The sequence below is a fragment of the Lissotriton vulgaris genome, chromosome 9 (genome assembly GCF_964263255.1).
Source record: "Lissotriton vulgaris chromosome 9, aLisVul1.2, whole genome shotgun sequence".
Lineage (NCBI taxonomy): Eukaryota > Metazoa > Chordata > Amphibia > Caudata > Salamandridae > Lissotriton > Lissotriton vulgaris.
In genome coordinates, this window is record NC_141697.1 from 745,534,938 (window position 1) to 745,679,116 (window position 144,179).

Consider the following 144,179-nt stretch of genomic DNA (forward strand, 5'->3'; position numbering starts at 1 on the left):
CCATTCTTACAATAGCCTGAAAGGGATGGATACTTTGAATCAAAATAGATTCATAAGTATTTAAATCCTTCAATTCAGAAGGAATCTCAACCAATTCCAGATTATTATGAACTGCCCTAGCAGGCATCTGGTTTTGGTTTAATTTATTACAACAATAAGTACACACACGTTGATCCGATCCCAAATCAAAATAATTTTCTACCATCAAGTATGTGGCAAAATCCTTCCATTCACTATTATTTTCCCTTTCACTTTTTGCATATAAATGCACTACCTTAGTCTGATTCTTATAATAAGTGCGTCGACAACATACACAAGTGAAATTAGGCCTCTCACTTGATTTCATCTGAAACGTGGCAATTTCCTTCTGAAAATTATCTGTACTGGAAACCTGTACATTATCTTCCACATTACCCTCTACTTCAGGGTCATTTTGAACATTCTCATCTTTACTATCAAAGTAACAAAACTCAATTTCTTCACAAATATTCTTCACATCTATTTCAGAACCATGCAAAAGAGCAGCACATAATTGTTTAAGCATAATTGCTGGACTCTTAGCATAATACAACATTCTCACTAATTTTCTCACTTTATTATGATGCACTGCTAGCATCCTGAAATGATGAAAAACACTCTGGCATACTCTCCTGGAAAGACAAGCCAGTGAATGACCACGCAAACCTGTCATTTGTCTCACTCTGCAAGGATCTAAATCTTGCAACAACTTCATTTTCTGCTTCAAAATTTTCTTATTAAATGTCCGTATAAAATCACAAAGCAAATTGATGGAAACCTGTCGCACACTGCAAATAGAACTACACTTCCAAATGTACACAGGACCCTTAGGACGTCTTCCTAAAACCTCATCACTTAGCGCCTCTTCTGTCTCTGTTGTCACAAGTTGTTCTTTTTCAACTGGACAACCATCCTTCACTTCATAAGCTCGACCACTGATGTCAACTGCATGCACCAAATCATTATCCTGAAAATAAGTCTCCTCATTAAAAAATGCCTCAGAACTTGAACTATGCATCCATTCTCCGGAAAAAACTTCACAAAAGTTAATACGATTTACTACTCTCTTCCATCTACTTTTTGTTTTGAAATCAGAAATTACCTTGCTTAGTTTCCTAATTCTATTGATTACCAAAATAAACAACTTTCGCTTAATTTCAAAAGCATGATCAATAATTTTCTCTACATTTTTCTTCTTCTTATAAAATGCCGCTTTCTGTTGGCCTTTCTTTTTAATACTTTTCAATAAATTAACTAATATCCTATTACGGAACATTCGATTTCGAATGTCCCTAAACTGTTGTTTCCTTCTACTATCATGCACAGAGTTATCTCTTCCTCTACCAGTAACATTTGTGATGGGTCTCTCCTTTCCATTTAAATTACTTTTCTTTTTGTGAACCGAAACATTTTTTTGAGCAAAACTTTTTTTACTACAAATATTTCTTAAGAATGATTTCGTGCTCTTACCCGGACCTTTCTTGGTGTTTTGACAAGTATTTGGGGAAGAGGACTGCTGCAATAAAACATCATCCTGCTGTCTTTGACGTTTTCTAGCCTTTCGTATTCGACTTTTGGAAGGCATTTTCCAAACTATGAAAGAATCTGCAGTTGAATCTGTGGAAAAATATAATATAAAATGTTATTAACCACTATTACCAAACAGTAAATAAATAACAGTCATCTAAAACTTAATGCCGTACTAATTATTTAACATAGCAAATGTTTTCCACCAGCACTGCATCACAAAAATGACACTCAATGGTACAAAAAAGGCATACAACACTCATAAATCACTCCCTAATATTTTAAATCATTAATTCAGGATGACGATAAGATGTAGCCTATCTAAAGATTTGTTTAGACCCTGATCTTTAGACTGGGGTAAATGTGTGTCATTGATCCACATTCAGTCCATCACCTGTTTTGTTTATTTGAGGTGAGGCCAACACATGGTTGCAGATAAGATTTTCACTGAAAAATATCAAAATAAAAAAACATGTGAAGGCCTACCAATGAAGTAAATCATTAAATGAAAACCAATACATTTCTGGAAATATGCACTACTAGTGCTTCATAAGATGTTTTGGGTCATATTTATAAGGCATTTGAGTATCTAGTATGCTATTTTACGTTCTTCCTGGTGCAAATTTATTGTAAATATGCTCCCACCTGCGGTTGGCAAATTTAGATTTTGATTATGGGAGTTAGATAGGCATGTTACTAATTTCCCAAAAATGGTGTATAACCCCAAACAACCTTTGAAGCAAATGCTCTTAGCCATGTTATCCACCTCCCATTGGATAACATGGCTAAGAAGTGCTTGCAAATGTGAAAAAAAACGGCCGCAATGCATGAATATCGCAGAAAAGTCAGCGATATTCATGCATTTTCCAGCACATGCTCTTAGCCATGTTATCCACTTCCTATTAAATAACATGGCTAAGAACTGCTCAGGGCCCCATGAGGAACGCTTTCCATTTAAAAAGGGAAAAATAACATCAAAGACACTAAAATGCCTTCTAAATATGACCCCAAACAACCTAAGAAGCTCTAACAGTACATATCCTGAAATGTAATTGATTTCAAAATTCGTTTTTAAACACAGCATATAAATCAATTGTATACCTGCATTCATGGAGAAATGACTAAAAATGTCCTTGAGACACATGAAAGTGTTTTCTGGAATGCCCTAGCACCATTTTTGGGACACTATTAACATGGCTACGTAACTCCCATAATCAAAATCTAAATTTGCCAAGCGCAAGTGGGAGCGTATTTACAAGACACTTGCCCCAAGAGGAACACTTTCCATTTAAAAAGGGAAAAATAACATCGCAGAAAAGTCAGCAATATTCATGCACTTTCCAGCAAATGCTCTTAGCCATGTTATCCACTTCCTATTAAATAACATGGCTAAGAACTGCTCAGGGCCCCATGAGGAACGCTTTCCATTTAAAAAGGGAAAAATAACATCAAAGACACTAAAATGCCTTCTAAATATGACCCCAAACAACCTATGAAGCTCTAACAGAACATATCCTGAAATGTAATTGATTTCAAAATTCGTTTTTAAACACAGCATATAAATCAATTGTATACCTGCATTCATGAAGAAATGACTAAAAATGTCCTTGAGACACATGAAAGTGTTTTCTGCAATTCACTAGCACCATTTTTGGGACACTATTAACATGGCTAGGTAACTCCCATAATCAAAATCTAAATTTGCCAAGCACAAGTGGGAGCGTATTTACAAGACACTTGCCCCATGAGGAACACTTTACATTTTAAAAGGAAAACATAACATCTTAGACACTCAAATACCTTATAAATATGGCTCAAAACAACCTATGAAGCTCTAGCAGTACATATCCAGAAATGAAATTGATTTCTTAAATCGTTTTTAAAAGCAACATCTCTGTTTCAGCTTACATAACAGACCATAAAATGGGCTCCATGTACCACAATAACTTGTGTTACTGCATGCCAGAATGTTACACCAAATATGCAATTACAATTTCTCTATGAAACTAATTCTATTAGTATATCACTAGAGACAAAACCACATTTTAAAAACACAGCTTTCTTCATCATTTTCTCCTTAAATCATACTATTCTCTATCTAAATTAAATAAATCTTTTCTCACCTTAGCAAATATTTTTTGAGTTTTGAAAACAGTCTGAGAAATACACCAAATTGTCTTCAGCAGAAGAAAAAGGATGCACTCCAAAGGCTGCAGCTATTGAAAGCACAGAAATACAGATATTCTTTTCACATATCTCTCATATTAGCCAATCATACCTCTTCCCTCACTTTTTTCAAATCAAAACCCTTCCCCCCTCTGCCCTGTCTGCCTTGTTTCCATAGCAACCACCTCCTGGAAGACCTCTCATGTTTGCAAATTCACACAACAATGTTTCAATTGAACTCTGAACTCTCAGTGCACCTGCGTATCCAGTGCAATCTTTCATTAAATGTTTCTTCCTTGACCATTCAAATTACATCTTTCAAAGAACACATCCATGCACCCTAACTTTCTGTTTTCAGAAATGGAAATGCACCAATCACTGCTAATGAATCATTAGCATTGTAAATCCACAGTTTTTTTTCTTTAGAAACTCCTACTGTTTCAACTGCCCTTTCATTACCACACTTCATCTGACTGCAGAACAACCTTCTCCCACCATGTTTAAGGTCTGGATTCTTGGACATAGTTACATCCACTGGGCTCAAAGGTATGCTGAGAGCAGAAATTTACCTAACCTCAATTTACAAGATGTGGAAATTAAGTGGTTGGGCCAAAGAGGAATAAAATGTCACCAATTGATACCATTGGTGAAAACCTTTATGCATTTGCCAAAACCTGACCTGTTAATAGTGCACTGTGGAGGTAATGATTTGGGCACTTTGACAGGGGTAGGTCTGGAAATGCTTTTAAAGGACACCTTTGAGCAATTAATGGCACTTTTTCCTCAAACTGCCTTGGTATATTCCAATATATGCCAAAGACAGAAATGGAGGTGGTCCAACCAATTTTGTCCACAAATTGAGAAAGCGAGGAAGCATGTAAACAAATCTGTTTCAGCTTACATGAGAGACCATGGAATGGGCTCTCTGTACAACAATAACTTGCGTTACTACATGCAAGATATCTACAGAGGAGATGGAGTTCACTTCTCAGATGAGGGCAACAGAATTTTCATTCTGAATTTAAGACTGTGCATTGGTACCTACTTATAAGTACCTAAATGTACCATAAACCCAAAAGCTCTTCTCAGAGCTACCCTACATCTGATCACTCACAATTATTATTTTTCTCTAACTTTTTTCACTAATTTTCCACAAAATTCGCTCCCCGGAGCGCTACCCGGTTCGCTAACCGAAAGCTAACCTCGCGGAATTTTTTAAAAAAAAGGTTTTTTTTCCGCACATATAAGCCTCCTCAGCCACGCTCAGAAAACCTAGGGGGTCAAGATAAGTCTACCATGACCCCTTCTACCCATTCTAAACATTATTTGCCCTCCATCTTGTATCTTAATGCGACCGAAACACAAAATGGTGGACTCCCGTGACGCTTAAGGTTCGCTAACCGGGCCGCTTCCCGGAAAGCGGTCCTAAAAAAAGGCGGGAAAGTAATTTGCAGAAAAACGACTAGAGACACTCTCACCAAATATAGATTAGCTCATACTACATAACAATCCCTTCCATTCTCACAAATTTCATTGAAATTCCATTTAGCCATTTAGCCTGTAGACCTCTCCAAATACCGTGAGGTAAATTACTTCACAAAACACATCTGAATTGTTGGAATTGACAACCAATGAAAATGTTACTTTCCTTTTCTACTTTTATTACCTGACATTTGATTGGTTATATACCTGTATATATATAAAGGGAGAGAAGGAAACACAGCCATTTTGACTACTACTTGTTGTTGTATATATCATTTAGAATATCACTAATAACATCAACTTGTTTCTAAAGGTAAGTTGTTATTTTTAAAACTGAAGTATATTGTGCACTATAAGTAAATATGGTAAACTTTTTCAGATAGTTATATACTATCCCTCTGTAAGAGTTAGACATTGAGAAAGGCTTCTTTATTATAATTATGGACTGATTTAGGTTTCTGTGGTATAATTATGAATTTACTTAGGCTTCTTCACAGGCACTTTTTAATAGTACTACTTCACGTCTGAAACCATACAGTGCCCATAGATTACTTCTCTGTTATAAACTCACAAGTGCCTGTCTGAACTTAAACCCAACAGTGCCCTATCTCTACTGATATATTTATTTTTTATGCAAATTACAGCAATAAAATGGAAGGTGAGCAGAATGTTTCCTTCGAAATTGTTCTGGAGACCAACACAGAAAAAGTTATTGCGGACAATGATGACTCAGATTTCATGGATGAATCACGGGACCATGAATTAGTTCAATGTGTAGAATCAGTGGATCATTTACTTCATTATGATGACGGTCAAATGTTTGAACTTATGTTCACTGAACAAGAACACATATCAGACAGTGAAATGCTAGACGTTGTATTAAATTTCGAAAAACAATCCGAAAAATAAAATTGTATGTAATATTAAAAAATTGTTTGAGTCTTTAATCATTTTTATATGTAATTCATAAACTAGTTAAATGTTAGAAATGTTATTAAATTTTAATGTTATTTAATTTTGAAACACAATCACAACAATAAAAAATTGCTTAAAAAATAAAAAAATTAAAAAATAATCAACAAAACCAACAAATAATTAACATACAGTATTAGAAAAGTCTTTCATTCTTTTATCCATAAAGTTCGCTGCCCAGAACGCTTTCCGGTTCGCGAACTTGGCGCTTACCACGCAAAAAAAAAAATTTTTATATTTTTTTTTTGGACCCTCCTAGGCCCTTTTAAAACCTCCACATAAAACCTAGGGGGTCAACGAGGATCTACTATGCCCCCTTATGGTAATTTCCCCCTTTGTTTTGGCCTCCTCTTGTCTCTCGATCCTACCGAGAGACAAGATGGCGGCCGCTCCGGACTGTTTAGAATGTTGACAGACACCGGAGGGCCAATCAGCTTCGCATCGCAAAGTTCCGATACGCGAAAGGTTCGCTAACCGGATCGCTGCCCGGAGCGCTGTTACAGATATATATCTTGATTTAAACATTAATTTCTCAAAATCCACTGAAGCACATATATTGAGACCTAGCAAAGGCACATCGGGCTAACAGTCCCTACAATTTTGCCAAGTTTCGTGAAAATCCATTCAGCCGTTCGGGCTAAAAGTGAGTCCAACCGCCCTATGGAAAACTCAATGCAAAAAACGCGTTTTGGGACCCCCCTTTTTTCTCAGCCCCCCCTTGACGAAACCCCACCAAATTTTCAGGGGCTGCTCAGAAACAAAATGTGCCATTTTCCTGAAAATTTCAGCCAATTCCGTCCACAAACGCAAACGTTATTAGGCATAGAATTTTCAGAAATCCCATAGGGAAAAAATCCTAACTATATATACCTACTGGCGACCGCCAGTAGGTAATATATATATATATATATATATATATATATATATATATATATATATATATATATATATATATATATATATATATATATATATATATATATTACCTACTGGCGGTCGCCAGTAGGTATATATAGTTAGGATTTTTTCTCTATGGGACTTTTGAAAATTCTATGTCTAATAACTTTGGCGTTTGTGGACGGAATTGGCTGAAATTTTCAGGAAAATTGCACATATTGTTTCTGAGCAGCCCCTGAAAATTTGGGGGGTTTCGTCAAGGGGGGGCCAAGAAATAAGGGGGATCCCAAAACGCGTTTTTCCTATTCATTTTTCCATAGGGCGGTTGGCCTCACTTTTAGCTCGAACGGCTGAATGGATTTGCACAAAACTTGGCAAAATTGTAGGGACTGTTAGCCCGATGTGCCTTTGCTAGGTCTCAATATATGTGCTCCAGTGGATTTCGAGAAATTAACGTTTTAAAAAACAGATATATCTGTGACAGTGTCCCAGGTAGCGCTCCGGTTCGCGTACTTTTCACATAACGGAACTTTGCGAAGCAAAGCTGATTGGCTCTCCGGTGTCTGTCAACATTCTAAACAGTCCGGAACGGGCGCCATCTTATCCCTCGGTAGGATCGAGAGACAAGAGGAGGAGAAAAACGAAGGGGGAATTTAATGAAAGGGGGCAAGGTAGACCCCTCTTGACCCCCTAGGAATGATGTTGGGGTTATTAAAGGGTCCCGTGGGGGAAAATAAAAAAAATTGATTTTTCGCGGTAGAAGCGCTTTCCGGTTCGCGAACCGGGTCGCGAACCGGTAGTGAAACGGGAATTCGCCATTTTGTGTTTCGTTTTAATTAAATTACAAGATGGAGGAAAAACAATGTGGGAAATGGGTATAAGGGGGTACGGGAGACGTATCCTGACCCCCTATGTTTTCTGAGGGTGGCTGAGGATGCTCATATTTGTTGATACATGTCTTCCAGCGGCTGCGCGTGAGCGGATTTTTTTTTTGCTGCGTGGCGTCTGTTAACGTTCGATTCGAAGGAAATCAGGAAGTGTTGACTGCCATCTTGTCACTGCGAGTAAATATATTGTTAAAAATAATTGTTATAAATTAATCCGTATTGATAAACATTGTCTGCGCCATCTTGCCTTTTTTCCAATGCCACACTTTTGTCGGGCACGGCAGCCATTTTAGATGCCTTGACCAGACCCACTCTCTGCACGCTGCCGATCCTCAGCATGGCTCCCCACCCTCGCAAGCATCTCCCCCACGCACTGGTCACCCCCGCTCTCTCTCTCATGCATGGGCCATAAACCTCCCCCATCTGCGCTGCTCTTCCCTGAGAATCACACCCTGTGCCCGCCCGACACCTCCCTTTCACCCTATTCACTACCGCACCCTCTGACACTCCTCTTCCTCTGTGTCCGATTGTCCAGGCCGGTCCCAGGCTATCACCTAGCCCTGCGGATGTAGTTTATGGCCGCAACTGTAAAGAATCACCCCTCTTCAAAGGAGTTACAGTAGATCAAGGCCCCCACCCCATGAGATCCGTCACACCACACGCGTTCCTACTATCTGATAACGATCCTGTATTGTGATTGGGGAGGGGATTCTCACTGTAAGGGTGTGTGGGACCGAGCCTGAAGCGGAAGATTCCAGGGATGCCTTTTTGTACATCAAAGTCTTCACAATTAGGTGTCACATTATAAATATATACAACGCTCCAACAAAGTAAACACGTTGAAAAAAAACATTTTAAACAACTAATCACATGGCAGCCTGCTGCAACATCCATTTCAAAGCAACAATGGGCTGCTTTGGTCTGTCTTTTAGTCTGCAAAATCCGTCGGCCTGTGAGGTGGTGTCAGTAGCGGACCGTTGTGCGAATAGGCCGAAGGCAGCACAACGCGCCGCGATCCGGACGGCACCCAGGTGGTGTCCAGCAAGTTGCCGCACTGGTCTGGCCATCCTACAATGCTGCGCCAAAAAACGGCGTGGAGCGCCCCGGGGGGGGGGGGGGGAGGCGGCGCGAACGGGCCTCCCCAGCCTCCCCAGGTGGAGGGTCCTCTGCTGCAGTGGGGCGCCCCTTAGCGTTTCAGTCGCCATTCAGCTGAATTGCGCCCGCTCTTGCGGCACTGTGCCTCAACCGCCATTCAGCTGAGTTGCGCCCGCTCTTGCGGCTACAGCGTCTCGCCCACCATCCAGTTGAATTGCGCCCACTATTGCGGTGTAGCGATAGGCGGCTGCCACAGGACTCTTAAAATGGCGGCCGGCTCTTCGGATTTGGGCCTGGTCCACTAAAATGGCCCTGGGACACATCTGAACTCGGACATTTGCCTGCTAGGGCTTGGGCCCCATTCCCGAAAGCGTCCCTCAGCCTTGAAGATTCTACAAAAGTCATCGGGCCCCCGACTCCCGCAGGCTTCCGGTGGGGAGCGGCTGCCATGATTGCTTGCGGAATGGCCACGACGGAGCCACGAGATGGTGGTGCTCTCATGCTGACGCCAGCTTCAGTCTGAAACATCCAGAAACACTGTAGACTACCAATTCGATGACTTCCGGTGGAGCCCCAACGTGACCCGGTAGGGAAGAACTTGCGCTCCCCTCTTTTGACTGATGGTTCTTGTTGCCTGTCCCCTCTGTTGTCATCCAACGGAACCTTTTTGGACTGCCGAGTGAGAAAAAAAAAGGTGGGGCTTTCATCATTTGGGGAAAAAAAAAATTCAATCCAATGAAAAGTGTTATTTTTAGGTCATATGATCAAGCCTTCCATCATTAGGAAACCAAAAGTAAAATGAACCAATGAAAAGTTTTATAAACAAGTCACATGACCTGTTATGTGGCTTTGGGCTATAAAAAGCCTACAAAATCCGTTGGCCTGTGAGGCGGCGTCAGTAGCGGACCGATGTGCGAATAGGCCGAAGGCAGCACAACGCGCCGAGATCCGGATGGCACCGAGGTGGTGTCCAGCAAGTTGCCGCACTGGTGTGGCCATCCTACAATGCTGCGCAGAAAGACGGCGTGGGGTGCCCGGGGGAGGCGGCGCGAACGGGCCTCTCCCACCTCCCCAGGTGGAGGCACCTTATCTGCAGTGCGGCGCCCCTTAGCGTTTCACTCGCTGTCCAGCTGAGTTGCGCCCGCACTTGCTGCTACAGTAGGCCGAAGGCAGCACAACGCGCCGAGATCCGGATGGCACCGAGGTGGTGTCCAGCAAGTTGGCGCACTGGTGTGGCCATCCTACAATGCTGCGCCGAAAGACGGCGTGGGGTGCCCGGGGGGAGTGGGGGAGGTGGCGCGAACGGGCCTCTCCCGCCTCCCCAGGTGGAGGCACCTCATCTGCAGTGGGGCGCCCCTTAGCATTTCACTCGCTGTCCAGCTGAGTTGCGCCCGCACTTGCTGCTAAAGTAGGCCGAAGGCAGCACAATGCGCCGTGATCCGGATGGCACCGAGGTGGTGTCCAGCAAGTTGCCACACTGGTGTGGCCATCCTACAATGCTGCGCCGAAAGATGGCGTGGGGTGCCCCGGGGGGGGGGAGGCGGCGCGAACGGGCCTTCCCCGCCTCCCCAGGTGGAGGCTCCTCAGCTGCAGTGGGGCGCCCCTTGGCGTTTCACTCCCTATCCAGCTGAGTTCCGCCCGCTCTTGCGGCACGGTGCCTCACCCGCCATCCAGCTGAGTTCCGCCCGCTCTTGCGGCACAGTGCCTCACCCGCCATCCTGCTGAGTTGCGCCCGCTCTTGCGGCTACAGCGTCTCGCCCACCATCCAGCTGAATTGCACCCACTCTTGCGGTGCAGCGATAGGCGACTGCAACAGGACTCTCAAAATGGCGGCCGGCTCTTTGGATTTGGGCCTGGTCCACTAAAATGGCCCTGGGACACCTTGGAACTCGGACACTTGCCTGCTAGGGCATGGGCCCCATTCCCGAAAGCATCCCCTCCTTTGACTGATGGTTATTGTTGCCTATCTCTTCTGTTGTCATTTAACTGAACCTTTTTGGACTGCCGAAAGGGGTTCTGGTCCGACCGCTGGTTGGTGGAGACATTTTGACTATATCCTGGACCTGCCCGGCCTCGCCCAAAATGGCGCCTGTATAAATGGGATTCGTAACTCCTTGTTGTGTACTGGTTGCCCAACCTTGATATCACGAGATACGTATGCAGTTTTGAAGCACATGGCGGGCAGGGACGAGTACTGATTGAACATTTGGACATCCCTATTGATATTAAGTTCTGATGTGTTATTGATTACTGTACTATTGAAAGTTCGAATTAACGTCACGCATGGTACTTGCCCGCAAATGTATATCTAGATAATTTTATTGTAACTGGCCCTGTCGTACTTTAATTATAAAATGTACGTCCACCGATTCCGCAACTGTTAGACACCTTAGTTCTTGCAACCTAATGGCCCGCCCGTTATTTTCTTCTACAGTGTAAATGTCCTCTCATCATATACGATTACAGTTTGCTCCATGGCCGGCCCACTTGGTTATAGGCCCGTATTTGTATACTGACATTTTCACAATAAAGGTTTTTAAAACAAAACATGGTAGTAGTACCTAGATTGGTAAAGTTTTGAATAATAGCCACTGTTTTCGAATCAGTAAAAGGCAAGTGAAATAAAGCAGCCCGATTACATGACGGTTAAAAGGTATAATACGCAGGAAAGCAGTAAAGATAAATGGTCAAGGGCTGTTGTGTTTTCCACTCCTGCAACATAAAGTGATCGATAAGAATCTGATATTCATGCCTATCAGCGACTAAGACAGCGGGTCGAGCCTCTTTTGTTCAACGGCTCCCTCATGGGACGAAGAAACGCCCTTTTTCTCGAAATAGGAATATTTTACTTGCAGGACAGTTGTAAATTTCCCGGGAAAATACATTAGCCTGGAACATTGTTAGTGATAAACTGTAAATGCATCTGGGTCCTTTGCTTTACAAGTCAGAGTGAGAAAAAAAAAGGTGGGGCTTTCATCATTTGGAAAAAAAAAATGTTCGAAACCAATGAAAAGTGTTATTTTTAGGTCATATGACCAAGCCTTCCATCATTAGAAAAACAAAAGTAAAATGAACCAATGAAAAGTTTTATTAACAAGTCACATGACCTGTTATGCTTACGTTACGCGCTGCGCGCCGCGCCCTGGATCGCTTCCGGGAAGCTGCGCCTCGCGCACCGGAGCACTTCCGGGTGCGCTAACGCGGCACGTCATATGACGCATTACGCGACAACGCAGGTCCAGAATATAGTCAAAATGTCTCCACCAACCAGCGGTCGGAACTCAACTCCTATCAGCAGTCCAAAAAGTTCTGTTAAATGACAACAGAAGGGACAGGCAACAAGAACCATCAGTCAAAGAGGGGAGGGCAAGTTCTTCTCTACTGGGTCACGTTGGGGCTCCACCGGAACTGATCGAATTGGTAGTCTACAGTGTTTCTGGATGTCTCAGACTGAAGCTGGCGTCAGCATGAGAGCACCACCATCTCGTGGCTACGTCGTGGCCATTCCGCGAGCAATCATGGCAGTCGCTCCCCACCGGAAGTCTGCGGTAGTCGGGGGTCCTGGTGACTGTTGTAGAATCTTCAAGGCTGAGGGGACTCTTTTGGGAATGGGGCCCATGCCCTAGCAGTCAAGCGTTCGAGTTCCACGGTTGCCCAGAGCCATCCTTGAAGGCCAGGCCCAAGTCTGTGGAGCCGACCGCCATTTTGTGAGCTCCGTAGCAGCCGCCTGTCGCTGTACCGCAAGATTAGGTGCAATTCCTTTGGATGGCGGATGAGACGTTGTAATAGCAAGAGCAGGCGCAATACAGCTGGCCGAGCGAGGCACTGTGTCGTAAGAGTGGGCGTAAGTCAGCTGGTCGTGTGAAGCGCTGGGGTGTAGCTGAGAAACCTCCACCTGGGGAGGTGGGGGAGGCTCGTTCGCGCCGCCTCTCCCTTCTAGTGCACCCCACGCCGTCTCCTGGCGCAGGTATATGTGATGGTCGGACCAGGGCACCGCAGGACGTGTCTTCAGGTAAAACGGACTGTGGGACAAGGTGTGGAGCAGGCGCAATTATCTCGGGGGCCTCCGTCAAGCGGTTCAGGGAGGCACCGCATCACATTGTTTTCCAATGCAGTCAGGTCCACAAACAGCCCCCACTTACTTTGAGAATAGTGAAGCTGCAGCAGGTGCAAATAAGCTTCAGACAGTGTTACAAGCGCTGCTCGGAACCCTCAAGTATGGCACCCAACATCCAGGACTTATGCCATTTGTGCAAGGCAGTGACATCGAAGCATCTCAGGGACCAAGCAACATACCATATCCAGAGTCCTTCCCACAACCTCTGCCTTCCTTCTTACCTAGTTATTGTTCTTTCACTCCCACTCCAGGCTTTTCGTCTGTGGATGGAAAACCATGAACCTACACTCACCTATGAAAATCTTACTATTGATGGTTGATTTTGAGCCACAAACACAAAGGCTTGTTTGGATCGATGTTGCAGCAGGCTGCCATGTAAATAGTTATTTAATAAAACGTTTTACCCTGTTACTTGTTGATTTTGAGCCCCAAATACAAAGGCTTGTTTGGATCGATGTTGCAGCAGGCTGCCATGTAAATAGTTATTTAATAAAACGTTTTACCCTGTTACTTTGCTGGTGTGTTGTATATATTTGTAATATTTGCATACGGTTTGTCGTTATTTTGGGTGGGGTGGGCGGCGGAGCCGAGCTGTCTTGCAGCCATCATGGTGTCGAGCTCAGTTCCTCTCACTAGTTTTGTATTTCTCATGAGGTGTTGTTCATAATGTTTCTATTTTAGCGAGGTCAAAAAGAGATCCCATTAGTGGCCTACTGATTTTTCTTGATTCCTTTTGTTTTTTTAACGATTTTTCACTATCTGCAAAGACTAAACAGAGTATTGCGACTCTGTGCTTGTTTGTAAATAGAGAATGAACCAAAGAGAACGAATTCCAAAACAGTAAATGCTAGGATAACAATCAATCAAATGGAGAGGGAAGCAGGCACAACGGATTACAACGGGGCAAAGGCCTGCGTTACCTACCCTTCACTATCTGCAAAGAGAGAATACTTCTAAAAGAAAAGAGATGGGGGGGGGCAGCGTTCAAAGCACATCAGAGTGCATAAACATGAAAATGTTTTTACCTACCACGTACTTGACATTTTAAAGCTTTTGATATTTGCTATTAAAAAACCATTGAAATTCACTGAAAAAACCATAGGTTATAGACCATATATAGTTAGGAATTAGCATTTACAAAACCTTGAAAATTCACTGAAAAAAACATGGGTTATAGACCATATATAGTTAGGAATTAGCATTTACAAAACCTTATTTTACTCACACAAAACCATTGAAATTTCATACATAGTTAGTTGCACTAACTATATATCGCGCACCTGCAATCCACTGCTGATCATGTCACATATTACATCATTCATGACATGATCAGTGACATCACTGATGACATCACTGATGACATCAGTGATGACATCTCAAATGACATCACTGATGACATCTCAATTGACATTACTGATCACATCACTGATGACATCATTCATGTGATAATACGGTGAACCTCTTCAGACTCTAATATAATCTTAGATACACTCAGAGTAAATAGACACTCACAGACTGTTACTCATCCATGGAGTCATGGATTCAATGCTATGAGTTCCAGTGCCAATGACAAGATTGTAAGCTAAACAGTAAATTAACTCCAATAATACAAAAACACAAGTCTATAGTATCTTATTTTTATCATGGAGACCATTTGTTGTCAGACATGAAGATTTTCACTGTGCAATATGCCTTCACGATAGGTTTATTGAATTCAAGAAAAAAAGTTTTGGATGTATCATTTGAAAGCAATATTCCCAGATGGACTGAACATGAATGAGAATACCACCAGATCATGACATATCACAGCAAATTGCAGGACTGCATACATTCCATATTGCCAAATAAAATTTTCATTGATGATGCTTTTTGAAAATCTGCTATGATTTGCCAAGCTGTCACACAGAGAGCACTCTTGTACTATTTGAGGAAGGAAAACGTCCAAATGTTTCTGTGAAAATATATTTTCGTCTGTTTTAGTTAGTTCATACTTGAAGTTGTCTTAATTAAAGCTTCAAAGAGCAACATTTCAAAGCCTATAAGGTGACTGTCTGCTAAGAAATTACTGATACTAGCTATCATACTTATGGTTAAAGACTCAAAGTTGAACCCCCGCGAAGATAAACAAGTTAGTCCTCCTAATTTATCACATTCTAACTAATATTTGAAATTATTACTTGCATGTGCATTAAATGTCAATATATCATTCAAGTTGTTGCAATGACCTCTAATTCATGCTTCCAAGCATTCTACAGAGTCATGTATACACGTTTTAATAGTTAATTATTATGCTTTAATAGTTGATTAGTGTGGAAATAAATATATGTTTAATTATATATTGCTTACACTTATTAATAACAATCTTCAGAAATTACTGATTTTTAGGCTTTAATACAATATATTTAAGTCTAATGGAGACCTTAGAGATATATAAATATAATTAACTGCCTTCATGTCACAAGCTGAGTAGAGGAAACAGGCAGCACAGAAAGCATAATTTTAGTTAAGGCGGATCATTGTCAGGCATACAGGTCACAAGTCACAATCTTGTCTAAGAGTGCTTCATGTTCAAGGATGAAGGTTTATCTTTTATTGACACTTTATAAACCATCCTAGGTTATGGAAGATTTAAATACTTGTAAGTCGCACATGGGGGTGTCAGTAGATTAACTGAAAAGACGTGTTTTCATTAAATAATATGCACTGACATTGTCCTCTTAATAGGAAACAGGAAGACATGTAATGTGCACTGAAAAATGGACAGGAGGGGGCATCGACACATGATGGTGCATTTGCTGATGCGGGTTTCATATTTGTTCATAAGGAAACACTACATGTAGGGTATTTCCGTAGGGGAAGAAGTTTATTGGAACGCCAATGTAAAATTGTGTAAATGTTTCTACGGCTTGAACTGACAGAAGAGGCATAAAGTACCTCAGCCATCTTGGTAAAGTAATTATATGAATAGTTAGCACCTGTGTGGGTTGTGGTATTAGAGAAAGAGTCATGAATGATTTCAGGTTCGCAGACCTGAACCGCAGAAATGACGAGAACCGAATGTATTTGTTAGAAACAAACAGTCACTCTATCCTATTCTCAGTGTAGATTTGTAACCCAATGTAGGAATTGTGTTTACCTGATGTTTTAGCATTTGCATCCAACTGACTGCTTTAGAATTCTGTGTTATGTTATGTTATGTTATGTTATATGAATCTTTTATAGCGCACGGCTACTCCAAGGAGTGTCCCGGCGCTTTATTGTACAACCTGTAGCAGAAAACACAACAAATAAAATAAGAGGACCAGACATCAAAAAAAGAGCGTATCTAAAAAGCAAAAAGCCAAGTTTTAAGGCCCTTCCTGAAAGCCAACAGATTGGAGGTACTACGCAGTGCCACGGGCAGAGTGTTCCAGAGCTGTGGCGCCAACAGCCTTAAAGACCGGCCCCCAATGCGTGCCCTTTTTACTCACGGGACCACGGCAAGGAACAGAGACTCAGATCTCAGGGATCGAGCAGGACGGTAGAAGGCTAGCCTCTTTTGGAGATATTTCACTCCAGAAGCGTGAAGAGCCTTGTGGGCCAAGGTCAAGGCCTTAAAAACGATCCGCTTCCGGATAGGCAGCCAATGAAGTGACTGCAGGAGGCCGGAGGTTCTAGCTCGCCTGTAAAGGCCAAAAATGGCCCGTGCCGCTGAGTTCTGGACCACCTGCAGCCGTTGCAAGAGATACTCCTGCAGGCCGAGATAAAAGACATTGGAGTAGTCCAGTCTCGAGCCAATTAAGGCCTGAACCGTGATCTTTCTATGATCTTCCGGGAGCAAAGGAAGAAACTTGCGGAGCATCCTGAGGAGACCAAAGCATGTACCAGTTAGACCCAGGATCTGTGATCTCAACGTCAGGCCATTATCGATCTTGATCCCCAGATTCTTGGCTAGCTGGGAAGAGCCTGCTGCTGTGTATACGATGAGTGTCGTCTTAGTGGGCATAGAAAGACATAAGGATCTGTATGGTTTCAACATTCTTCTCAATGCAGTCTATGGTTGACTGTGGGGAATATGTTCAAATACTGCTCTGAAGCTTACTTTCCACAGAGACTCACCATGCACCGCACTGATGAGGCCTAAGTAGGTCAAGTTGCATGCAGAGTTCCTATTGTTCCTATGCAGAGCATGTGGCCTCGCACTTCTGTTTTGAGTTATCATTTTTGAGGAAACCAATGGTGACTTGGAAATGTTTGGTCCACTTCCTAATGGAACGACAGTCATACAGAAACTGTGCAACAGAATTTAACTAGCTGAATTTGCAGCTGTAAAGAATTGCTGACTGGACAATTTCCTCCCACCAATGTCCACATCTGATTTGCAAACGATTTGCCCCCATCTGCCAGACCACTAACATTGATTAGAAACCCTCATTCTACCTCAGTTACATCTATGCCAGGGTTGCTCAACTGCATTTTTTACATGGAGCAGGCAATTGCAGTTTTTAGGGAGATAACACAAGCTTGACTTTAGGTTCTAGGGATGCTCTCTGTTAGAAATGGGGGTCTCTAGTTGGCAGTGGCTTGCAAACTGTAAAGTAGGGACCCTTCCTACTAGTCAGGTTAAGGGAGTTACACATCTAGATAACCCCTGCTCACCCCCTTGATAGCTTGGTAAAGTTTTTTTTTACATAAAACACACAGTAACACAGGCACCACAAGGCAGGTCAGAGCTCACAGCAGGGGAGTTCATGGATGCTGCAAGTGAAGTCTGTGTGTCCCTGGGACTTCTTAACAGGAGGCAAGCTCTACTTCAAGCCCTTGGAGAATCTTCTTAAGCAGGACACCATGAAGTAAATGTCCAGTCATTGTCACCACCAACAGACAGAAGCCGCAACTGCAGGCCAACCCAGAAAAGCAACACACAACAAAGGGGCAGGACTCCTCCTGGCAGTTCTTCAGCTCTTCTTAGCAGGATAATGTTAGTCAAAGTCTGGGGTTTTAGACCCAATACTTATAACCCTTTTTGCCTTTGTAATCTTAGTAGCTTACAAATTCCTGCATTGCCTGGCATTTGCTCCAGTCACCTCTCCAGCTCAGGATGTCACATCAGCCTTGTGATGAGCCATCAGCATGTGCAGGGCAGACCTCAATTCCCTTTGAGTGACTGTCTAGAGTGAATGCTCAAACATGCCCCTGTCAATCTAAACCAGACATTGATTACACCTGCATGAAGAGGCACAAGGATGGTTAAACAAGAAAAGGTCTACTTTCTAAAAGTCTCTCTAACAAAAGAGAGGGACCCAAACAAACCCAAAGGAGTAGGGTACCAAAAGACAAACTGTCAAAAAAAGTTTTCCCCTTTGAGTGAACTTATAAGTGAACCACAGTTTAACACTAAGCATATACAAAATACATACACTCATATAAATTAGGAGCAGCTAATGAGCAACATGAAACAGTCATAAAAAATGTACATTTTATTTTGGTAAATTTAAAAACAGAAATTAAAAACAAAACATTGTAATACATCAAAAGTTCATTGTACAAAACATGGGACAGCACACTAGGAAAATAATTCCAGTTAAAAAGGGGAAGAAATCACTAGTATAAATTGATTGATGATCCCTACTCCAAATTATACATTCTATTTCACAGTTTTCGGAGTATCTTTTCTCAATAACTTAGTGTTTCTCCACCCAAACAAATGCATTGACGCGTTTCGGTTAAGGCATGTAAATGTTCAGAGCCAAAAACCTTCTTCAGGATTAAAATGATAGTATCCCACTAATACATAATATCAGAAATAAAAATACACAATATAAGACATACATAGCATGACTAAAAGGAATACAACCATAAAACCATGTTATACAACACTGCTCCTACAAGTACACAACATTTACTCCATTTTATCTGTGGATTTTAACAAATTTAGATTTCATTGTTTACTCAAGTCAGTAACAATCACATAAATAGAACCTTGTTGCAAATTAGTCAACTCCTTATTTGTAATGCTAGAGTCAAATTGATAGTTGGTCATATTTTAATGTACCAACTATGACTAACCCATGACATAACTTGTGTCAGTTAAAAGTTAGGGAGGACTAATGGTTCAAATTTCAAGATTTAGCCTTAGACACCTTAGCACAAAGGTATACATACAATACAGTATTTACCTCATAGATCAGCAATCGGATATTCTCAGCGGTACTGCTAGGTTCATCTGCCTTCAGCAAGTACCCTCAAAGGTCGAATGTCATTAGTAATACCCTCGTTGGTCATATTCATTGAAAGGATTATAATATACACAGACCCTTGAAAATCTAGGGCATTGAATCTGGGTGATCAGAAATATGTCCACTAAGATGCTGCTAGTCAATAAAGGGTCTTCACAACGGGAATTGTGACATGTATAAAGAACTTTGAATATTGACTGCACTAAGGGTTGTTAACAGGTATTATCCTGTTAGAAAACGATAGCATTGTTTTAATCACGATTTTGCTTATTACATATGTAGTAATTGCCCCATTGTGGCCCATTACCCAATACATATATTAGTAAGCCCATACAGTTAAATAATAAGCCTACGGGGTAAGATAGTAACCCTGCGCAGTCTAACAGTAAGCCTTTCTCACACTAATGAAATAAAAGTTTTTTATTGGCCAGATAGTTCGGATCAGCTACTCGTGTTACTAAAAGCCATTAGTTGAAGTGAATAAATGTACCTCAAGAATTTGTATCCAGAGTGCGTATAAAAATATACTGCACTGAATCTTTAAATGACGGCTAAGTCGCGTCCCTCAATAAAAAGGCCGAAGAGATTCTTCTGATCGCCTCTGAGTCAGACCGCCCGCAGCCTTAAGGGATACATGAGAGCAAGGGATCAGGAAAGGCTAATCAGCCCAAAACCTCCCGTACGCCCCAACCCCTCAGCAAAAGGACATACCTGCTCGTCTGGACTTTTAGTTGCGACGTGGGTTCCTGTGTCCTGTTCACTCCGCTGTCAATGAAGCGAGTGAGGACCTCTGCTTATGTTCCCTATTTGCGCGCGAAACTAATGCGCGTTCTTAATAATGCGGCCCGTTCAGCATCCGGAAAACAAAGTATTTCCGGGTCGTAAGGGATAGTAAACAAACGACCCTAGACGACGGACTCGCTACATCTAGCGATATCCGAAGACGGGGGCCTGAAATTGGCGGTGGAGAAAATTCCATACAGGAACAAACACCAGAGGCTATTAGAATGTTAGAGAAAAGTTGGCCGGTGATTTCATAATATGCTCCACACGAGATAACAGTCCTGTAGACTTCCCACACACTCACACATGGAAAAGACAGCACATAAAGCAGGGGTACAAGCTTAACAGTCTGTTAAGCCTCCACAAGCTGCCGGGTCTCTGTGGATGCTGCAGCCCGTTCTGGCACTCCGGAGATTTCTAATTTAAAACCTCTTTTAAATGCAGGCCATGTTTTCAAATCTGTCTGACTCTTGCACAAGCTTGCCTGAACACCTTCACACTTTCACTGAGGTGAAACCCTATACACGATAAAACGAAGACGATAAAATAAAAACAAACTGCAAACATGAAAGAGGGGCAAACGTGATTTCGAGTCAGGGTGCTCAAGTGTTGGTGCAAGTGTTGCATAGGGACGCTGCTTCTAATTGGACAATTAAGATAGATTTGCCACACCTGTTCAATCTCGCGCTTCAGCAGCAACAGTAACTAGGCGCCAACCATCACAACGGCCCCGTTAATAACAGACTCAGAATAATAAAATAAATATAAAAAACTTACCTTGGCTTCCCGCGCTGACTCCCGACTCCAGTCCCGAGACTGCAGACTACCGCCATCCTGGATTTTGAATGCCGCTGCTGCGTCTGACGTGGAGTGGGCTCTCGTCACTGAAGGCTGCAGGCAGCCTCCCTCCCCTCCATGGCAGCCGGCGCTGATTGGTTCGGCCGGCTGCCCTAACCGCGTCATTTCTCCTAGTCTGCATCCTGCAGAACGGAGAGTGGGAGGTGGCTTGGGGGAGCGGCTTGCCCACTGTTGCTAATACTGTCTGTTTGGACAGCCTCTCAGGCTGTCCAAACAGTCAGTATTAACAACAGTGGGCAAGCCAATCCCCCAAGCCACTCCCCCCTGCCCTGAGGCTCGGGTAACCAGGAAGTTCTGCTGACTGCTTTCTCACCGTGCGAGAAGGGCAGGCAGAAACAAATGGTAGTTATAAATAAATAACTACCATTTGTTTCTGCCTTCTTCTCGCATGGCGGGAAAGCAGGGGGGGCGGCGTCCAAACGCCCCATGGAAGAACCGCCACTGCCTGTTTGTTATTTGTAGTTTACTCATCTGATGATTTTACATTGTTTCTTTTGCAGTTTCATTTGTTTAGTTTGCAGCAAAAAAACAAAAAAAGTATTTATCCTTGTATGAGTGTGGTACAAGTGCACTTCTCTGATCTCAAATATGTCTTTTATAACTGGTTATGGAGATTTGAGCTTCCAAACATCAGGACCCTGACGCAGCAAATATGTATCACGCTAGTCTAGCAAGGATGTCTATGTATACGAAAAACGTATAAACTAAGGGGCTTATTTATAAGCCCTAGCGTCACTTTTGCGCCACTGGTGCCTCACTTTTTGTGACGCACCAGCAGGGTAAAAAATGTGCCATATTTACAAAGTGACGCATCTAGGTAGATGCCTCACTTTGTAAACCCCTGAGCCACATTATACCTGCGTCAGGCATAATGTATGCAGGGTGGGCATTCTGACCGAAGTAAGCCTCGTAGAAGTGATGCAGTGAAATCTATGAGATTTTACTGCATCACTTCTAGGACGCACATGCGTCAATATCTTACACCTGCCTCACAGCAGGCGTAAGACTGATGCAGGCACATTTGAAATGGGACTTGCCCATTTGAAATGACCCATTGATGGTGTTGTGTGTTTCGTGACACACTCCAGGAATGCATCATTTTTGCCCCTAGGGATACATCAGAAATATTGACATATCTGTAACTCTTTGCACATCATGCGTCATACTGTAAATATGACGCATCCAGCATGACTCAAGGAGGGCGCAATGAAAAGTGACGCATCGCTGTTTTCACGCAGCGATGCGTCACTTTTCATAATGAGGCTGTAAGCATTTGCGAAGGACACCACCATTTACAAGTTTTGAGAGAAAAGTGTGTGACTCCACCAAGGGCAATATGCTCCTTCCTGGTGTCATTGAGGGGCAGATTTACAAGCACCTTGCGCCACTTTTGCTTAATTTTTCCCATATTAAAATTGATTCAAAGGTGGCAGAAGGGGCTTGTAAATCTGCCCCTCAGTGTTTTAATGCAGTGTCTCTCTGTGATACACGAACTAAGTCACTTTACCAGTACGGCCTAAATTGGGAAGATTTCTTCATCCTCTTCCCTTCTTCAAGATATGGACATTTGCGATATTTGGGGGGGGGGCGTCACATGAGGCCGGCGCACACTGAGAAGCAGGACTGCATGTAGCCAGGCAAGGTCTTCTTCAGTGCCATCCTACAGAAATTTAACATCACCAATATACAGAGGCAATAAAGCTATTTTTACTAATAAATATATTCACTGTTTTACGAAGTGTGTTTCTCAAACTTGTCACAGACTCAGTGCCATCCTGGAACTCATTGTTTATCCCAAAATCTGCCAACACGGCTTGTTTTCAAACTGGGAGGTTTTCTGTGTTAGTGTCGGTACTACGCACGGACTGTAGAAACAAACATTTAGGCAATGCCACAGAATCATTGAGTGGAACTTAAGGCTTCTTACACAGCCATCAACGTGGCTGGCTGTAGGATTGAACTGTACTGGGCACCAAATCACCAAGTCACTTCATTATTCATTAATGAGATCAAATGGTAGGTCCTTGAAAGCATTGAGAATGTCCATTTAGTATCTCATGTATAAGGCTTGTGAGACCACACATTCTCTCAAGGGAAAATAGCATATTTATATAAAGGTTCTGAAACAGACTGAATGGCAAAGGCATTTGGGATGCCTGGAGATGGCATTGTATTTGTGTGAATCTTTGGAGGAATGTAGAACAGAGGAGCTCTCTGATGTTATTGATTTTTCAATGAGAACATCTGTCTCCATTTTATTGAATAGATCCATCTAAGTTTTAGTAGCCAATGATACAATGATGGTCTGTATTTCTTTAGTGGGATGCTTAGTAAAATGAGCATAGGGCATACTCTTACTAAGAAAACAGATTGCCACCTGTCTGTATTGATCAACATCCATAACAACAATAGTGCCCTATTTGACAGTGGGTCGTTTGGTAATTAAGGAGTCTACCTGACATATGTAGACCTATAAATTCCTCAAAGCTCAGATTTGGAAAGAATTGACGTAGTTTGGACGCTAAAGATGTGAGATCACACTCAAAAGCCTGTTTCAACACTACCATCTCATAGACCCCTCCATAGACCCTTGGAATTAAAACCTGATTGATTATGCAATCGGGAGGAAATGGTTGACATAGGTTCTAATTCCTGATGTCAATTTCTTTTTTCATTTTAGTTTAATGTTTCTAATGACTCCAACAGATTTCACAAGGAACTGGAAGGAGTGGTGCATGGACCTTGGAACAAAGCTTATGTCTTTATTTAGGACCTTTCTATGCACCTCACTTAAAGATGTCTTGACGGATAAACAATTAAACATTGAGGGTCTCATTTTTGAGGGAGTCACACAGTGCGGAGAAGCATGTCACCTTGCTGCTCTGCACTGCGTGACAGGGAAAGTGCTGAAAAGCCGCCATATTTACTTCAATATGGCAAATTCCGGCCTTTCTCTTGAGCTTTTAGTAGCCTAGTGCCAATGCAGGCCCCCTTGCACCATGGTGCAAGTGTGCTTGCATTGCATGCAGGATTGTTTTTGTGCAGTAAGGGGCGCCTTCCAGCACTAACCAATCCTGGGAGTCATATTCCACTCTCTATATGTGCTACAGAAAGCAACCTTCATAATAAGAATAAGAAACAGGAAGAAATTTAGATAATTCTCCCCATTACGCCTCTCCTTGAAAAGTGTAAGATTTTTTAGCCTTACCAAGTTTAAAAGTTCGTGTAAATCTGGGGATGTCTCAAAATCCTTGAAAGTTAGTTTAGAACATCCATGCATGCCTTCCCCAGGCAGAGTAATGCAGTGAAGCAATTTGTGCAGCTTTGTGTTACTCAAGATCTTTCAAGCCACTAAGAGCCACTCAAAGTGGCTTTGCATGGCTTAAAAAATCTTACTTAAAGTTTGTGTCACTCTTGCACCACGTTGCGTGGTGCAAGAGTGACACAAGCTGGGTCATAAAATGGCTGTAAGGGTGAACTGGCCCTGCCTTTGTTGTGAGTTGCTGTTGATCAGCCTTCTATACAATTGTTATATTGTCCTTAATCTCGTCCCTTTACCCGTCCCTTGTCTCTACCTGAAAAATGCTGTTGTGCTCATCTATAAGTCCCTCCAGAGGTAAGTGTATTCCAAGGGCTCACATAGGGTTATCTGGTGTGATTACTATTCACAATTTGTAGTGACAAAAAACAAGGTTTGGTAAATTTTTCTTTAATGCAACTTCTTGTTGTATTCTTGGTTTGTTGAATAGACTCTTCTGATGTTTTAGAAGTATAGCATTCCTTAATCAAATAAGGAAACACCCACTCATGACAACATTTAAGTGATCTATTTTATTCTGGAGACTATTGCTCTTTAAGGGTGCTAACTTATTTTTTTTTGTTTGTCATATTGGATGTGAGTTTATCCATCTTTATACTCAGAGGTGTAGCTTATTTTTCAGATGTCCTCTTGTTCCAAATCAATTTGAGTAAAGCCTCCCTCAATCATTTGGTATTATTAATGATCAAAATGAGCTTATTACAGGTTCATTTATTGGCCACATAACATTAGGTTTTTTTCTGAAAGAGATACCATCCAGAATTTTCTTTACTTCTATTCTATTTATCAAACCTCCTGGTTTTATGTTGGTGCCTAAATATTTGGGTATGAAAGCCCTATTGATGGCTGCTCTGATCTCTTTCTTTTTAGGATCCGAAAGTTGTTCTCAATCTGCATTAAGTTCAGAAATTGTGGTGAGATTTACATATGCTAATAAATGAGGTGAAGATACAGTTGGAGAAAACTGTGCATCAGTAAACACAAGGCACTTTTTCCTCACCCCAGGAAAAAAATGTCACCAGAGACTGTATTGTACACACCGATTCACAATACTACTATCCAGTGGTCAGAGGATCCCAGACAAAAGGAAGAGTGAACAACCCAGGTTCACTCTTGTTAGATCTGACAACCTTGGTGTGATAGTCACCCAAACCATTGGCCTTTACTCACTTATTTTAAATAAGTTTGTTTTATTTGTTTTAGGACTCTGTGCATTTTACCCCTGCTAACCAGAGGTAAAGTATGTGTGCTCTCACCCCCTAAACATGGTATCTTTGACCTACACCTAATAGGTACATTTGATTTACTTAAAAGTCCATATTTAATGATACCAAGTGTATCCAGGGCCCAAAAACATAATGCTACTAGTGGGCATTACTCATTATGCCAGCTACTAAAGTTGTGTTATGTCAAGTTATACATTTGTAAACCACAATGGTTACTCCAATGGAGAGTCCCAGCACTAGGATTGCCCTAAATGAACATCTGATAGAAATCAAGAAGCAAAAGCTGCCAAACCAAAAAGTAAGCTAAGAACTGAACCAGAAGCAAAAAAGGCCAAAAAATAGCAGTCTTGTAGCAGTACTGAAATTAGGTCAGATTGAACAACACTGTGTTTAGATTGTTCCTCAAGGTTGTTTCTAGGGTTTCTTGTCTAAAGTAAAGGGGCAATGTATTCCACAGCTTCGAGGCCCAGAAAGCGAAGGAGCAACCACCCACACAAGATTTTTTTATAACGCCTAAGTCTTTAACTAGGATGTTAGGGTTTCACTAACAAGGAGAGATGAAGGGGACCTCTCCCATTGAACATTTTATGACAAAGGCACATGGCTTTAAAAGATATCATTTTGCTTTTGACGGTGTGGTTTCATAAGGGCCAGGCCAGTGGGCACACATCTCGGGAGATTCAGCAGCAGAAGCCCTGCAAAACATGCTTCCGGCCTGCCACTGCAGCATGTAGGGCAGTTTTAAACTGCCATTTGAACCAGGCAAAATAAACATTTTGCCCGTCCTAAACCTTACTTTTCAATACTTGTAAGTTACCCCTAAGCTAAACCCTAAAGGCCCATAGTGAAGCGTGCATGGTTTTTTAAAAGTGGGATATGAGTGCTTACGTTTTACATGTCCTGGCAGTGAAAAACTCCTAAAGTCGTTTTCACTTTTGTAAGTCTATCTCTCCCATAGACTAACACTGGGTTACCTTAGTACACCTATTAAGTGATATCTTCAGTTAGGAACATATAGGGTAATACTTCTGCCACTCATTTGAATTGTAATTTAAATTACTTGCTAATGGTACATTTGCATTTTAAGTTACAATTCTGAAGATGCTACTTTTTAAAAGTTGCCATTTCTCTGGCTAAACCAAATGTGCCTTTCTGCCAGTGTCTAGGGTCACATGACAACGAATGGCTTTCCTGTGGTGTGTATTCTTTCAAGACATGTAGATAAAATACCCTTGGATGTGGAGGGTGGGGTCTTCCTGACCCGATGACAAGAGAGAAGTAGTGCCCCTGCCCCAATCACACTTCAAAGGACCCTGTCATTAGCACACACAAAGAAACCAGCCATCATGCCTTCCCTTGTCTATATCCATTAGACAGAGTGGAGTCAAGACTCAGGGGATGGGGAAGAACTGACCAGAATCAGTTTTGGAGTAGTCCAGAGATTTCCCCACCTCATAACGTTTAGCACAAGGCATACATATGGCACCTTCAGAAACTCTCATCATAACACTCATGGACCTGTGGAAGATTCAGAAGATGAACTCTCCTGCTGTTTGAAGAAGGAAGACTGACTCTTCTTGCCTTGAACCCAAGAACCCCAGAAATAAATACAAGGGCCATTTGGCTGACCTCCTGTTTGTGCTACAGGGACACAACAATCTTTCAAAGGCCTTCCCTACAACTGCTGAGCTGACTAGTACACTCTGGACCTGCCAGAGTCCTGCCGCAGGCATCTGCTGGAGTGAGTACTGATCTCTAAGAGGTGACCAACAGGTCCTGGACCCTTGGCTGGCATCAGAGTGTACTCCTCTTGCCTCAAGTCCACAAATTCTGAACTCCAGGTGAAAAGATAGAAGCGCTGAGGCTCTACAATATTTCAAGTAGGCACCTCGCATCAGTGGTCACTGTGTCTTCCATTAACACAAAGTCTCAACGGCCACCAGTTCTATGCACAAAATAGTGACTAACCACGTCTCCTGTGAACACCAAGCTCAGCGTTCATGGCTCCTCATGCCACCAACAATATATTGAAGATCCCCGCCAAAATGAAAATCCTACGGACACTCCTCGGGTGGACTTTGAAAAGGCACAAAAACAATCCTGGTCCCTGTATCAGCCTAGCGTTCCATTACGGTCAGCCTGAACTTGTGATGTTGACCTGGTCCAGTGAGACCAGATTACCATGAGTGCCACTTTGGGCTTTTTGGCGCTATATTCACCTAAAACTTTGCAAATTCATAACTCTGGATCTACTGATTGGAGTGAATTTTTGTTGTCATTTTATTTGATAAATTTCACTCTATTTTTCTAAAGTGGTTTGGGAATTTTCATGTGTTGTGTTTCTACTTTATTGACATTTGAGTACTGCATAAATACTTTGCACATTCCATTTAAATTAAACCTGTCTGCTTAAGTGAGGGCTAATCACAGGTTATGGATTTTGTGGTTCACCCAGATAAAGATTGTTTAAGATTTGAGCGGGGCTTCCACTCCTCTTAACTAATAACCCACATTCTTACAACGCTCAAAACCTAGTACATAAGACAAAGAAGAGCCTGGAAAATGAAGAAACACCGATGTTGCAATGTTGAGAAAGCTACTGTTATTCAAAATATAACACAAGACACTACAACCAACAGTTCTCTTGTTTTTATATCTCAAAAGGCTGTCACAGAATCAATGCTTAACATTATACTTTATCTTTTCCTTCCAATGCTAACATCAACAAAAAACATATCAGTACATTCACATTTTTGCTAAAAAAAGACAGACCAAAAACTGATAACCTTGGACTTTCAAAAACAACCCAGCACACCTCTCAAATAAGTCATTTTTGTTTGCTGCCCTTTCAGAAGATTAATGTAGGGTTCTTTTGATAGTGTTATTTATGTACATGAAATTGTTTCAAGAATACATGCTACATTTTTAAAATGAGTGTGATGGCAGGCACAAATGTATTTATATCTATGTTATATTGGTGCCTTCACCACTTTTTCCTGATATACAGTTTGTGTGAGAGAATGGGTGTGATGATGCATTTGTCTTTAATACCAATGCAGAGTTTTATTGGTTAACTATGTTCCCAATTTTCAGACTGCATCTACATAATCCGCATGGAGACTGTTCAGCCACAGAGCTAAGGAACTGTTGAGCGAATCTCTGGATTGGACGATTCCAGCATTGGCGTCTTCTGTTGCACAGGAAATGAACCAATGGCCATTTTTACAGCTGCGGCTGCTGCCTGGAAGCAGCAGTTAAGGGGCGAGGGAGGGGAGATCCGAATAAAAATGAAAATCGCTTATCTCCTGGCCAGCTTCCACTGCCTCTCCTGCCTCATTTTCTTGGCTTCCTCTGAGAAACAGGAAGCAGGAAGCACAAGGGGTCCCACAGCCAATCACAATGCTGAAATGAAGCATTGTGATTGGTCTGAGCTCTGTGACACGGCAATCAGCCAGGGGCTGGAGGGGTGGTCATGTTCTCCATGCAGGCTGTTATGTAGCCTGCATGGAGAAGGGGGACGGTGCACATGATTGGTTTGGGCTGCCCGAGAGGGCCGACCAAACAGTCATTGCGCACTTAGGAGGGTTGCACCACTCCTCCCCTGCTCTTCAGCACTGCCCGCCCCCTCCTCCAAGCTGCAGCAGCAGGAGGACAAAATAAAATGATAATAACATTAGTTACTATCATTTGATTTTTAATTTTCTCTTCCTGCTCTGAGGCAGTGGGGCGACTCTCCTCAACCTTAGCAGAGGAGCCACCACTGCATTTTTAGCGTGCCGACTTTACACGAAGCAGCATGGCACTCATTTAGCAATATACATTGTAAGGTTCACCAGTATCAATCCTTTACCCAGTCCAGTGGATAAATTAAGGTCAGGCAAATCCCTGCGCCACTCAGGTTGATTAGGACTGGCATCTGATGGAAACAGCAGTATGATCATCAGCTCTCTATTGAAACGTATGCCAGTCTGGTGGTAAGTGAAAACATTTGAATTTAGTTTCAGCGTAAAAAGCTTTTGTTTGGAGAAAGCAATGTTCTTGAACCTGAGTCTATAGCCAAAAATCAAGTCTAATAACATGATAACAGATTAAAACATTTAAAAAACCTTACCCAAGGACAAACATGGTTCATGAATCAAAGGCCAGAGGTTCAAAAACCAACTACAGATATAGAACACATAATGGCTAATAGTGTGCTCACAACGTGCAAGTCACTCCTCCACATTGAAACAACTCTCAAGGAGATAGACAACTGTGATTAGTGTGGTATAACTAGGCTGTCCGGAATTCGGTTTAAACTGAATGTACTCGATAATACCCTCCCGGAAGAAAATCAGCTGACCTGGTTTAAACCGAGTGTCACTGATTTTCGCAGTATTTTCGGAGTTGTTGCGGCACTTGGCCACTTGATGGAGCCAAAGCATCACAAACATTGGCCTGCCTGTGGTTGCCTGGCGCGGAGGTGTCTGGAGAAAACAATGCTTCTGCACACAGGGAGCCGAGGTGTGAATGGCCCAAGGGCCAGAGCAACACCAGGCCCCCTGCTTGGCTCACGTGGGGGGGGAGATGAGCTGTTGCGGTCTGCCGTCTGTCTTATGACGGCTGCATCCAAGTACTTCATAGGTCTTTCAAAAGACCATTTACTTAACATGATGTTAATGGCAGTGGCTGGGTCATGGGTCCACGAGTAACCATTTCTTTTCCAGCAATCGAGTTTGTTATGGCTGTGCACAAGGCTCGGATATTATTTATTCACCTCTGTCCTGCTGAGCTGGCAGTGCGTGGGCACAGTGCGGTCTTCAGTAACCCTTCTAGTTTTTCTATCCCCCTCGAGTCGGTGTCTGGGCGCTCAGCACAGTCAGAGTAGCTCCCTTGCTATCTTCTGACTTCTTCGTTTTCCCGTCCAGGTCTGCGGAGAGCAGGGACTGGTGCCGGTCTGTGGGCAGAGCTCTATCCTCTCGGAGGCAGGACGGGGGTCTGTCAAAGAATGGGGTTGATTCTGCTGCCTGGTTTATTGCAGACCTAGATGGGGTTTGCTGGAGCATTACTGTGTGCGCTCGGGCGGGCGGCTCTGTGCAAACCCGCTCCGCCAGCACAAGGAGGATAACTGTAGCAATCTGTATAATTTGCTTCTGTGCCCACCATTAAGATTCGGGTTGTGTATGTGAACTCGAGAGCTCCAAAGTTTCACTTTATTTGAATGCAATGTGCGAACAGCTACTTGCGCCACGGCCGAAATACTGGCATTGCTCTGTGTAGCGGGTCTGTGGATAATCAGCGTGGACCAAGGCCTGAACTAGACCAGAGCTGGATGAGTCCCAGGGGAGCCCCCTCCTCACATGTGTTACTTGGTGTACTCTGTTGTTAAAAAGTCCCCCCCACCCCCCAAGAAGGGGGGCTTCGCCCATCCTAAGACACCTGCACATGCAGAACATTTGCGAATATTGCATTTGTTTCGTGCAGTGTTGCATACACTACGGTCGGGTTGTGAGTCATGGGTTGCTCGTGAGCTCCCGCCTTTGAGCCCACCCACCAGCGCACGAGATGTGCACCGTTTGGAAATAAAGTGGAGTGACGAAGTGAGTAAAGGCCAAGATGTGAGCAGGGAGCGGCCGAAGTGTGCTTAGCAGAGCAGGGTTTGCGCAGAGGAGTGAGACGTGAACAGAAGACTGCGTGTGCAAAATAAGGTGCGTTTGAGCAGAGGAGAAAAGCGAGCAGAAGCGAGAGGTGTGCGCTAAAGAGTCGGGCATGTGTAGGTGAGAGAAGTGTCCGTGAGAAGAGGAGACAGGTGTGGGGGAGAGTGCTGATTGTGAAAGTGAATGGGGCGAGGAGTGTGTCGCAGAAGAGAGGAGTGCAGGTCGGCGAGGTTCACTCGGAGGACGAGTGAGCTCTGACTGGAAGCAGGGGAGGGCTATGAGAATTTGAGAGGTGTGTACAGGGGAGTATTGCATGTGTAAGTGTGTGTGTGGTATGTAATGCAGAGGAGTGAGGTGTGCACAGGGGACTGAGGTATTTACAAACGAGTGAAGTGTTAGCAGGGTTGGGATGTGTGAGTGAGTTTGAGGAAGAAGGAGAATGGGGTGTTTGCTGGGGAGTGAGGTGTGTGAAAAGGGGTGAGATGCGCAGACCAGTTTTGAGTGTGAAGCGGAATAAGCAATATCTAACGCAGTGCTTTGTGTACAGAGGGGACGTGTTAAGCGTGAGTTGTGTGCCTGGGATTAAAGTGACTGCTGTGAAATTACTGTGTGTAAGGGAATGAGGTTTTTGCAGGAGAGCGTGGTGTGTGCAAGGTAGAGTCAGGTCTGTGCAGGAGAGGAGCCAAGAGTGTGTATGAGGGGGCGGAGTGAGGTATGCAGTCGTTATGTGTGTGCAGGTGAGTAATGTGTGTACAGGTGACTTATAGGTGCATGGGAGTTGTGTGCGCGCAGTGGAGTCAGGTGTTTTTGAAAATACGAACCCTCATTCAGTGCGGACAGAGTGTGACAAAGGAGCTACAGAAACAGCAACTTCTCTTTTCGCAGCCAGCAGCAGGGGCGTGAAGAGAGAGCAAATGTTTCAATGGTGTCAGAAGCAAAGCTGCGCGTCCTTTCAAGGGGTCTTGTCACAGCCGCCGAGTGTCTGGAACTCTACCCAGCTCCGTTGCTGTTTACTCACCATGGTAATTGAGGGTCATACACCTGTAGAAGTACAAGCCTGTGCTTGTGTATTATGTGATGTGTGTGTGATATTTGTGTAGGTGAAGTCTTGTGCGTGAGAGTGTCAGATTGTGCAAGTGTACCATGTTTTCAGTGTGCTTGTCACTTTTTGTGTGATTGTGTGGTGCATGCATGTATGCTTGAATTGGCATTTGTCATCCTGTATTTGAAAAGTGAGTCAGATTGCTTATACGTGGACACTTTGACATGTGGTGTCGGGCACTCTACACAAGTCTGTTTAATTTTATCAGTGACAGAATGTCAGACGCTATGCATATGTGTAAAGAGTGCCCGATTGTGCGTCAAAGTGTCACTGGCCTTGTGATTATTTCAGCTGCGTGCTGAGTGCCAAGCCTGTGATTCATCAAAACCCCAGCCAAAAAGTGCTATTCTCGTTCGGTGCCAGCTTTAGCTCGCTGCACTTTTATGGGGTTGTGAGGGAGCCTTTGAATCTTTGCTAGTTGTTTTCCTAGTATCTGTCTTATTAGAGTTCGCTGCCATCGTTCCAGACCCACAGCTCAGTGTTTGGCAGGGTTGCCAGAGAAACTAGGAAATTCATCATTTCTAGGACTTTCTGACATAATGATGGCCTTCACATTTTTTGGGGAAAGGCTGCTTACACGGCAGGGGTTTAAAATGTCCAGGCGACACTAGCACACTTTTAATTTTAATCTATTCAAATTTTTTACCAGAATAAAAACCGATACATGCAGAGCCCAGCTATAGTCTTCCTTTACAGTTCCTTCCCTTTGTTTAATGCAACATCGTTTTTGAACTGAAGGACAACAAAAGGAGAAAACAATAACATATTTCCACCTGAATCATTTTGAAGCCAGATAAAAGTCCCCCCAAGGACGGCAGGGGGCACACCGCTTATTATCACAGCAAGGAGTAGCCCCAGAGGTCAAGCAGGCAGGCCCACCCTCCCAAAAATTGCTGAATTCATTTTTAGGGAAATGAATGCAGTCCTTCAAACACAGGCCAGTGTTACCGGTGCCAGAAAGTGGGAAGTGTTGATACAGACAGTACTGGGATTGTCTGAAGGGCAGCCATTCTAGGGAATCCTCACTTAAAGGCAGTAACTGCATTAACATTTGGGCGCATCTCCCCATCTGCGTTTGTACGTAGCGTAGGGTTGCACTGGAATACCTGAGATTGTAGGACAGAAGGAGGGGGTCACATTAACTAAAATTAGGGCAGCAATCACATTATCTCTGGTTGTTGGTGCGTGTGATATGAAAGCAGAACAATCTGCACAGTGGTGCCTATAACATCTGACTGCAGTGCACTGGCTGTTCATGTGACATATCAGAGTGCAGTGCGCGATGGCACCTATAACATGTCTAACTGAAGTGCACTGGTGGCACATGTAAGATCTCAAAGTGCAGTACATTGGTACTGAGTATGGCGGTACGCTACAAAACATTGTTTTTAAAGTGTTGAGCTGGTACATGGAACTTCCTTTCCAGCGGCGCTACGTGACTCGCTAAGTAATAGGCATTCTGTGCAAAGTTCTACCAAAAAAAGACACACAACAAAGTTCTTTGTTTTATTACAGTGGGAAGAGTTCTTTGTTTTATTAAGGTGGGAAGAGCATATCTTTACTAAGTGCAATAATGTTTAGCTGTTTACATCATGTATTATGTAATTTTATAAATATTTATAGGCTTCTCTGTACAATAGAAGACAGCCATCAACAGCACACCACGTCATTAAACTCCACTACATACCAACCACAACCCAAAATACCATTCCACATATTTGCACTCAAACACAGAATCCTACTCCACATAATTACAATACATTCAATTCCAGATAATTAGTATCCACATAATTCCAATCCAAAAATCAACTACACACCAGACAGTTCCACTCTACACAATTACACAACTAACTCATCCAATCCAACCCACATAATTCCACAGCACACCACATACATACACTCCATAACATAATGCCTTTTATTTTTGTTTTTAAAACATAAATAAAAGGCTTTGTCATTTACAATGCCAATAGCTTAAACTCACATACATGCAAGACCTATTGCATTGCAAATGCTTGTTAAATCGGAGCTGCAGAATCAAAAGACAATGGAAAGTATTTCATGACTTTATTAAGCTTCTGAAATGTAGAGCAGTATACAATATCTGAGGAAAAATTGAAAAAGCAATCATAAAAGCAAAGCGTTCCATAAACACCGGCAAAACACCATTTCAGTTGTTTTTTATGGCGCAAAAATGAGTAAACACTGAAAAGCACTGTTTTTTGGAGGTATGGAAATCACTGGAAAACACTGAAAAAACACCACCAGAATTTACCAAAAATAGAAACTGAAAACAGGACAGCCTAGGTATAACCTAGGGCAAAGCCTATTATTCACATCTCTGCATGATATTTGTAAAATGGTAACCATAGCTAAACAGACATCATTGTTATGAGAATACAGGACATAAGTAGCAAAAAAAATAATTATTATTGTTATGAGAATACAGTACATGAAATCAGCAAAACAGCTAAAGATTGTGCAAGCAATACAACATTTGTCTCCACCTCCCATGGCAGCGCAACTCTTCAGAATGCGAAAGTGCCAGCAGGCCCTTTTCCTGATCCATCAACCACACCTTCAACCAAGGGCACCTGGGGCATACCTTAGTGGAAACTTCCCTTACATCAATCAGAGGGATGAGCAATACCCTTGATTCCATACCAACACGGATGTATGTTGTTACAACGCATGCCTTTACCACGCAGGTTTTACAACGCAAGTCGTTACAATGACTTGTGTTGGGGGGCGCTGGATAGTGGAGTAGTTTAATTTACTATTCCAACTCCAGTCCCCCTGGATAGTAGGGAAGGTTTTGGATAGTAAATAAACTATTCCCTATCCTACAGCGCCCCACAGCGCAAGTCGTTGTAACGACTTGCGTTGTAATACCTGCGTGGTAAAGGTACTGCGTTGTAAAAGTTGTGTGGTAAAGGATGTTCCCCTACCAACACATACTCCAGGGCCCCGCATAGTGCTTCGGCCCAGCCGGGGTACCTGTCACCAGGCAAATCCCCCAAAATGTTCAACTCCAGGCATCCCGGGGTAGGGCAAAAAGTTCCAGGACCACCAGCAGGTCAGTCCCCCCTCCTGCCTGCCCAGTGAGCACACAAAGCAACACACCTCCAAGGTGTAACCTCAGTTAACCGAAATATAATTTTAGGGAGCCCCCTTTTTCTGCTGCAAGACATTCTGCCACAGGTCGAAGTGGTCATTGAAGATCTAGCCCTCCCACAGGTTAACACCAGAGGGTCTCAGTAATGGCTCCTATGATTGTGCAGCAGCCGCACGCAGAGCCTCTGTCTCCCAGATGACCAATGTACCATATCCCTATCGGACAGTTCTCCATCCCCAGGACTCCACACTATAGATGCTCCAAGATATATCTCTGCCCCAGCTTACCCATTGGGCAAATGTTCATTGGCTGACTACACCAGCACCTTGAACTGTATGCCATACTGCAAAGCTGATGCTTGGCAATAGACCCGCTAGATACATGATTTGATCCACTCTGGCACTGTAAGTATACCCACCAATTGCAGACTCCCCATTAGGGGGATAATGTGCATCCACTCAAACACCCTCATCCAAGGACGGATGTATTCTTTTGCGCCCCTTTGACATTAGACCAGCTTACCTAGAACTCTATATTCAACTGATTGATCCTGCCACTGGCGGATTGCTCTGCCTTTTGGAACATGGAGTCACTACCATACCTTATGGTACCCATAGCTGCACCCAAAATTAGATCCATGGTTTGGGAAAAATGGACCTTGAATCACAGAATTCCCTTTTCTACCAAGTAACACAGCACCTTTTGGCCACACCTACTTGACTAAATAGGCCCCGGTAAGCTCGCTGACTTATCCAAGCTTACCTTCCAGGGGGGATAACCACACTCTTGTGGAGCCTCTATAGTTCTCTACAACCCAATCAAAAGACAGATGGCCATACCTTAGTTGCTGTACATCACTTGACCTCCATACATGAGGATCCCTTCTGATTCGAAATAATGTCATACAAGACCTTTGAACCTCAATATGAGAGAAACAAGGGGGGCACCTGATTCTGCCCATAATCCTTGTGTCCCTACGTTAGGTGCACATCCTAACAGTGGACAAATATGGGCTAGCATGCTTAAGAGCGAGGCAACCTCTACCTCTCTGTATCTAAGCCCAGGTGGCTCTGGGTTAATATTACCCCGCACAATTAAAATGGAGCCAATGCACGAAGCATTTCGGCCACAAGGAGAGTCAGGAAATGCCTTACTTAAACTGAGCTTCCACTTTGTCCAATATTAATAATTGCACAGTGATAGAAGGCGAGTACACTGGAGTCAGGATACCCACTGCAGCCCTCTGGTATTGGTTGTAAGCCCCCGTTACCACGTTTCCGTCCAGCGAGTTCCAACCCTAGCCAGAGTGAAAGGTACCCCTTGTTGTATCGCCTAACTAGACCCATTATCTAAACTGAGCGACCTGTGGCCAGCTCTTGTAAAGACGTGGGATAAATAAAGCACCAATATATGAAAAGATAAGATGCCAGACCATTTGAATTAGCACGTGTGTAGTACCAATTCAATTAATCAAACAACCAAGTGACTTTTACCTCACAAAAACTCACCTGTAAGGGTCTAAAGGTGCTGGGGGGAGGTCCGCCGAAGGTGCCGTGGCTCAGTCGAAAGCCAGGTCTTGAGGCCCTTCCTGAATTGAGGCAGTGACGGTGATTGCCTGAGGTGGAGAGACAGGGTGTTCCAGGTATTTGCTGTGAGCTAGGAGAACGATCTTCCTCCAGCCATGGTCTTGCGGATATGTGGTATGGTAGCCAGGGCCAGTTGGCGGGAGTGGAGGTCTCTGACGTATGTGTGGAATGCGAGGCAGTGGTTAGGGTACGCAGGTCCTGGGTTGTGTAGAGCTTTGTAGGCGCAAGTGTTGGGAGCTTGCAGGTGATTGTTTTGTTGACTGGGGGCCAGTGGAAGTCTCTCAGGTGGCCAGTGATGTGGCTGCATTGGGTGATGTTAAGGATCTGTCTGGCAGAGGCGTTCTGAATGTTCTGCAGTTTCTTTAGAGTTTCTGGGTTATGAGTGGTGTAGAGTGTGTTGCTGTGGTGGATTGTGCTGCTGATGAGTGCATGGGTGACCATCTTTCTAGACTTGGTGGGGATCCACTTGAAGATCTTTCAGAGCATGCATAGTGTGTGGAAGCAGGATGATGAGATGGCATTGATCTCGTGGTCTGTGGATGTGGGGGGGATCTAAGTGCTGCAGGCCACTAGGAGTCATCCAAGGCAGAGGGGGTGAAGCCCATGAAGAAGATTTCAGTCTTCTCTGAGTTGAGCTTGAGGCACTTGTTCTTCCTCCAGGTGGTTACATCCTTCATCCCGTCCTGGAAGTTGGTCTTGGCGAATGTGTGTTCATTGGAGAGAGAGAGAATATTAGGGCCTCTGGTCGGGGATAGGCAAGGAAGTGAAACAACACTACCCAAATTAAAACTGCTCTGACTGTCTGAAGGTGCCCTGCTTGTGGCCCTCAGCAATTAACTCCTATGGCCATTGAAGACCTCTACTTCCTGTGTTGAGAATCAGCATTCGCTGAGCCTGCGTCGCCTCCCACACTATGCCCATCTAGAAATTCTGCCACCTTGAAACAAGTGACAGCCACTCTAGCTCAGACCTTGGCTGTAACTCAAACCAGTGCTACAAATATGATATCAAAGGTAGTGCCTACTTTCTTTTTATGCCACTATTTAGAGGTGATTGTTCTCCACCTCCTTTCATGGTTTACTCTCTCTTGCTCTGAGCCAAAGGCTGACGAGGAAAAGAAGTGCTGGAACCTCAGAATGAGAGCTGGAGGACCCCACCTGCAACCACTTGCTAAAATGAAGCCCTACCTGGGTTTCTCCTTCTGAAGGGGGTGCAGTGCGAATCATCTCACCGCACTCCTGGAAGGTAGAGTCCCTGATGACCTTTCCTGCTTCACTATTTACAGCTACTTGGGCTCCCAGCCCTGCAGGGAAACCAAGCAGAAGATAGTGTCTCCCCTCCTTCTGGGCTCTGAAGCTAAAAAGGTGAGAGTTTGGTCCTAGCATTCTATGTACCTTCCTTTTCTGGGTGACTAACACCAGTGAAAGCCCATCATCAGCAAATGCAGACATTACTTAGGAGCTCCCTGCAAAAACCCTCCACATCCACTGTTTGGCTGTTCCGGAAAACTCTGTTGATGTTGGGGGATCATTTTGCCGCTGTCATTATGTATTCATACATGCATCCCCAAACAACAAATGGGTGAAAAACTACTACTGCTAATTCTTCTTAACAATCATGGCTGAATGTACAGCCTGCTTTTAAATTACATAAATCTCTGTGGTGAGGCTCAGACTGATTCAGGACTGTCCCAATGGACTGTTCTTGAGGCAACTTACTTTCCCATATAAAAGGTGAGTGTAACTTCAGGTAGTTGAGTGAACTTCATTAGTGAGTTTCCCAAAATCATGATTATAAAATACACATCCTTATTAACAGCATCTGGGGTAGTGAAATTGTATGTCTATTCAAATTTAGGGTTCGGAGTGTCCTTTACATCCATAAATCATGGGCATTGATCAGGTGGGGGTCCCTGGCTTCCAGGAGTTATACAATTGGGGTCCATCTAAGTGAAAGCTTAAGAGATGCTGCATTAAGACATTTAGAAGGTGATTAGAGGTCCAAATAAAGGAGCCCCACAAACTTGCTAATATCTGTACCCCTTTTCTATTTTCAAGTTGGTGTCCATTTGGAAACTCACCAAATTTACTCTTGTACGTGATATGATCAATGTGACACATATTTTATAGTGAGCCTTGACAATACATCTTCAGAAAACCAAATGCTGATGTTTTACGAAAGCTTGGGATCCGAAAGTTAAATTAACCATACCCGACATTCCCCCATTTCATGGGAATTCGCAAAAAATATATTCAGGGGCCCAGGAGTTTAGGTCTGTGATGTCACTGAGGGCCGCATTGATGCCTGCAGAGGCGCTGTGTGCCCGTAAGGTGCGTGTAGTGGAAGTGAAGGATATACATCTAGTGGTTGAATTGCACAATAAGAAACCAGAAAGCCTTGGCTTAATCCCAGCTTCCTCACTTTACCAAATTGTGTGGTCCTAGGCAATTGTTTTATTTTACCTTCCCTCGTGTTTCTTCATTATCACAAAATAAGAAGACCTCGAAATTCATAACCACGGGAGGGGTGTGTAGTGAAGATGTGGAGAGATGCCAGCAGAAGTAGAATAGATATTCTTTTTATTACAATCTTCACAAGCAGGAGAGAAGGAAAACATGCAGCTCAAGTGGAGCTGACTACAGAATCATAATCCAAAATTAACATTCCTAACGGTACCAGTTAACAGAGAACACAAAATGGAATTCTACACACAACATTCTGTACTACATACACAGCGTTCCTACATCATATTCCATAAAGGAATATGCCATTACTACACATCCCCTTTCCTTAATAAATTAACTAAAGAATGGAACCCCAAATATAAAAAGAAATAAAAACAAACCAACATTAAAAACTGACAAAATCCTGAAGTTTCTTTGGAGTAACTATACCTCTTCCAACCCTAGTGGACTTGTTAACGACATCACTGTCAGGAACAACTGGTGGTTGAACTTGGGAATCAACACCTCGCAACCCACTATTAGTATGGCTGTCACAATCCTTTTCACTAGAGGAATGAGGAACTACTGGAGCCTCTATTGGAATCGGATCATGCCTCTGGAGCTCAACAGGAACTCCAGACTCATCCTCTTTCTCCAAATTAGAAAAAACTTCCAACCACCAGTAATTTCTGTCTTTAACAGGAGCACTTTTCTTTACACCAGAAATATCACCAGCTAAAGCAATACGATTCATGTGATGGATAGTACCATCATCAAGTTCCACCGTGTTCCTCATAACCTTAGTAATAACTCTGGGATCTGAAAATTTAGATTGTAATTTCTCAGATTTCGTACTAGACTTGACTCTAACACATTGTCCTACTTTGATATTCACATCTTTAGTCCCATGTTTAGTGTCGAAATACAATTTATTCTTACATTGAGAATTAATGATGGACTGTTTCACATGATCTGGATCCCATTCATACTTCTTACTTCTACCAATCCAACCAGGATTCAACCTACAGTGAGGATATCTTCCCCTCATCAATCCAAAAGGACTCTCTCCAACTGTATCATGAACAGTGATCCTATATGACCAAATCAACTTGTTAAGTTCATCATCCCAATTCTTATTTCCATTCTTTGCCAAGTGCAGAACACCTTTCAAAACCCTGTTCATCCTCTCTACAACTGAATTTCCCCTAGGATGGTACAAGGCGGTAAATCTTTGTTCAATTCCAGCATTACACATACATTTCTTCATCAAATCAGATTTCAATTGCACACCATTATCGGTTAAAATGGAAACTGGGAAACCTTCCCTTAAAAAACACTTGTCCAAGAAATTGATGACCATCTGTGTATCCACACCGGTGACAACTTCAACTTCAATCCACCTAGAAAACAAATCAACAAGAACAAAAATGTACTTTGAAATGCCATCCTGCCAAACTACAGGGCCCATTATATCCAAAGCAACATGCTCCCATGGTAGGTTTGGAAACACTAAAGAAGACATAGGTGGATTAGGAGTCTTTTGTGACTTGTCCGCACTCTCACAATGGATACAGTCACGAACGTGTCTTTCAATATCCAGGCCCAAACTAGGCCACCAATGCAAAACTTTAATATTCCTCTTGGTGCGAGAAACACCTGGATGACCCTCATGACCCAAAATCACAATATTATTTCTCATGCCTACTGGAGGTACAATTTTCCCAGCTCTACATAAAAATTCACCATCAATACTTAATTCATCACGAACCTCCCAAAATGGCCTAAGCTTTGAATCCATTTTACAATCTTTACTCCATCCTTGAATGACCCTGTCTCTCACAGTCTGCATAACTTCATCTTTTTTGTTTTCCTCAACCCAATTATCTTTAGATAAACCTGGGGATTCAGTAAATACTGCAGCCACACACATGTCATTCCAAGGATCAAGTTCAATCTCCTTGAGAGGCAAAGGAAGTCTACTCAGAAAATCTGCAATTACATTTTTAGCACCAGGAACATATTTCACTTCATAAACAAAATCTTGGACCCTCAAAGACATTCATGCAATCCTGGCAGATGCCTTGGACAAACCCTCCGTGGTGAGCAATTTTGTTAAAGGCTTATGGTCTGACCTCAATAAGAATGTCTTCCCCCATATGAACTTTCTGAAATGCTCCATGGCCCATACACATGCTAATTTCTCCCGCGCTATAACCGAGTACTTCGCTTTAGCAGGAGACAGCGAGCGGGAAGCAAAAGCAATGACCACTTCATTTCCTTTGTCTGTGATCTGAGACAACACACCCCCCAAACCTGTTCCACTGGCGTCAGTCGCAACAATATTGTTCGCCAGAGGATCAAATCCCTGCAATGCAGGTGCATTGGCAATGGCTTTCCTAATACAATCAAAAGATTTCTGACAACTCTCGTTCCAGACAAAAGGAACTTTGTTCTTCATCAGTAAACGCATTTCATATGTCTTTTGCGGAAAATTATATACAACTTTCGCATAAAATTCTGCCAAACCCAAGAATGAACGCAAATCGTCCTTTGATTTGGGAGAAGGAGCATTGAGTATAGATTCCACTAAGGAATTATTTGGTTTAATACCATCACCTCCAATTTCGTGGCCTAAATACGTGACTGACCTTTCAGAAAATTTACACTTAGTACTTTCAGCAACTAAACCATTGCTCTTAAGAATAGACAATACTTCCCTCAAAAGAGCATTGTGCTGTGGTTTGTCCTTCCCCATTATCAAGATGTCATCTTGAAAAAATACTACCTCTCTAATATGGCCAAATAAATTGGACATGAGCCTCTGAAAAACGGCAGCGGCCGACGCCAATCCAAAAGGCATTCGTCTAAACCTGTAGCAGCCGAAAGGTGTACAAAACGAAGTAAATTGCCTGCTATTTTTGTCCAGAACCACTTGATAATATGCCGCCGACAAGTCCAGAGTGGGGAACCACTTTGCACCACGTGTCAAGGCAAGCATTTCATCAATTCTGGGAAGGGGAAACTGGTCGCCCAAGATGTTGTTATTAAGATACCTCAGGTCCACACACAAACGTGCCTTCCCATTGGACTTCCGGGCAACGACCAATGGAGAAACCCATTCGGCAGCCTCTATTGGTTCAATTACTTTGTTAGCAAGCATTTTGTCTAACTCTTCCTTGACTTCGTGTCTGATAATGAATGGAATATTCCTAGCTTGTGTACTTTAGGACATGTCCCCTCTTTCAAACGAATCTGATGTGTAAAACCTTTTAGTTTTCCCATGCGTTTCTCAAAAACTTCTGGAAATTCCTGTAAAACCCATTTCTTGGTGTCTACACTTTCACAAGATACCAAAACTTGCTCTTTGCTATTAGGATTAAGGATTGTGTCCAACATCTTCTGGTCCTTCCACCCCAAAACCGATGGCCCTTCCTAAGATATGTACAGATATGCAGCTCAAGTGGAGCTGACTACAGAATCATAATCCAATAATAACATTCCTAACGGTACCAGTTAACAGAGAACACAAAATGGAATTCTACATACAACATTCTGTACTACATACACAGCGTTCCTACATCATATTCCATAAAGGAATATGCCATTACTACAGGGTGCTATACAAAGCTTTTCCTGTGATTGATTTATTAAAGTTTAGTGTTGTTCATGTATATTAAGAACACAGACTACACAAAGAGTGAACATAACTTCTAATTTTGTTGTTTATTTCATTATTGGCATTGTCATGTTCGTGGGGGGGTAGTGTTTCTAAATTCAAGTTTGAAAACTAAACTAACACCTTTCCATCAGTGTTGGGTAATGTCGGCATATGCACCAGATCAGTTAAATAGTTCAGATCCATGATGCATATAGATAAACGTGTCTCCTTTGATTCCGACGTCACCGGTTGCAGCCAGTGATGGAATTATGCGTCTGGTAGATTCTATTCCCACTACGGTTCGTAGGAATGTGGCAGTACCTGTCAAATCCCAAAACAAGCATTGTGTGTTGTTCTTACTGAGAACTCGGCACAACACTGGGCATGTCAGTCAAGGTTAGTGCGAATTTATTGTGGTTGTTGGACTGGTCAGAATGTTATTTCTGTGTGACAATGAACATTGCATAAAGGGTAAGCTTTCTTTTGCGAACCTATTACAAAGGCAGCCTTATTCAGAATTAGCACATTAGAATGTTTGGGAGGGAGGGGTGAGGGGGGGTGAGCAGACACCAAACCAGATTGAGAGTGTGCAAAAGGCCGCTTTATTGAAACAGGTGCATATTCACAACAATACAAACCTGGCAAACGCCTCACAAAACTAGTCCTCACTAATTAAAATATTACCTTACAACCCCAAACGTCAGGCCCGCCCCTAATACGTCACAAACCCCGCCCCCACCCAGCACAACATAATTACAATTCAAACAATACCAAAACCTGCATAATCATTTAAACATCATCCCAACCCAAAAGCATAACATCACATTCCAAAAATTGCCCACCAACAACTTACATTACCCAAAACCGTGTAACCACCCCAAGAAACAACTATTTAAATTTTTCCAGCCATAGCCCAATTTTAACAAAATCCCAACAACCTTCATGTCCCTGCTGACAAAGAACCCCCAATTTCCGCCACCCAGAAAAGAGGGGGGGAAGGAATTACCCTCCTCTCTTTCTGCCCCCCAAAACTAACCATCAAAGAACCAGAAAAAACCTCAACCCAAAAAATTCTGAATCTTCAAGCACCTGGAGAGCACCTCTCGCAATTCCAATAAATATAAATCCATCCCGATCCGAGACAAATGAACACCATCGCTGCGAAAAAACTCCAGAGTGTCATAACGAATGTCCTTATGGGACACCCGCCCAAAACCCAGATCTCTACAATAACGGGAAACCTCCAAATTCAACTTACTGCGCGCCTTATCAACTGCCCTAGGCTTGATCGCACCCCTCCAGGTTCTCCTAGGGACCAACTCCGTCCATAAAACATGGCAGCCCGACCACTGTTGACGAATGAGGGAAAGATCCTTCTTCATAGCTCTCAAGAGAACAACCCCTTTCACCCCACAAAGGTCATTTTCACCGAGGTGCAAAAGCAACACATCTGGACAAATGCCCCCCACCAACCAGGAATTCAAGGCCGGAATAAGCTCCCTCCAGATCATACCCCCTTTCCCCTTCCACACAACATTAAACAGTCGGGAATTAAAACCAAGCGTGGGACCAAAATAACTTCTTATAGCTTGAGCTTCCGCACGCCTAATGAAGGAATGTCCCACTATCCAGATCGTCATGACAGATGAACGGGGGCCAGCCACCGAACCTGAAAAAGAAAAGCAGCATCAAACTCAAGAAAAATTAGCGCCGCAGGCGCCGAAACAGGATCATGTCGCACATAGCGCCTAAAACAGTTGGAGGACCAACGCCCTAAAGACATAATGTCCTGCTGCGACCAACCCCTATTATAAGCTTCCGTTGCTGCCCCAATCCTGAAAGAATGTGTACCATACTGTCTTTCATCCAGGCCAATGAAACGCAGCGCTTTACGCAACACCATGCGCAGTTGATACTCAGTCACCCTGGAACCATCCAGATGTTGAAAAACAGGGCCCTCAATGGCGGCCCCCGAACATTCCCTCAAACGCCTAGCCCACCTCAAAGGGCACGTCTCAGTAGGAGAAGATGCTTCCAGCCAAATACCCCTCCCCCTGCTTTGTTGATCAGTTTTTGCGCGAGCCAACCAGATGTGCAATCCTTTCTCTAAAAGTCGAACATTCCCCCACCCCACCCCACCCCAAAAGTAACTTTAGACCCTAATAACTCAGAAACTCTGAAAGCACCAAAAAACATCCAGACCATAAGAGTGGAAAACAGACAAATCTCAAACTCATCCAAACAGACTGAGGGCAAAACCTGCAAAACTCGGGCTAATGTCTGCCAAGACAAAGGTTGGCGAACCATGTGTTCCCTACCCCTCTCCCTAGACCAACCTTCCAGCATGCGCTTACCCACCTCCCCCGCTGAAGGAGAATAGCCCCACAGTAATTTGCCCATGAACGCAATACCAGCCAATTTTCCAGCAATTGTCACACGTGTCAAACCCCTGTCCATCAAGTGAAGAAGGAACTGTACCACATCTTCAGAACGTCTCCAACCCGGAGCGCGCCAGCCGGCCCCAGATTCCAAAAACTCTTTCCAGGCCAATTCATACGCTGCCCTAGTGGAGACTGCCAGTGAACCTACCACCAACTGCAAAACCCTGTCTCGCCTACAGTCCACAGATGTTCTGGCATGGGGGTCGGCGTCCTGTCCGCCTCCGAGGCTAGCCCATGGAATCTCTCCCACTGTGAACGAGACAAAGCATCCGCAATGTCATTGTCCACCCCAGGAATGTGCAAGGCCTTAAAACTGATGTCATATGTCAAGCACCCCAACACAAAGACCCTCAAGAGCTTCAAAATTTGAGCATCCCTGGCCGACTGCCGATTGATAATGTCCACCACAGCCTTATTATCAATTCGAAACAGTACTTTTTTGTGAGCAAGCTCCTGACCCCACAAAGTCAAAGCCACCACCACAGGGAATAGCTCAAGGAATGCAATACTCCTGCCTCCGTTCTTCCACGCAGCCGGCCACTGTTCAGCACACCATCTGCCCTGCCAGTAAAGACTGAAACCATCACAGCCTGCAGCATCTGAAAAAATGTGGACGTCCCAAACCCAATCCTCTTCTCTGTACAGAGGAATGCCATTGAAAGAGTGTAAAAAGGCTACCCACATCCGCAGATCCTCCTTAACACCTGCTGACAAGCGGACGTGATGGTGAGGTAAAAACTGACCAGACAGAGCTCTACCCAGACGCCTGCAAAACGTTCTACCTGCCCTGACCACCCTGTAAGCAAAATTAAGATGGCCGAGCAGCACCTGAACTTCCTTCAATGTCACTTTTGCCTTGTTCAACATAGCATGTAATAGGTCCAACATTTTTGCTTTCTTATCCACTGGTAAGCGTGCCTCCATAACATTAGAATCAATTTCGATCCCTAAAAAAGACATGGTCGCGCAGGGGCCCATTGTCTTTTCCGGTGCCAACGGCACACCTAAGAAATCCATCAGAGTTTGGAAGGTTCGCAAAGCATTCTGGCAAGCTGAGGAATTGGGAGCGCCTACAAAAAAGAAATCATCCAGGTAGTGAGTTGCAAGCTGGTGTCCTGACGTGTTGGTGAAAAACCATTGGAGAAAGGTGCTGAAAGTCTCAAATAACGCACAGGAGATGGAACAACCCATTGGTAAAGCCTTATCAACATACCACTTCCCATGAAATTGAATCCCCAAAAGATCCCAATCCGCAGGATTCACTGGCAACAAACGGAATGCAGATTTGATATCACATTTTGCCATTGCCGCACCAGTGCCGGCAGACACAACCAGGGCCATGGCCACATCCACTGAAGAATAAGACACTGAAGCAGCCTCACCATCAATGAAATCATTAACCGACGAGCCCTCCGGCCATGACAAATGTTGAATCAAACGAAATTGCCCAGGCTCTTTCTTAGGGACCACACCAATTGGGGAAACAATAAGATTCTCCAAGGGCCAATCATCAAAAGGACCCGCCATCCTTCCCTCACGCACTTCTTTGTCCAATTTGTCTTGCTACCACATCGGGATGTTCATTGGCTGACAAAAGATTCTTTGGCCACCGCCGCAACCGCGGCCCAGTATAACCAAGTCGAAAACCTTCTTGAAAACCATCCAACAACAACTTACTAGCCTCAACACTCCCATAACCCCTCAGAGCCACTGCCAAGTGAAAAGGATTAACTGGCGTACGAGCCTTTGGGCCCAGTTCCAGAAGTGTTTTTCCCCCCCCCTGTTAGGCTGAGGCTGCTGTGCAGGACCTGGGGCATTGGTCGGCTGCTGTGACCACTGTCTGCCCCCTGTAACACGAGGTCCCCAACACCTGGCCAGTGGGTGCGTTCTACCACACTGGGAGCATTCGTGCCTGAACTTGCAATACTCCCTGGGGCAATATCCTCTGTTAAAATCCCAACAGGTCCCATTGGCAGATTGGACTGACGCTGCTGTACCCACCCCTCCCCGAGTGGGCTTACCCTGAAAGGGCCGATAAGGTAATGGATATCCGCTAGCTGTAAAGATCGTCTTACCACCAGCCGATGCCCCCATAGTGTGTTGCCACAAATCATTATCCAACTCCCCCCATTTCGCTTCAGGATCCCAAGCCATCCGAGCCCGGAATTCCTCATCATACTGTGACCAGGCATAACCAGATGTGAGTCCCTTGCTCATTGCACCATCAGGATTCAAGCAAGCCGGGCCGAAGACGGCTGAAATGCCAGAAACCGGTCCCCGGTAGCTGGTTTCCTTCCCAGTGTAAGAATTGGCTTTTGCAATTTGGTTTGCCCTGTTCCCATCATGCACTGGGACAGGAACAGACTAATTTGCATACAGCCAGGTTCTGAAACTGGGATGGTGCAGTGAGCTAAAAAACGGTGTTGGATCTAGCCCTGATCTCTTGACTGGGTGAGAGTATTTTGTTTAATTCAGAGACTCTGTCCCTCACCACCCCTTGTTGTAAATACAGGCATAACCACTGCCAGTAATCTGCGCCTTTCTGATCACATCCATATACTTAAAAATGGCAACACAGCGCTCAGGGAATTTCTCACAGTACACGCTAGCATATATAAGAAAAGCCGCTGTCCAGTTTTCGATAGTCAAAGGCACCTTTGGGCGCTTGGCCAACTCGTACTCTTCCTCCTTAGACCCCTCCTTGGACCTAACTTCCCTATGTAAGAGCTTCAATAATTCAACGTACTCCCCTTTCCAAATCCTTTCCTTAGTAGATAGCATTAAATGAGCGCCCAACGGTTTTGTGACGCCCATGTAAGGCAATTTCTTTATTTTAAGCTCCTTACTGGGGGGGGGATCTTTACCTACCTCTATGGGCTCCGTAACAGTCCCAGAATCCACCTTGGAGCCCGCACCCCCATCACTCGTACCCACTCCTTGATCCTTAACATAACGACCTTTGTGGAGCTTAAGATCCATACCCTCTGAGGGAGGATCACCCCCCGTTCCCACAGATACCATCAATGGTTTGTCCCGCGGCCCAGCAAGCTCACCTGGATTCAATAAAGGAAGTTGGGCCGGCCTCGCTCTCCATGCCAGATGCTCAACATCGTCGCCTGTCCGAGGAACCCTCACCGCGGGGCCGCTCTCTCGATTAGGTCTGGAAACTGTAGCTTTCGGACGCACCACCACCGGAGCCTGTAAAACATCATCAGAAGCGTGAAAAAGCCCCCCCCCCTGCACCCTCAGCACGTAACTCCCCCTCCTCAGGGCTTTCCTCATCGTAATCCAAAACCAGGGATTCCTCCAATCTAGGAGGGGCACACACCACTGACGGACTTTGGAAACCAACCTGGGCCTTACCAGCCCTAACTGAAACACGAGGCTGGGGAGCCGACTGGACCCGTCTGTACTCCCCCGAACGATGACCAGTTTTGTACACCTTATCCAATGACGAATCCCTTTTTTGGTGAGAAGAAAAAGTTGGGGCTAGCGAGGACGTGCCGGACCTGCTTCTGCCAACCCCGCCGAGATCCTGACAACCAGATAATGGGGCCAGCGAGGACGCGCCGGGCCTGCTTCTGCCAACCCCGACGATACCTGTAGAAAGAAAAGCTGGGGCCAGCGAGGACGCGCCAGAACTGCTTCTGCTGACCGCGCCGAGATCCTAAAATGAAGACGTTGGGGCCAACGAGGTCGCGCCTGACCTGCCTACGTTGACCGCGCCGGGATCCCTCGCCGGTACGGGGTATGCCGCGCCAGGCTCCACCCTCCCTTTTCCTCGGTGCAACTGGGCCGCACTCCACCCTACCAAGTCTGCCTCTCCATGACGCTCTCCGACCTGTGAAGAAAAAGGCTGAACTGATGTGCCGGGACCCTTACTACCAGAACGGCCAAACCTATCAGTACCACTAGCCACACAAAAATTAGAATCCTGAAACTGTAAATGACCAGCCTCCTGAGAAACAGACCCCCTAGACCGAACAGACAACCCCCGTCGAGGGGGGGATGGCGGCACCTCCTCACCACCACTACTCCATTCCAACATCTCCTGAATAATCTTGGACGCGGGACCCAACACCGGCCCACCATGCCCTTCCTGCTGAGTATCAGACCGGGGCTGCTCCATCCTGCCAAAAGATCTACCCCCCACAGGCAAACCCGGAAAACTCAAAGTGCCCCCAAAACCACTCAACATATCAGTCGCCTTGATGGGCGCAACCCTGCCTGCATCACAAACCCCTTCTGCCCAGGAAGGAAAAACATCCAGACCCTCCCAAGACCTAGCACCCACCTGTCTACTGCCACTCTCTTGCAAATTGGTAAAAACATTACCACCCACAGAAGGCTCAATGCCCCCCTTACCTGACCCAGAGACATCTGCAGGAGTACACAACAAACCATGACCAGCTTCTTGCCCCTGAAACACTACCCCCGCCCTCCTATCCATCTGCGCCCACTCTCCCTCCCCCACAGAACCACTGAGCACCGAAAGCACCTCCCCACGGGTCGAAACAGGGGGGGAAAACAACAGGGGGCTAAACGGTATAAATGCAGTCCCAGACACCAACTGCCCAGACAGCACCCCATCACGGCCAACAGCACTACCATGCACCTGTCCCCCAGAAACTCGAGCTGGCGTCAAAAAACGATCACCAGCAGTCCCTGTACCTGAATCCAGATTTGCCACCTGTTCAGGAACTCCCTGAGCCCCCAAGCCCGATTGCTCAACAATGCGTCCAACCGGCACTTCAGCCGGTAATATATCTTCACCGCGAGCGCGAGGCGCGAGACTATCCTGGGGCGCATGCGCGCCAAACGCTGGCTCGACTCCCAAACGCTCCCCGTCAGGAAAAACGGAGGCAGAAGCAGAGCGCTTCCTGCCTCCTCGCTTAACGGCCCGCTTGCCTCTCGCAGCGGGGACCGAAAGCGACCTCACCGGCAGCTCCACAGGAACCAAAGGAGCCGACGTCTCTCCCTCCCCCACTCCCGCTTCGGCCAACACAACCGCCCCAGCCTGCAAAGACCCGACATTAACCTGGGCCACCCTCCTAGCGCGCGGGCGGCCCCTCTCACTCACCGACTCCTTCCGGGACCTTTTCGGCGAAAAGCACGCCGCCACCACAGCAGCAACGCAGGCAGAGGCCTGCCGCTGAGGCCGCGACGGCCCAGCCACGTCACCCAACACGAGGTCCAAGCGACCAGCCTCGCTCAGGAGGCGGATTGCCTCCAAAACGCGATAGTCTTCTCCAGACATATCACAAGCAAACCACACACAAAATTTTTCAATTTAAACTACAGAGCTCCCGGCCACCAGGTCATTCAGCCTAAAATGGTGGCCAGGAGGAGGAGTCAAGGAAATATATAGGTGGGCTCCCTCAGTAGGAACCAAGGGAGCCCAAAAGGAGCCCAAAACCAGCCCAAGGCTGGCGCTCTGCAGGCACCCCCCCCACTAACCCCTCCCAATCAGCCCGGGGGGGGGGACCTCCCTGCGGTCGGCTGCCCCCCCCAAGCCCCCCTTCGGTCCAGCGTCCCAATGGCGCTACTTCAGTTACAAAAATGGGCCAGTATGCCTGCACGTAGGAAAGTGTTATGTATGTGTTAGGTGGGATTAAAGGCTGCACTCTGTTTTAATGATTTACTAAAAGATTTGAGACGTACGCTGGTGTTTGTTAACAGAGGTTTAGCTGGATCAATTCTAAAACGATGATGAAGCAATACCTCTTAGCAGGCGTAACTGACCTTGTGTTAAGTGACTTACACACGGGTTTGAAGCAGCAGAAATCTGAATTCTTCAGCAAAACAGTTCTCTAGCATCTAGGTCTTGCATAGTATGGTAGGTCCGCATGCCATTTGAATATTCCCCCATGTTGATCAGGGAATCCTCTCATTAGAATGTAAACATGTAATTTAATTAGACCAAGACCAAGCATGGACTTTTCTGCAGTCTTTATTCTATCTAAAAATTCCCAGAGTCAGGGCCAAGAGGTTAGGAGAAGGTGTGGCCAATTTGCAAATGTAGGAATAACCAACAATCGGTATAAAGGAATAAATAATACACTAATTATGGTGAAGGCATTTTTAATTTAACTTCACTATGTTTTCTAGTACACAATTAATATATCATACATAAGTTGTCTCATCCCAGCCAATGACACCTAGTTAATGAATTGCAAAGATTCACATATAAACAATTTCCATACAAGGACATAAACTCTACAAAAAACACAAAGTAACCCTAAATAATACAATTTTTATAGTGGCTTCCATTTACATCTGGGCAGACCACTCGGAGATAGTCGTGAACACACACTTCCAAGTTGAAACAACTACTCTTTTTTTACAGTGTGACACTCTTATGATTTAGAAATACACTATATCTCTATTGTCTCATCCTTAAAAGTGTCGTCGACTTGACCACGTTTCAGCCTATCTTTATCTTAGGCCTCCTCAGGACAGGGTTAAAACATAACTGTATAAAACATAACATACATCAAAACATTATTTACAACATCCTTACACTATCAAACAGGTTGGCTAAACAACAAGGCTTACCATTCACCCCGGGATGTGTGTAATGAAGGGTAAAAAACACATCAAAAGTGTAACACACCACAGTGCAACAGAAAAGTAACCAAAGACACTAAAATCCTATAGTGAAGTGCCTCATAAATCAAAATAAAACTAATAAATAGAAAAAGTGTCGACACAAAAGTCTCAAAGAAAATCTCCAAAAATCTAAACTCTCATGCTAACTCTAAAGCAATATGGATCAATCAACACTTACATAAATTATCCGTGTATGAACAGCTGGGTTCATCAGACTCTAAGGTCAAGAATGTGATCCTTTACAACACGATGAAATATCTGGAGGGGCCAAGAAAGGATCACATTTTAAAGGCTCTCAGAATACAGCCGGGTCGGCGTCACTTTTAAGTAGGAGTCAAAAGAGATATAGTGTATTTCTAAATCATAAGAGTGTCACACTGTAAAATATAGGAGTAGTTGTTTCAACTTGGAAGTGTGTATTCGCGACTACCTCTGAGTGGTCTGTCCAGATGTAAATAGAAGCCACTATTAAATTTGTATTATTTAGGGTTACTTTGTGTTTTCTGTAGAGTTTATGTCATTGTATGGAAATTGTTTATATGTGAATCTTTGCAATTCATTGACTAGGTGTCATTGGCTGGGATGAGACAACTTATGTATGATATATTAATTGTGTACTAGAAAACATAGTGAAGGTAAATTAAAAATACCTTCACCTTAATTAGTGTATTATTTATTCTTTCATACCGATTGTTGGTTATTCCTACTTTATCTTATACCCAGGTTGAGAAGGGTTATTTGGGTATACCCCTGCTGTTTTTGAACAATTTGCAAAGGTGGCAGATGCCCAGCGGCCTGGACTACGGAATGCCCTCTGACATTACTGCGCCCTGTACTGTCTAGTGTATTAGCCCCCATTAATAACCGGGCCTCTAACTGCGATCATCTGGGGATCACATTATCTGGCGCAGAGAAGAGACCAGACCACGCGCCGTGACACTCTTAGAGGAGCAGCTGTTGTGCGAAACAAAGGGGCTGATTTATGTTGGACTTGCGCCACGTTTAAGCCGCCGTCGCGTCACGCAACAGCGGTGTAAACGTAGCGCATCCCTGCGACCCATTTACAACGTGACGCATCTAGGCAGATGCGTCACGTTGTAAAGCCCTGCGCCACATGTGGGCGTTCCGGGGCAGGTGCGCTTCGCAAAAGTGGCTGAGTGAAATCTACAAGATTTCACTCAGTCACTTTTAGGCCAATGCTGCGTCAAAACCCTGCGCCTGCTTGAAGCAGGCGTAAGGCTTGACGCAGCATTGGACAGATAGGGCACCCCCGAGCCTTGCTGGAGCTGTGTCGCGCTTGCGACGCAACTCCAGCAATGTGCCACCTTTACGGCACAGATACGTTACGCATCTGTGCCGTTTTTGCCCCATGATGCGCCACATTGTAAATGCGGCGCACCATGGGTGGCAGGGCTGCGGCGTACAATAACTGGCGCATCCCTGGGGATGCGCCAGTTATTGTAAATCTGCCCCAAAATGCTTCATCATTATCAAACAAGGTTGGCCCAAGATTGCGGGAACCTAAGGGGCTGATAGAGGTTCTTGGAGTGGCAGAAGTTGATGTAGGCCCTTCTTACAATGGCCTTGGCCCTACGTGATGCTGAGTGGATTGATTGGAATTGTTCACTGGGGACTCCAATCTCCAGCTGGGAAGCAGCATTGCTTAACTGGTCTAGCGCCGCTCCTGGAGAAGACTGATAATAAAAACTGCGCTGCTACTGTTGACAAGGCTGTGCAAAGGCGATAACAGTACGTGCAGCATGAATACAGAAGGCCAATATTACCGGCTATGTCACCGACAGATAACCTTTCACTACATATTTGGAAGGAATTCATGAAGCAACAAGTTTTGCTTACTGCCGTCCTTCGGGTAGGCATCTGGCTCTTCTCAGCAGCTGGCCCCAAGCCCTCATTCCAGTTTAGTAATGCTGCCTGCAGTTTGTGGGCCAAGATAACCATGCAGCTGCCTCACTCACACTGGCACTGTAAAACCTGCCCGTCTTGATAACAAAGGTGGATATGGACGTCACCGAAAACGTTCTTCCGCCCCCACCCGCTCAACTCCCAACAAAGAAAAGGACCTGATGCCGCCTCAACACCACCATACCGCTAATCCAGCTTCACAATCCCACCAAAAGAATGGAAACATACACCCACTGGAGATTTGAACACTTTACCTGAAGGGGTCTGCAAGGCCACAGGCACACGCCTGCACCACTGAGCGATATGCTCTCACAAAACAAACCGAAGAAACCATCAGCCTTTCACTGTGTCCGCTGGCACCTTGGAAGTTTTCGGAAAGTTCCTGCATTGCGCTACTGCTGCATGCAGGACAAACCACTTTGAGTTCTGCTGGTCGACTTCTGGATACCATGCTGCCGCCTTCCTAGCGAGTTGCGCCTTCCAACAGTCATGATAGTAAAAACAAAATCAAGCCATGAATGTTTGGTGCACAACAGAATTGCATTGTAAACCACCTAGTTAATTCCAAATTATACACATTACGTAAACCTTATCCAAGCTATGTAGTGTAGTACCCACCCAACCGTGCCCCGCCATTTGCCGTGCTCACCTTTCCCAGAATTCCTTTAAATGTCAAAAGTCCAGGGCCTGATTGATGTGGTATGTTGCATCCAGGTGTGCTGTGGAGAGAAAAAGAGGAAACACCTGGCCTTCTGATGCCTTTTGGGTCGAAGGGGAGCAGCACAGACCACATACTCGCTTCTTGTGTGAAAAAAGCTGCTTTATTGAGGACAGGTGCCCATCACAGCAATAACCATGGGCCTTCAACTCACAAAACTACACATCACTACATCACTGTACAATAATTCACCTACTTTCACCTAACTCCCACCCCTAAAATCCCTCCTTTCATCTTTGTCTTGCAAATGTGTAACTTTTACCCTGGTATTGAACTGATGGCCTTCAAATTTCTTAACACCTTAACCTACATATATTAACATCTAACTATCTTGGGGGGGGAAGAGATTTACAAAGCTTTTGCACTGTGTTTGCATCACAAAAGTGAAGCAAAATGGCGCAAAATAATTTTTTTGTAATTTCTTTTCAGCGCTAAACTTGTTTATCGCTAGAAATAACGTAAAAGTGATATGAAGCAGCGCATTGCGCTGCATCACATTATTTTGCGCCACGGGCCATACCAAGGGTGGTGCATGGGCGTCCCCAGGCAACCACCCCAGGTTTCTCACTCTAAACCCAATTTACTAAATACAGTAGATTGGATTTAGCATGAGAAAATGATGCCCTTTTCAACTAGGCAGAAGGAAGTAGAAAAGCTTTCATTTCTCCTTCCTTTTCCAACTTTGCATGGGTGCTGCACTGTGCAGCACACATACAAAGTGGGACAAGCTTTCTCTTGTGTCGAGCATAGTATTTTGAACAGGAAGGGTAACCTTTCTTTACAAAACCTATGCTGGACTCATGCAGACACACTAGCGCTGCGGTGCTAAGGTGTGTGCATGGCACACAGCAGCTGTGATCAGCGCCAGAACAAGAGAAAGGGGAGCAGATAGCCATATCTTTGAAGATATGGTTCTCTCCTGCTCCCCCCTGTCACGCAACACAGCACAGCCTCGCGGGGGACAGCACAACTTTTTTGTAAATTTCCACCTAAGGATCGTAAACCTTTAGGGCCTTATTTATAAGAAGTGTCACATTGCTGCGATAAAGCAGCGATGCAATAATTCTCAGTGCGCCCTCCTTGCGACACTATTGATGCACTATATTTACAGTATGGCACACCATATCGCAAGGACTTACAGATAAGAAAAGTGGCGCATTGCTGGGGTGTGTCTGAAAACAGCCAAAACTCCAGCAATGTGTCATTTTACATGGGGCAAGCCCTGCACTGCAGAAGCCGCGTTTGCACAACTTCTGGAATGAGACCTGTCCAATTCTTTATACTTTACCAGATATATCAATTCAACACAAAGAAAAGAAGCAGGTAACATAAATTCATTACATTCTGTCTCATTTATATTTATTAGGTGGGATTCCTCCTTAGAGCCTTGCACCAAGATGCACATGCAGAGATGGAGGCTTGCAAGAGGGAAAAGATCAGCTTTTCAGAATGCACATTCCCAAGTGCTAATATTGCAACTCCTCTCTCTAACAAGCATTGACAATGCCAATAGGTCCGTCTTTAAAATAATGTTTTATGGTAATCTGAAGAATTACCAGTAAGTAGCACGGGAATTGATATATATTTGGGTGGAAGCAAATAACTATAGAATAATATTGGTGCAGGTTAAAAGATGGGTGAAAGTTGGAATGTCAACCCACTCCTAAAAATCCATGTATGTTAATGACTTCTCTCCTTTCATCTGTGTTGCTGCTAGAGAAAAACACATAAATTATCTAGTTATCTAAGAGACTTTATTAGCATTGCAATGTCATGTGTGTGTGCCCCTGAAAGCTCAACCTCAGGCAGCTGGATAAATAAAGAAAATGATCACATCTGTGTGGCGGGCGAGCACTATTTTTGTGGAAGCATCCAACCTCTGCTAAACCAAAACATGTACTCCTGGCTCCTAACATGTGGGAGGAGCCAAATCCCCTCTACAGTGATACCTACATTGCATGAGGACAGCTGCACAGTCAAGCCAGACCATAAAAAAGGAAGAAGGATTGGAGTGTAAAAAAAGTGTACTACTCCTCTTTTCAAAATACTGGACCCCATTTCCGGCCATCGGAGTGAAGAGCATGACGTCGCGGGTGATCCTGAAATGGTGTCCTCCCGTTTTATAGTGCTACAGCAAAATTGTCGACACTAAGCTCTACTATGGGACAGAAACATAGGGGTATATGTTCAAGGAAGTGGCGGAGTGAGGCGTTAGCCATCAAGGCTTAAACGCCTTACTCGGCCACTTCTGAAAGGCAAGGCTGCACCATATTTACAAGGATATGGTGCAGCCCTGCATTTACCCCTGTGCTGGCGCTACAGTTAGCAGTGTAGCATCAACGCAGGCATCCTTGCACAATAGTGCAAGGGTGTTTGCGTGCAGGGGAAAGATTGTTTATGTACAGGAAGGTCCCCCTTCCTGTACATAAACAATCTTTAAATGCCATTTTGCCACATCTATGTATGCTGTGGGAGTCACAAAATGGCATTTTATTTTAAAGATTGTTCACGTACAGGAAGGGAGACCTTCCTGTACATAAACAATCCAAGGTATTTAGCTTTTTCCATTTGTGCTGCAGAAGGCAACTCTTATGGAAAAAGCAAAAAAAAGGAGAAATATTGTATTTCTTCTCATTTCACCAACTTAAGACCAGGTTTCACCTGGTCTTAATGTTGGTGCTGCCTCCTATTTATGCTGCACTTGTAAATAGGGGGCAGTGTCAAAATCAATGGTTATTGCGGTGGAACGCCCACCGCAACATCCACTGCCCACCCCTTTCACGCTAAGCTTTGTGTAAAAGGGGGCCTTACTTACGAGGCAGTGTTAAGTCACGTTAAGTGGCTTAACGCTTCCTTGTAAATAAGTCGAAGCCCCTATCGCCACCACAACATCATTTTAACGTGACGTTATGGTGGCGATAGGGGCTTGTACATATGCCCCATAGTTTAATGTAGCTTTCATTTTCACAGAGAACAGTCCCGGTAATACAGACCCTTGCCAGGATAAACACTGCATTCAGTCTGAAATCTGTTAGTTCCTTCTAAAAATGCTCTCATTTTGCAGGTCATGTAACTATGGACGCTCTATATTTTATGATATGAAATTAATTAAGAATTCCCCCTGTGTTGCACAGGAGTATATGTGTACCATTCTTTTATTCTGCATTTTTGTGCTTTATTCTGTAAATCCAGGTGGGTTCCTTAAAACGGAACCACCTTTTCAGTACCGTGCTTTCAACCTCTGACAATATGCTCGGTCTTATTTCAGTAGTCTAAATAAATCTAATAGATTAACGTGTGGAGTACATTGTAAGTGCGAAGCAAAATGCAGGGAAAGACGAGCAAACTCGGAGATAATGCATTGCTTCGGCACAAAGCTCTTATGAAAACAAAAGCAATATATCCAAGCAATATAATTATGCCGAGTGTATTGTGAAAGCAACATAATCCCCAAAAGCCACTTGCCTACCAGAATTGGCAATTTTCTTACATTTTTCTCATGTTGTTTTATAGCTGCGCACTTTATTTCTTCTTTAGCTTTATTTTAAAATAAGAGCTATTTGGATTGCTCTGTGATTTCATGTGAAAGGATTTATTGTCAATGTAAAATGACAACAGCAACCTTGTCGGTAAACTTCCCGCCCTGTATCGATCATTAAAGGATATTTAATTTGGAATTGATTTGTTTTTTAGTAGCGGTACACAATTAAAAAAACTGAGTTATGTACCAACAGTGCAAATGGTTCGTGCCCCAGGACTGTTGCCAAGGAGCATAGGGGTCTCCCAATGTAAAAGCTGCTTTACTGCGCCTTTCTTTTGGTACTCCTGAAACAGCGCTTGCTACAACTGGCCTTAGAGGTTCATAAAGGTTGTGACAGCAGAGCTGATGGCTGCCTGATCCTGCTGCTCCACCAGAACAGAGAAAGCGATCCCTAATGCCCAACAAATACAGAGAATAACAAACAACCAGCAGAAAGACTGCGCGTTGGAAACACCCAGCCCAGTGATGCTTCCCTCTCGAAGGTACTAGATCCCTCAGGATCGAAGCAAAACGAAGTCCAGAGGCGAGTTGAGGAGAGGGCAGGACAGGAAAAATGGCGACAGCACCGGCCAAATCGAAACCAAAACCTACCAAGGAATAGAAGGCAGCATCGGGGTGAGATGCAAAAAGCACGCAAAAAGGATCAACACTGGCCCCCACCGAAAAGCAAGTAGCGGTCATGACAAACTGACCCTGACAAGAACAGAGATATAGAGGGCGTACACACATCAAGAGAGCGCAATGGGAGGGAGATTAGACGCAGCGGCAGAGTCCCCGAAAACGCTCGCTTAAATACCCGGGGCTGCAGAGGTTCGAGCTAGGTACTGGAATCTCACTGGCGGGAACAGGCTCTCATGACCCCTCGGAAAGGCATTGTGTCAATTAGGGGGCAGAGGTATTGAAGCTAACGCTATGAGTGCAAAAACGAAACTGAAACTGTGTTTGAACTCGGAGAACAACACACCAGCAATGGCGGCCGCCACAACAGCATTGCATCTAGACCACGCTGCTCCCCAAGAAGAGTAAGCAAATTAAACAGGGGATAAGCACCAGAGAGTCAATAGATCTTAAGGGGCCAAGAACACCAGTACTGGTGAAAAAGCGTGCCACTTTGTCAGCAAGCTCCGGGACCTGAGATGGACCTGAGACGGTGTGTTTGGTATGCCTGTGTGAGCTCATTAACCCAGAGGAATTTGGAGAACAACAAATTACCGGAAAATGGGGCATGACTAAAAGTAAACGGAACTAGCACTGCACTCATTAAGGCCAGAAAAGCACAGAATGCAGAAAAGGTCTACGTAGCCCATAGCGCGCAGACTGAAAATGCGCAGAGCGAAACTAAAACAAGCCTCACCCTTGCAGGCACACCAAAATGGTGCCCGCCCTGGAAAAAGATTAAGCAGGAGGCAAAGGCACTGTGCATCTACCCATCCATCTTTGTACCGCTGGATCGCCAGCACTGATGCTAGGAAGTGGGTACCAAATCCAAACCAAATCAAACAACCCAGCATGACCGGGTAGCGTGGAGCGTATTGGACACCAAAGAGTGAGAGCCCAGATCCACCCTGGTCCAACCAGCGAGAGGGATACTAAACACCCGACAGCAGAGGTGCCGGTAGATCGCTCAAGATCATGCAAGCACCCAGGTGACAACGTGGGCGTGCTTGGAAAACGGGCAATGGACAACAGGAGTGGGGAGATCACCCCACAGCAGCAGCTGAGACAAAAGGCCCACAGTGTGACCACCAGGCTAATCTACATGATCTAGGAACCAAGAACAAATGGGGGGTACCTTGTCCTTTTAGAGAACCTACTAGAGTAGTAGCTCTAAAGGGAGGAAAAATGCACAAGTAACCAAAGAAACCAAAAGATAACAAGGGGAAACAAAAAACAGGCAATATGGACAGAGGTGGAAATAGAGAGAAGTGGCAATAGGTTACAGACACTGATACACTGACAACATTGATAACAGAGACCACCAAACTACCACCAAACTACCAAGTAAAACAGACAAACAACATGATGTTCAGAGAATCAAGACTCCAACAACAGCTAAAGAAGAGCAAAGGGGAGCCAGCAACTTCGGACTACCCTATCAAACAAAAGACAGGTATCAACAGCACCCTTGAAATGATAATAAAAAAGCTAGCCGAGGTACATGACTAGACGAAAACAACAAAGCTCACATCGGACAGAATCCAACTAGAAATTGCAGCAGTCAGAGCAGACCTGAACTCAGTGAACATCAGACTAGCAGCAGCTGAACAAAGGATCAGCGATATAGAGGACTCTAACCAAAGCTCAAACAAGGAGGTAAAAATAATATAAAAAATTACAGCGTTACTCCAAAAACAGATGGCGGAGATGGAAGACCGAAACCGCAGGGGGAATATCCGCATACTGGGGATCCCCGAAGGCGCAGAGGACACAGCAGGGTCCTACTCTGCCTTCCTCGAAGACCTGCTCCCCAAACTCACCAACCTAAATTCGATCGCCAATTTGAGCTGGATAGGGCCCACAGAATTCCCACCTACAAACCCTCCATGACACAAACAGCACGTCCTATCATCTGTTAGCCTTTGAGATCTCAGCACAAGAAGGACATGTTTATCTATGCCCAGCAAAATCACCAAATCAGCTGGAAAGGTCACAAGATCATCCTCACACAGGATTACTCTAAACTCACTGTAGACACCAGGAAAGGTTTCCTTGCCCTACGTGGCAAGCTAAGGAGCAAAAACATCCAATTCTCATTTTTGGCCTCTGCAAGGATCAAGATAACAGACAAAGGCAAAAGCAATTTCTTCACAGAGCCCAGAGACGTGGAAAACTTCCTAGATGGCCCAGCAGCTCAGGACATGGAAACATCACAACCCGGCTCTGCCAAAAGGAGACCGTCACCGAAGTCGAATACCGGGTGAACAACAGCTCCGGAAGAACAGCTCCAAGAAAGAAACTGAGACCATATCTACCTCTTAGATTCCAAGGGATACAACCGATAGCTACCTCAATATCATTATCAATATCGATGAAACACCTACCTCGTTCGGCTGGCAACAATAGCCATCAACAAACCTGCTTACAGAGAGCAACAATTGGGCAAAGAGGGAAGACTGCCCTCACAAACCCAACCAAAAGGAACCACTAGAAGCACAGTATCATATCCTTTTTGTACATTTAGTCTGCATAGGGCCCACGCCTGCAATGCCTGCATGTACGTATTGCAGTTAACAAGACATATCAGATTGGACAACAATGCTTGAATGGGAGTATGCCACGCCAACTACCCGACAACAATTCTCCTTGAGGTGGAACGGCGATCCTGCCGTTGCACCTCCGACATACGAGTAATTCCAGGGGGGGGGGGAGATAGAGATGGTTGGGGGGAGAAAAATTCACTTGGATTTCTCAGTTTTCTGTCTTTTATCTTTTCCACTCTTATCTTTGTTTCACACCTTTGTTTCCACTACATACAGTATCTGAAAAATCCTGAAGGCCTAAGCATAGAAGGGGCAAGCCAGTCTAATACAACTAGGGGGATTCACCTCTGGATAGAGAAGCATATGAGAGGCAAGATACACCTGAGTGTTGGGCATACAGAATCGTACACCACACTATAACCGATGACTCTTTAAAACACACTTACCCTGACAACAGACCTCAACAAAGTATCCCTCAATGTCAAAGGCCCGAATCACCCTGTTTAAAGCCAGAAGATAATAGACTACCTGGCTAAAACTAAAGGCGATATAGTAGTCCTACAGGAAATAAAACTTTCCATGGAGGATGCCAAACTTGTCAGAGGCAACTGGATTGCGCAGATCGCCTGCTCACTAGCAGACAAAAAGAAGTGGGGGGTGAGAAGTGGGGGGACCTGACCCTAATATCCAAATATTCAAAATTAACAATAGACTTACATGCCCACGACAATGAGGGCAGACTTCTAGTAACACTGAGGAGGGGAGAGGAGCAGCAATTCAAACATATACGGCCCCAATGCAGACGACCCATCCTTTTGGGTGGAGGTGTCACACATGCTATATAGCTTACCCCAAAACAAACTCATGGTTGTGGCAGGGAATTTTAACATCCCACTGGATCACATAACGGACAGACAATCATGCTGTCAATACCACCCCACTAACGCGCACGCTACGCTCCAAAACATCTGCTCCAAGTTCAATCTCAAGGACTCATGGCGCTTACAACATCCAGACACTAGGGACTACACCTTCTATTCTAACCCACACAACTCCTACACCAGGATAGACTACATACTTATCTCGGGAATGCACACACTTAATCGAACACTCCAAAATAGTGCCAAGATTAGTTTCGGACCACTCATGCATCAATCTAAAACTGAGCGGGTTGCACAACTATGCCGTTCCCCATAGGTGGTGTTTTAACAGTGAAGTTTTATCAGACCCCGAGAACATAAAAAAGATAGAGGAGGTCATAACTGACCCCCTAAGGCATAATGATTCCCCGGAGACTAGCATCAACATACTATGGGATGCCCTAAAACAACGGTCAGAGGGACAATAATTGGAATTAAGTCAAAAATAAACAAGAATACAAACCTGATATTGAACCAACTCGAGCAGGAGATTAAGAGATTAGAATTGGATCACGCAGGACAATAAGATCCTAGCAAGACTAACACAGAACTAAGTATGGGCGGAAAATCCGTTTCGCTCGCGGATTTTGCGGATTTTTGGGAAATTCGCAATCCGCGAGATTTGCGAATTTCCCGCAAAATCCGCAAATTCGCACGCAGCGGATTTTTTTTGCGGCGCGCGGCGCTGGTGATACAATTTTTGCGGCGCGCGGCGTTTATCATCGTTTGCCGAGTTGTTTTTCTCGATAGTTTGCGAGTGCTGCGCCATTTTGGATCTTGCTGTGTGATCCCGCGGGAATTGGCGACCGCGATTACGTCATCGCGGCTTGCCAGCGATAGTTTGTCAACGCGAGTACGGCGAGATCACGTCTTGCGGTACTTCGCAATTGCGAGATTTGAGATGCGGCGAGCAGCAAGAATCTCGCACAAGCGAAAATATAAAATTTGCAATTCTGCACAAGAAATCCACCAGCAAGCAGCATAAACCTTCTTGAAATGATGATTTTTATCTGAATAACTCCTTAGGTTGACATTTGCCTGCACTTTTTTAGCGAGGAGTCCATTTTGGGGAGGGGGGGAGGGGGGTGAGAGGAAGGAAGTGCCCCACAGTCTTCAACTTCCTGTTCCTGTTCAGCAGGCTCCTCCCAGTGCTTTGTCCATCTCCTGGTCACTTTTCATTTGGATCTGGAGCTGGAAGGATTACTTTTTGTTGATGCTGCTGGATCTTTGGATTTGAGGCCTTTTTGACTTTCTTTGGATCACTGTTGGATTAGAAATTTTACAAGTAAGTTTGTTTGGGGCATTACAGTTGCTGCAACTAAAATTTTGGAATTTTCGATTTTTGGCCTGTTTTGGGGCCTTTTGCCCAGGGGTACTCAGTGGTGGGTGGACTGAGTCTTTCTGTGGGTTGTCTTGAACTTAAACATCATGGAGGGCATGGATGGATTGGGATTGTGCTGATTTTTCAGTGATTTTCGTTTTTGGGGGCTGTACTTGTGGCCTTTTCACCAGGGGTATTTGAGTCTAGCATGGGCCTAGTCTTTCTGTGGGCTGTCTTGAACTTAAACATCATGGAGGTCATGGATGGAATGGGATTGTGCTGATTTTTCAGTGATTTTCGTTTTTTGGGCCTGTACTTGTGGCCTTTTCACCAGGGGTATTTGAGTCTAGCATGGGCCTAGTCTTTCTGTGGGCTGTCTTGAACTTAAACATCATGGAGGGCATGGATGGAATGGGATTGTGCTGATTTTGCAGTGTTTTTCGATTTTTGGGGGTGTTCATGGGGAGGGACAGGCCATGTGGCTGGTGGCCATTTTGAGTGCAGCTACAGGCACTGGTCATTTGCTGGCAGGCAAGTGGCCATTTCGAATGCAGGCTTTGTTGTTAGGCCTGCAACCATTTTGCCTACTTTTCAACCTTTATTTATGCCCAGGGGTAGTGAGTCTTGCATGGGCCTAGTCTTTCTGTGGGTTGTCTTGAATTTAAACATCATGGAGGCCATGGATGGAATGGGATTGTGCTGATTTTTCAGTGATTTTCGTTTTTTGGGCCTGTACTTGTGGCCTTTTCACCAGGGGTATTTGAGTCTAGCATGGGCCTAGTCTTTCTGTGGGCTGTCTTGAACTTAAACATCATGGAGGGCATGGATGGAATGGGATTGTGCTGATTTTGCAGTGTTTTTCGATTTTTGGGGGTGTTCATGGGGAGGGACAGGCCATGTGGCTGGTGGCCATTTTGAGTGCAGCTACAGGCACTGGCCATGTGCTGGCAGGCAAGTGGCCATTTTGAATGCAGGCTTTGTTGTTAGGCCTGCAACCATTTTGCCTACTTTTCAACCTTTATTTATGCCCAGGGGTAGTGAGTCTTGCATGGGCCTAGTCTTTCTGTGGGTTGTCTTGAATTTAAACATTATGGAGGGCATGGATGGATTGGGATTGTGCTGATTTTGCAGTGTTTTTCGATTTTTTGTGCTGTATAACTGAACTGATGTTCCTCTGTCTTCCATTGTTTTTAGGTGCACAAGACTCAAGAGAACCACCAGTGCCAGGAAGAAGTCCTGCAGCGGTGTGTGTGTGCAGCATAACGTCACGCGAAGTCACGTCTGGCCTCAGACAACTCTACAATTCGTGCAACTGCGGCCTGCTGTCTGACCTGCTCTGAAGAAGATGGCCCCAAAAAAAGGTCTCCGTAGCTCCTCTAGCAAGAAAGTTGCTAGTAAGGAGCAGAAGAAGCAAGTTACCAAGGAGGCTGGTGTGCCACCCGCCACGTTTTTTGGGAGAAAAAAAAAAGTACGCCTGCAGCAGCAGGATCTGCTGGGGACCAAGCTGGGAGCAGCACCCCTGCTCCATTGGGTTCAGTGCCTCCACCACCACGCCAACTTAAGTCAAAGCCCTTGAGTGCTTCAGAGGCAGTCAGTGTACTTCTCCAATCACCATCGACCAGTGATGTTGGCTCATCGCAAAAAAGTAGCAGCAATGTCCCTGAATCAACACAGGTTGTTGTAACTCATCTGACAAGCGTTGAACAACCACAGCCGCAACAACAACACCATGTGCAAGTACACGCCCAAGTACATGTGGAAGGAGAGGCAGCAAAAGGAGATGCGCAAGCAAAGGTGCATGGAGGTTCACAAGTGCCCACAATAGTTGTTCCTCCCGAAGTAGGGGCACATCAGGAAATCGACAATGAAGCCGAGGTATCATTGGAAGCCACTCCTCCTGATGATCATTCATTGTCTTCCACATCCCTAGCAAGGAAAAGATCAAGGGGGGTGTCTACATCTTCTTCAAGCCCACCTCGTTCTGATGCAAGTGATCTGTCTTGGGAACCACAACTGCGGTCTGACAGTGAGGCACACCATGATCTGACACAGGTACCTAAGCATAAAAGGAAGGTCGTCGAAAAACTCATACCTATGGAGTGTGATGAGGCTCAACAAGAAGTGACAGATACTGCTGGTGATGAAGCCTCTCACGATGACGACGAGCCAGTCATCACAAAGGTCACTGCAGCCCCACCGGGCATGCAGCAAAGAGACATTTTGACCCTATCCCGAGAAGCTGCTGAGCGTGATGATGATGTCGGCGAGGAGGCAATGGAAATGGAATCATTAGATTTGGAGTTAAGTAGTACACCAAAACCTACCGCTTCCATATTTCTTCCTCGCAAGAAGGTACCCACCTCGTCCTCGACCTCAATTCGTGGTGGTGAAAGTGCAAAACGTACTGAAGTTCGGCAATCCACATCCTCCACTTCATCTGGCATTAGCAGCAGGACCACCACCACCAGTATCGCCGCCTCCTCCGGCCCCCAAAGACATTTCAAGTCTCCAGTTTGGGACTTCTTTAGTGTTTGCCCAAAATTGGAAAACGTAGCCATTTGTAGCATTTGTAAGGTTCGAGTTGGTTGTGGTAAGCTTGGTTCTAACTATGGTACCGGAGGCCAGAGAGGTCATCTTGAGAGAGCGCACGCTGTCCAATGGTTTCCGCACCTAGAGGCGTCTAAGCAAGCCAGAATTGCACGTAATGAAAACGTTGATTTTTCATCTGATGATGACGAGGAGGAAGAAGACGATTCAAACACTTCACTTACAACCAGTACCCCTGTCAGCAGCACACCCCATGTGAGGCACACTAAGAGTGTGGGAGAGAGTGAGACATCAATGCGGAAAAGTTCATCAGCGAGCGTAACTGGGTCGAAGATATCATATTCATCCCGTAAATCCTTGGTCCAGGGCAACATTAAAAAGATGTTGTTTACAGAAGTGCAATATGAACGCAACCACCCACTGACGCGTCTGTATAACACTAAGCTGGCTAAAATGCTTGCTCTGGACCTTCTCCCTTTTTCTTTTGTAGAAGGGGTTGGTTTTCTAGAATTAGTGGCAGCGCTCTGCCCTAAATGGAAGGTTCCTAGCCGGTTCTATTTTGCCCGAGTTGTGGTTCCAGCACTACATGAAGATGTTCTGAAGGTGATTGGGGCAGCTTTGCAGAAGAGTGCTGTTCACACTATACATCTGACAACAGACATGTGGACCAGTGGCGCAGGCGCTGATTACATGTGCATCACTGCACACTGGGTCTCTTTTTCAGGGGCTAAAGCAAAGCTAAACACAGGTGTTGACACGGACATTGTTTTTAAAGCTGCTCGGAAACATGCAACACTAGCCATGTTTGGTTTGGAGAAACGTCACACAGCAGAAAACATTTTGGATGTCTTTAAGACAAAGGTCCTTAAGTGGCTGTCCCCACTAAAACGCCAGGTTGGTTATGTTTCCACGGACAATGGCGCCAATATAGTTAAGGCCATGAGGCGGGGTGACTATTTCAGAGTGCCGTGTTTGGCGCACTGTATAAACCTGGTTGTCCAAAAATTCTTGGGTAATAAAGGCAGTGCAGCGTACAGTGTATTGGACACCTGCCGAAAAATGTGCAAGCATTTCAGCCATTCTTTTAAGGCCCGGAAGCAGCTGAGGAGCCTGCTATATCAACATCAAATGCCAGTGAAAGCACTCATCAAGGAGGTGGTAACACGTTGGAACTCAACCTTCTACATGCTTGAGCGTCTGTATGAGCAGTATACGGAACTCGATCAATATTTCCTTACAGAGGGTACAGAGGAGCTGAGGATGGGTGCGGCGCAATGGAACATAGTTCAAAGCCTGACACGCATGCTTCGTCCTTTTGAGTTCTTCACGCGTGCAGTCAGCAAGGAGGACTCTAATTTGGGAAAAGCTATCCCATTGTTGTACATGCTGGAGGACCAACTGAAGGAGGTGTGTTCTGTGTTTGCAGACGATGACAAAAACCAAGACTCTTTGCTTCTGGCTGAGAAATTATTAGAGGTCCTACAAGGTGATGAACGTCTTAAAAAGATCCACTCAGAAGAACATTACATTTATGCTACTATTCTGGATCCACGCTACAAAAAGGCGCTGGCAGGCCAAGCATTCTTTCCTTTTGATGATGAACATGTTCCAAAGTACAAACCTTGGCTAGCCTTGTCAGCCAAGAGGTTTGAAAGAGAACGGCTGGAAATTGAAGGAAATGGCAGTACATCAGCAGGCCATCCCCAGTCAAAACAATCCACTTCTGCACCTGTGGCTGTGGCACAAGTGACCTCTCAGCCGTTAAAGACACCGGCAACCGGATCATCTGCACGAAACACAACAGAAACATTGGAGGCTGAAGAGGATTGGCTAGCTCTGCGTGGGTTTGGTTCTCAAAAGGTCAGAGGCACAGCAAGAGCTAAGCAAAGTGGAGGAACCTTGGATGAGGACCTTGAGTCGATGGTGAAGGACTATCTGAATGACTCAACAGAGGTCTATGTTAATTCTGACCCATTGGCGTATTGGCATGGGAAAAAAGAATTGTGGCCACAGCTCACCAACCTGGCTTTAAACTACTTGTCTTGCCCACTCGCAAGCGTGTCTTCTGAACGGGTTTTCAGTGCTGCTGGTGGCATTGTAACTCCCAAACGGAGCCGCCTCTCGCCCAAAAATGTGGAGAGGTTAACAATGATCAAGATGAATCAGCACCTCATACCACCAGATTTCAGAGTACGAGAGAGCGTGCCGGATGAAGAGGAGGTGGCCAGCAACATAGATGAGGGAATTTCTACTCTGTCAGGTGACACTGAGCTCACCCTGCCTGAATTCGCAGAGTATGATGACGAAGCCTTATTCTTATTCCTGGACCGTGATACCGAGCCCTGAAAATGAGACAACGAATCAATAACTTTCTTTTTCGTCCCTATTCACTTATATTCCTGTGTGTCTGTCTTTCTTTGTTGTGCACAGTTAATATATTTCAAACTTTAATCAGATAATCACAAAATCAAGCCCATCAGCAGAACTGTCTTCACTGGTTTGCTAATTGATTTGAAGTTGCCGCAGTCTGCATTCCTCAGGTTCACAAGTTCAGAAGAACATGCTCCTCTATCCTCCTCCTCCAGACTCCTATTTCCATCAAACCAGAAGGCTGGTTTACCCCCAATGAAGAAAGACTCAGCACTTGTGGGGGTGTTGTTGTACCTCTTTGCAGGTGAGTTGACGGCTCTGGGACCATTGTTGGGAAGCTCTAATACCGGATAAAAGTGGTTTGGACCCAATCCCAGGAAGAAATTTATTTGTGTTTTTGATGACTTGCTTGCCTTTTAGGTGCTCTTAGGGAAGGTTCCGTCTGTTTGTGGGTGAGTTTCGTGGTCTGGGAGCATTGCTGGGACACTCTAATCTTGAGAAGTGGTTGGGACAAAATCCAGGCCGATTTTTTTTTGGCTATTTCTGACATTTTGCTCAATGTAGCGTTTTCGGGGGCCTGTTTGGGGGGCTTCCTGGTGTTTGTGGGTGAGTTTCGGGGTCTGGGCGCACTGCTGGCTATATATACTTTACTTTGCAAGAGGTTTGAAGCAAATCCATGGTGGCAGAGGGGAGTTAGGGCCTAGCTTCAGAGCGCGCGCGGAGTGATTTGTGAAATTTGTGAAAAATTGACTGTCCCCATTTTTGTACTTTTGCTCTTTGGCTGTTTGGGGGTCTTCTACTCGTTTTCTCCTGGGTTGACGGCTCTGGGGCCATTGCTGGGAAGCTCTAATACCGGATAAAAGTGTTTTGGACCAAATCCCAGGCGGAATTTTTTTTGTGTTTTTGATGACTTGCTTGCCTTTGAGGTGCTCTTAGGGGGGGTTCCGTCTGTTTGTGGGTGAGTTTCGTGGTCTGGGAGCACTGCTGGGACACTCTAATCTTGATTGCATTTGCTTTTCAGGAAATCCGTCGTGGCAACCCCGACTTATGGCTTAGCTACGCAGCGCGTTTGGACCGAAGGCCGAGAAATATTGCAAGTATGAGATTTTGCTTTTGGCCTGTTTGGGGGTGTTATGCTTCTTGGCGGGTGGGTTGGCGGGTCTTGGGGCATTCCTGGGAAGGTCTAATACCGGGTAGAAGTGGTTGGGACAAAATCCTTGCGGAAAAGCCTTTTGGCACTTTTTGTAACTTAGGGTTCGATAGGGTTAGCCCTAGCAGCAGGATTGCATGTGTTTCGGGGTGTTCTAGATTTTTGCAACTGAGTTCTGGGGTCTTAGAGCACTTGTGAGAATGTGTAATTTTGGTTGCAAGTCATTTGAAGAAAATCCATGGTGGGAAAGGGGGGATTTGGCATAGTTAAAGAAAGCCTTTGCCACTATTCTTAACTTAGGGATCGTTAGGGTTAGCAGTATTTCTATTGCATGTGTTTGAGTGGGGGGGATTTCGAGTCTTGGAGCGATGCTGGCTATGGCTAATTTTGCTTGGTCGCTTGCAAGTGGTTTGAATGCAATCCACGGTGGGTAAGGGGTAATTAGGAAGGGGGTACTTTTACTTTCAAAGTAAGTTTTGTCACCAGTTTTCTGCTAGGCCTCGTTTTTTGAGATTTGATTGGGGGTCTTCTACATTTTTGCGACTGGCTTTAGTAAGGGTCTGGGTGGGAGCACTGCTAGGAAGATCTAATTTTGTTCTAAAACACAGTTTACAGTACACCTAGCTTGAGGGGAAAGATCCGCTACATTAATTTGCCCATACTTATTTATCCTTCAAAAGGTGACTCAGACAGAGTACGCACTTTCAAAAATATTGTACTGTCTACTAGGAAAATCAAATTGTGACTTTTTGCACTCCACAGCCTACATACCTTATATTTATTTATCAGTGGTGTTGTAATATTATATCACTTCCTGTTTTTCGTTGAATAATTACAGGCCGGGTTTCAGTCTCTGCAATGGGGAAAAAAGGATGGAGTCAGGCTTCACAGTAGCGAGCCACAATTCAGCATCAGGCAGGCAGTGGACAGGGTGTCTTCTGGTGACCAACATCGATGGACGAAGCGTCGGCTGCAATGGAGGAGTGCCGCTAATAAGAGGATTTTTTTTCTGCAGGCAACTTACTTACCACTTCCAACAGGACCACTACACCACATAGATACAGTATCCCTTGCCTTTTTCTCTTACTGTGACTGCATTTCTTGGATATCTCTCTGCTTCAAAATTGATCCCTTAACACATCACTTAGTCCACTCCACTATCACATCTGCACCACACATAGTCATTTGTAAGTGCTCCTACGTAATTTGCAAGTCGCAGCACGCCCCAGGCCGTAGAGGACTGGGATGGCCCCAATGATGAAGCATGTCACCAAGGGGCAACCCTGGTGAGTGAGGGGACACCTAGAAAAAAAGCAATTTCTCCTTTTCTATCAACTATACCTTCCAGACCAACCCCATTGAGTGTTGTTGTGAATGGATTTATAGTGACCAGCAAGGCTCTCGGGTATCTGGCTACAGAGACCTTATGTTGAATATCGTTATCAATAATTCCACACAGGCCCTGTACTGTCGCATTCTTTCTTCCACAGTTGTCGAATGTACTACTTACTTTTCACTGACATGCATGCAGTAGTGCATGCACTTTCAAAGATTGATGGATAGGTTTGTACCCAAAGAATTGTTTATGTTCAATTGTTTGTCTATGCTGTGCTTTTTTTTACAGGGTGTCTTCTGGTGACCAACATCGATGGACGAAGCTTCGGCTGCAATGGAGGAGTGCCGCTAATAGGAGGATTTTTTTTCTGCAGGCAACTTACTTACCACTTCCAACAGGACCACTACAACCACATAGATACAGTATCCCTTGCCTTTTTCTCTGACTGTGACTGCATTTCTTGGATCGCTCTCTGCTTCTAAATTGATCCCTTAACACATCACTTAGTCCACTCCACTATCACATCTGCACCACACATAGTCATTTGTAAGTGCTCCTACGTAATTCGCAAGTCGCAGCACGCCCCAGGCCGTAGAGGACTGGGATGGCCCCAATGATGAAGCATGTCACCAAGGGGCAACCCTGGTGAGTGAGGGGACACCTAGAAAAAAAGCAATTTCTCCTTTTCTATCTACTATACCTTCCAGACCAACCCCATTGAGTGTTGTTGTGAATGGATTTATAGTGACCAGCAAGGCTCTCGGGTATCTGGCTACAGAGACCTTATGTTGAATATCGTTATCAATAATTCCACACAGGCCCTGTACTGTCGCATTCTTTCTTCCACAGTTGTCGAATGTACTACTTACTTTTCACTGACATGCATGCAGTAGTGCATGCACTTTCAAAGATTGATGGATAGGTTTGTACCCAAAGAATTGTTTATGTTCAATTGTTTGTCTATGCTGTGCTTTTTTTTACAGGGTGTCTTCTGGTGACCAACATCGATGGACGAAGCGTCGGCTGCAATGGAGGAGTGCCGCTAATAGGAGGATTTTTTTTCTGCAGGCAACTTACTTACCACTTCCAACAGGACCACTACAACCACATAGATACAGTATCCCTTGCCTTTTTCTCTGACTGTGACTGCATTTCTTGGATCTCTCTCTGCTTCTAAATTGATCCCTTAACACATCACTTAGTCCACTCCACTATCACATCTGCACCACACATAGTCATTTGTAAGTGCTCCTACGTAATTCGCAAGTCGCAGCACGCCCCAGGCCGTAGAGGACTGGGATGGCCCCAATGATGAAGCATGTCACCAAGGGGCAACCCTGGTGAGTGAGGGGACACCTAGAAAAAAAGCAATTTCTCCTTTTCTATCTACTATACCTTCCAGACCAACCCCACTGAGTGTTGTTGTGAATGGATTTATAGTGACCAGCAAGGCTCTCGGGTATCTGGCTACAGAGACCTTATGTTGAATATCGTTATCAATAATTCCACACAGGCCCTGGACTGTCGCATTCTTTCTTCCACAGTTGTCGAATGTACTACTTACTTTTCACTGACATGCATGCAGTAGTGTATGCACTTTCAAAGATTGATGGATAGGTTTGTACCCAAAGATTTGTTTATGTTCACAATTGTTTGTCTATGCTGTGCTATTTTTTCATGTCTCCCAAAACCTTTCCCAAAAACCCCCGTACCCATCCATTTTTCAAACCCTAACCCTCTTCCCCCGGGCTGTGTGGTTTTGATTGATGTGTGACTAAATTACAGCAATAAATCCACACACTTGCTGGGGAGGATAAGGTGATAGCAACAGGCTGGTGAAGAAACCCGAGGATATATTCTTACTCTGCTTGACAAAGAACCATTGCTAATGTGAAAGAACTTCAACCGAATTAGTAGTTATACTTTACCATTTGTTAGGCTACAATGTGGCACTGTTCTACTGTACTTCTGTCACCTGCTATATTCTCAGTTGTACCGTTGAATTACTCAGGAGGACAAACCAGATTTCATTTTCTTTTTTTTCATAGGCATGCAACTGCCACTGTGTCACACCACTAGTACCACCGCTATGAGGAAATTTTATCCGACCAAGATTGCCAACCTTATTCGCTGTTTCCCGTGGAGCCAGCCCTGGGTCTAGCCCTACTTTCAAACACAAATTACAGGTAAGATAAGCGTTTGGTGGTTTGGGGGTATAATGGAGTATTAGTAGGAGAGACGAGAGACTGAAGGTAGTACTACTAAAGTCCTAGGACTCTTGGATTCACTTCACTTAGTCTGTGAGAGGCACTTAGTGTTGAAAACATTTGGGCATTTACACTTAAAGGAAGAAAATGGAACTAAACTTTCAGGAAAACAAAGTCACTGTTAAACCCCCACCCACCAGGCAAGCAGTAAGAAACGGGTATGCTCAGATAAAGTTTGAAAAAGTATATTTATATCCCTAACAAAATAATCTCCCGCAAGACCCTCCCTAACCCCAACGATTGTCCTTCAAAAGTCCCCAAAAACCCAATTCCCAATTCCCACCCCCCAAAAGTCTCTAAAAAAGGGGCAAGGGACACTATGGGTGGATGCTGTCAACTTTTTGGGCCAGGGCATCATGCTCCTGGCGGAGCAAGGCGTGCTCTACGCGGAGCCCCTCCAACTCCTTTGAAAAGTGGTGGAGCTCCTGCTGGAGGCGGGACACCATCAGGGTACTGCGGCGCAGGCGTGCCTTCAATGCCTTGTAGGTGCAACGGCTGTGAGAGGAAGCTGTTGTCCTTGCTACTCGGCGGTGGCGTTTGGCTTTGGCAGCCCGGCTCAGTCTGGGTGGACCACTGTGCTGGATGGCACTGGCAGCCCGTGGGGGAACGGAGGCCGATGCAGACGACGTAGTTGTTGTGGTCGACTGCACACTTTCTTCGTCCTCCAGGGCCACCAGCCGCCGATATTCGGCCACAGTGGCATCGATCCTCCGTTGCCGGGCCGCTCTAGCCAGCTCCTTCCTCCTTGTTCGTTTGGAAGGAGAACCTATATGAAGAAAGAAAGACATAGTCTGTAACCAATGCTCTTTAAGATTAACTCAATCATTCAGCAGAAATTTGTGTTGCACTACAACTAGCAACTTGCAAGCGCATTACATAACTATTGAGGCCAGTATCTATCTAACCTCACACTTCTTCATCCTTGCTCTAACATTAGTGGGAGTTTAAGGAACAAATTCTACGAGCACTATGGACTTCCATTGGAGTCGACTATGAAAGTACACCAGTCTTATTCTTCTTCTTGTCTCTTGTTTAGGAAAATTGGTACGTTATCTTCTGCAAGCCGGCATAATGCCAGCGCAGTAAACTTGCACCCGTGAAAAAGAGACGCACGCCATGAGGAGTGACCTAGACTTGCGTTGCGTTACTGTACCCGTCCAGTACATGCAGGTGGTGAAGCTCTTACTTTTCTATTACGGGTGGCACTGAGAATACTCTGTTACAACTCAAGGGCTACTGCTTAATTAATTTAACTTTCACCCTACAGTGGAAATGAGTACTAGAAATGGAAAATTGAAGAAGATAAATAATCTGATTATCTATCACTTCACATGGGATGTTTTTGCTTATATATGGGATGACTTTAGGTGCTTTGCTTTTTATTGAGTGACCAGTGATACATCCACACATGAATGACTGAGTACTACTAAACTTATTAAGAGAGGTAGGGAGTGGCCACCGTAATAACCGGATCTATGCTGTGCTTGCAATACAAACTACTGCTACTATTGATGGTAGTATTTGGACAAAATTAAAACTTCTTTTCCTTGCCTTTCCTACACTGGAACGGACGTGCGGGTGCAGTGTTACATGCTCTTCAAAGTTACACTTAGTTCATCCACTGACCGTCTACTCTCTCTAGATCATGGGTACTCACAAACTTTCTCTCAGGGGCTAAATTTACAGTGTAGTTTGTGGCCGAGGGCTGCACTGGTGGGGGCGGAGTCAGAGGGGGCGGGGCTAAAGCAAAACGATAACGTGTGACCATGAGGTTGCACACAGGTCCCTGCAGCAGATGCCCTCATCCACTGAGCCACCAGACCCAGCATTTACATACATCTCTCTCCCTCCTGCTCTCCCTCCTGCCCTCCCTCTCCATCTCTCTCTCCCTCCTGCCCTCCCTCTCCCTCCACCTCTGTCATCTCACTGTGTGTGTGTCTATCTGTGTCAGCCTTCAGCCCGGGTTGAGACCGCTTCCTCAACGCGCACACACAGACAACAACACCAAAGTACTTAACAGGTCTTTAAAAGACCATTAACATATTATTGAGGCTTTGTTTGTTGTAGCGCCCCTGCTTCTCCACCCTGACAATCACTGCTTGCCCGGCCCCACAGAGCAGAGGCTTTGTTCTATTTCACCTCTTTGTGGCCTTGCATCTCCACTCTGCTCTGTGGGGGCCGGGGGAGCAGTGATTGTCAGAGTGGAGATGCAGGGGCGCTAACAGGTGAAATACAAAAAAGCCTCTGCTCTGTGGGGGCCAGGGGAGCAGTGATTGTCTGCAAGGTCTGCGCACCGCCAAGGAAGGCTTGCCGGGCCACCACCGGCCCGCGGGCCGTACTATGAGTACCCCTTCTCTAGATACACATATGCTATCTAAGAGTCAGATAGTAGCATGATCCAGGTATATGGACACATACAGTTTCTGTGTCACCCACCCAGGCTGTTGTCCTTCCACCCATCATTGCTTAATCATTCACCCAGCCATGCATCTCATATTCTTGCCTTCCCAGCTAGTCTTCAATCTCAATAAGTAAAGAATATATAAGAGCTTACCTCTGGCCGCCACCACCACCGTCTCAACTCTCACAGCCGCCGCCTCCTCCCCTGAAGAATCGCCCTCCGCCTCCGTGTCGAGCACCACCACCTCCACACTGGCCCCGCCACCAGATGTTCCACCTACAAAGTACATTTAAGAATGTTAGAATAAAGCACTCACTAGTCTTTGGTCTAGGAATGAAGACATGTGAAAACAATGTAATTTGTGACTGTCTACTTTAAAGTTTTAAAAAATGTCCCTTTTTCCAGGGAAGGTTGTCTTGCTGCACTTTTGGGCACAACTGATGAAGGCTGTTTTTTTAACACGCACCATTTTTCTCCACACAGACAAAAGATGGACTTCTAACAACAAGATCAAGTTGAAACCAGGTGAGAGCTCGGCTCGACCACAAGAAATGTCTTCAATGAATCGTCAGCACTAACCACTTTTCCATTATCAGTTAAACGTTTAGTTTTATTATGACTTCATTTTAATAAATGTGTTTACTTTTAATAAAGCTTTTAAACTTAAATACAATCTGTGTTTTTTGGTCCAGACTAGAGTGACTGAGCGAAAGGTTTTGCAATTTTTGCAAGCATGAGTCCAGATAGAACACTTCAAAAGACATTATGGACAATACCAGAGGACTGCACTAAGTTGATAGAGCTATTGCTGACTAGAATCATGGGAGTTTCGCCAACCGTGCAATCTTAGTTAGCTACACAGACAGACTAATAAGAATAATCTAGTAATACCACAGGGAGTCATAGTAGAGGCAGGATAAGAATTTAGATACAGTCTACAAGAAGATCAAAGACAATTTTGAAAAAAGTCAAATGAGGAACGCTAGGAAAAATAGGTACTAGTCTAAAATGAAAACTTACTGGGGCCAGCAGAGGAGCCCTTGCCTGCCCGATCCTGGCCCTGTTGAACAGCATCCGCCGCCTGCTGCTCCTGTGTCCTCCTCTCGCCCCTGGGGGGAGCTGACGTACAACATGAAAGAAAGAACAGAAAACATGGATGATTGTTGCTTGTCAATGTCAACCAAATCAAACATTTCAAAAGAACAATAACAAAATATTTCTGCGATATTATATTGATTAGGGTTAGTTTTCATTTATTTGCGGACCTGTGACTTCGAAAGTCACGTAACTCACTAAACAAAGTACTGAAACGTTCACCTAGGACTGGCAGGCCGCAGTCCGCAGGCAAGACGCAAAGTGACAGACAAACTCCATTGTGATTTCAGTCAGATCAGTGACAACACTAACAGTTGCCTGCTACATTACCAGTCATTTAAATAGTCAAACTATCAATCCACCGCCACTATTTTTCTTATTGTCAGGGGTACAAAGGAAGGGGCAGATTTAAGCCCCTTGCGGCTCTTTTGCGCCGTTCTTGCGTGACTTTTGTGACGCAGCAGCTAAACAAAAAAGGGCGCCATGGTGCGGCGTATAATATTATAACAACGTGACGCATTTGGGAGATGCATCCCGTTATAAAGCCCTGCGCCATCAGGGGGCGTTCCGGCGCAAGGGAGGGCATTCCTGCGCTGGAACACATCCTAAAAGTGGCTGAGGGAAATCTACAAAATTTCAATCAGTCACCTTTAGGACAATGATGCGTCACACAAACCCTGCACCTGCTTGAAGCAGACGTACGGCTTGACCCAGCATTGGGGAGATAGGGTACCCCAGAGCATTGCTGGAGCTGCGCCATCGTTGCGACGCAACTCCAGCAGTAAAGCTTCGGTGACGTTTTGGGCCCATGGTGCGCCGCATTGCAAATACGGTGCACCATGTTTGGTGGTGGTAGCGGGCCGCACAATTAATGGCGCATCCCTGCTACTTTGCAGGGATGCGACGGTAATTGCAATTCTGCCCCTTAGGGGCATACTTACTTACGCGTTCTGGCGCATCTCCAGAGATGCGCCAGATCAAATGCGTCACGCAAAACTACCCTTGCGACACGGCAGATGCGCCTCATTTACAATGCGGCGCGCCCTGGCGCAAGGGTAGGCACTTGCGTGACGCATCTCGTCACGTAAGAGCGGCGCATCGCTGGAGTCACGTCGCCAACGCAATGCAACTCCAGTAATGCTCAGGGCCACCCAATACTTAACATGCTGTGTCAGTCCTTTCGCCTGCTTCGAGCAGACATAAGGAATTGAATTGACGTAGCAGCGTCGCAGAAGTGCCTGCGTTAAATCTTGTAGATTTCACGCAGGCAATTTTGCGAGGCGCACAGCCGCCGGACCGCCCACCCTGCGTACTAGGAACGCACCCATTGTGGTGCAGGCCCATGGCGTTATAACGTGACGCATCTCCCTAGATGCGTCATGCTGTAAATGACTCGCAGGGATGCGGCACGTTTACGCCGCTGTTGCGTCACGCAAGGCAACGTAAACGTGGCGCAAGGGGCTTGTAAATGTAATCTGCTCCCTAGTGTCTAGCATTACGCAGTTCTGTAAAGTACACTCATACATAATAGTTACTCAGGCCAATGAGACCACGAAATAGAAAACAAATAAGCATAGTAGCAACGCCACTGAGAAGGAGAGCAGTGCACCTGAAATGCACAGAAGATTTTGAAATATAATTTAACTACAATGTAATCGTCATCAGCGGCATTATTGGCTTGCTCCATGTAAAAAACAAATATTTGCAATACAACAACACAGAGCAGGAGAAAACATCATAGTAGTGAGTGATTAAATGGCTACTACTACTCACCAAGCCCGGGGATCTCCAAGCCGAGCTGGTCCAGCAGGTCGCGCTCGCGGTCCAGGAGGTCCATCCAGCGATGGGTGACCTGGCTGTAGGTGCGCTGGACCCCGTAGAGGTGGGATATGGCCCAGCACACCTTCTCCCACCGCTTCCGGCGCTCCCGCATGTTGTAGCCGCCGGCCGCGATCCTGCCGCCTCCCGCGATGGTCCTGGGCAGGCGGCGCTGGACGAAGTAGACCAGCGCGCCCACTTCCTCCGGGCTGAATATCTCCTGTCGTGTCACCTGCTCCCCCCTCAATCTCCTGCATGCTGTCCTGGCACTGGGTCCAGCACTACTCCCCGCCGCCGCTGCGGCCCTCAAGTGCCTGGGCAGCTTCACGGCGCCTGGCTTGACCATGGTCTGGGCAGGTAAGGTAGGAAGAAGTAGAAAATTAAGAAAGAATAGGATAGGGAAGAAGAAAAGAAAAGAGTTTAAAAAAGTAGTTTAAAAGTAAAGAAAAATAGCAGAAAAGACAAAAATATACAGCTAGGAAAAGAGAGGGATAGATAAGAAGCAAAATCGTGACAAAAAAACTGAAAACAAGCAAAGGATGGCAAAGATACCAAGAGGATTAAACACCATGCCCAGACACAGGAAATGAATGAAAAACAAGATGGCCGGTGCCCGTTCACGAGCGCGAAAGTAAGTTCGCGCAAGATTTTCCTCGCGATCTCGTGCGAACCTCTAGATTTCCCGCGCGATCTCGTGCGAACCTCTACTCGCAATGCGCTTACTGCGCGAGATTATACATAGTGGGCGGAAACGGAAATACGTCACGCAAACAAAATGGCCGCGCCCGTACTCGACCTTGGGGTAAATTCGCGTGTTGCGCTGCAAGCGGCTCGCGAATACTGCAAAAAAACTCGCGAAACAACAAGCCGCAAAAAAATAAAATGCTCATTCGCACGAATTGGCGGCTTCCGCGGTCGGTTTCGCACGACGCCGCGCCCCGCGAATAGCGCGAAAAAACCAAAAAACGATTTTAGCAAAAGCAAAAGCAATGAGCAGGTGCAAAAGGTCAACCTCATGATTTGTAACGATTCTCTGTAGTGCTTCCTGAGGGGGCCCTCCAGAAGTCGGTTGCCTGCTTGCAACTATTGTGTGACCCTGCTCTGACCTTAACTGTATGCCACAAAGGTCCTGATTTACAGCTAAAGGAGCAGACAAGCAGGTGCCAGGCTGGAACTTGAAATTCTTTCAGTGACACATTAATTAGCCCCTAATTCATTATTGTCAGTTGGGGCAGGGCAGGTGTTGTTAATAAACTAACCCCAAATTAATTCATGTCAGTTCAAGCAGGGCAGGTGGGCTTGCTTTTCCCCCCCATCTTCTACAGTGATGATGAACCAGAGGGTGGCATTGATGTAACAGAGGGTGGCATGGGTCAAAGAGAGGGTGCCAGTGGTGAAACAGAGGGTGCTGGGAGGCTGTGATGATGAACCAGACGTAGAAACAACATAGTCGCGACCGTTGCGAGCCGACAAGTAAGTTCGCAATTGCGAACTAGTACCAAATCCTCGCGAACTGGCAGAAACACTTGCGAACACAAAAAAAAAAAAATTCGCAAGAATTCGCGGATTTTGCGGATTGCGAATTTGCAAATCCGCAAAATTCGCGAACGCGAGATTCGCAAAATTCGGCCATGCTTACACAGAACAAATATGAACATAACAAAATCCTGAGTGATAAAGCAGGGTTATGGTTCAACAAGTGCAAAGGCCTTAACCTATGGGAAGCCAACAGAGCTGGGAAGCTACTTGCTTCCTACCTAAAGCGCAACGCAACCAGTTTGCAGTTTCATCTATCACAGACTCAAGCAACAAAAACCACACAAGACACAAAGACATCCTTAAGACATTCCAAGAGTTCTATTCAGAGCTCTACAGGAATGACCAGACCCTGAACCAAAAGGACTGTTCAAAATACCGTGACAGAATCGGGCTGCCAAAGCTAAGCACTGAAGACACAATCAGGCTAGGTCAGGAAATTAGCTGCACTGAAATTGAAATGGAAGTCAAATCACTGAAAAAAATAAAGCTCCAGGACCAGATGGGTACACAGCCGATTTCTATAAGACCTTCATAAACCAGATTAAACCAACCATGAAAAGGGTCTATAACCAGGCTGCAACTAAGGGGGAAGTGCCTCAATCCATGACAGTAGCTAATATAATAGTCATCCCAAAGGAGGGTAAAGACTACCTATTACCAAAAAATTACAGACCCATATCCCTCATCAATCTGAACTGTAAAATCTACGCCAAAATCTTGGCTGTCAGATTAAATACAGTACTCCCCAAATTAATAAGCAACTCCCAGGTCGGATTCCTGCGCAACCGTGTATCTAGCAACAACACCCGACTGCTCTGCGACATATTGGAACAAGTGTCCGCTAAACCTGAACCTGTAGAACCGGCTTTTTGAAGACCCCCCCCACTAGGAGAGTCAAAGCCAGCGGTGCAGGGGACACCTAGAATCTACGGGTTCTTTTTGCTTAAACCATACATTACCAAAGGGACCAGGACAACCAGCCGTGGAGGGAAGTGAGTTATTTATTAGCTTGAGCTAAGGACAGGGTCCCAGAATGGTACAAAGACAATTCTACGGAGACTGCTGCTTCAATCCGCAGCGCACACATACTTATAGCGCTAGCCACGCCCATTTGCACAATACATAGTTCCACATTTTGATAAGTTCCTCATCTGACAAGTTCTTCGTCAGTCTTGTGGTGCAATCGTGGCCAGGGGACATCTGTCTATTATTGCATAATGTACACAGCTACGTGCTTCCTTGCTCAATTGTGTGGTCACAGGGTGCAGCCTCGTGCTCCCTTGATCATAAGGTGTGGGCACAGGGCACAGCCTCGTGCTTCCTTGATCAGATGGTGTGGTCACAGGGCACAGGAGTTGTTCGTGACAGACTGAGTTACCAACAATGGACAGGATGTGGCTAAGTCTCTGACACAACTGGGGGGTGTAAGGCACACAGGCAGCTTCTCGGAATCGGCTCGACCACAAGGAGCGGGGGGTTGAGCAAGCTTCAGCAGGGACGTGAAAAGCAATTCTTCATCAGGTTGCCGAGAGCATGGCAACACAAAATGGAGTCTCGTGGGTCATTTTAATTACACTTCGACAAACTGGCAGTAGCTATAGCATTAGATGCTGAGAATTCCTTTGATAAAGTCTCCAGGGCCTTCCTAGAGTGTTGCATGCAGGCTTTCAACCTGGGGCGGCATACATACGGATGACTATGGCCCTATATTAGGGCCCTTCAGCCAGTATCACAAATAATGGCACACTCTCTGACTCCTTTACACTGCAAAAAGGAACCAGACAGGGTTGCCCACTGTCACCAGCGCTTTTCTTACTGGCCCTCGAACCCCTCATTCAGGACATAAAGCTTAACACTAGCATAAAAGGGGTTGATATCAATGGAGTCGAAGTAAAACTAGCCACCTACGCAGATGATATACTGATTGTGCCGGCACAACTGAAGACCTCAATAGGGGCACTGATGACCAAGATAGCAGGATACTCCAGACTATCAGGGTACAAACTAAACAAAGACAAATCCGAATGTAAACCTTTAAACATTCACAGCGTGAAAGACACTCTAGGGAACTCAGTGCTGACACGGCTGACGAGGCACATGAAATACCTAAGCATACATTTCGGTAGTGACCTAATAAGCGACCTCTCCTAGAAAAAATTAAGAAACTTCTGGACTCCTGGTCCCCAAAAATCATAACGTGGAGGGGTAGAGTCGATACTATCGAAATCATGATCACCCCAATGATCAACTATGCACACAAAGCCCTGCGCACTCAAACAAGGTGTAAACAGCAATGTGAGAATAAACAAGTTCGTAAGAAATCTGTCCAACGTTGGACCTTGGAGTTATATGTATTTCTCCTTTTTATTTGATCATTAGATCATAGATAATTTTACAGCCAGCCGACATGTGTTTATTTGTAGGACTGTACATACACAGTTGCCACAACTCTTCAGGGCTCAATGGCTGAAAATTCAGTAGTTGGGCCCAAATGGGAAGCCAACAGAGCTGGGAAGCTACTTGCTTCCTACCTAAAGCGCAACGCAACCAGTTTGCAGTTTCATCTATCACAGACTCAAGCAACAAAAACCACACAAGACACAAAGACATCCTTAAGACATTCCAAGAGTTCTATTCAGAGCTCTACAGGAATGACCAGACCCTGAACCAAAAGGACTGTTCAAAATACCGTGACAGAATCGGGCTGCCAAAGCTAAGCACTGAAGACACAATCAGGCTAGGTCAGGAAATTAGCTGCACTGAAATTGAAATGGAAGTCAAATCACTGAAAAAAATAAAGCTCCAGGGCCAGATGGGTACACAGCCGATTTCTATAAGACCTTCATAAACCAGATTAAACCAACCATGAAAAGGGTCTATAACCAGGCTGCAACTAAGGGGGAAGTGCCTCAATCCATGACAGTAGCTAATATAATAGTCATCCCAAAGGAGGGTAAAGACTACCTATTACCAAAAAATTACAGACCCATATCCCTCATCAATCTGAACTGTAAAATCTACGCCAAAATCTTGGCTGTCAGATTAAATACAGTACTCCCCAAATTAATAAGCAACTCCCAGGTCGGATTCCTGCGCAACCGTGTATCTAGCAACAACACCCGACTGCTCTGCGACATATTGGAACAAGTGTCCGCTAAACCTGAACCTGTAGAACCGGCTTTTTGAAGACCCCCCCCACTAGGAGAGTCAAAGCCAGCGGTGCAGGGGACACCTAGAATCTACGGGTTCTTTTTGCTTAAACCATACATTACCAAAGGGACCAGGACAACCAGCCGTGGAGGGAAGTGAGTTATTTATTAGCTCGAGCTAAGGACAGGGTCCCAGAATGGTACAAAGACAATTCTACGGAGACTGCTGCTTCAATCCGCAGCGCACACATACTTATAGCGCTAGCCACGCCCATTTGCACAATACATAGTTCCACATTTTGATAAGTTCCTCATCTGACAAGTTCTTCGTCAGTCTTGTGGTGCAATCGTGGCCAGGGGACATCTGTCTATTATTGCATAATGTACACAGCTACGTGCTTCCTTGCTCAATTGTGTGGTCACAGGGTGCAGCCTCGTGCTCCCTTGATCATAAGGTGTGGGCACAGGGCACAGCCTCGTGCTTCCTTGATCAGATGGTGTGGTCACAGGGCACAGGAGTTGTTCGTGACAGACTGAGTTACCAACAATGGACAGGATGTGGCTAAGTCTCTGACACAACTGGGGGGTGTAAGGCACACAGGCAGCTTCTCGGAATCGGCTCGACCACAAGGAGCGGGGGGTTGAGCAAGCTTCAGCAGGGACGTGAAAAGCAATTCTTCATCAGGTTGCCGAGAGCATGGCAACACAAAATGGAGTCTCGTGGGTCATTTTAATTACACTTCGACAAACTGGCAGTAGCTATAGCATTAGATGCTGAGAATTCCTTTGATAAAGTCTCCAGGGCCTTCCTAGAGTGTTGCATGCAGGCTTTCAACCTGGGGCGGCATACATACGGATGACTATGGCCCTATATTAGGGCCCTTCAGCCAGTATCACAAATAATGGCACACTCTCTGACTCCTTTACACTGCAAAAAGGAACCAGACAGGGTTGCCCACTGTCACCAGCGCTTTTCTTACTGGCCCTCGAACCCCTCATTCAGGACATAAAGCTTAACACTAGCATAAAAGGGGTTGATATCAATGGAGTCGAAGTAAAACTAGCCACCTACGCAGATGATATACTGATTGTGCCGGCACAACTGAAGACCTCAATAGGGGCACTGATGACCAAGATAGCAGGATACTCCAGACTATCAGGGTACAAACTAAACAAAGACAAATCCGAATGTAAACCTTTAAACATTCACAGCGTGAAAGACACTCTAGGGAACTCAGTGCTGACACGGCTGACGAGGCACATGAAATACCTAAGCATACATTTCGGTAGTGACCTAATAAGCGACCTCTCCTAGAAAAAATTAAGAAACTTCTGGACTCCTGGTCCCCAAAAATCATAACGTGGAGGGGTAGAGTCGATACTATCGAAATCATGATCACCCCAATGATCAACTATGCACACAAAGCCCTGCGCACTCAAACAAGGTGTAAACAGCAATGTGAGAATAAACAAGTTCGTAAGAAATCTGTCCAACGTCGGACCTTGGAGTTATATGTATTTCTCCTTTTTATTTGATCATTAGATCATAGATAATTTTACAGCCAGCCGACATGTGTTTATTTGTAGGACTGTACATACACAGTTGCCACAACTCTTCAGGGCTCAATGGCTGAAAATTCAGTAGTTGGGCCCAAATCCGGTGATACTTCCAACCCGACGGGAAAGCCCATGGAGTGGTTTGAGCAGTATATTGATAGCAGATATGCGTTATAAAAAAGTCCAAAGGCGCCAGCTAATCCATAACCTTAAATGTCAACTTTGGTTTGGAAATTTCAGTCTAGTGAAACCCAGTTCGTTCTTCCGGGACACACGGGTAAGTGTGACCCAATTGTCTGAGGCTGAATCGCCCTCGCTTCACTGGCGTCGTCAACCCGGAAGTGTCCAATGATCAACTACCTGATGAGCATGCTCCCACTCCTACTCAAAGATGATTTCCACCAGAAAGTAGATTTCATACTCAGTAAAATCCTATGGTGCTAAAAGAAGGCAAGGTTAAGCATTTGGAAACTGAGATTGGAGAAATCCCAAGGAGGGGTAAACCTAGCAGATTTAAGGTTGTTCCAACTAGCCTTTCTAGCAATACAGGGTTCATACTGGGTTTCCCCGGCAACCGACTACATACCAGAATGGCTTCAGATAGAGAAGTTGTATTCGCTAGAGGGGTTTTGTCCTACAGGAACAGGCAGGACAAGTTTATAATATACAATAAGGATTGCCTGGTCTCGGGTTCAACGCTGTTTATTATTTATCAGCAAGTGTGAGCTCTTTATGTAGTTTTAGAGACTCATTATTAATTAACTCATTTCCAGTGTTTATCTTACTTGTACATTTGCAGTAAGAGGTTATAACACAACCTGAACCAGTTCTTACACATAAATCATAATTCAAAAAACAATTGTACATGGAAAATCATAACATCAATGGTTTGCATGACCGTTACATACATAAACATGAATTTGAATCATTAAAAAGGTACACCAGAATTTTCAACAATCAGTCTTTTGTCATAGTTCGTTTTGAGAGTTTTTTAAGACTGACACACTATGGGCATCTAATTTATTCAAGGTTCGAGAACGTCCTACAGCGCGGGACGTCTTTTTCAATTTAATGCCTTATAGTGGATTTGAAAATAAATCACATGTGGAAAAGCCGACGCGTTTCCAAACCCGGTGTGATTACTCGGGTTTTTCTTCAGGGCAAGCCTGGGTACCTGTTGGGTTAAAAATCATATTTTAGTCTCTACTCTTTCTCATGATTTTTGCAAGTGATTATATTAAATGGGGCATGTGGTACCTGTTTGTTTCAAGTACGCGATGTCGTCATTATCGTTCGGATTTCCTGACCTTGACTCTGTATCAAGAGAAAGGAGACCATAAGTTGTCGCTTTGTCTCACTCTCTTTTGACTACATGGGCATGACCGAGTATTTAAAGTAACTTCACTTACTTAATCTGAAGGTGTGTGGGCGTCAGTCACGCTGGCTTCTTAGAGCGGGTGCTGGCAGGGAAGTTTCCGCGTTAGGCGCGTATCCCTTGCTGGGATTGTTTCTTTGTTTCAATCGCTTGTGGCTACAAAGTTAACAAAACGCTCAGATTAGTTCGGCGTTTTACTTCAGAAATGAAAGCTATGAGCGCGAGGTTGCGAGCGCGAGGCTGTGGGAGCTCACCTTTTTGAATTCAATCTCGGTGTTCGTTCTACCACACTGACTCTGCCGGACTTCACCCGGAAGTGACACAGGTTAATCACCTGACATGACCCGCTGGTAGAGTTATGGGAGTTGAAGTGCGCTTTTTATAGGAGTTGGAAAAAGCTAATTCATTCATTTTCATTGAAGGCAGGATGGGTACTCCAGAAGGGGCGGTGGCATTACACGAGGGCTCAATGAATGTTTCTTTGTAATTCAGATAGTTCATTCATCCCCTCAATTACACAGTTGAACTTAAGAATTAAGTATGCTTCTCGTAGCAACAATGTTTCTACGTCTCCTCCTCTTGGTGGAATTTTTATTTGTGACAGGACTGTCCATTTGAAATCTTTTTCTGTGTGTCCACTTTGAGTGAAGTGTTGTACCATTGGGGCTGTTAATACTTTTTGTTTGATGCGGGACCGATGTTGGGCCATTCTCTGGTTTATTTGCTGACTAGTTTTCCCGATGTATATTTTGGGACATGGACAGATTACCGCATACACCAAGTTGCGGCTTTTACAGTTTGTAAATTCTTTATGGAACCATTTCGTGTTGTTGAATTCAAATTCAGTGCCTTCAATTGTGGTGGCACACGAGACACACGTTCCACATTTGTGATGTCCTTCGACTGGTTTCAGTCGCCATAATGTGCGTAAGTCTGTTCTGACTTGGCTGACTCCTAGGTCTGCCCTCACAATCTGTTGTCCAATACTTTTGTTCTTTTTCAGGGCAAAAAGTGGTTTCTGCATTGGCATCCCTAGTCCAGATAGCAGGTGCCAATTTTTGAGGATTATAGATTTGAACTTATTAGTGTGAGGCCCGTAGGTACTAACACAAACTAGTCTCTCTAACGTTTTTTTCTGCTTTTTGGACAGCAACTCTTCTCTTGGTGTACACCAAGCCCTTTTGATGGAGTGCTTTAACATTTTATCAGGGTAACCTCTTTTTTTAAGTTGGTTACTGAGAATTTCTGAATGTGCTAGGAAGTCCTCTTTCCTAGAGCAGTTCCTCCTAATCCTTAGCATTTGTCCATAGGGGAGGTTAGCTTTCAAACTTTGTGGATAATAACTTCTGTAGTGGAGGATAGTGTTTTTGTCTGTAGATTTGCGGTGTAACGTGGTAATGAGTTTTTGATCTTGTACACCAACCTCAACGTCGAGAAACGTCAGGTGGGTGGTACTGTGGGTTAGAGTTAATTTTATATCCGGATGTCTCATGTTCAACCATTCATGAAATTGGATCAAGGATTCAACTGAACCCTTCCATTGACACCAGATGTCGTCAATGTAACGATACCAATTTAAAATATGGTTCTGATAGGGGTTATTGTGGTACACAAACCGTTCCTCGTACAAGGCCATGAAGAGGACCGCCATTTCCGGGGCGTAAGGACACCCCATGGCGGTCCCCTTCACCTGCACGTAGAACGTGTCCATGAACCGAAAATAGTTCCTCTTGAGTGCAATTCGAGCTAAATCGATTATGAACTCCGTGGGCACTCTGTGTGGTTTAGGGCGGGTTTCCAGAAAAAATTCAATCGCTTCTAAGCCTTCCTCTTGTGGAATTTGTGTGTATAGGGAGACTATGTCAAAGGACACCATTAGGTGTTGGTTCGCATCAAATGGGACCCCTTCGACTTTGGTGATAAAGTCCATGGTATCTTTCAAGTACGATTTTACTTGACCCAAAAATGGCTTCAAAAACACATCAACATATTTTGCTAATGGCTCTGGCGGTCCTCTTCATGGCCTTGTACGAGGAACGGTTTGTGTACCACAATAACCCCTATCAGAACCATATTTTAAATTGGTATCGTTACATTGACGACATCTGGTGTCAATGGAAGGGTTCAGTTGAATCCTTGATCCAATTTCATGAATGGTTGAACATGAGACATCCGGATATAAAATTAACTCTAACCCACAGTACCACCCACCTGACGTTTCTCGACGTTGAGGTTGGTGTACAAGATCAAAAACTCATTACCACGTTACACCGTAAATCTACAGACAAAAACACTATCCTCCTCTACAGAAGTTATTATCCACAAAGTTTGAAAGCTAACCTCCCCTATGGACAAATGCTAAGGATTAGGAGGAACTGCTCTAGGAAAGAGGACTTCCTAGCACATTCAGAAATTCTCAGTAACCAACTTAAAAAAAGAGGTTACCCTGATAAAATGTTAAAGCACTCCATCAAAAGGGCTTGGTGTACACCAAGAGAAGAGTTGCTGTCCAAAAAGCAGAAAAAAACGTTAGAGAGACTAGTTTGTGTTAGTACCTACGGGCCTCACACTAATAAGTTCAAATCTATAATCCTCAAAAATTGGCACCTGCTATCTGGACTAGGGATGCCAATGCAGAAACCACTTTTTGCCCTGAAAAAGAACAAAAGTATTGGACAACAGATTGTGAGGGCAGACCTAGGAGTCAGCCAAGTCAGAACAGACTTACGCACATTATGGCGACTGAAACCAGTCGAAGGACATCACAAATGTGGAACGTGTGTCTCGTGTGCCACCACAATTGAAGGCACTGAATTTGAATTCAACAACACGAAATGGTTCCATAAAGAATTTACAAACTGTAAAAGCCGCAACTTGGTGTATGCGGTAATCTGTCCATGTCCCAAACTATACATCGGGAAAACTAGTCAGCAAATAAACCAGAGAATGGCCCAACATCGGTCCCGCATCAAACAAAAAGTATTAACAGCCCCAATGGTACAACACTTCACTCAAAGTGGACACACAGAAAAAGATTTCAAATGGACAGTCCTGTCATGAATAAAAATTCCACCAAGAGGAGGAGACGTAGAAACATTGTTGCTACAACGAGAAGCATACTTAATTCTTAAGTTCAACTGTGTAATTGAGGGGATGAATGAACTATCTGAATTACAAAGAAACATTCATTGAGCCCTCGTGTAATGCCACCGCCCCTTCTGAAGTACCCATCCTGCCTTCAATGAAAATGAATGAATTAGCTTTTTCCAACTCCTATAAAAAGCGCACTTCAACTCCCATAACTCTACCAGCGGGTCATGTCAGGTGATTAACCTGTGTCACTTTCGGGTGAAGTCCGACAGAGTCAGTGTGGTAGAACGAACACCGAGATTGAATTCAAAAAGGTGAGCTCCCACAGCCTCGCGCTCGCAACCTCGCGCTCATAGCTTTCATTTCTGAAGTAAAACGCCGAACTAATCTGAGCGTTTTGTTAACTTTGTAGCCACAAGCGATTGAAACAAAGAAACAATCCCAGCAAGGGATACGCGCCTAACGCGGAAACTTCCCTGCCAGCACCCGCTCTAAGAAGCCAGCGTGACTGACGCCCACACACCTTCAGATTAAGTAAGTGAAGTTACTTTAAATACTCGGTCATGCCCATGTAGTCAAAAGAGAGTGAGACAAAGCGACAACTTATGGTCTCCTTTCTCTTGATACAGAGTCAAGGTCAGGAAATCCGAACGATAATGACGACATCGCGTACTTGAAACAAACAGGTACCACATGCCCCATTTAATATAATCACTTGCAAAAATCATGAGAAAGAGTAGAGACTAAAATATGATTTTTAACCCAACAGGTACCCAGGCTTGCCCTGAAGAAAAACCCGAGTAATCACACAGGGTTTGGAAACGCGTCGGCTTTTCCACATGTGATTTATTTTCAAATCCACTATAAGGCATTAAATTGAAAAAGACGTCCCGCGCTGTAGGACGTTCTCGAACCTTGAATAAATTAGATGCCCATAGTGTGTCAGTCTTAAAAAACTCTCAAAACGAACTATGACAAAAGACTGATTGTTGAAAATTCTGGTGTACCTTTTTAATGATTCAAATTCATGTTTATGTATGTAACGGTCATGCAAACCATTGATGTTATGATTTTCCATGTACAATTGTTTTTTGAATTATGATTTATGTGTAAGAACTGCTTCAGGTTGTGTTATAACCTCTTACTGCAAATGTACAAGTAAGATAAACACTGGAAATGAGTTAATTAATAATGAGTCTCTAAAACTACATAAAGAGCTCACACTTGCTGATAAATAATAAACAGCGTTGAACCCGAGACCAGGCAATCCTTATTGTATATTATTCAGGTAGAGAAGGCCATCCTGAACAATCCGAGCCCACTGGCCCTCCTAACAGCTAACACATATCCACATTCATCCAAACCTACTTTGAAAATACACAAATCGCTCTTCTAAAAGTAGAAAAGAAGATGGAGGTTAGTATCAAAGGGTCTAAGAAAGAATCACTATGGGCTAACAGCAAGTTTAAATACAAAGGGAAAAGCTTTACCTTCAATACATGGATAGAGAAAGGTATTTACTACCCACACCAACTTGAAAATGGGGAATACCCCATTACCTTCTCAGATCTCAAAGCAAGACACCACCTTAAAGTCATCAAACTTTATAGGTTTCCGGAAAATAAGGGCGGCCATATCAAAGACGAAACTGGATACCACTCAACCCTCAATCTTCAGATATGTCTCAAACATTAACAAACTAGGACACCAAGTCTCGCAGCTCTACAAACTCCTATGCCCCAAAAGCAACAAAATTAATAGAAAAGCAATCGCCTATTGGGATAGGCAAGCTACCACACCTCTCAACGATCAGGAATGGGCTACTCTGTGGTCCTCGTCCTTGCGTAATAAGACTACCCCAGTACTGACACAAACAACATTTTGGCAGCTTCAAAAGGCATTCTGGACCCCAGCAAGACTACACTCATTAGGTCTCAGGGAGGGCTCACTCTACTGGAACTGTAAGAAAGAGAAGGGGGACCTGGCACACCTTATCTTCCAATGCCCAACACGCAAGGTATTCTAAGGGAAAATCTTTGATTTCATCAATGTGTTTAAGAGCAAATTTACAAGGGAATTCCCCACCATCACTTCGGCGTTCATGCGCATAAACTTGAGAACTGAACAAGATAAGGCCCTCATGGACCTTCTACTGACAGCAGCTGTGAAAATGGTCCTAACCAACTGGAAAGACTCAAGCAAAACTAGCTACAAAGGATGGATCACCTGGGTCACGCACCTCAGAGGAGCAGACATTATTGTGCTACAGTGCTCACCCTGGAAAGAGTCCTCGAAAGGGATGTGGGACGCCCTGGACACCTACCAAGACTCGTATGAACCCCCATATTTTGCTCCCTAATATAACACGGGCGGGCCACTAATTTCTTTTGTCCTTTCCCTCTTACATCTTTTTTGCTCTAAAAAAACTAGCTAAACAATAGGGGCAAGCTATATATACATCAATGTATAAACGGCTATTATCCATTCTTGGGTAACCCTGTAACAGTAGTTGTGATTGCATTCTTTATAAAATAACTTTTTTTTAAACAAATAAATAAATGTAAAAAAAAGGTAATGAGACCCTATTTATTATCTGAAAGACAAGTGGTGCTTGTTGTCACTGTGGAATAGGCTGTGTTAAAGGATGTTTGATGTCCCAGTGCCAAGACACCACATTCAGGGTGACGGGCACAATGCAGGTGCAGTTATTCATGTCACTTCAGCTACCCTGGCATTTTGGTTAATCAACATTCGTAGCTATGGTTTAGTGAAGGCGAAAAAATCTGATGAGGTTCCACCCACTTTCCCTACATCATCCTTTAAATCTACCCTGCTACTCAATTATCCTTGTGTAGTCTCCCACCTGTAAGTCCAGAAGATGAGGCCATCTTGACATTTGTTTAGGTGTCAAAGTGCCGTAAGATTGAGAAACATGCCAGGTCCCTATTTGTATTGTCAAAGACATGTCGGATACTGGTTGTAAGAATATGCAGTTCAGCGGCATCTCCTCGGCTAAGGGGGTGGGGCATTGCCCCACTGCAAGGAAAAATAAAATGATAATAGCACAAGGTTATCATTTTATTTTTAGTATGGGCTACAGGGCAAGGTAGGGCGGGAGGGGCTGAGGTCACAGGGAGGAGGAAATATACATGCACCATAAATGCACATCACAGTTTGGCCATCTGTCTTGGGCTGGCCAAACAGTCATGGGCACTTAGCATTTCTGCCCCTGACTGTGTTGCACAGGTGGGTGGAATGAACAGTCCCAAGGCTCCCTGGTACTGTTTGAGTGGCAAACCAGGCTGCACAGACCATTCAAGACACTGCTGTCATGTTGGTGACAGCAGTGTCGACATTGGCTTAGGGGAGTCTGTGTGCTGGCGGGAGCCAGGAAGAGAAGCAGTGCTTAATTTGTGCCAGTGGTTTCCGGTGCTCAGTACCGGCACCTAATTGTCAGTACCAGCCCAAAACATGGTGGCTCTGTATTTTTAATTTTCAGATGAGCACAACAACTGTATTCATTAAGGGAATTTACACTGAAAATAAATGATAGTAGCCTCCCATGCTCACTAGTATAGCTTTGTGCAGCCTAAAATCGTCTGTCTTGTCACAAGTAGGAGTTTAATGGTTAGATGTTATGTTGGTACTGTCAATGGCAGCGCTGGCAAGTTATGGGTGGTGCAGACTGCAGTGGCCTTCCGAGAAGGACGCCAGAGAAGATGATTAAGGAGAAGCTGTGACTGTAATCAGGTAAGTGATCTTTTTATGTTTTTATCTCACACCTCCACTCCACCACCTCCATTCCACAGCAGCCACCACTGAAGTTATGTATAGTAATATATAACAGAACTGTGAGCTTCAGGCTCTAACGCAACCAGGGCAAGAGGTATTCAAAGTGCCTTGAACAGTGCGAGTTCTTTCAATGTAAATGCATGCTTTTGGTTGAAACATTATGATCACTTAGCACTGGGCTCAACCCTGACTTACGCTCCCCCCCAGCAGCCTGCTTGCAGTTCTAAGAGAGCACACAGATTCGATGTAAGTGCATCAAGAGTGATGAGCTGCTTGGGTAACTCATGACTCTAAGACAGAGAAGGATTTCACGACACCCGCCAGGAGGAAGCAGTCCAGTGGTCTATTCAGAAAAAAACCAAGCCTGCATGCAATAGGAAGTTTCTTGGAAGGTGAGTTCATTGAGCATCCCCTACCTCTCTACTATCTGATAAAACAAATGCACCCAGCATGAACATCCCGCAGAAATTAGAGTACAAGGACCTCTATAATTCAAGTCTAATGCTCTAATTAGCTATAAGGCAACAAATAAGTTAATCTCTTTTCTACACTCAGGTACCTTGTATATCTTTCAAAAACAAGTACAATCTATTAAGAGTGTAGATGGTTTTGAATTACTTTCATGGCCCTAACCCATGAGACCCAAGCTATTGCCTACAATGTGCTCTAAATTGTGCAATGAAGACACTCACTTTAATGTTTCACTGTTCTAAGAGTGTATTAGAATAAAAAGGCCGTTCTGCTATTGATTGCAAAATAGAACCCTCTTGTTTGTTTAGCAGAACTGAATTAAGAGTTGCATAGAATTGTCCCCTTCTAATACTGCTGAAATATAACCGATTGTCTGCTACTCAATTTATCATACCCCTTCTGTAGTGTCAGAAATTAGGAAAATCATTCTAGAAGATTATAAAGAAAAGGGAGGCATCGTTAATGCTCGTGACTGGATATGGTATGGCCCCATCAATCATTAGCTTGTAATGTTGACTTGATACCAGGAGCTTCTATTCCCTACGGGAAGGCATATACACTTACAAAACACAAAAACATATGGGGCAGATTTACAAGAAGGTGCCACAGCGTGGCACCGCAAGCCCTTTGGCTGCTCCGCGCCGCAGCACTTTCAGAGCACAGGAATGCTACATATTTACAATGATATGTCGCATTGCTGTGCTCTCCCCTGCGCCGGCGCACTAACAGCTGCCATGCACCGTATCCTTGCACCATGCTGCAAGGATGCCTGTGTCAGGGGGAGATTGTATTTGTGCAGGAAGGGGCAACTTTCTGCACAAAAACAATCACTACAGGCATTTTCCTCTTTCAATGCGTGCTTTAGAATGCAGCACGCATTGAAAGAGGAAAAAAAAAAGGATAAATGAATACATTTCTCCTAGTTGTGCCTCGCTACGCCACCCCTTGATGAATTTCCAAGTTTACAAACCCACGTAAATCCAGAAATGTGTCTGGTGCCATGGGTGCTGCGTGGGAACACCCACAGCAACACCATTGGAATTCCCCTTTCACTCAAAGTGCTGCATGTAAAGGGGCGGTATTTACAAGGACAGGAAAAGCCACGCAGGGTGACTTTTCCTGCCCTTGTAAATATGGGGCAGAGAAATGCACTACCAGTGCATCACAAAAAGTGATGTACTGGCAGCGCAAGGAGCTTGTAAATCTGCCCCATCATATTTAAAGAGAATAACGAGGCCAGTGACTTTATGAGACATGCTGTTTCTCTGGCAGAACAACTTTTGTTTTTACACAAGAAAGAAATTAAGATGGACTTAGGCTGTGCATAGATTATTGATATTTGAATGACTTGACCATAAACAAGCAGGGGCCCTATGCCTCCCTTATATAACTCAGAAAAACCAAATATTACTATCTATAGCAAAATGTATCTGAAAGATCCTTACATCCTGGCAACAATGTATTCTGGAAATAAGTGGAAAATAGCGTTTGGTGCAAAGAACAGATAGTTAGAATATTTAGGGTCTTACTTCTAGTTTGTTGGACTCCATCACAAAGGTGGCAGATGCCCCATCTGCGGTATTACCATGCTGTGTTTCAGTCCTAAAAAGAATTGTCAAAGAAAATCTCCTCGCACACTAAAGATTGAAAGGGTTTATTAACAAAAATGTAATGAATAGGCAGTAAATCATAAAATCAGCTGGCCAGATTTCACTATGCAGGACTGGATGGGAAGAAATTGTTGAGCAATGCCAAAGCACTCATTTATGAAATAGCGCTTCTAAGATTTGAATATAGTCATGTGACTTATTCTTAAAAAACATACATGAAGGTGTCTATGCCGGTATCATGAAAACAAATGAAAAAGCATTCAAATATTAACAGTGAAGTGAAAACAAATCAGATAATCCCAGTAGTAGGCACAGCTTTACTTTAGACATCAGCATTTCCTGTGGGCAGGGCTATCATGTTCAAAAGAACAGCACTGACGCAGATGATGGTTGTGCTAATGCAATGACTTTTATGTCACTGTATCTTGTTTCAAAAGGACCTTAAGAAAACGCCAGATAAGACCTCTTATATCTTAGATTGGATGAGAGTGAGACAACTGAAATAGATTTATCAATGGTTCATTGAAGATCATTTAGTCACTCAAACAATTATTGCTGAAAACCCCATCCTATGAATGGAATATTACCACTGAACAAGCCCTTCAGAAAAATCCATTAGACCTTTATGACTGCTACAAAGATAATAATAATAATAATCCACATTTGTAAAGCACACAATCACCCATAAGGGTCTCTAGGCGCTGGGGGCCGTTGGGAAGATTAAGCAAGCTATTGCCCAGAGTCACTTGGTGCTGGGCTAATCTGCCGCCGGCCCTGGGGATCGAACCGTGATCCCCAGATTCTGGAGTCAGTCACCCTGGCCGCGGCGCCACACCTCTCCCACATGTCACACATGTCACCCAGATCCTTAATCACCATCCTAACCGGAAATAGTTTCTTCAGATTGTGCAACTGGAGCCTTTTTGTTATAGTCAGACTCAGACACTGAATTAGATATAGTGGCATGTCACACTCATGAATAAAGTTTGATGTAAAGATGCTCACCACATTTAAAAAACATTTTTTTGCCACACCTGGTCTTAAGGACATTATTTGAAAGGAGCCTGACACCTCAAAACAGACCTAACACGAAGGGTGCATTTCATCCCCTGGTTCTATGTCAGAGTCACCTAAAGACCTGGGGCATATTACCAAGCAATAGCGATAATTATCGCTATTGCTTGGTTAGAGACAAAAATTTACCGCTGAGCTGCAGCGATTTTTACCGCAAATAAACCTTGATATTACCAAGGTTTATCGCAAATGTGATAAAAATCGCCGCAATGCATGAATATCGCTGAAAAGTCAGCAATATTCATGCATTACCGAGCTAATGCTCTTAGCCATGTTACCCCCCTCCCATTGGATAACATGGCTAAGAACTGCTCAGGGCAGGTGTTAGCTTTTGGAGATATTCGCGCTTAGCGCGAATATCTCCAAAAGTTGGTAATAGGAGATAGCGATGTTAGCGACTGTTTTCAGTCGCTAACATCTTGGCATGCCCACTTTGCATGTAATTAGTGATAAATATCACTGACATGCAAAGTGGGGCCCAAGATGGTCGTTATCTCCTACTAGCTGTCGCTAACTGGTGTTAACGACAGCTAGGTAATAGGGAGATAATTTTATCTCCGCTTTCTTTGCTTTTAAAGCCAAAAAAGCGGAGATAAACCCCCTTGATAATATGCCCCCTGGATTTCTATTAGCAAAGCTGAAGCTCTCTCCCAGAGCATCTGCGGTAATAACAAAAAAACTAGTGAAAAACTCTACCTTCCATGTGAGTATACCATGCAGCAAATGGTAAGTCGAATCCAAGCAAAACATTCACAAATCTGTTATACATATCTGCCACAAAAAGCAATGCTTCCTTGGTTCTTGTCCTTCCCGTCAAAAAGGAGGAGTACTGTTTTTTTAGCTCCCAAGAGTTGTCAGCATTAAAGTGCCTCAACAGCAGATATGACTCTAAGACATACCTGATGAACCGCCGTGGGACAAGAAACTATAGAATATAAATAGAGGTGTGGTATTTGTGCTCAAACTAAACCTAGACATGTTGCACCTGTGAATCTGTTGCATTTAATGTTTGTGCCTGCATGAGCAAGGCACATTTCTCAATGGAATCTTTCACTCACATACCACCGATAAGAGCACATACTGTGCTCTTAACCGTCATTGATATTCATTCCATAAATAGACACGCAGAACCTTCAGAAAGAGACCAACATCCAAAAAACTTGCTGAGATATTTTCATCACAGACTTCCAATCTCCATGGTGTCCCTCAGTATATAATTTAATCAATGAATCAATCAATGACATTTATAAAGCGCACTACATACCCGTAGGGTCTCAAGGCGCTGGGGGTGGGGGGGGGGGGGGGGTTCTGCTCGAACGGCCAGGTCTTCAGCTTCTTCCTGAAGGAGAGGTGGTCTTGGGTCAGGTGCAGGTCAGTCGGGAGGGAGTTCCAGGTCTTGGCGGCCAGGTAGGAGAAGGACCTTCCTCCTGTCGTCGCTCTTCGGATGCGGGGGACGGCGGCGAGGGCGTGGTTGGCTGATCGGAGGTGGCGTTTGGGAGCGTAGAAGTTGATCCGGCTGTTGAGGTAGCTCGGGCCTTGGTCGTGTAGGGCTTTGTGTGCGTGGGTGAGGAGGCGGAAGGTGATTCTTTTGTTGACGGGGAGCCAGTGAAGGTCTCTCAGATGTCCGGAGATGTGGCTGGTTCGTGGGATGTCGAGGATGAGTCTGGCTGAGGCGTTCTGGATCCGCTGGAGTCTCTTCTGGAGCTTGGCGGTGGTACCGGCGTAGAGGGCGTTGCCGTAGTCCAGTCGGCTGGTGACGAGGGCCTGGGTGACGGTCTTCCTGGTCTCGGTGGGGATCCACCAGAAGATCTTCCGTAGCATGCGTAGGATGTTGAAGCACGCCGAGGAAACGTTGTTGACTTGCCTGGTCATGGAGAGGGAGGAGTCCAGGATGAAGCCCAGGTTGCGTGCATGGTCTGTCGGTTTGGGTGCGGTGCCCAGGGCGGGAGGCCACCAGGAGTCGTCCCAGGCGGAGTGTGAGGAGCCCAGGATGAGGACCTCCGTCTTGTCCGAGTTCAGTTTCAGGCGGCTGGTCGTCATCCACTCGGCTACCTCTTTCATCCCTTCGTGCAGGTTGGCTCTGGCGGCGGCGGGGTCGTTGGTCAGGGAGAGGATCAGCTGGGTGTCGTCGGCGTAGGAGATTATGTTGAGGTTGTGTTGGCGTGCGATGGCCGCGAGGGGGCTCATGTAGACGTTGAAGAGGGTGGGGCTCAGAGAGGATCCTTGAGGGACGCCGCAGATGACTTTGGTGGCTTCTGACTTGTACGGTGGTAGGCGGACTCTCTGAGTTCTTCCGTCGAGGAAGGAGATGACCCATTCCAGCGCCTTGTCCTGGATTCCGACGTTGCTGAGGCGCTGTACTAGGGTGCGGTGGCAGACAGTGTCGAATGCCGCAGAGAGGTCTATGAGGATGAGGGCCGCTGTTTCTCCGTTGTCCATCAGGGCTCGGATGTCATCGGTGGCGGCGATGAGGGCAGTCTCGGTGCTGTGATTGGCTCGGAAGCCGGACTGTGAGGGGTCGAGGGATCCATTCGACTTGAGGAAGGCGGCCATCTGCTTGTTGACGGTCTTCTCAATGACTTTGGCTGGAAACGGGAGGAGCGAGATGGGGCGGTAATTCTTGAGTTCGTTGGGGTCCGCTGTGGGTTTCTTGAGTAGAGCGCTGAGTTCGGCGTGCTTCCAGCTCTCAGGGAAGGCGGCGGTGTCGAAGGATGTGTTGATGATGTCTCGCAGGTGGGGTGCGATGACAGCGTCAGCCTTGTTGAAGACGTGGTGAGGGCAGGGGTCGGTCGGTGATCCGGAGTGGATGGAGTTCATCGTGCGGATGGTGTCTTCGGTGCTGATCGGGGTCCAGGCGTGGAGGGTGGTGGTGGGGGGTGGTTGTTCGGTCTTGGTGTGCGTTGGTTGGTTGTTGAAGCTGTTGTGTATGTCCGCAATTTTGTTGTGGAAGTATGAAGCGAGGGAGTTGCAGAGGTCTTGCGATGGGGTGATGTCGTTGTTTCCTGCGCTGGGGTTGGATAGCTCTTTCACGATGTTGAAGAGTTCCTTGCAGTTGTGTGCGTTGTTGTCCAGCCGGTCCTTGAATGCAGTTTTCTTGGCGGCGCGGATCAGCTGGTGGTGCTTCCGGATGGCTAGCTTGAAGGTGGTCCTGTTGTCCTGTGTAGGTTCCCTTCTCCAGACTTTCTCGAGGGCTCGGCAGTTCTTCTTGGAGCACTTGAGTTCGTCGGTGAACCACAGGGCTTTCTTGCTGCCGGGTCTGCTGGGCGGGGTCCTCAGAGGGGCGAGTTCGTCCGCGCAGTTGCTGATCCACTTCGTGAGGTTGTCGGCGGCCTGGCTGGGGTTCGCTGAGCTGGCAGGAGGGTGCTGGCTCAGGGAGGTGGCGAGCTGGTCTGCTGTGATCTTGTTCCAGCTTCTGCGGGCGGCCTGTTGCTGGTGGTGGTGGGTCGTCGTTCTCTTGAAGGTGAAGTGGACGCAGCTGTGGTCCGTCCATTGAAGCTCTGTGGCGTGGCTGAAGTCGATGTCTGTGCTGGAAGAGAAGACTGCGTCGAGTGTGTGTCCGGCGAGGTGGGTGGGGGTGGACACCAGCTGCTTGAGTCCAAGATTGGCGAGGTTGTCGAGCAGGGTGCTGGTGTTGCGGTCGTTGTTGTTCTCCAGGTGGAAGTTGAGGTCCCCCAGGAGGATGTAGTCGGTGGAGGGGAGGGCATGCAGGCTGACGAAGTCGGCGATGTCCTCGCTGAATTGTGTGCGTGGTCCCGGGGGTCGGTAGATCAGGGTGCCTCTGAGGGTGGTGTTCGGGTCGGTGTAGATCTGGAAATGCAGGTGTTCGGCGGTGGTCAGGGTGTTGTCGGTGCTGGTCGTGAGACGGATGGTGTTCCTGTGGATGATGGCGATGCCTCCTCCCATCTGGTTGGCGTTGCGGTCCCTCCGGACGATCTTGTAGCCCTCTGGGATAGCGATGGCGATGTCGGGAGCTGAAGAGGCGTTCATCCAGGTCTCTGTGAGGAAGGCAACGTCAGGGGCTGTGGTGTCTAGGAGGTTCCAGAGTTCGATGGCGTGTCTGTGGACGGAGCGGGTGTTGAGCAGGATGCACTTGAGGTGGGTGCTGCTGGTGTTCGGCTTGGCGGGTGCTGGTGCGAGGCAGGTCCGGATGCAGGTGAATTTGCAGGCGTGGCAGCTGAAAGGTCCGTGGGTGCGTCGTGGTGTGGCTTGGTGGCAATCTGGGAGTCGGCTGGTGTTGAGTGCGATGAGGGTGGCGGCGGAGTACGTCAGGCGGGTCGGTCGGGGTCTTCGTGGGCCAGGGGTCCTGGTGCTGGTCGCGATCCGGTCGCGGACGGGCACAGACGGGCTTACCTTTGGCGCGCCTTCGGCGCACAATCGGCACGCCCGCTGCGCGTGACCGCTGCGCGTGACCGCTGCGCGTTTGCACGGTCGCCATATAAGGCGAAGTGCGCGGGTGGGCGGAGCAGCTGGGAGGCGGGAGCGGGGAGGGAAGAGAAGGAAAAAAGGGGCGGGGTCTGCGGTGGTGGCGGGAAGCGGGGAGCGGGGAGGGAAGACGGAGGGCGGCGAGGTAGGCGGGCAAACAGGAAGGAAAAGGTGACACGGAAACAAAATAAACAAAATACCAAAAACAATACAAAAGGCGATTAAGACGCTAACACGGGCACAGAAAAAAGAAAAGGAAAACAGGCACAAATGCAGGTCAAAACAAGGCCAAAACAGCCAACAGCGGAGTCAGCCTGCAGCCGGTAGCGAGGCAGGCAGCGAGGCAGAGGGGAAGGCAATGGGCACACGCACAGCTGGTGGCCGTGCGGCGCGGGGGTGTCCCACAAGTGGGTCACACTCACCTGCGTCGCACGGTCGCCATATAAGGCCAAGTGCGCGGGTGGGCGGAGCAGCTGGGAGGCGGGAGCGGGGAGGGAACAGAAGGAAAACAGGGGCGGGGTCTGCGGTGGTGGCGGGAAGCGGGGAGCGGGGAGGGAAGACGGAGGGCGGCGAGGTAGGCGGGCAAACAGGAAGGAAAAGGTGACACGGAAACAAAATAAACAAAATACCAAAAACAATACAAAAGGCGATTAAGACGCTAACACGGGCACAGAAAAAAGAAAAGGAAAACAGGCACAAATGCAGGTCAAAACAAGGCCAAAACAGCCAACAGCGGAGTCAGCCGGCAGCCGGCAGCGAGGCAGGCAGCGAGGCAGAGGGGAAGGCAATGGGCACACGCAGCCGCTGGTGGCCGTGCGGCGCGGGGGTGTCCCACAAGTGGGTCACACTCACCTGCGTCGCACGGTCGCCATATAAGGCCAAGTGCGCGGGTGGGGGGGAGCAGCTGGGAGGCGGGAGCGGGGAGGGAACAGAAGGAAAAAAGGGGCGGGGTCTGCGGTGGTGGCGGGAAGCGGGGAGCGGGGAGGGAAGACGGAGGGCGGCGAGGTAGGCGGGCAAACAGGAAGGAAAAGCTGACACGGAAACAAAATAAACAAAATACCATAAACAATACAAAAGGCGATTAAGACGCTAACACGGGCACAGAAAAAAGAAAAGGAAAACAGGCACAAATGCAGGTCAAAACAAGGCCAAAACAGCCAACAGCGGAGTCAGCCGGCAGCCGGCAGCGAGGCAGGCAGCGAGGCAGAGGGGAAGGCAATGGGCACACGCAGCAGCTGGTGGCCGTGCGGCGCGGGGGTGTCCCACAGACAGAGGACAGCAGAAGAGACCAACAAACATTTGTGAATTACATTATGCATGTCATCTGCTTACTGTACTCCATGTAATGATCAGCCTACTCGTGAATTTAATTCAATACCTAAAATATGAGAGAGATCGGTTGGAAGTGTGTGATTATAGAACTACAAGTCCCATTAACCATTATGATTGCTTGAATTATAATGTCCTCTAAGAATACTGATAACTTCAGTGTGTGCTCACATACTCCTTAGTAACTCCCTGGAGTAGCGTTTTGCTTAAATTATTAACATCCTGTGTGTGGGGCATCAATTTGAAGTCCTTCCTTTTAGCCTTGTCCTGCTTAGTGGGTAATTCTCTTTGGTGTACGGTATTCTGCTGTTCATCTTTATCATGGAGTCATGATTGATCCAAGACATCAGGTGCTGCAGAGTGTGAGACCCACGTCTGTATTACACACCATGCATTTTCCTTCTTCTCTTTCTTTACTCAGTGGTCCTGGGAGGTACAAGCAGCACATGTGTGCAGTGTATTTGCCCGATGACATTAGGGAATCCCCACTGTGCCAAATAACGTTTTTGACAGCGTTCACTGTCTGGGGCCTTGCAATAGAAATATTGTGTTTTTGGGTAATGAATGAAACAGCACTGGCTCACCAAAAGTGAGTTGGCTGAGGCATGTCATGCTTTTTTTCCTCTGTGCTCTGGTATCCACCAATGCCAGAGAATGCAGCATAGCCAACAGTTGCATGAGGGGACAGTGTAGTTTTAATACAGATGTTAGGCTCCAGTGCATCTATGCTGGCATTTGATATGTGTAGAAGGGCATCTATGTGTAGCCAATAATTATTGAGTAAATAGTTCGTTATTGAGTAGGGATGAGCAGGAGGAATGCTATTAATTAGAAGTGCTCTGCAAAAAGAACAATTGATGGACTGAATGCAGAGCAATGTCATACGTTCACCCCAGTACAGAGATCCAGCCAAAATCCATCGTTTTTTTGCTTACCGTGCCATTCCAGTTTGGACCCAGCCATATGCAAATCAGTCTTCACCCTGCGCTCAATGGGAACAGTCCAACCCGAACTGCCAGGCCATGTCCTCCCTGAACTGGAAACAATCATCCTAGGACCGGTTTCTGGCTTTCAGCCCTCATCAGCCAGGATAGCTTGATTCTAGCGGCATGGAGAGCACGGGACCCACGTCTAGGCATACCCGTCCCACTCGGGGTGACAAATGCAAAAAGAACAATTGATGGGCAGAATGCAGTACAATGTCATACATTCACTCCAGTACAGGAGGGTGAGCAGGAGGTATGCTATTAATCAGAAGAGCTCTGCCCCACAAAATATGTGCTTGCAATCTTCTACTCTGTTTAAAGTTGGAAGAATCACTGGGGTTATGACCATTGGCTCTAACATTGAAAACCATAGAGACAGCAGTCAGATACTTCTGTTTTAACTTCTGCTCCAACTGCTTTCTTGCTGTATTGAGTCACATAATCATTGCTTTCCGATCTACCGCAGCTTCAGTCGCTGTTTGTGTGGAGAAAGCATATTGACCCACTTACGTTGGGGCTGCGATCAGCTCTCGAGTGCATACGCCTTTAAAAGCTGATGCCAGGCCGGATGCTCGCAGCAGATGCGTGCAGGGGGCGCGTGCAGGGGGAACGATGCTGGTGCTAAAGGCAAGCCCATCTGTGCCCATCTGTGCCTGGATGCCACCAGGATCACTGGTTCTCTTGGGGTAAGACGTAACAGATACCACTACTCATCAGCTACTCTTCATCAACTGAAGATTCCAAATAGAGTTAGAGCCCCTCAACAACATTTATGCACCAATAGCTTCCCCCATATCCTAGAGGGCCTGATGATGTGCTACAACTGCCATCTTCCAAACACCATCGAACCAGTGAACCTTAAGAGGACTGATTCCGCCCCAAACTTATGGAGAATGATATTAAAAGCCTCCTTTGTAATGTAAGATCACTGGCTAAATACGCAACCGAGATATGGGATCTAATCACCTCTCAGGCACCAGATATCTGCTTCCTAACAGAAACATGGCTGAAATATTCCAAACTTCCAGCCATTACCCAAGCTATTTATGAGAATTATACATTTATTAAATTAGACAGAGGTTTAAAATCAGGAGGGGGCATTGCCATAGCCTTTAAAAGTATTATTAATGCAACATGGATTATGACCACCATCTCTGACTCAATGGAGTTAGGTTTTTAAAATAAATTTCTCCGCTACAGACAGCTGGAATGGAGCCTTGATCTATTGCCGCCCCCAGGATATAAGGCAAACTTTACTCAACAGTTGGTGGAAAAAATAGCCACTTATGTTTAAGATACTAAAATATTTCTCCTCCTTGGTGATTTTATTTATCTCGGGGAGACTACACAAATTCGGAAGTGGCAAAGCTATTAGCGGAACTGAAAACACTCTGTCTGTCCCAACGAATCAGAGGTCCCACGCATATAGCGGGCCTCTCACTTGACCTGGTAGTCTCTAATACAGAGCTTCTTGAAATTGAGGTACCAATTCCTGTCACATGGACAGATCACTTCTTAATTGCCTTTCACTTTCTGACTCCTCAACCCCCCCCCGAAACAAAGAGAAATAGTAGACCAACATCAAAAGCTAACAGACCATGGCACCTACTCACTCCTGACGCTTTTAGTGTAGCCTTTTACTCAGCCTGCCGCAAAGTAATCCTGAGGTCACCAACCTACTAGAGTCTTTCTACATCGCCTTCACTGAAGTTTTAGATTAAACAGTCCCCTATAAAAACTATAGCTCCATCAAAAGTCGACCATCTGCTCCCTGGTTTACCACTGAGTTAAAACTAGAAAAATCACGGTGTAAGAACTTAGAGAGACGTTGGTGCAGAAGTAATAAGACGCATGATAAGAATCTTTATAAACAAGCCTTATCTTGTTACCATCATAAAAATTGCAGGACATAATTCTATTATCAATCAAATTGAACAGGAAGGTAACTCCTCTAAAGCACTTTTTAATATAGTTCAAGACTTTACCACCCCACGGGCATGTGCCCAGTCTTCCACATGATACCAGGAACTTTGTGACTCAGTGGCCAACTTTTTTCAGGAGAAAATCCCCCAAATCTATGCAAAATTCAACACTTCACCATCTCCAGGAGCAGGGCACATCAGTACTTATGCAGATCAGTTAAAGGGTATATCTTACACCTTAGATACTTTTACACCCTTCATCTCGGAGGAAATCCATAGTTCGCTGGCGGCAGCCAAATCAGGCTCTCCTTTGGACATTTGTCCCCCCCCCCCATAAAGTAATGTCTCTGCTATCCAATTGCCTTGCCCCGGTTGTCCTAGAGACATTCAACTGCTCAGTGAAAACGACCGCCATCCAAACGAGTGGAAGGCAGCCTCTGTATTTCCTATTTTAGAAAAACCTATCCTGGACCAAAAGTCACCGGCAAATTACCACCCTAGATTTTTGCTACCTCTTCTGGGCAAACATCTTGAAAGCCTAATTAACAATCAACTAGTAGCCTGTCTAGAATCCAATCAAATTCTGGATTTTTTGCTATCCGGCTTTCGACCAGGCCATAGCAAGGAAACAGTGCTCTTGTCAGTGGCGGATTCCCTGCGTCTTGGGCTTGACACAGGAAACCCAATCATGCTTGTGCTATTAGATCTCTCAGCAGCCTTTGACATAATCGCTCATGCTAGGATGCTGGAAAGGCTGCAAGAGATCAGTATACAACGCCCATACCCAAATGGCTCCACCATTTTCTGATAGATAGACATCAAACCGTCATCATAGTCCTCTCTCACGACGATCTTGGACAAGGATGTACCGCAGGGTTCCTGTTTGAGCCTAACTCTGTTTAATATCTATATGGCTCCCCTTGCTAAGTTCGCCAAGTGCTTCGGCTTTGAAATAATTTCATACGCGGATGACACCCAGTTGATGTTTACATTTGAGCCTGACCTGACTGCTACAAAAAAGCGCTTCACCCTGGACATGCTAGCCAACTCGAATTGGATGAACGAGAACTACCTCCAACTAAATGTAGACAAGACAGATATTATACTGTTTGGAAAGGCATCCTCCATCTGGACAGATGAATGGTGGTCTTACCAACTGGGGTTTACTCCTGTGCCCAAAAAAATGGTGAAGAATGTTGGTAGGAAAATAGACCAAGCTTTAACCTAGAAAGAACACATTATGGCCACTACTGGAGTATGTTATCATAACACGCACCTGCTACGCAGAATATTTCCTGTCTTTGAACTTCTGCAAGAAGGACTCTAGTCTAAGGCTTAGTAATAAGTAGGCTAGACTATGGCAACGCCCTTGCGGAGGCTGCTATCGAGACCCTAGTTGCCAAACTTCAGGTAGTCCAAATTACTGCAGCCAGGCTCATTCTCAATTGTTCTTCAGGACTTCTTCGGCCAGCTGCTGAAGGAACTGCATTGGCTGCCAGTGAAAAAAGGTGCTGTGTTAAGAACTTCTGCCTTATCTATAAAACCCTAAAAGCAAAAGGGCCATCATATCTGCAACTAAAAATTAAAGCATACACACCTAGCCGTCGCCTAAGATCCTGTGATAAAGCATTAATGTGTGTTCTGCGCATTGGTTTGACTCGTAGCGTTGGTAAGGCTTTCTCCTACCTTGCTCCCTACTATTTCAACAAGCTTTCTCTTCACATTTGCACTTGTACGATCTACTGTAAGTTCAAAAAATTACTTAAAGCTCATCTATTCTAAACACTTTTCCGCTTCATTTATACTTGTTTTGTTACAGCGCTGAGATTCCCCTGGGTGAGTTGGGCGCTATATTAAATATAAATAACATAACATAACAGTAATCCTGCCCCATTTACAGCCAGGTATCCATCACTACATTTCCCTCCTTGTGACTGACTGTTGAGGTATGATGGTCTCTTTCAGGAAAATCGCTTAATTTACCCCCAACCAGAGAGGAAACTCTTTGAAATTTGGAGTCAAGGTTTTATTGTTTTTTCAAAGAGTTTGCCTTCTTGGCAAATGTTTTCTGACATCATAGGTGCCACCACAGTGGCACCGTCACCAAAAAAGGAGGAATGTTCCCTTCTATCTTGTGCAGAATTCTAAGTATGGCTGTTGGTCTTTTGCCATGATGGTTGAGGCGTGCACCTCCGCTGACCTAGCAGATTGTATACCACACTTTAAAAACACTCATGGGCTTATTTACAAGACCCTTGCGCCACTTTTGCATCATTTTTAACATGAGAAAAGTGACATACGGGTGGCACAAGGGGATTGAAAATAAGTCCCTCATAGTCTTGGGACAAGTTGAGGGTTTAATGCATCTACTAATTATCAAGAGCATTTTCCAGCCCCAGTGGGGTACTATGGCACGGGGACAAATCCTTGATGCATCTGCTTAAAATGTGTGCTTCATGCAGCCTGAAATAATGGTTAATTTGGGCTTGCTTCATGGCGATGACTTAGAGTAACTGCATGTTGGTGTGGACTTTTTTTTAAAGGCCTTGAATGTGACTGAAGTTAACTCTAAGTTGAGGTGTGTCTGTGATTCAAGCCAATGGTGTTTGTGACATTGTAATCAAATGTTTGAAGTTTTCTTTAGAATATTAATCTCTTTTGTGATGTGCATATTAACACTAAATAAACACCATTAAATGAGTAAGGCGATTTTAATTCACAAAATAGACTTCTAAAGTTACCACAGCCATGAAAGTATCAAAACAGGCTTAAATGTACTCCAGTCTTGAAGGAAGTCAAGCACCACACATAGCCAACCACTGCAACGGTTGTACGACGGAACAATGCAGGGAAATAGGTTGCAAGCCTTAACCACGCATTTTTTACCTCGCATTTTTTTACAAGGTGTATGTTTTTATAATGGATACTGTCGTGGGGTGGACCTAGGGCTATGAAACTGCCGCTATGCAGAGACAGGCCTTTTGCGGGGGCAGGAGCGCTTGCGCGACATATACCAGACCACACTTATACTCCGGTCGGAAGTGACGACTACGAGCGGCCGCACCCCTTTTATTACAGCCCCGCAGGCCACGCCTGGCCTGCAGATGTAGTGGGTGAGTGAGTGTTGGCAACTAGACCGCCAACCTTTACATCCCTATCCAACTCAGTTCTTTTTTTCCTAACACAAAATAACAGTCTTAAGCATGTCATACAGTTTAGTACATTAGGTCAGTACGTGCACGTGCTCCAGCCGATGGTATCTGGACACCTTTAGCAGGCATAGTCTCTCCGACGCTGGCTCGGGTGGGGGTTCGGCCTCAGGCTGTACCTTTGGGTTCCAGTACGCCTGCCGGTGAGGCTCAGGCTGGGGTCTTCAGAGCGGGCTCCAAATTGAGATGGTGGGTTTGCCTCTGGATCCTTATCAGCTCTGCCACTCGCCAATTCTTCCTCCCAACCTTCGGATGCAGCACTGGCCATGGGTCTTGTCTGGTCACTTGGGGTTTCCCATGGATGTGCGGACGGGACCTCCTTAAACCATGAGATGTTCCTGGATATCTCCTCTTCTCCTCTGCGTGCGGTTATCATGGTGCCATGGTTGGCAGTGCCTGTCCAGGTGCCAGGTTCGTAATTTGTTTGGAATTTCCCCCTTGACGCCGGTTTTGCAGGAGAACCATCGTTCCAGGGCTGATCACTCTTGAGGTGGCGCGTCAACAGACGCTGGTCCTGGTTGTGTTGTGCTCTTCTCTTTTGCACTTCTTCTACCTCTAACTGCGGTGGTGACCACCCTGGGCAGGTGGGGAGCAGGTCTCTGTGAGCCCCATGTAGCATGAGGGCCCACGGGCTTCATTGGGTCGTGCAGTGAGGGGTGCTTCGGTATTCTCTTAAGAATTCGTTGAGCCTCTGTATGGCTTGAGGCCACTGAGGGGTGATGCAGCGATGAGATATGCCTCACTGTTGGAGGAACGTGGCAAACTCAGCTCCTTGGAACGGAGGACCGTTGTCACTGCGCACTTCTTGGGGAAACCCAAACATGGCAAAAGTTTTCTCCAATACATGTCCGACATGGATGAACGCAGTGGACGCAACAGGTTCCACTATAGGGTATTTCAAGTATGCATCTATGATAACTAGGGTGTGTCTTCCTCCAGGGAAACTCCCAAAGTCTATGCTCACTTTGGACCACAGGACGGTGTAGGCTTCCTCGGTGATGACCGGGACGGGTTTCTCAGGGCCGCTGGGCAGCTGGCATAATGAACAGCATCGAACATATTCTTCGACCATGTCTTTGAGCTCCGGGAACCAGACTTTCTTCCGCATCCTCGCTTTCATTTTGGTGATACCTTGGTGTCCTCCGGGGGCTAATTTTGTAGTGTAGTTACTATATTCCCAATAGGCTCTGCGCATTGGAATAACATAAACAGCAGTGTAGACGTAGGACTGAGGTCATCTAGGTCTCTACTGACTATGTTAGACTTAATTAGTTTTTACCAGCTAGCTCGGAGGTCACTAGAACTTAGCTTCTGACAACCATATAACATGACAACTTTGCTCCCCCAGAATAAGGAGTGTATCTCCAGAGTAGTGTGAAAACAATAGACCGCTATTTCACTCAGTCAATCGAGCATGCTTAGTTCCGCCAGAGTGCAGAGAAATAGAAAGACGGGTGTTTTCAATAAAAGGTGTTATTTTATTGAGCAGTCTTCTTTCTCATGCAAGAGAAATGAATTGCCACAATTGCAATACTTATCATGAAGTAAAGTGTGAACAGTAAAAGGAGTATTAAGAAATAATACTGTAAAAGCATTAATATGGTTTCTTAGCCATATGATACTTTAAAACGGATAAAATATTTACATACATAAAAACATTGACTAACAAACTCAACTGGTGCTTCTAAGATATGCCTACCCCGGTGTACCTGACCTGAGCCTAATACGTGGGAAGGAGTAAGTAAGTTGCAGTTTTAAGCTGAATCAAGAATTCTATCTAAGGTTTGAATCAGCTCCGTACCGTGGTTATAGAATGAAGGAGGTCTTGTATCTCGTTTCTCAAGACTCGATCTCCCAGTAACCTGCAAGGGTGACTGGAAAACACCGGAGCTGGATTTCTCAGCGTGAGAAAAGGCAGCTTCTCCAGTGTGTCAAAGGGGAGGGGCGGCTTCCTTCGGCTCTCGCATCAGCTGGGCTTCGGATAAGTAGATAGCCGCTCTGCTCCACACCACCGTGTGTTGCTTGAGGCAAGTGTTGGAATATTTATACCTGGAAGGTGCCGTTTTTGACGTAAGGTTGGACATAAGACGTCAATAAAAGATGTCACTAAGAACTGACTGTTCCTTTAGAGCTCGCAGGAGTTCAATGACAAATCAAAACAAAGACTTGGGGAATTCCCAGGTTACTGAAGGTTTGGTGTGTCGAAAGAACTCGTGTTGCTCTCTAGGAATCTAAGGAAGTAGCCTTGCCGTATTTGGGCTGCGTGGGCTATGGCTGAATATGGGTAAGATTCGTATGCCTTCATTAGGACATGATTTATCATAACCGCATGAGGGCATGAATCAGGAATATTTAATTTGGGTCCTAGATACATTCACAACACCCACTCCACGTATAATGTCCATCATTACTAAATACTAAGCAATATATAAACATATAGGTATGCATGTGTTTTCCAACCCACCCCAAAATACAATAAAATGCATTTAAAATGGTATATATACACAAACTGAGTATTATACTGTACGCTTTCAAGCAGAGCTATCATTCAGGAAACGCAAATATGAAGATTGGCTGAATGAATTGCAAAAATTACATTTATGAAATGGCTCTGAATACAGAAAAAAAAGGTCGAGACCATTTCATCACAAATTTATACAAGATTATACATAGGCTAGAGGCTGATTCAAAATATTGTCTCTAGAGTCTCCTTAATAGAACTTCTGTTCTCTAAGAATAGTTCTACTTTAAGCAGAGTACCATGTGCCAAAAAACTGTAAATATTTTGGAAATTTAGGGGAAAATAATTTCGTTCTCGGGAAGGGAGAAAAAAAAAATAGTGTCACTCTCTTTTAGGAGTTCTGTTTATTAAAACTGAAGGCCGAATTCAAAGTTCAGGGAATGCTGTGAGCTCTTTTTTCTCCAAATATTATTCTCGTTGTTAGGGGAGAACATTACTTCTGATAGGCCGGTGAAAAATGTGTCTACAACAGTAGGTGAAAGTTGGACCAACTCCGAAAAGGTGGAAATAGTGCAAATGTGCGATGCATTGCCATCATCGATGTCAGGATCAGCAATGTTCATAGAAGGTTGTACCTGTTTGGTGCCGCTTTCATCTCGTACCTCACCGCACTTAATTGTAATGGTGAAGTCTCAACGAATGCCGTCATCAGAATAGGTAGCCGCTGGGGACAACACGTTGCATGAGTCGTAACAGGACAAAGCAAAGCGTTGATATCCATTGGTACTGCTGATGGTAGTTTAAGACAAACGTCCAACACGCATTCTTCTCCGCATAGCAGACATCGAAGCACAGGTAAGATGCAATTTTGCCAAATTGGTCTGAATGAAAGAAACCAGGTAGTATTCAGATCTCTTAGCCGGGCCAATCCGAGGACCTTAGTAATACGTTCTCGATATCGTATTGCTAGGATTGTTTCTTCCATCGTTGCCAGAGGTTTGTCTGTGACTTGGCTTGCCATATCAGAGCAGGAGGAACAAAAATTAAATTCCTGCTATGAGTCCCAAAATAAGAGGCAGGCCGCCGAAGAGCGAATGCACAAAATTTGGGAAGATGCCAAGAACTGCTTCGAAGGGTGTTAGCAGTCCTGAAGAAATGGTCTTAAATACATGTGCGATGCCACTGGTATCTGACATGTTTAAAATTTGGCTTAATATTTCTACGAAATGCACTGGACAATTTGTCGATAATAGGGTATGTATCTCTGCCTTAAAACTTGCAGGTCATATGTCTCTTTGAACGAGGTTAAAGGCACAGTTGTCTGTAAAAGAATAGACTTCATTGTGCTCAAAGTATCAATTTGAATAGAAGAGATATTCACATAAGGCCATATTACCGCCTCCATGTCGGGATTGCTGTTTGGATACAATACTTGCATACAGCAAATGACTCTGGCCGTCACAGTTACGAGATAGGCTTTTCCTGGCACCATGCCACAGCAGCTGTGATCACTTATTAAAACGTAGCTACCGTTGGAAATATGTCTGAAAAATGGTTCTATCTGTGTAGTAGGGGTGCCCTGAAGATGACATGAAAGGTTGTTTGAAGAACCTTCACAGGCCCCATGCAAGTCAATACCTTGGCACAGGAGTGTACTGCTTAGTGATTTTTTACAATCATTACCACTAAGAAATACCTCTTTTTTCCCTTCACTGTAACATTTGTGTGTATAAGGTAAATTCCAGGTCGATTTGATGTATCCTTTACCCAGCCTTTCATACAGGCCTGCTGGTATATATTTTTGGCAGTATTGAAACTGAAAAAATGTTATTGGGATTGTAATGGTCCCATGTATTATCCATTCAATGACAGGTCTTTCTGACATTGTAAATGGTAATCTCTCAAGTTTTTCAATGCTCAGTATCGTATAGTCTGCTCCTTTCTGTGCCAAACTGATTTGTTTATCAGTAAGGTTAAAGATAGAAAACAATACCGTTGTGTTGATTAAACGCCATGGCACATAGCCTGAATGCAGGTTTTGTAATGTCTAACCTAGCTGTACAATAGAACGTAATTGGGACTGGCCATGTTGTAACATTAGCATGTCCTGCTCTATTATATCAATAGCAGATGATACAATGCTGACCAGTGAATAGATTCTGGAGGACAGAGTCGTTAACCCATTGTCCACTACAGAAAATGTTTTTTCCAAATTGATACAGTCAATTTCTGCAGTTTCAATTTGTTTCAATTTCCAAGCTTTGTTGTAAGCTGCGTATATACCAGCGTATATGAAACGTATTTGACGCTGTTTGCGAGGTCCCATTATGAAATCTCGCAAGTCAGCACTTTGTAAAGTTAAGTGTTGCTTTATTTTGGGTAGTGTGGATTTATGTAGCCAGTCAAGGCATAGTTTTCCTACACTATATGTTGTTACTATCCCTGGATGTCGTCTCTGGGAGTATCTAGGGTCTGGCCTGTTCTGTTTGAACCCCTGTATTTTGTTCAAGAATCTATTTTGACAGTTATTTGTGTCTATGGGCCAGATCAACCACTTTTTCCAATCAGGATTTGTTCTGTTTTGTTTTAAAATATAGGACATGTCTAACCCCTCATCTGTAGTGGTGTTTCTATCAGGCATAGGTTTTGGTATAGACGGGTTATTTAAATCTTTTATCTTAGCTAAGCCAAGACAGGTTGTTTGCTGAATTGTGTCATTCAGGAACATAATTTGTTCTGGGATCATTCCGGTTCTGAATAATGCTTCTAGACCTTGTACCTGCCATTCTTTTGTTTCCCAGATAGTTTTTGTTTCAATGTTGTTTTTCCAAAACCAAATGTTGACATTTTGTCATAAATTTTTTCAGAATAAATCAATTAGGTATTTGTCAGCATTTTTTTCATTCCTGTCTTATTTAACATCTTGAAATAAAACATTTCTGGTTCGGTATGATTTAACCCTGAAAAGTATGGGAATTTTTCATAAAACATTTTCGAACTGCCTATTGGCGGTGTTGGACAATGTTCCCACTGATTATAAGTAAAATCATTTCTAGGATTCGCAGATTTATGCAGATAATGATGACCATAGTGGTTATAACAATACATCTCTTCCTAATTCGTTGAGCCCTGTAAATAATCATGTTTCTGTAAATTTTGCTGACATTTCTAAATCTGACATCATATTATTAATGTTTTCAAAGTCCCAATCATCAGAGAAAGAACTTGGTGTCACAAAGTCACTTATTGAAATCTTGAATTGGTGTGGATACTTCAAGAGCTCTACCGGACCATAGATTTCATAGTCAGTTCTGTCCCATGCTATACCACCAGGTATAGGCTTTGCTGTGATGTTCACTGATGATAGTTCTCTTTTCTCTATGTGAGAGGATCTGTGTGGTTTCAGGACCAAGTTGATGTTCTGACTTGCTGTGTCCATTGTACTTTAATAAATGTACCCAAAATTAAAACTAGGATTAGCCAAAGTAGAAGGATAAGTACACCTAACACAATCCATAGTTCAATCCAAGTCGAAATCAGATATGTTTCCTTGAGTTGATGAAGAAATTCTTTAATTTTCATTTTGAAAGTTTTTGTTGCTGGCTTGTCTCCATGTTCACTCGGATCATCGGAAAAGTCATCAAAGTTGATAAAGTAGCCAGATGCAGTTCTGTCAATTGGTGGGATTGTTTACGGATTTCCATTGATCTTTGCATTCTCTTTTGGTACATTTGTAATGTCCGAGGATATATTATTGTAGACTGGTGTTTCTTGAACTGTTGCAATTTGGGTTTTAAGAGGCACAAGTTCCATGGCTTTGTTGCATCGTTTCTATTTTATTCACTGATGGTTTATCGAAAGTGATTAGTCTTTCAGTTTGAACCTCTTGTATTGTAGCAAGATTTGGTCTTCTGCTATTTCTTGGGAGTCCACTGGGCCTACTACTTATTATCGGCCACATGATTGTGGTTTCACCAGGTTGATGGAAACAACTCTGTTTTCCTTTTTACCAGCAAGTGGCGGTAGTACTACTGATCTTGTTCCGCTGACAGCTAAGACAGGTACTGCTTTTCTGTAAGAAGGCCCAAATTCCGTCTTCACCGCAATTTTTTCTCTGACCAGATCCCAAATCTTTGGAATCCAGATGTTGCGTGCTTATCTAGGTTCCTGATCGATACTGTGACCTTATGCCCCTATTCGGCTATAAATCCATTTATTCCCTATATTGGCATAACCGTTCAAGTGCGATTTTCTGAAAAGTCATCTCTGGCCTCACACGAACAGAGCCACATTCCAGCATGACTCTCTGCTACTTCCTTTGCGACCAATTAGTGCAATGACAGAGCAGCAGTCACTATCTGATATTCCTAGATAACACTCCGAGTTCTTCAACAAGATAAAAACTTAGCAAACCTGGAAATCCCCGCTTGCTATGTTTTGATTAGTAATGGAACTCTAATGAGCAACTGATAACTGTCACTTCCTAGTGACATCTTTAATTGACGTCTTATGTCCAGCAAACTTGCGTCAAACCCGGCACCTGTCAGGTATAAATATTACCAACGTTGCCTTAAGCAATGTGAGAGATACGAGCTGTGAGTTCGTTGCCTGTTGCTGATGCCAGCTGCCTGCATGACCCTGTGTTGGTAAAAACTAGCACTCTGTCGCTGCAGCCTGCTATCCTGTGGTGGTGAAGCTGCTGATTACCATTATCGCCGCTACAGCGCGACCTATGGTGCAGTACGCTTGAGGAGCCGACCAGCCGTCCTCTGCGAAGACATCCAGCCGATTCCAGCTGCCCGCGGACGCTGTCACCCCTCCTTCCTCGACGCGCTGAGAGAAGCCGCTGCATTTCTCGTGCAGAGAAATCCAGTCCCGGCGCTTCCGGTTTACCCTCGCGGGTGACTGGGATATCGAGAGAGACCCCTGAAGGAGATACCAATCCTCCATCATTCTATTCAGAGGTATGGTGTTGACTAAACCCTTAGATGAGAATTCTTGAAACAAACCTTGGCAAAACCAACTTAACTTAAGCTACTTACTTGCTCCCCCTTTCACGTGTTAGGCTTAGGTCAGGCACACTGGGGTAGGCTTAGTTAGAAGCACCAGTTGAGTATGTTAGCCTAATGTATATATGACTGTATATATGTTTTATTACTTTTAAACCATTGTATGGCTAAGAAACCATATCAATGCTTTTACAGTTCTATTTCGCAATACTTATCTTACTGTACGTACTTTTTATAATAACAGTTATTACAATTGTGGCAATACATTTCTCTTGTACGAGAAGAAAGACTGTTCAATAAATGTTAACCCTTTATTGATACACGCCAGTCTCTCTATTCTCTACATCTCGAGAAAGTAAACTGCACTAGACTGACTGAGTGAAATCTGTGTCTATTGTTTCACACGACCCTAGAGATCGACTCTTGATCTGAGGAGCAAAGTTGTCATGTTGCACGGTTGTTGGAAAACTGAATCCCTTCTTGTCTGTGCCAAGGAAGCTGATCACTTCCTATGCAGAGAAGAAAGTTTCCAGTGACCTCTGAGCTAGTTGGTAACACAACCCAATTAAGTTTAGCATAGTCAGTGGAGGCCTGGAATATAAGCAGTTCCACGTCGATACTACTGTTTATGTTATTCCAATGCGCAGGGCCTAGTGGGAAACTAGGAACTACACTACATGGCGCCCAACCGTTTGGTAAGGCGATAAACTAACGCAAGACTTGTAGAGTAACTCAGTCGTGCATATTTCACACCCCTTTCTCCCGTAAATACTCCAATAGATGTCTGGAGTGGGTGAAAGGTTAAAATCCGCCCGACCTTAGTAGGAAGAGATTCCTATGTAAAGCTCTGGTTTATTCAACGTTGAAGGATACAGTGTTCCAAAATATTGTGCACCTAATCTTTGTCTCCTTGGAGACCTACTCTGCAAAAACTGCATTTTTAAAATGTCAGACAATGAAGAAGCAGCTAGGCTGGCTTCCATACTAATAGAGGAGGACTCGAGTCTCCTACAGGCAGACCCGGATGCTATTATCATCCCGGTCCAGTTAAGAAGATCTATAACTTTAAAACTTATAGAAAACGGACTGACACCTCAAGGTGGTACAGTAATTTTCGTGATAGAGGCTCACGAGTATCGGCAGACAGAGGTATTCTATACATGGATAAACTTTCCAGCGGTAAACGCTATAACACAAGAGTTTCACTATTACAAAATAGAGGAACCTCCGGGAGAGTACGCTCCTTTCGAGGAGATTGAAATCCCACTTAAATTTCAAGAGCACCTGCTCTAGTTTAATGGCGCCCTAAAACACAATGATCACATAACTAGGCTCGGTCCACTAGGTAGACCAGGAGCCACGTGGCCGGTTCTAGCCAGCTACACACCACATCCTGACATTGCAAGAATGTCTAGAGAAGAGCTGTTAGCACAGCTAAACACATTAATAAAAATACATAGGCAATTAGTCCAATATGTAATACGGACTGCAACAGTCCAGCCAGCTGTTAATACACCACAGCTGACCCCTCATCAGGGGAACACAAATAAAATTACACCACAGAACATACAGTCATGTCTTGGTAAAACACCCGTAAAACGGGAACAAATTCCTTTCTGGTTAGCCCAGAAAATCACTCAAATAGAGGCAGTATTTCCTGATACTACCCCTATTGAGAAACACAGAATCTTGACCATCTGCCTTCCTATGGGAATCGCACCACACGTGGAGGACTGTGACACTTGGGGTACAGTCTTTGCTTCCATTTACACGAAAACACACGGTGTTCCGTCTATGGCGGTAATACCAGAAGTGCTAAAACAGATTCAAAATGAATTCGGTCCAGAGCCCGCTTTAAATCTAGGTATGAAATTACTGAAAGACTTCAAGCAGGTCACGGCTATATTATTAGCCAACATAAAGGGAGAAGCAGCATCTGTGGCGATCCGCCAGAAGTTGAGGGAAACAGATATAAAAGATCCTGTTGAGCTTGCAAAAATCATAGAAAAATGCTATGAAGAATTAGGTAGAGACAGCTTGGGTGGGAAACCAGTAAAGCCCCAACTGCTCGAAAATCCTGAAAAATTATTTATTAAAAATAATTTAAATACTCCTAAAAAGAGCTGGGATGGAAATAAACAATCCACTCCCAAGGAAAAAGTTTTCCAGTCCAGAGGAAGGTCTCCTCGACGGAGGAAAAGAACTCCGACTCGAGAACGCCAGTCTCCCCAACGGGAGCCCTCTGAGAAAAGATATAACCTTAGAAATAGGGATAATCTGAAAAAACCTGATAGATATCAAAGTATTGATACACGTCCCTCTCGATCTTTTCCACAGAATTCGGAAAGAAGAGGACGGTCAGACCCAGGAGAGCACACCAAGTCCAAAGACAAGGAACCTGCTCAAAATAAGAAATCTCAATTTCAGAAAAAGAAGGTAGCCAGTATTAGAGTAATCAACCATGCCGAGAATACTGAGGACACAGTTGAAAAACGGGGAGTGGGCATTGACAATGTTGGACAGTGCAGCAGAAATCAGTATAGCACGCAAAAACTTGATGAGTCATCTGGAGACAGTGGACACGAATGAATACATTCAGGTTGAAACTGCCGACGCCAGACTTAGCAAGCCCCATAAAATATACGAAATAACATTGCGTATAGAGGGTGATAAGACTAGGAAAATTAAGGGTCTATTTTGGGATAAGCTCTCAAAAGGCTATGATATTCTGTTAGCTGAAAAAGATTGGCCCCCGGAGTTTGTCAGGGAGTGCCCTCGTGGCGAAGAAGTGATTATGCCTGCCTTCTCGAATCACATACCGATTCACAAAAAATACACATATGCAAGGAAATGGGCAGTAGCCCAGGCACCTGCATTATATAAAAATCATGTAGGATGGGATGAGGATTCACCACCTCACAAAATCCAATTAAAAAGTGAACCAACTGCCCAACGGCAGTATCCCATAAAGCAAGAAGCTAAAAAACAGGTCAGGGAGATCTTAGATCAACTTGAATACCAGGGGGTGATTGAAACATGCACCTCTCAAATGAACAATCCTTTGTTTCCTGTCTCCAAGCCAGACAATTCATATCGTCTAGTTTTGGACTACAGACATCTTAATACATGTTGCAAAACTTTTGCAGTACAAAACTCGCATAGTGCAGCCCTAATGAATAACATAGTTAGGAAAAAATATAAAACGACATTAGACATTTCTAATGGTTTCTTTTGTCAAAACATTGCACCGGAAAGCAGATATTTGACCGCTTTCTCCGCATTTGGGTCACAGAAAAAATTCTGTCGACTCCCACAGGGGTTCAAGAACAGCCCAGGACTATTCTCAGCTAGAGTAACAGAGTTACTACAAATCTATGATGATGAAGCATTATCTTACGTAGATGATATTTATCTCACAGACGACGACTTGGATACTCACTTGAAAAGAGTGAACACCATTATACTTGGGTTCGCAGCAGAGGGTTACAAATTCAACTTTAAAAAGTCCTGAATTGCCCATCTGACAGTACTATTTTTAGGGTACGAATTATCAAGTGAAGGGAAAAGCCTAGCGGACAACTTCTTAGAGAAGTGCGCTGTACTCCAAGCTCCAAAAACGCTAAAGAATTTACAATCAATACTAGGTTTTCTGAATTTCGGAAGAACTTACATCCTAAATTACGCAGAGAGGGTTAAACCTCTCTACGAACTAATAAAACCTGATTTAAAACAAATCAGTTGGACTCAAAAACACACAGAAATTTTGAGATCACTGCAAACAGACATGTTAGCAAAAACAAAATTAGATACACGTGACAACACGATCGATCTTGTAATCCGAGTCATCCAAGGAAGATGCGGATTCACGTACCTAACCTCTAATGAGGGAGAAAAGGTACCAATTTCAATTAAATCTCACTTGTACACACAAGCAGAAAAAACATTCAGTCACACAGAAAGAACTGTGAACGCAGTGCAAATCGCATTAGCAAATGAACGAGAACTAGCACACGGCAAACGGATTAATATCCTTACAGCGGAATCCGCCTTCGAGGCGCTATTCAGCCCGGTAAACCTGCCTACAGTGTCACTGGATCCGAAATGGATACAGTGCATAGATTCTCTAGGAGCGGAAGACGTGAAATACTATTTTGCTCCGCAATTTGAAGAACTGAATGATTTAGAATATGAAGAAGAATATCCTCCGCCAATCGAAATCCTGCCTCTCCCACAATACGCCTGTATAATCTATACAGATAGCTTTGTACAGCATTTCAACGTAGAGAGAAAATCCTACGATGCAGCATGTGCGATCATTAAAGGTCGTTGGCTGTGCGGTAAATTCAGACCGAAAATAACAAAAACCGAATCAGTAAAGTACTGTTCGGCTCAAAGGACTGAAATCAGATCTTTAAAGATGGCGCTCGAAAATGCAGAACGCGAATTCCCCACACTTTTACACAAAGAACTACAAAAGACTCACGTGATTCACGCACAGAGTCTTCAACGTGATGGCGTTCACGTTGCAGGGAATTCATTGGCTAATACAGCCACCGCGGAAGCAACTAACCCGGCTTCCGTAGCCACAAAAAAGCGTACAGATAAGTACATAGACGGGGAAACCATGCTAGCAGTAAAAACGACCGTAAAAGGCGACTGTGCAGCACTACCCGTAAACTATCCACTCAATTATGCATACATAATCGATGCAAACTCCGTTCCTTTTGCTCGAATCCCTGGAGTGGGGGACAGAGTAATTCCAAACAGGAGCAGGAGGGGCTTCCTATTACTGGAAGCACACATGGGGTTGGGTCTGAGACACCAAACAATCAAAGCCTCTCTGAAAGAATTACAATCAGAGTACTGGTGGCCAGGAATGAGTATAGATATTCAATGTTTTGCTCAAAATTGTGAAGACTGCAACAGAGATCGCAGTAATGAACAGGCCAGTGTAGTTTCAGGATCCCTTCTAGACAGCATAAGGCGGTCTATCTGCGCAATCAAAGAAGAGAAGCGCGTCCCAGTGTACACCATTAAGACGAAAAGCACTTAAAAAATGAGGCCCCCAGCGCTCGGCTGACGCTAGAACGGTTATAAAAGATTTGCGAGTCTTTATCGGCACATACGCAATTACCACGTTCCATTCTGACCAGGGTCCTGCTTTCAGCTCTCGGGCTTATAAGGAGGCCATGGCTAGCATGGGAATTGGGTTGCGGTATTCTTGTCCGTCGCACCCCGAAGGGAATAGTGTGGTAGAAAGAAAAAACCGTGACATAAAGCAATCTATAACAGCGAAGGTATTAGGTTCAGGCGCTGGGTGGGTCAAACATTTAATAAGTGCCCAAACTAGTCTTAACAACATGCCAAGAAATTCTCTAAAAGGTTTCAGCCCATACGAACTATTGTTCGGAATTAGAATGAACGTTCAGGACCTCGATAGTCAGATGTCAGTGGTACAAGAAGAAACAACGCACTTTGATGTGAAAGACCGTTTGGCTGTTTTACAGGAACTGAATGAAACAAGAAAATCCTTAAGCAACATAAAGTTAAAGCAACAGCCAAGTACCACTGACGAGGCACCACCCGCAACAGCCCCAGCAAGGCCTGTCTGGATTCCAAAGATTGGGGATCTAGTCAGAGAAAAGATCGCGGTTAAGAAGGAATTTGGGCCTTCTTACAGAAAAGCAGTACCTGTCTTAGCAGTCACCGGAACAAGATCAGTTGTGCTACCGCCCCTTGCTGGTAAAAAGGAGAACAGAGTCGTGTCCATCAATCTGGTAAAACCACAAGCATGTGGCCTATAATCAACAGTAGGCCCAGTGGACTCCCAAGAAACAACAGAATACCCAAACTTGCAACAATCCAAGAGGTTCAAACTGAAAGACTCATCACATTCGATCAGCCTGCAGTGCACAATAAAGGACTATGCAATAATGCCATGGAACTCGTGCCTCTTGAAACACAGATTGAAACAGTTCGTCAAGAAACAACACCAGTCTACAATGATGTGGCATCAGAAAGTGCTACCGATAGACAGATTGAAAGAACAATCCCATCAATTGACAGAACTGCCTCTGGTTATTTCATCAACTTCGACAACTTCTCTGAAGATTTAAACGACCCCGAAGTGATGCCAGAAACAAAAAAGTCTTTTAAAGAAAAAGCAACGGAACTCTTTCATCAACTGAAAGAAATCTACCTAATTTCCCCTTGGCTAGAGTTCTGGTTCGGTCTAGGTGTATTTTTCCTCCTGCTTTGGCTCATCATGGTACTATGTTTGGGAAAATTCATTGAAGGAAAATATATTACAATGGACACAGCAAGTCAGAACATCAACCTAGTCCTGAAACCACACGGATCATCCCACGTGAAGAAAAGAGAACTGTCAACAGTAAATGTCACAGCAATTCCAATACCTGGTGGGGTAGTATGGGAGAAAACAGACTATGAGATCTATGGTCCGGTCGAAATCCTGAAGTATCCTCATCAACTAAAGGTTTCCTTAAGTGACTTTGTGACACCAAGTACATTCTCTGATGATTGGGACTTTAACAGTATTATTGACATGATGTCTGATTTAGTAATGTCAGCTAGATTCACAGATCATGATTATTTACAAGGTTCATCTAGTTATGAGCAGTTATTCTGTTACACCCACTATGGGGATCATTACTTGCATAAATCTGCACAGCCTAGAAATGTTTTTATGTATAATCAATGGGAACATTGTGCTACACCACCTAAAAGCAGTTCTAAAGCATTTTTTGAGAAATTCAAATACTTCTCAGGGTTTAACACCAGTGATGCAGAAACGTTTTATTACAAACTGTTAGATAAAACAGGAATGAAAACAATGCTGACAAATTCTAAATTGATATATTCAGAAACATTTTATGACAAAATGATGATATTTGGTTTTGATTATTGGAAAAATAATATTGAAACGAAAACGATTTGGGGTACAAAAGATTGGCAGGTGCAAGGCATTGAAGCACTGTTTAGAACCTGCATGATACCTGAACAAATGTTATTTTTAAATGACACAATACACCAAACATCTTGTCTTGGCCTAGCTAAGATCAAAGACCTTAAAACACCATCTATACCGAAGCCAATACCTGAGAATAAAACCACAGATATTGAGTTAGACGTGTCACACATTTTACATTTCAACAGAACACATCCTGATTGGAAAAAGTGGTTAATCTGGCCTACAGACACAAATAGCTGTCAAGATAGATTCCTGAATAAAACACAGGGTTTAAAAATGACCAGATTAGACTCAAGATATTCCCAGAGACAACATCCAGGGATTATAACAACATACAGTGTAGGGAAACTCTGCCTTGAATGGCTAACTACATCCACACTGGCTGAAATTAAGCAACACTTGTCTTTATTAAAAGATGGTGCTGATTTGCGCGATTTCATTCTTGGACCACGCAAACAGCGTCAAAAGCGTTTCATAGCGACCAGTATCTATGCTGCTTACAACGAGGCTTGGAAAGTAAAGCAAATTGAAACTGCTGAAAAAATACGAGAAATTGATCGTATTAATTTGGAGAAATCACTTTCTGTGGTAGACAATGGGTTAATGACTCTGTCTTCCAGAATATATTCTTTGGACAATATTGTATCCTCTGCCTTTGATGTGATAGACAGAGATTTGCTAATGTTACAACATGGCCAGTCTCAATTACGCTCTATTATAGAACTAGGCTAGACGCTGCAAAATCTTCGTTCAGGCTATGTGCCTTGGCGTTTAATCAACACAACGTCATTATTTTCCAGTTTTAACCTTACTGATAAACAGATCAGTTTGGCACAGAAAGGAGCAGACTATACAATCCTGAGCATCGAAAAACTCGAGGGATTATCATTGACAATGTCAGAGAGTCCTGTCATTGAATGGATAATACACGGAATTATCACAATTCCGATAACAACTTTCCGATTTCATAAATGCCTTGAGTACATACCTGCTGGCCAATATGAACAATTGGGTAAGGGATATGTTAAATCCGAATGGAAATTACCATACACTCATTCTTGCTATAGTGACAGCAACAAAAAATGTATTTCTTAGTGGTGACAACTGTAAACACTCACTAAGCGGTATACTTTTGTGTCAGGGTATTAATTTACACGGAGCATGTGATGGAAATTCAAACAACCTTTCATGCCACCAGCTAGTCACACCTGCAACTCAGATAGAGCCCTTCTTTATGCAACTCGCAAACGGGAGTTACATTCTTAGAACGGATCACAGGTGTTGTGGCCTCGCGCCAGGGAAAAGTTATCTAGTACAAGTTACGTCCATGGTCAAATGCTGTATGCAAGCATTGTTTCCGAGCGGGCCTCCAGACATAGTGACTCCCCTCTGGCCTCGTCTGAATCTCTATTCTATACGAATTGATACATTAAGCAAAATGAAATCTGTGCTTTTACAGACAACAGTGCCTATAACGTCATCTAAAGAGACGTATGATCTTCTAGTCGCAAGGACGGCTACTGAAGTCCATGACCTTTTATCAACAAATTGCCCCGTGCATTTCGTAGAAATGTTCAGCCAACTCCTTAACATGTCTAGTGCAACAAGCATCCCAGGCATATTTAAGACAGTCTTTACGGGACTGCTAACACCCTTTCAGGCAATTTTGGGAATCTTTCCTAATTTTGTGCACTCCATCTTTGGCGGCATACCACTATTTTTGGGACTCATCGCAGGGATTCTATTTTTGATCCTCCTGCTACGTTATGGCAAGCCTCGGCTCAGACATAGCTCCCATGGGAATGGAAGAGACAATCCTAGCAATGCGCTACAGGGACAGGATAACTAACGTCCTCGGATTGGCCAGGCTGAGAGATCTAAACATGACCTGGTTCCTTTCATTCAGACCGATATGGCAAAATTGCATTTTACCTGTGCTACGGTGTATGCTTTGCGGCGATGAATGCGTGTTGGACATCTGTCTTTCACTTCCATCAGCAGTACCAATGGACGTCGATACTTTGCTCAGTCCAATAACGGCTCACGCATTGTGTTGTCCCCAGCGGCTACCAATCCTGATGACGGCATTCGTGGAGACTCCTGTACTACAGCCAAGTGGTAACAGTGGAGCGAGTGACAAAAGCAACATCATCCAGGTACAATGTTCTGTGAGCATTGCTGGTCCTGCCTTCGATGACAGCAATCATTCTCAAACCTGCCAAGTTACAGCGCTATCTAATTTGGCTGAACTATCACCTGAATTTGTAGACCAATTCTTTGAGAGCCTGTCTGATACGATGTTCTCACCCACAGAGAAACAATAACTTTTGAAAAGCTTTCCGACACACAGCGTTCCCATGAACTCTGAATTCGGCCTTCAGTTTTGATCAACAAAAACTGCCAGGAGCTTTGGAAATATATTTTCTTTGAATTGGACAATTTTTCTAATATTGACCCTTTTTGGCACAAACAATTCTTTGCTTAACGTAAAAACTATTCTTAGAGAACAGAAGCTTCACACTTCTATTTCTAAACACATCTAGAGACATAACAACATAACACCAGCCTCTAGCACACATGTTATTACTATGCATTTTTATGTGATGATTTATCTCGCATTTCTTCTGTCAGAGATACTTCATGTGTAATTCCTTATGCATAATCGTTCATTGATTTCATATGCAATAATTTTTGAATGATTACTATGCTTTAAAAAAACGTACAGTACCTAAATTCCATGTATTACAAGTACGCCTATTTCGAATGCATTTATGTATTTTGGGGTGGGCAATGTTACACATGCATCTTATTGCTTAGTTTTAGTAATTTTGATGGACATGAAAACGTGGAGTGGGTGTTGCGTGCTTATCTAGGTTCCTGATCGATACTGTGACCTTATGCCCCTATTCGGCTATAAATCCATTTATTCCCTATATTGGCATAACCGTTCAAGTGCGATTTTCTGAAAAGTCATCTCTGGCCTCACACGAACAGAGCCACATTCCAGCATGACTCTCTGCTACTTCCTTTGCGACCAATTAGTGCAATGACAGAGCAGCAGTCACTATCTGATATTCCTAGATAACACTCCGAGTTCTTCAACAAGATAAAAACTTAGCAAACCTGGAAATCCCCGCTTGCTATGTTTTGATTAGTAATGGAACTCTAATGAGCAACTGATAACTGTCACTTCCTAGTGACATCTTTAATTGACGTCTTATGTCCAGCAAACTTGCGTCAAACCCGGCACCTGTCAGGTATAAATATTACCAACGTTGCCTTAAGCAATGTGAGAGATACGAGCTGTGAGTTCGTTGCCTGTTGCTGATGCCAGCTGCCTGCATGACCCTGTGTTGGTAAAAACTAGCACTCTGTCGCTGCAGCCTGCTATCCTGTGGTGGTGAAGCTGCTGATTACCATTATCGCCGCTACAGCGCGACCTATGGTGCAGTACGCTTGAGGAGCCGACCAGCCGTCCTCTGCGAAGACATCCAGCCGATTCCAGCTGCCCGCGGACGCTGTCACCCCTCCTTCCTCGACGCGCTGAGAGAAGCCGCTGCATTTCTCGAGCAGAGAAATCCAGTCCCGGCGCTTCCGGTTTACCCTCGCGGGTGACTGGGATATCGAGAGAGACCCCTGAAGGAGATACCAATCCTCCATCATTATATTCAGAGGTATGGTGTTGACTAAACCCTTAGATGAGAATTCTTGAAACAAACCTTGGCAAAACAAACTTAACTTAAGCTACTTACTTGCTCCCCCTTTCACGTGTTAGGCTTAGGTCAGGCACACTGGGGTAGGCTTAGTTAGAAGCACCAGTTGAGTATGTTAGCCTAATGTATATATGACTGTATATATGTTTTATTACTTTTAAACCATTGTATGGCTAAGAAACCATATCAATGCTTTTACAGTTCTATTTCGCAATACTTATCTTACTGTACGTACTTTTTATAATAACAGTTATTACAATTGTGGCAATACATTTCTCTTGTACGAGAAGAAAGACTGTTCAATAAATGTTAACCCTTTATTGATACACGCCCGTCTCTCTATTCTCTACATCTCGTGAAAGTAAACTGCACTAGACTGACTGAGTGAAATCTGTGTCTATTGTTTCACACGACCCTAGAGATCGACTCTTGATCTGAGGAGCAAAGTTGTCATGTTGCACGGTTGTTGGAAAACTGAATCCCTTCTTGTCTGTGCCAAGGAAGCTGATCACTTCCTATGCAGAGAAGAAAGTTTCCAGTGACCTCTGAGCTAGTTGGTAACACAACCCAATTAAGTTTAGCATAGTCAGTGGAGGCCTGGAATATAAGCAGTTCCACGTCGATACTACTGTTTATGTTATTCCAATGCGCAGGGCCTAGTGGGAAACTAGGAACTACACTACACAGACAGGTCTTGCTGGGACAGGTGGTTCTTCAGTGGTTGTTGGCTTAGGCTTTATGTTACTTAGACTTTTTCTTGTTTCATTCAAGTCCTGTAAAACAGCCAAACGATCTTTGATTTCAAAGGATTTTTCTTCTACCACTGAAGCATGACAATCTAAATCCTGAATTTTCATTCTAGTGCAGAACAATAGTTTGTATGGAGTGAAACCCTTTAGAGAATTTCTTGGCAGATTGTTAAGACTACGTTGGACACTTGTTAGATGTTTGACCCACCCATCACCTGAACCTAATACCCTCGCCGTTATAGATTGCTTTATGTCACGTTTTTTTCTTTCAACAACCGCATTTCCCTCAGGATGGAGAGGAGAAGAGTGCCGCAATGCAATCCCCATGCTGCTCATGGCCTCTTTGTAAGCTCGAGAGCCAAACGCAGGACCCTGATCAGAATGTAGCATGCCAATTGCATATGTGCCGATAAAGACTCACAAATCTTTTATAACAGTTCTGGTGTCAGCCGAGCACTGGGGCCACATCTATAGTGAATCTAGTCTTCATAATTATGGGACCACATTTGTCCAGTCGGACGTCTGTGCATAGATAGCCTGATGCTGTCTAATAGCAGCGTCTGGGCTGGCGTCTAGTCCGGTTCACAACTGTGATCTCTGTTGCAGTCCTCACAATTTATTGCAAAATTGTAAATCTCTACGCTCATTCCCGGCCACCAGTATTGTGATTGTATTTCTATCAGAGATTTCAGGATCTCTTGGTGCATCAGACCCAATCCCATGTGTGCTTCTTGTATCAAGAAGATTCTCCGGTTTGTGTTTGGAATTACTCTATCCCCCACTCCAGGGATTCGAGCAAACGGAACGGAGTTCGCATCAATTATGTATGTATTATTGAGTGGATAGTTGAGAGGTAATGTCGCATAGTCGCCTTTTAATGAGGCTTTTACCGCCAGCATGGTTTCTCCATCTTTTTTTTTTTCTGAACGCTTATTAGTGGCTATGGAAGCCGGTTGACCAGCCGCCGCTGTGGCTCTATCAGCCAATTAGTTCCCTGCAACGTGAACGCCATCACGTCGATGACTCAGTGCATGTATCACGTGAGTCTTTTGTAGTTCTTTCTGTAAAAGAACTACTTGTTCCCAACGCTTTTTATGCTTTATTGTGGCACCTGTGTCATCTTTGTAACCATTTTGAATCCAAGTTTGCAGGTTCTTATTGTAAGATTTGACGCAGTAATGAGAATCGCACACTATTAGTGTGGGGAATTCGCGATCAGCATTTTCAAGCGCCATCTTTAGGGATCTTATTTCAGCTCGCTGAGCTGTACAGTTTCTGAATGATTCTGTTTTAGTGACCAGTGGTCTGAATTTACCTAAGCGCCAACGACCTTTAACAATCGCGCACGCGTTGTTGTAAATTTGCTTTTCCACAACAAAATGTTGTGCAAATCTGCCTGTGTAGATTACACAGGTGTATAGTTATAGAGGCAGGATTTCGACTGGCAGAGGACATTCATATTCGTATTCCATATTTTCTAGTTTTTTCATTTTCGGATCAAAATAGTGTTTCACATCTTCTGCAGCAAGAGAAGGCTGGCCAGGTTGTGGCCCCCAACGTACTCCTACCTGGTGCCCCATTTATCTAGTCTATCGATCGATCAGTTGATCATATTGGAACATATGAAGGAGTAAGAGGAGAAAGAGGATGAAGATCCTTTCTTTTTCTTTTTCTTTTTTTTTGCATTTTTCCCCTTTTTCTTTTTTCCTTTTCCCTTCTTTGTGACTATCTGACTTCCCATCTTTGTGACTATCTGACTTCCCTTTTTTTTTTACACAGAAACATATATTATATTATGTGTTCATCTAAAATACCTCACCTCATTTTTTGAAATTTTTTTGGGCTGTTGTGCATACTTTTTTTAAATATATGTATATACATCTATATAGATTTTTTATTTTGATGCGGCGGACACCGTTGCTATTTATTTCACTGAATCTCTTTATTATCTAGGAGTATGGGAAAATTCACTGATGGAGACTAATAATTTGTCCGCCTCAAGAGGTGTCTTGATATTATACATTTTGTTGTTAAACATAATTTTCAGAAAGGCAGGAAATCACATCTGCGCGGTTGTTCCTAAGGCTCTAAATTTTTCTATACGTTGACCCAGCTCCCACTGCCTGTCTAAAGTAGTTTTAGATAGGTCTGATCTTACTTCAAAGGAAAAATCTGAGGTCTTCAGAGTTTTGGTTTTGAGTGCTAGGTTAAGAATCATTCCTTGGTTGTATAAGTCAAGAAATTTACTAGGATCTTCCTGGGTTTAGCCCTGCTTGGTTTAAGCGAAAGGGGTCTCGATGAACTCTTTGTATGTCAGTTTCCAGATCTGATTCTGACATCTCTAGTTTCAGCGTATCCTTAAGCAAGGTCACCACATATTTTTTAAGTTCACTTCCCTCTTTTCCTTCCGGGGCTTTTAAGATCCTGAGGTTATTCCTTCTTGAGTAATTCTCTATGGACTCAACTCTAGTCTTTACTGCTTCTCCCTCCCTTCTCATGGTCACAATTTTCGCTTCCGCATGATCTAACTTTGCTTTGAGCTCTCCCACCGTTGTCTCTAAACACCCTGTCCTTTCGAAAAGTCCATCCACTTTGGTTTCCAAGTTCTCACACATGGCTCGGATCTCCGATTGGTTTTGCCTGGATTCCGCAAAGCAAAATTTTGACTCTTCAAAACCTGATTTAATCTCCTTACTCATGTTTGAGAAGTATGCGCTGTATAGTATCCTCACTATCCTCCTTCTGACCACCTGGATTTTGGTCCGGGGCACTTTGTATGACCGTCCCTTGCATACCAGCTGAGTTTGCGACCGAGGGCTCTGTCTCCGGGATCTTGGTACTATTCAGCTTATTGGCATCGTCACCCAGGTCTGAAGTTTCTGTCTGTTCCGCGCTCTCTAACAAGACCCCTGTACTAGATATGACTGGTGAGGCAGGGTTTTTTGCTGTGGTGGACATGCCTGGTGTTGCGGTCTGGGGCAATTATTCGTGGTTGAGGTTTAAGATCTGGGGTAGAACCTTAAAATAGGATTTCAGAGAAAGTGTGACTCTTGTAAGCTTGGGTTTTCTAGAACTAGCTTCACCCTGGGCTAACTCCTTCTGACTCTTCGATCACCCTTGTATTTGATATCTTGATCTAAGACTTGCTATCATGATACAGTGACGATGTGAGTAATTCAGGATGTATTATAGTGACATCCATGGGATGTCTTCATTTAGACCCGCTTTATCAGTATTAAGCTTGTATACCCATTTCTGTTCTCTTTTGAAAAGGTGTTTCGACACATCTGTAATATGAGTAGGAATCAGTGGTTGTTCCCGTACTGTCCATTGGAAGTCTGTAGGTTTATGATTCACTTCCAAAAAATGGTTAGTTAGTCGGGTCGCCTGTTTTTTACAGCGGATCCTCCACCTGGAGACTTATTTCTCCGTTGGGGAGACCTTCCTCTGGACTGAAATTGTTTTTCTCTGGGAGTGGTTTGTTTATTACCCTCCCATTTCTTCTTTTGAGTATTGATGTTGCTTTTAATAAAGTTTTTTTCAGGATTTTCAATTAGTTGTTCTAATCAGTAGTTTGTAAGAGTTCTTAGTTTGACATTGTTTCAATGTCCGGGAGTGGTATGTAGCTGGGTAGAACCGGCCACGTGGCTCCTGGTCTACCTAGTGCACCGAGCCTGGTAATATGACTTTGATGTTTTAGGATGCCATTAAATAAGAGCAGGTGCTCTTGGTATGTTAGTGGAATTTCAATTTCCTCAAAAGGAGTGTATTCATCTGGAGATTCCGCTAATTTATAGTAGTGGAACTCACGTGTCACAGTATGTGCTGCTGGAAAAGTTATCCAGGAATAGAATACCGCTGTCTGCCGATACTCATGTGCCCCTACCACAAATACAACTGTACCACCTCTTGGTGATACCCCATTTTCTATAAGTTTTATAGTTATGGTTTATCTTATGATGACCGGGATGAGTATTGCATCTGGTTCTGTATTTGTTGAGCTGCTCGTCTAACTCTTTCCCTTTCATCCTCATTGTCTGATATTTTTACTGACAGAAGGTTTTTTTTGTTGCAGATCAAGTTTCAAGGAAACAAAGATTAGGTGCACAATATTTTGGAGCACTGTATCCTTCAACGTTGACTATACCGTAAACTAATGCATAGGATTCTCATCCTACTAAGTTTCGGTGGATATTAACCTTTCACCCACTCCAGACGTCTATTGGACGTCTATTGGAGTTTTTACGGGAGAAAGGGGTCTGTGTGAAAAGCACAACTGAGTTACTCTAGTATCTTGCGTTAGATTATCGCCTTACCAAACGTTGGGCGCCATGTAGTGTAGTTCCTATATTCCCAATAGGCTCTGCGCATTGGAATAACATAAACAGCAGTGTAGACGTAGGACTGAGGTGATCTAGGTCTCTACTGACTATGTTAGACTTAATTAGTTTTTGCCAGCTAGCTCAGAGGTCACTAGAAATGTTCTCGAATGAATAGGGAAGGGTTAACTTCCCTGATTTAGACAAGAAGGGATTAGACAAGAAGGGATTAGCTTCTGACTACCATATAACATGTCAACTTTGCTCCCCCAGAATAAGAAGTGTATCTCCAGAGTCGTGTGAAAACAATAGACAGCTATTTCACTCAGTCAATCATGCATGCTTAGTTCCACCAGAGTGCAGAGAAATAGAAAGACAGGCGTTTTCAATAAAAGGTGGTTTTTTATTGAGCAGTCTTCTTTCTCATGCAAGTGAAATGAATTGCCATAATTGCAATACGTATCATGAAGTAAAGTGCGTACAGTAAAAGGAGTATTAAGAAATAATACTGTAAAAGCATTGATATGGTTTCTTAGCCATATGATACTTTAAAACGGATACAATATTTACATACATAAAAACATTGACTTTCAAACTCAAATGGTGCTTTTAAGATACGCCTACCCCGGTGTACCTGACCTAAGCCTAATACATGGGAAGGAGTAAGTAAGTTGCAGTTTTAAGTTAAGTTGGGTTTTTTGCCAAGAATCTGAATCAAGAATTCTCTCTAAGGTTTGAATCAGCTCCGTACCGTGGTTATAGAATGAAGGAGGTCTTGTATCTCGTTTCTCAAGACTCGATCTCCCAGTAACCTGCAAGGGTGACTGGAAAACACCGGAGCTGGATTTCTCAGCGTGAGAAAAGGCAGCTTCTCCAGTGTGTCAAAGGGGAGGGCGGCTTCCTTCGGCTCTCGCATCAGCTGGGCTTTGGATAATAGATAGCTGCTCTGCTCCACACCACCGTGTGTTGCTTAAGGCAAGTGTGGGTATATTTATACCTGTAAGCTGCCGTGTTTGATGTAAGGTTGGACATAAGACGTCAGTAAAAGATGTCACTAAGAACTGACTGTTCCTTTAGTGCTCGCAGGAGTTCAATGACAAATCAAAACAAAGACATGGGGAATTTCCAGGTTACTGAAGGTTTGGTGTGTTGAAATAACTCGTTGTGCTCTCTAGGAATCTAAGGAAGTAGCCTTGCCGTATGTGGGCTGCGTGTGCTGTGGCTGAATATAGGTAAGGTTCGTATGCCTTCATTAGGACATGATTTATCATAACCGCATGAGGGCATGAATCAGTAATATTTAATTAGGGTACTAGATACATTCACAACAATTGGACTGCCCAATGATGGAGGCTCTGTGGGATCACAAGCATGGGTTCTCTCAAAAGGATGCCCATGTTGGTCGCACTGAGTTTGTGATGTACCCTCCACATCGTCACGATCTTCCACAAGTTGGCCTGGCCAAGGTAGTTGGTCCACGAACCTTCTTGCACCACACACACTGGCACTTGCTTCTCTGGCTGAACTGGGTGTCTAGAGAGGAAGTCAGCTGGGTTCTTAGTCCTTGGGCGGTATACCACCTCCATTTCGTATGGTTGCACCTGGATGGCCCAGCGCTCAATGCGCGGGGCGGATGCGGTGCGGTCCCTTTGAAGAGGGGAACGAGAGGCTGATGGTCGGTGACCATGGTGAACGGCCGTCCATGGAGGTACAGATGAAAATGATTTCAGGCCCACTTGATGGCAAATGTTTCACGCTCAATCTGGGCGTACCTTGTTTCTGTGGGGGTGAGGGACTTGCTGGCGAATGCTAGGGCAGCCCACTGGCCTGGCTCACGTTCCTTGGCTAATACTTCACCGAGCCCTACAGGGCTTGCGTCAACTAGCACCTCAGTTCGCTTTGTGGGCTCAAAGTAGGCCAGTGTTGCTTCTCCTAGGAGGGCATCATTTATCCCTTGGAATGCCTCTTCCTCATTTGGGCCCCAGTGCAATGCTGCATCTACTTTCATGAGGGCCCGCAGCGGCTCGCCCCGGGTGGCCAGACCAGGTATAAATCACCCACAGTACGTGTCCATTCCCAGGAAACTCCGTAATTCCGTCGGTGTCTTTGGTGGGGGGGTATCCTTAATTGCTTGCAACTTCCTCGTTTCTACCTGTATGCCCTCTTGGTTGAAGACGTATCCGAAGAACTTGAGGGAAGGTTGGAAAAACTGGCACTTGTCTTTGTGTAGTGTGGCTCCGTATTCACTAAGGTGTCTCAGATGCTGCGGAGATGTTAGTAGTGATCGGCGGCCGTTGCCGAGTGGATGAGGATGTCGTCACTCACGTTCAGCACTCCAAGTAGGCTGGATAACAGCTCCCGTATTGTGTTCTGGAATTCTTCGGCCGCCGAGGATATTCCAAAATTCAGCCGTTTGTATCTTCTAAGACCTAGGTGTGTGCTGAAAGTGGTTATGTATCTGCTCTGCTCGGACAGGGGTAGTTGGTTATACCCTGCATTTAAGTCAATTTTTGAGAACCACTTGGATCCGTTGACATCCGCAATAATGTCATCCATTGTTGGCGTTATGTGGCGTTCTCTCTTAATTGCTTTATTGGGCAACAGCATGTCAATACATAGGCGTATGGCTCATGGCTGTTTTGGCTTTTCCGCGATGACCATTGGGAACACCCATGGTGTCGGTCCGGATACTTTTTTGATGACTCATTGTTCTTCTAGTGCTTCCAGTTCCTTCTCCATGAGTGGCCGCAGATGGAAGGGAACTCTCCTGTGTCGCAGGGCGACTGGGGAGACTGATTTGTCAATGTGTAGTTTGATGGGGTTGCACTTGATGCACCCGAGGCCTTTGAACAGCTTGGGGAACTGGCTAAGGAGCTCTTCTACCTGGTATGTCCGGATTCGTCTGGCGAAAGTGATTAGCTTTAGATCCTCCGCAGTGTGACTACTCAGGAGGGTATCCGCCTCCCTGTCGATGACATGGATGGTTGCCGTCACCTCGAGGTCGTCTGCTTTGAGGGTACTGAGATCTTCCCCTTCAGCGGTAAAGGCGTGTCCGCTCCATACGCATAGATTCTGGTTTTGGATGGCACTATAGGAGGGTGAGGGAGTAGACTTTGGAATTGTTGTAGGCCCATTACGTTCACTGTCGCTCCTGTGACGATGACCGCCTTCACCTCCGTTCAAGCGACTTGAACTATGCACGTGGGTTGAGGTTGGCGGCGCTGTTTGAGCTCCCTTGCAAAAGATACTATATACACTTCTTCATCGTCATCTTCTGACGAATCTTCCACCATTGGCAGGTGTTTCGCTGGTTTCTTCTGTGCATGGTCGGGAGATGTGGTGTCTGTCACCGACAGCTGCAGAACGGATAGCATTGGGGGTTTTTGCCCTCGGAAGTCGCGGTTTCTGTTGCGCCTTCTGCAGACAGATGCATAGTGATTAGGTATCCCGTGGGACAGTCTTTGGCAGCTTGTAGTTCATGGCCACAGTATCCGCATCTTGATCTGGGGGTGTCTCCTTTTGGTCCTCTGAATGTGTCTCCCCTGGGCTTGGTTCTCACCACATCGGCTCATTCCGTCTTGATGGAGTCCGGCTTCCCGTGGGGTTTGGTTGGGGTCTGATCCATCTAGTTTGCCCTCGCCGCAGATAGGTCATGTGATCTGGCTAATATCAGTATGTCCTCCAGCGTGATTCTTAGTTTGCGGAGTATGAGTCCTCGTAGGGTCTTGTCACAGCACCCCTGGATTAGTTGTCTCCGGATCTCCTTAGGCTGGTCTTTATCAGTGCACATGCTGGCAAGCTCTCGGAGACGTGCATAGAACATGTCCATGGATTCTCCTTCCCTCTGGTGGGCTTGTCCAAGCTTAAAGACTTCGAAATCCGGATTCAGTTGTGGATCAGAGTGGCCATTTAGTGTCGTTACTGCTGCATCCTAGTCGTTAGCTGCCCCTGTGTTGGGTAGGTGCAGCGTTGTTGTCGTCTCCTATGGTGCTTGGTGGAGATATTCTATGTCTGTGTGTGGGCCGGTGGCACGCCTCGTGCTCAGGTTGGGTCTAGTGGAAGATGGCGCGGGTTCACGCGGTGCTCTGTCTTGCTTCCCCCCATTTTCTGGGCCCTCTGTGGTTTGGTACCCCTCTACCTCCTTACTTGATGTGCACCTCTTCTTTTTCCTTTTCAGTTCCTTGGATTAGCCAGTGCTTGGTTTCTCTGTGGCTGTGGCAAACGTTCAGGTAGCTGGGAGCAGCCACTGTGCACCCTTCCTTTTCCTTTGCAGACCCTTGGATTTGCCAGTGCTTGATTATCCCCTTTCTCTGTGTCTGCGGACTTTGCAACCTTTCTTTTTCTTTGCAAACTCTTGGAATTGCCAGTGCCTAATTATTCCCTTTCTCTGAGTCTGTGGCAAAACGTTGGGCAGCAGGGAGCAGTCGATCAAATGGGGCCTCGAGCAGCTCAATTCTTCCGCAGGGCCTGGAGCGCCAATGTACGGCAGGCGCGTGGCCTGCATGCCCAGCCCGGCCCAAGCTCTCTATCGTGAGGCGTCTGGAGAGCCTGTAGATTCCTTCGGTGCTTCCTGCACCGATCGCAGCAGATGCTGAGGATGTAGGCGGGGTGTGCACACCGCTGATGCACCGCATTGCCGTCAAGCTCGTGAGGCGGCCGCTACACAGAGCGAAATGGGGTGAGGTGCGAACGAGGGTTGAGCCCCTTCCACTCGTCGCCAGTGTCGTGGGGTGGACCTGGGGCTATGAAACTGGCACTATGCAGAGGCAGGCCTTGCGCAGGGGCAGGAGCGCTTATGCAACAGATACCAGACCACACTTATACTCCGGTCGGAAGTGACGACCACGAGCGGCCGCATCCCTTTTATTACAGCCACGCAGGCCACGCCTGGCCTGCAGATGTAGTGGGTGAGTTTTGGCTACTAGACCGCCAAACGTTACAGATGCCATTACCACATATTGTTTATTAATTTAAAAACAATGTATTTGTGAGGGGGGACATAGCCCCAAGTTACCTTAAAAGCGTGGTAAAGGCACTATTGTAGAAACAGATATGTTGTAAAAACATGCGTGCTTTAAAATGCATGGTAAAGTCACAACGTGGTAAAAACCTTGTTGTAAAGGCTGTTTTCCACTGGAACAAACTCCCATAGAAAGCAATTGTGGCAGGGATTTAAACTATCAGCCCCTTAGGCATTAAAGTTAAATTAATTGAGTTAGTCCGCATTTAAACTATATATCAAATGTGTGAAAGGATTTAACGGATTTAACAAATTGCTGTTTGTGGAGCGAGAGCCAGGTCCTGTTCCTGGTGAAAGGGAGAGAAGCCCTGTTGCCTGTTCTGTGTGGGCTGCTGTTAGATTCTGCGGAGTTCCTCTGGGTGCTTGCTCCCCGCCGCCGCCTTTTTAACATCTTTAGCGGCCGCCGAGAGGTGAGCGGGACCAGAGGACTACAAGTCCCAGCATTCCCGGCGGCCAGAGCCGCCCGCATCACTGCACAGCGCCAGGAGACGCTTAAAACTAAGCCACATCCCCACCTCGCGGGACGCCGGGCGAAGCCCGGGCAAAGAGCGGGCCGTTTTGTGGCCGTTCGGTGGCTGAAGGAGGCTGGGCTGGGGCCACTCTCTTGTGTCCCCTCTTCTCAGTGCCCTGCTACGTTCTTCGGTAGCTTACATCATTGGGTGGGTCATTCTTTATGGCTACTACCCCTCAAATAGCCGCATTGCCACCAGAAGTGGGAAACAGTAAAGGTACTCTAGAAAATTATTTTAAAAAAGCTGCCCCTGACAAAGACAAGGATAACTTATTGGCCGAATGTAGGGCAGAGCGACATCGCTCCATCGAATGTATTAAGAGCAAACCTCCCTCAGCCCCACTATCTCAGACTAACTCTCCTGGTATAGGTCTGGTCTCAGAAAACGAGGACCCCCTATCCACTCATAGCATTCCAGCACTCCCGAGAGAAACATCCCCTATACAAGCTGTCTCCAACAATATGGATACAAACGTTACATTACTTCCTAGTAACTCAAGCATGGGGTCAGAAGTTATATCCGATATCCCGCAAGTAGTGATGGTGACTACAAAAACTAAATCTAAGAAACCGGAGGTGCCAAAGTGCATGGCCCGCCACCGAATAAAAGACGAAGGAGGGGTGGTGTTCAACAAAGAGGCAAGATCAGTCATACTGATTTTGGTAAAGGCACTAAGGCAAGAGCTATACTTGCACCAACATCAAAAGACACCTTAATATCTGATGTATCTCAAACGATTCCTCAAGCAACATCATCGACCCCTACACTAACTGCTTTGACATCTGGCCCAGAATTTGTTAGGGATTGCTTACCCAACGAACAGTCGCCTGTCCTTTCTCTAGATACCATTGAACGCCTGTTTAGGTCATTTACTGTACCCATCCTAGAAAGACTGAAGAGGATAGAGCAACGGATGGAGGATTTAGAATTGGCTAGTACCAACAAAGCCGGACTACCTAAGCATATAGCTAATTCAGCTTCACCCCATATAGCTGCAGTGCCTTCTTCTAATCTTGCCACCCAAAAGGACTTACATCCATCTAGTAATTCTGTGAGCCGAAATCATCAGGGGGTTAATCGAGATGTATTTGCCCATCAATCTGCCCCACATGTCCCTAAGGTAACCTCGAAGGGGGGGAATACAGCTGCTACAAGAAACAAGCCGGAGGTAAGAGGGAGGGCGTCCCCAAATAGAGTAGAACACCACAGAGCCCGTCAAGTTGAACTACCTCCAGAAGCGGTCCTCTATGTGGTTGTGCTCACGGGTGTCCCCATATTAGAGGATGACAGGAGAGATGGTCCCATTCAGTTAAGAAATACAACCATGCATTGGCTCACCCAGAATAGGCCACTCCCTGGTAACATCAACGGTGAAATTGTGCATGTGCGTCGCCTCCCCTGGTTGGGGAGTCGAGAGAAAGACATCAAGGTCGATCTAATAGTCATAAACTTTAGGGATCCGGGTGCGGTCAGACACATCCTAAATTGGATGCCAGGGAACACCAGTAAGACAATCATGCCCTGTGATCTGACATAATTCTACCCGAGAGCCCTGGTGGCCCCTATAATGTGTCCCTGGGTCCCCTCTGGCCCACTATTCAATATATCTATGAATTTTAGCAATCAGTATCCGCCGTATGTGCCCAAACCTATGGCCCCAAAAAATGCCTTCGGTGGGAAACTGTGCCGTACATGGGCTATGGTAACAGTTTTAGGGGGAGAGATCATCCACATGGTATGAGGGATATGGATCACTTGCTTCCATTTACCCCATTGGAAGTTACTAACAGATTTGAAGCCTTCTCGGGCCTTGATGGCTGCGAATGACGGTCGGGGTCCCCAGATAGTATATTTCCGTTGAATAGGATCAATGACACTAAAGAGAACCTAACCCCCTATAATCAAATTCTGGTTCCTGTTTACACAGTAGTTACAGCTAGCACAGTGGTCACCCAACAGAACATGGGATACAGTAACTTATCTCTAGATCTCAATGATAGGATAAATCTTATGCATACCAAATCCTTGATATCCTATGACCCCATCCAACCTCAGGATTTGAAACCCCCTGAATCTAGATTTTCCCACAATAATCCATACACCTTTTCCATACTATTCTGGAATGTAGCGGGTTTACGCCCAAAATCCAACCTGCAACCATGGTTGGATACGATAAACTTACATCAAGTAGTATGCCTGCAGGAAACATGGTCAACTGACCCTATTCATCTGTTAGGCTTCAAAACATTTTTTGTCTCGGTGTGCCCAGGTGTGTTTGGCAGACCCAAGGGAGGTTTAGTAATTTATGTAACCAACAATCTCTTACCTCACATATAGTGGAATTCAAGGGTGAAGAGAGTTATCAAATCCTTGAAGTGTCTTTTAATAAGTGTATAACGTATCTCCTGGTTAATTTCTATAATAATTTGGACTCCGCTAACTGTGTGAGGATTTTAAATGAAATTACAGCCTTTTTGACCGCCCAGCGGATTAAGAATCTGTCTTCTTCTGTCTATGTCATCTGGGGAGGGGATTTTAATATTCCACTGTGTAAAAATTGTAAAAATGGTAATTGTGGGTTACTAGATGAACGTGGTCTTCCTCTGTCTCATTTTGTGCGTACACTGACTTGCAATTGTCTAAAAGAATGTCTCTTTTCCCTAGAGTTGGACTTTGCTAACGAATTGACCGATCCCCCGACCGATTTCCGGCCAACCTTTCATGGGAGAGGGCTGTGGAGTACTATAGACTTTATATTGTCTTCCCAGAGCATGAAAGGCCAAATGGTAAATTTCAAAACAGGCTCGAATACTGTCAGTGACCACTTCCCAAATAGTTTAGTGGTGCTACCAAAAAATGTACCCCTCAGTCCCGTAACTAATAGTTTGTTAACCCAACAAACCCTGACTATGGACAAAACGAATGGCTTTTCTGTAAAATGGGCTAAGACGGACCCGACAGAAATGACCAGAACATTTTTAACTAAAGCACTTCCATGGGTACAAAAATGTTTGGCGTTAGATCCCCCCCACTGCAGGTTATTACTAGCTTCCAAGAAATTACTAGAACTATTAGAGAGGAGCTTTTCCGTAAACAGACATCTAAAAAGTCAACATCCAACGGATAGTTTAATTCTCACTGCCGTAAAGCACTTTCTAACTTAAAGGCAGCCCTTCGGAACACAGTGAGAAATAAAACCGAAGTAGCCAATCTAAGAAAGCAGTATAACCTTGCCCTACTAAACCGCAGGAAAGAAATTAAGAGTAATCTATGGGCCCAACTCCACGAGAGTTGTCTAAGTAAAGATAGTGCAATGTTTTGGCGAGTAGTTAAATCCCCATTCCTGGCTGACTCATCTGCCGCGAGACATCTAGATGTCGCAGTGACGGCTGACGAGTGGGTCTCCCATTTCTCCAAAATATTTGACGGTAATCTAATTGAGACCAGTAAGGAGGGCGCAGTCATGGGTGGTCAACCTCTGGACAAAATCTACCAGATAAATCTCCTTTTTGACCACAAAGAGGTCTTTAAAGCCCTGACCGCTTCTAAAACTGGCAAAGCCCCAGGCCCTGATGGGGTACCGGTAGATATTTATGTCCATAATCCCGAACTTTGGTCCCCCCTGATTACCCAGGTTCTAGCGGCAGTTACATCTGCCAGCTTAATTGACTCTTGGTCTACATCTATATTGCTTCCAATCTTTAAGAAGGGCGACCGCAACGACCCCGCCTGTTACAGGCCTATCTCCCTTCTGGACTCCCTGGGAAAAGTTGCAGGCCGGTTGATATTGGAGCGCCTTCAAGATTGGGCGACCACAAATAACATCGTGACCGACCTGCAATATGGGTTCCAGGAGGGCCTCGGCGCAGTGGAGCAGGCTTTGAATCTTTCCCTCTTGATAGGGAAATACACCGGAGCCAAAAAGTCTAATCTGTACCTGGTGTACGTGGACCTCAGCGCAGCATTCGACTGCATCCAGCATTCTAGACTTTGGACCATTATTTTTCTCCGCGAACTCTATTCAGATGCCACTGCTCGCGTCAGGTATGGAGTAAACGGAGAATTATCCCCCGCATTTACCATCACAAAAGGGGTTAGACAGGGTTGCGTGCTGGCTCCCTTCCTGTTTAATTTATATACCAACGGCCTTGAGGTGGCCATGCTAGAAGGGAGCCAGGACCTCCCAACGATAGCCCATCGCCCAATTCCGGCGCTACTATACGCTGATGATTCAGTAATTCTAGCCAGAACACTGAACCAACTACAAAACCAACTCAACAAATACTGCCAATTTATGGGTGCATTAGGCCTAAAAGTAAATGCGAAAAAAGACCTTTGTCATGCACCTTGGTCCCAGGGTACATAAACCAAAGTGTATTTATAATGATAAAGTGAGGCTGGAATGTACCAAGGTATATCCCTACTTGGGTATCTTAGTGGATGATAATTCAAGTTGGAGACAGGCTATGAACAGCAAAAAACTTCTTTTTCAGCGTGCAACTTCGGCTTTAGTCTCTTTCTCGAGAACATTGGGTAAACCGGCCCCATTAGAACTGTTAAAGATCTATTATGCAAAATGCCATTCGGTAGCCGTCTATGGAGCCGGGGTCTGGGAATACTCAAACATCGACTCCCTCCAGAGCATTGAGAACGGGTTTTTAAAATATCTGCTGGCGGTTCCACAAAGCGCCCCAAATTACGCATGCCACACAGAATTGGGTGTAGACTATCTCATAGATATCATTAGGTCCCGACCCATCCTCCGGTGGCACCGTATTTGGACAAAGACCCAATGTCATTTGACACGCTCACTAATTACAGACTGCTTGGGCTTAGATAGATGGAATAAAATACCCTGGCTAACATATATTAGCAATTTCTACAGAGACTTGGACCGCTCTTCCTACTTTCAAGACCCCTCCTGTTTAGCCGATATCAGTAGGAAAGATTTAAAAAAGTTATGCTTAACTCACTTGAGAGAACTACGTCTATCTCAGGAAATTAATAAGCCCTCCAACGTTCAAATTCTGACAGTACAGACCGTCCCGGGTATCCAAGCATACCTAACCTACCATCTCACCTCATATGAAAAGTACCTATTAAGGAGGTTCCGTTTTGATTCTTTTTTTCGTATTGTTACATTTCCTAAAAAACAGGACTGGTCTCCCATTATTATAAAGTGCCCGTGTGACGGAATATCCCCACAATCAACAATGCACGTCACTCTCTTTTGCAGATATTATGTCTTTGCCCGTAAGCGTTGGATTGTGCCGCTCTTACGCACATTAGGTATGAGATCCTGTCGTCCGGCCTATTTGGCTTTGAAATTCTTGGACTCAGAATATGCCGCAAAATGTGTAGCCTGTTTTTTAAAATCCTGCATAAAATATTGTTCTAACCTTGACTGATTAATTATATTACATTAACTTTTTTTCTTTTTATAATTGTTTTTCCAAATTGACTTGTTATCTACACGCACTAACCATGGAAATGTTAATTTTAATCAGCTGTTTTATATTTCCGTCTTTGTTCTATTTTTAATTATATTGAGATGTTTTTATATGTTCTGTTTACCTACTTTTTATGGTTTCAAAAGTTTTGTAACCGAATAAAAGTTTTTTGATTGACTGACTGTGTGAAAGGATTTAACGGGTGTCTAAGCATCGCATTTTGTCCTGGAAGGGTACTCTTCCAGTATGAAAGCTATGCTAGAAATTTGTCACACACCTTTGGACTATTGTGCTAAGGTGTGTGTGTGTGTGACGCTGTGTGTGTGTGGCGCTTGGCCGCCTTCTCGTGCGCCTGTGCAAGCCACAGTTAGTAAATATGTACCCCATCTTTTATCTCTTATTTTAGGGATGTAAGGGCACCCTATCACTGTCTCTTTGATGATGTAGTAATGATAATAAGTCGAATAAGAAAATGCTCCCCCTGTATTTATAATTAAATGATTGTATCATGTTTAGTACATTCAGCACTCAGACCTGCCAAGGCCTGGCCTGCACTTAAGAAAAATTATATTTTTAGACAATTAAAACGATGTTCACCTTGTGCCCTTTACAGAAATCATAATGCATTCTGAGACTGTGACATGCCCCATGAGCTTTGTTTTCAGTGCCTCCGCATTCGTTATTTCACAGTGCCACACTGAGGCATACGTTACTGATGATCGACAGAAGACCCTTATCGAAGAAAGAACTCGAATATTTTGCCTTTAGGGTAACTTCATAAATAACACCAGACAAGCTATTCCCAAGTGCCTCTGTCGGAGAGGAAATCTATGTCTGTTTAGACAAGATTTCTGTCTTCGCATCAAATCACTCAGTGCCCCAGGCCTACCATAATTCTAAGAGTAGTGAGTGTTTTTCTTTTTCTGCTGATGATGTGTCAAAATCAAAAGCCAAGGTGGTGAGCCTCAATTTTATCCATGTGGAGTTGTCACTGTGAATATGGTTGCAAAATGACAAACGAAGAATGTAGAGCGTGTTTTGTAACTTCATTACCAACGTTTTACTTTGTTTTGCTCAACAACAATCAAAATTGTGAGGTAGAAATATTTGCAACCAGTCTGACACATCAAGACGTGTGATCTTAGGCGCTTCATTTTCAGGGTGTAGTGGTATAAAAGGATATTAGACATGAATTGTATACAGGAAAGTATAGGCTAACCTTTTAAAGCAAAGGTAAAGTGTTAACCTGACCTCATTTACATGTACCAGTATTATGAGGATACCCATGTAGGTATGAGAGTGACAAATGCTGCTTCCTCTGGCCAGACGGAAAATGAGAAGACTCCTATGGGGATATTTACAAGAAAATGCCAGAGCGCGGTGTTACGCCAAGTTTGGCATTGACACACTCTAACATTTTCAAAAGGCAGGAATGCACCATATTTACAAAAATATGGCACACCGCTGTTTCCCCTAGCACTTGGCTAAAAAAGCTGCCTAAAACCAGCGCAGGCACCCTTGAACAATGCTGCAAGGGTGCTTAACGCCACCTTGTAAATATAAGGAAGGAAGCAACGCCATGGTGGCGTCAGAAAAAGGGACTTGAGAATATGCCCCTTATTTTCCTGACCCTAAATATTTTGTGGAAACTCGGACATCAAGGCAAT